General features: G+C 47.6%; 1 protein-coding gene across 2 annotated transcripts in view; it reads left to right on the top strand.

Annotated features, from left to right (window-relative positions):
* Positions 1 to 142,377: 142,377 nt before the first annotated feature.
* The window catches only part of LOC144797669 (baculoviral IAP repeat-containing protein 7-B-like), an 18,921-nt gene continuing 17,119 nt past the window's right edge, over positions 142,378 to 144,179 (top strand). For both annotated transcript variants that reach the window (XM_078668387.1, XM_078668386.1), the window contains exon 1: positions 142,378 to 142,594. In XM_078668387.1, the coding sequence (XP_078524513.1) occupies positions 142,471 to 142,594 (124 nt within the window). In that variant the 5' untranslated portion in view covers positions 142,378 to 142,470. The remainder of the gene's footprint in view (positions 142,595 to 144,179) is intronic.

The following is a 144,179-nucleotide window of genomic DNA, read 5'->3' as shown; positions in this document are numbered from 1 at the left end:
AGCGGGGACCCTGAGGTGAATGCGCCCAGATTTCGAGCTGGACTTATAGCTGTGGCTGAGTGGATGCGTTGCAACTGCTTACAGCTTAACGCTAAAAAAATCGAGGTCCTGATCTTAGGGAGGCAGACGGAACTTTGGGGAGACCAGTGGTGGCCTCCCGAACTGGGGGTTTCTCCCACTCCAGCGGTCGAAGTTAAAAATCTGGGGGTTTGGCTGGATTCCCATCTTTCTTTTGCCAGCCATACGAAGAAGGTAGCAGCTACCTGTTTTGGTATTCTGCGAGGACTGAGACCTGTCCTTAAGTTCTTCGACCCCCCCACGCGGCAACTGGTGGTTCAGGCTTCCATCTTGTCGCGATTGGACTATGGGAGCGCCTTGCTACTTGGAGTGAACCAGGCTGAGGCTTCTAGGCTTCAGATTGTGCAGAATGCTGCTGCGCGTGCCATCGTGGGCCTCCCGAGACGGTGCTCTGTTTCCACTGTTTTGACCTCCCTTCATTGGCTTCCGGTCAGACAGAGAATCAAATTTAAGGCTCTCTGTCTGACATTTAAGATTCTGAAGCTTTCCTCCCCTCCTGCCCTTGCGGGCCTCATTGCTTCGTATTTGCCCACACGGTCCCTTAGGTCTGAATCTCACCATCTGGCGATTAAGCCTAGGTTCAGACTGAGTAGGATGGGAGGGCGCTCCTTTCGTGTCCTGGCAGCTGACCTATGGAATTCTCTCCCTGTACACATCCGTGCCCTGGATAGTCTTACTCTTTTCAGGCGCGCTATTAAAACCCACCTGTTCGCTTCTGGCAATTGATCTCTTCTCTTTCCGGCTCTGATCTGTTGTGTTGTGGCATTTGGACAGGCGCCAGGACGCCCCTTCGCTGGGGCAGCTGTGCGCCGAATAAAAGTTATTAACATAACATAACATAACATAATTCCCCTGCTGTGCTGAGCATTCCATGGAAACGGGTGTGGCCGTGACAAGCTCAGCTCGTCATGAGCATACGAGAACCGTGGCTCATGACGAGCTGAGCTCGTCATGAGCACCGTGGCGCTGTGCGCGCCCCCCAGCACAGCGGGGAAATCGGGCCAGCAGCGAAAGAGTTAAAGGGTAAGTAATGCATGTCTTTAAGTGTCACCTGTCTTGCATATGCATGTTATTGACAGAGTCTGGGTCACAGGTATGGAGCTGAACGCTTGTGCAGGGAAAGAGTCCTGCTGTGAGACTAAGAGGGTGCCATATGTGGGTTGTTGCTATGTTTTAAGCACTGTCGCTTTCCCCTGTGCTCCTGGCTACCTTGTGGGGTGTGTTTGTTCAGCTGTGAGTAATGGTGTGTGCATGTGTTAATTTTTACAATGCATATTTCTTTACCAACCATGCCTTCACCACCATATTTTCGTGGTAAAGGCATGCGTGGTAAAGTCATATCCATATGCATTGTAAAATTTGCGTTCTAAATGCATGCAAGGTAATGACGCATGCATTGTACTGAAAGCATTGCAAACGCATGTGTGGTAGTTGCATGCGTTGCTACGCCATACAACCGCACACTGGGGTTTCTGGGCCTTCCACAACTCAATCTGTGCTTTCTGAACTCCTCAAGACGGTACAAGTGGGGCAGGAGTGCACAATTTGTTCTCTAACATGGAGAAGCAATTTGATTTCTTGCCAGACATTTCTTTTGATTGTGTTAGAGCGTAAGTGGAGCATCTATAGTGGTGACGTGACATTTGTTGCTGAAGTACTGGAATACTGCGGCCAGAGATCTGCAGCTTTAAGGATTCTTCTGAAGGGACCTGATTGTTTATGCAGAACTGCGCCAAAAGTTGTGTACAATTTATAAAGAGCGAAAGCATTATTTGTCCGTTGTCGTGTAGTTCCATCTTACGGTGGGATCTGCACTTTTGTGGACAGCATAACCGTTGGGATGGTGCCAGGCTAATTCTATGCACCCTCTAAGGAGATGCCGTCCTATAGACCAGCTAGCTCACTGTGCCACCTTCAGCACTACGAGGGTAGCAAATGGTTCTGGCAACCACTGATAATGCCAACCCTGATCCACCCCCAGGAATCGTGGTAACAGATCTAGAACCCTTTTGCTCAGTCACTCGTGCTCTCTTATTCTCAGAGAAATATACAAGGAATACACAGAGGGACGTTTTCAATGTTTATTGAACCAACGTGATTCTGGTATAAAATGTGGGAAACATCCTTTACAACGCAACTTTTACCACGCAGTGCTATTACAACGCAGGTTTTACAACGAAAACCATTACAACGCATTGCGCTGGGGGGCGCTCTAGGATAGGGAATAGATTTAATTTACTATCCAACACCTTCCCTAGTGTCCACGGGGACTGGAGTTGGAATAGTAAATTAAACTATTCACTATCCAGCACCTCTAAGCGCTATGCGTTGTAAAGGTTTGCGTTGTAATACTTGCATTGTAAAAGCATGCGTTGTAAAAGTATGCGTTGTTATGTCATACATCCATAAAATGTATGTGCTGCAATAATCATTAGAAAGAAGCCGATGAAAGTGATTAGAAGCACGAAGACTGTAACCTGAATAAAAAGCTCCACCATAGTGCTAATACAGTGTATATATGCAGGCATATAAAACAATGTAGAAAGTTGGACATACTCCACCCATGCATGGTATGTTATGTTATAAATGTTATAAAGTGAACAGCTGCCCCAGCAAAGGGGCGTCCCAGCGCTGGACACAACTGTCAAAGGCAGACCAGGTGAACGCATAAATAGACAATTCTATGGAGAAGAGGTAGGTTTTTATTGCTTTGCAGAAAGATGCCTGGCTTTGAATACGTCTGATGCTAACAGGGAGGGAGTTCCACAGTTTAGGGGCAAGAGCATGGAAGGAGCGCCCTCCTGCCAGTGCTCTTTTGACTCTGGGAACTGCCGCCAGGTGCTGACCCATAGAACGGAAGTGGCGGATGGGTATATAAGGTATGAGGAGATTAGCTAAGATCTCAAGAGATTGAGAGTTCATAATTCTGTGCAAATGCAGAGAGTTTTAAACTGAATATGTTTCTCCACTGGTAGCCACTATAATCTGTGGATGGAATCAGAGGTGGACATGTTCTTGGCAAACCCAAGAGCATCTGAACCGCGGCATTTTGTGCCCTTTGAAGGTGGAGTATCACTACTCTGTTTGTCCCAAGATAACGGGAGCTAGCATAATCCAACCTGGATAGAATGGTGGCCTGGATGATCACCTGTCGGATATTGGGATCAAAGAAGCCCAGCAAGGGTTTAAGACCACGTAAGAGCCCAAAACGCTTTCTTTTGAGCCTGAAAGGTGCAGGCAGTGTCCACCCATACGCCAAGATTTTTAGCTATCTGCTTCGGGACAGGCGGGGGACCCAGAGTGGAAGGCCCCCAAAGCTCACTCCACAGATGCGCATCTTTACCCACAAGCAAGATCTCGCATTTACTGGCGTTAAGTTGGAGACAGTTGGCAGTCATTCAGTCAGCAATAGCTGTTAAATCGTCACTGAATTTAAGCACAGCTTGCCCCATCAGATAGTGCGACCACCAACTGTGTATCATCCGCATAGGATACAAAAGGTAATCCTCTGTTCCTGGCTACTGCTGCCAGGGGTTGGACGTAGATGTTAAATAAAGTAGGAATCAGGGCAGAGCCCTGAGGAACCCCCTGGCGTACAGCTTGCACCTGAGAGCAGATCGGGGGGAACAGATACTTGGTAGGACCTTTCAGATAAAAAGGAGGTGAGCCAGGGCAGGATATCCAAATCCCAATATCCTCCAGGCGCCGCAGTAAGATCTGATGGGATAATGTATCGAATGCAGCGTTGAGGTCCAATAGGATCAGAGCTGATGTCCGTCCAACATCCAAAGAGCACCTCAGATGTTCTGTTACAGCCAAGAGGGCCGTTTCACTGCTATGTCATGGACGGGAGCCATTTTGAGAGGGGTCTAATAGATTGTTGTCTTCAATAAATGCAGTGAGGATGGAATTAATGTAGGCCTCAGTGATTTTAGATACCAACAGGAGGAGAGAGATGGGGCAAAAATTCTCCGGTATAGAGGCATCCAACATAGGTTTTTTAGCAAAGGAACCACCTTGGCATGTTTCGAGGCGAGGGGGGACCACCACAGAGGACATGGATAGATTAATGAGATTGCAGAAAGGAGAGAGAAGCTGGGGTCGAAATTTCTGAAAAAGCTCAGGTCTGAGAGGGTCTAACGGGGATCCTGATTTAAGTTTATTGCTGATGGTGCACATCGCTTCTTTAGAGAAGACAGAAAGTATAGGGGCACCACTGGGCCGAGGCGGAGGACCTGTACGAATCAGGGTGTGGGGAAAATCCTATACTTTTTTTCAACCTTCTTGGTGACGAGCTTCAGCATGTGGAGGCCTCGCCAATGTCAACAAAGCGCTCCTCTAACTAAACACAGAAATGCTTGTTTATTTATAATGAATAGCTTCCTTGCGAGTCCTGTGCAATTCAGCATTGTTATGGTCTATAGACCTGTATAAACCAAGGGAGAGAGCAGGGATTATGGTGGGATGCGTCCTTATCCCTAGGATAAAGTACAGAAATACACAGTGGGAGAACCCACTAGTAAAGTCGACTCTTGTAGTTTTTGAGGTCTACTTTCTAGTTTATTTAACGTACATGAGGTCACATGCCACACGTGGACGTCATGACATAAACCCGTCAAGGCCTGTGCAATCACCCAGTAATCTCTCCTTAAGTAGACTCCGGCTGGCACCCAGTGTATCATCCAGAACCATGGGGAGATCAGTAATAGGCCCGATAAGCGAGCGCCCTGCCTTGACGAAGTAAGGTTTTCTTTACAGCATTAGACACTGAACAGCCACGCCCGCTGCTCCACAAGCTCAGACCTGAGGCTCAGTCACTTCCTGCATTCTTGCAAATCTGATCCAATTAATTCTCTCTTCCAACCCCCCCCCCCTCCCAGTGTGTGACTACAGGCACGCGCCCCTTCCGGGTTCTGCTTAATTCTACATCAAACACGTAGCTAGTGTAAATATGTCTCTTTTTTCTGGTGACAGTTTTTATGTGATATGTAGACAACCTACATCTAGTGGCACAACCATGCACTCCCCACATTGACTGGGATGCTACAGCGCAACTCAAAAAATGTTTCTAAAACTCAGTATCACCATTTCCCTAAAGTATCCAAACTCACCTACATTCACCAGTGGGGCCCATAACACTGCACACAATCTGTTCATTTAATTCAACTTCAGGGTTTGGTGAAACACAAATTAGTATTGTTGTAACATTGGTGGAGTGTCTAAAACTATTTAACTATTTATTATTTACATCTATAATTTAAAACGATTTACCATGGTTTTCATTAAACACCCTTTTATTCAGACACAGCACCATAGTGGCAATGGATCTGCTAGAATGAAAATCAGGCGTAGGAAAAATACAAGACCAGCTTTTAATTCTCCATTTATCAAATTTTTATTCAAAGCAAATTTTAGTATGTCTGACATTTAGGCTTTTATTAATTCTTTATTCAGTAAAATCTTAATCTTTATTTAAAAAAATGATCATTTTATTTAAAGCTCGGAAATATAGACACTCATTTATTAAATTCAGTGCAAAGATTAGCAAAGAACAGATAGTTCCAACTCGGTCTCTCCTAACAACCCTAACTAACCCCCTCATCTTATCCTTTCAGTCCTGCAAAGAAAAACAAATAAAAGATAAATTATCCTTACATCCAGGATTCGATCGAAAGTCCAGCAGCACTTCGTGTAGAAATCGGAAAGAGCGGTGCTTCTAAGTAAAATCAGGGGTTTTTATACACTAATTTCCTAACTTAATCTATCTAAAAAGTTACTAACAATACCAACTCGGGTTCTGATTGGACAAATTTGCGGTAGATGAGCGTCTCCTCATCATTACAGCATCGTATTCACAATGAATCAGCAGAAAAATAAAGGGGCTTTGTTTAAGACAGTCACATCCCCAATTTGCAACTTAAAGACTTGTTCCCAGGATCATAACATTCAAGCGTCCATGTTTGGCACCCATCCTAGGTTCCGGGGCAAGGCAGCCTTGAACCTCTCCGAGCACAGGCAGTTCACTCTCTCTTGCAGGCTTTAGGCGCGCATGCGCTGTATAGCACTTGCTCAAAGTTTACCTGGGCAGCCATTTTTAGAGTAGGCCTCAGAGGCCACTTTTCGGAACTATCATAGAAACAAACACAAATTCATGTTAAATATGGAACTAAAGCCCTTCTGTTTACCTCCCACCATACTAATGTTTCCCCATTAGTTGTTACCTAGCAAATAAGCCACATAAATGCACTTTATACTTGCATATCTGACGACTTTTCTAGCACAAAACGTGTACAATAAGCACATTTAAGCTGTGTTTGTTTATATTTAAACTGTGCATTAATTCACAACACAATAACAATACATATTAGTTAATTTTATTGCAACATGCAGGCAAAATTAGTACTCCCTGTGTAGAAAGTGTATGCATCTTATACTATGGTTGATTAATTCACAATAACATACCATTAATAAATGTTAACGTTATGGAACATTGATTTTGAGAGGGGTACACAAAATTTTGTTTTTACCACCTCGCTCCATCAATTCCCTCATCCGGTGATCCTATCACCAAACATCTATCAAAATGTAGCAGAACATGTTTCGAATTCTTCAGTTTAGTATCATCTACACTTTAGTATCTTTCTCCTTTGAGTCTTTGAAAATCTTTTCTCTTATCTCTTCCATTTCTATTTCATTCTTTTCTCTTATCCTTGCCTGTTGTTCTTCATTCCTTTTTCTTATTGACTTTCTAAAATCTCTTCTACCTTTGTATATACAGCATAATCTCATCTGAAAAATTACTATCACTATGATTGTTATCGGTATTAATATTTTACCTATAATTGAACAACCTATTTCTTGGAAGCAATGCTTAATTGCTGAGAAACTTTTACCTAGTCTTTCAAGGACACCTTCAACCTCCAGTGGTTCAATTTCTTTATGCAAATCTGTAATATTTATAATATACCTTTCAATATTCTGATTTTTATCTGGTATATAAGTACAACAATGTTGCACTTTCAAAATCCCACAGACTCCTCCCTCTTTTGCTAAAGTTATATCAAGGGCAAGTCGATTTTGCATAACCATAGCTCTCATAGCAACTATTTCAGTATTTACCATCAAGAATCCTCCTGCTGTGTCTGTTGATAAACGATCAACTATTGTGGACAATTTTCTGAATCTATTTGCATTGAACAAAATCCCCACTGCGGGTATCAGTGCTCCAAATACATCACCTATTATTTCTAACACACTCTCTCTTCTTTTTCGACTTAGAACTTTACCTATCTCATGCTTTCCATTAGTACTTCTATCTACATGAAAATTTTTAGGAAAGACCAAACCCACTGGCACTGGCGGAGTCGTTTGGGGCCCAGATCGTATCCTACGCCGACGACACCCAGCTCCTCTTCTCTTGTAAGAGGGGAGGAGACTTTGATGGAGAGAGTATCCGGGATTGCCTTGGGGCTGTTTTTAAATGGTTCCAGCTGAACAGCCTCAAGTGCAATTCCGATAAGTCCGAGGTACTCTTCTTCGGGTGTGCGACGGAGCCAGACTGGCAAGCTTGGTGGCCCAGTCACATGTTCCCTCCGGCTTGTTCTTCCCAAATGGCCAAGAATTTGGGGGTCAAGATGGACAGGGGTCTGATGTTAAGATCCCAGATCCTTGGGGTGATGGGCACCTGCTTTGGCCTCCTTAAGATGCTGCGGAGGTTTCTGCCTCTGTTGTCTGAGGAACATAGGAAGCTGACTGTGCAGGCTCTGATCGGCTCTAGGTTAGACTACTCCAACGTTCTTTACCTGGGCCTGCCAGAGTACCTGCTGCAGCGGCTTCAAGTTGTGCAGAACGCGGCCGCGAGGGCCATTTTTGGCCTTAATAGGCGAGCCAGTGCAGTGGGCTTGCTGCAGACTTTACACTGGCTGCCCATCCGTAAACGGATTGTTTTTAAGGCGTTAACTTTGGCCTATAAAGCTCTCCATGCGGTGGGAGCAAAGTATCTCCAAAGGAGAATTGTATTCTACCATCCTGCTCGCTCTCTCAGGTCAGAATCTCTGTTCTTGGCGGCTGTGCCGCGAGTGAAGAGAGCCCGCATTGGAGGTCGCTCCTTCGGACTGCTGGCGCCGCAGTTGTGGAGCACCTTGCCGCTTGAACTCCGGGGAGTTACCAGTCTGCTTACATTTAGAAAAGGCCTTAAGACCTGGCTGTTTACTCTTTAGGCTGATCTGCTGTCTTCTCTTGGTTCCTTTCTGTATTTCCCTTCGTTTTTATTTTAGTTGTTGTGTTATGCTGCTGTAGGTCTCTTTATTCAAAAGCGCCGGGACACTCTTTTTGAGTAGCCGTGCGCTATATAAATACGAATATAACATAACATAACATAACATAACATAACAGGTCCCGTATCAATGGTTAGGTAACCTATAGTAAGCTTTATTCCCACACTGTCAGGAACCTGACAAGAAGTGCTCAGCGACGACATTTGCAGGTTCGTTTCTGCCCCCGAGTACAATCTGCCATTGAAAAGCGAGCAGAGGGCACGTCCAATATGGCTGCAGTACAAACCCGAGGAGAAAGTCAGTTTAGCATTCCAGACATTCTTGGAATTCCTGATGGTACCGGTGAGGCGTGCTGAGAAGTGCGCACTTCACCGACACCGTCAGCGGAGCAGCAGCGGAGAAATTTCATCGCGTATTTTTCTTGTGAGGAGGAGGAGAGTTTCGGTTTCCGTCACAGCATCTTTCCGAGATTAAAACCTTGTTTAATCTGTCGGATTTTTGGAAAACTTTTCAAGGAGAAATTCCAGTGAAGCTTAGAGACAGTGAGGAGTTGTTGGTGGGAGGTTGAATGCTTTGAGGAAAAAGATTGTTGAACACTGCAATTACGAACTTTGGCTGAATACCAGTTAGTGCCAGAAATTCATATTTAGCAAGCTACAGGGCAGACAAAAGTTTACCGTGTGATTAGAGATACTTACCATTGAGCATAGTTTTTGAGGGACGCACAGGATATCACAAGCAGCTCGATTAATGAGGAACTCGTATTTCTAAAAAGGAAAAGAAGACAGACAATAAATTAAAAAAAGACTTACCAGAATATTCCAGACCCCCTGTGAAAACGACGCTTCAGTAACTAGGCAGGTGAGAGGTCGCTAAAAGGAAAAGATAGAAAAAATAATGAGTCAGGAACACAAAGGAAAACTAATAAATCTGTACACAACTATTTATTTACAGAGAGAGAAAATTGCCTATTAAAAAGAAAAGTATTGCTGAAGCAATAGAAGAGGAGCACAGGCACTCTACTTATCGGGTAGGTGATAGTTAGTAAGAGAGTTTTAGACACCAGAAAATAGAAGTAAGGGAGGAATTGTAATAACTCTTTAATTGCAGCTACCCAGTGGCAAGCTAGAAGAAGTCATAAGGCCAGAAGACAGAAGACACTGAGGGGTTTCCAGGTAGCCGAAGAAGACGGGCGCAGTCTCTTCTCTGTCCATTCCCCTTTCCCCGTTGCTGTCTACTTGGCCATGCGCATTTTGTGAACTGCGTAGGCTGAGGAATAGTAGAGGGGAGTTGGGAAAATAAGCAACGTTCTGCTCCTGCGCAAGATAACTGGAAATTGGATTTCGCTCCCTGACACACAGATAAAATAAACACCAGGGAAAACAGGATCATTTCCTGCTTTAAATCCCCACCCTCCTACAATTCTATAGGTATCTTGGCATTGACTTGCATCCACAAAATAATTATCATACATATTATTATCTCTTCTAATACAAAATTTCCCTTCCATTGGAGCATCTATATTCATAGCTACATTTACATTCTTTTCGTCAACATTTTCATCATTAAATGTCCAGTATTTTGATTTTTCATGCTTTATTTTCTCATTTCTGTTGTAAGCAATCCTTCTTTCCTCAACCATATTTAAGAATGTCCTCTCTTCAACTCTCATTTTGCATGTCAAATTGTTTTTAAAAGCATATTCATGTGTCAACTCATCTATCTCCAAATAATACTCTCCCATTTCTTTCGCAGGCTTCTTTTTGTTTAATGCACTGTCAATTTTTAATTTTGCAAAAACCTCATCTTTGTTAGAATAGTGATATTCCAATTCCCCAGTCTGATAGAACAAACTTGCAATTACACTACAAGTCACTCCATATGTAAGAGGAAGGTGATGATAGGTCACCCCTTCTGAGACTGATGCTGGCAATTTTACACAAACATAACAATCATCAACATTCATAGTTTTAATGTACTCTAGTAACAGCTTTGAAAAAGTATTCTTAGTAAAGTCACTTATTGATCTATGTTGATGCAACTCTGGTTTGTACACATGAGTCTCATGAACTTTCTGCCCTCTAGTGACACTTTGCTTATTTGAACTCACATTTAGTTTTAGTTTCGTTAAATTGTCTTGGAAAAGAATAACAATAGCTAAAATTACCCACAATATTATCAATAATCCCATACTTATTGAACAACATCTACACCATTTTCTAAAAATAGAACATTTCGTTTTATGGTTATTCATTGCCATTTTTCTCTAACAGTTTCTTCGACCTTGCGTCACCTATAGATTACACAATACACAGTTCACTAACAGGTTTTCTTCGACCTTATGTCAATTCTATTCTAAATTGCACTATTGTTAGTTTTTCTAACAAGTTTTCTTCGACCTTGTGCCAACTCCGACCTCTTCTATATTTACAATATCTGTCTCACAGGACTTCAGGTTTTTACTTAATATCATATACTTTGAGCACCTATCATTTTTCTCTTAGGATTACTTCTTTACTCACTTTTCCCAATTGCCTTTGGACAGTACAAGTTTTCTTGGCTACTATTAACTTCAGCAATAGGCGGTAGGACTACATAAGTCCATTCAGGCGATTTGTACTTCTGATTTGGTCGTCTTACTCTTTTTGGCCTTTGATCAACTTCTATTTTCTTTCCCAGTATTTCTCTCTGGCTAGTGATTTCATTCACTTGTTCTTCTGGCTCTTTTGCTTTGTTCACCAATTTGAATCTTAATCCTCCAGTTTCTTTAGGCCAATGTTCGAGGGAATTTATATCCCCTCGAGCTTCGAGAACCCTTTGTTTAATTTGTTAGAACATTCTGCCCTCTAGTGACAGAATGTTCTAATAGCCTTATAGCCCTTCGTAGCAGGGCTAAACGGCTATTAAAGTCTCGCTGTTTCGTTAAAGTCCCTCGCCTTCGGCTCGGGCCTTTAACGATTCAGCGGGCCTTTAATAGCCGGTATAGCCCGCTACGGCGGGCTATAAGGCTATAGTATAACCTGGCGTGGTCTCTGCCACAGAGGTACCAACAATTCCTCCTGTGATGTACTTTCACTCGAACCCAGTCTCCAGGGACTAGATCATGAGCCGGATTTTTCTCTTTCGAATTTGACTCAGTTCCCACCTGGTGGAGCACAGAAGTTACCACATCAGACAGGTTTTTGCAGTAATCTAGTATGATGTCATCATTTATTGTCAATAATATATTAACAGGTACATAGGCTTGTCTCATCACCCTGCCCATCAAACGCTCATGTGGACTTAATCCAGTTTTCTTGTCAGTAATGATTCTCAATGTCATCAGAACAAGCGGCCACTTAAGTCCTGTTGCCAATTACATTTTTGCAATTCTATTTTTAATTGTTCCATTCACATGCTCTACCACCCCTGAAGCCTCAGGTCTGTAAGCACAATGCAGCTTCTGACGAATGTCCAGAGCCTCACAAATCATTTGCATAAGCTCATTTTGGAAATGGGGTCCACGATCTGATTCAATCGATACCGGGAACCCGAACCTTGGTATTATCTCACGTAACAACAGTTTAGCAACAGTTATTCCATTGTTTCTCCTCGTGGGGAAAGCCTCCACCCACCGGGAAAACAAATAGATTATCGCAAGGACATACTTCAATCTATTGCATGGAGGTAACTCCACAAAATCCATCTGAACTCTTGTAAATGGACCACCCTCCCGTCCTATGGTTCCCAAACTTACAACAGTGTTTCTGTTTGGATTGAATTGTTGACATATCAAGCATCTTTGGCACAAACTTTCAGCAATCATCCTGAACTTGGGATTGTACCAGGTCTGTCTAAAGAGACGAATCATTGCAAATCTTCCAATGTGGGCCTGACCATGGTACATTCGGGCCATGTCTGAAATCATGCTATAGGGCATTACTGGTCTTTCATCTTTGTAACCCCAAATTTAGTCTTCCTCTCTCTGCCTACATCCTGCTTTTAGCCAAATATCCTTTTCTTCTGCCTCTGCCTCTTCCTGCATCTGTTTCACTTCCTGCTATGTCTCAACTACAGTTGTTAGTATTAAAGGACTCGGAAGATGTTCTTTGACTTTTTCTCGATTGATTGAAATTTGACTTTTAGCACAATTCTTGGCAATTGCATCCGCGTAATTATTTCCATGTGTGATGTAATCCTCACTCTTTTTATGAGCTGAACACTTCACCACTGCAATTTTCTCAGGTAGCTGTATCACATCTATTAGTGTCTTCACAAATTCAGCATTCCGAATAGGTGTTCCTGCAGAGGTCAAATAACCTCTTTGGGACCAGAGCTGCCCATAATCATGAACAACTCCGTAACCATATTGACTGTCAGCCACTATAGTTACTTTCACCTCTTTTACCAATTCACATGCTCGTATCAAAGCAATCAACTCCGCTACTTGAGCAGAATGAATTCCTTTCAGACAAGATGCTTCCAATACTTCTGATACTGTGCAGATAGCATAAGCAGCACTTAAAGTACCACTTTCTGTTCTCAGACATGATCCATCCACAAACATTACAATATCTGATTCTGATAAAGGCTCATCTTTGATATCTGGTCTAGGCTTGGTGCAGTATTCAAGAACATCCAAACATTTATGATCAAGTTCACCTTTCACTTCTGCTTCAACAGTGTCAAGTAATAATGTGGAAGGATTAACATTCACACATCTAGCAATTGTCACATGTTCAGCTCCCAAGATTACTTTTTCATATCGAGTCATTCTGCTATTGGTCATGTATTGTGTTTTTGCCCTTGTGAGGAGAATCTCCACAGAATGAGGTACATACACCCTCACAGGAAATCCCATCACAATTCCTTCACTTTGCTCCAGACTTACACTGGTTGCTGATACTGCTTTCAGACAACCTGGCAAAGCTTTTGCAACAGGGTCCAAAACAGCTGAGAAATACGCAATTGGTTTTCTCATTTTTCCATGTCTTTGAATCAACACTGACAATGCACATCCTTCTCGCTCACTGCAATACAGTTCAAACTCTTTTTCATAGTCAGGCATTCCTAAAGCTGGTGCCTCACACAGTTGTGTTTTCAGCTGTTCAAAAGCTTCAATTTCTATTTTTGTCAAAACTATGGGATCTCTGATGTCTGCCTTTGTCAGTCTCTGTAATGGTTTTGCAATTAATGAAAATCCACTGTCTACAGTAACCTACCATTCCCAGGAACATTCTCACTTGTGTTTGAGTCTTTGGGATCTGCATTCCTTGTATCATTTTGATTCTTTCTGTGGTAACTTGTCTACTTCCTTTAGCAATCTTGTGACCTAAATATTGTACTTCATTCTGACAAAACTGCAATTTTGATGGAGACACTTTATGTCCCTCCTCTGCCAAATGGTTCAACAACATTATCGTTTCAGTTACACAGGCATCCTTTGTTTTTGATGCGATCAAAAGATCATCAATATATTGAACCAACACAGACTCTCCAGGCATGCTCAAGCTTTCTAATGATTTCTTTAACAGCTGATTGAAAATCGATGGACTCTCAGTGTACCCTTGTGGAATTCTACACCATGCTAGGATACGATTCTGGAAACGGAACGCAAAAATTGGCTGGCTTTCTGGATGCAATGGAACGGTAAAGAACGCATTGCATAGATCAATCACCGTGTACCATTCTGCATCATGAGGAATTTGGTACAAAATCACTGCTAGATTCGGAACGATCGGACAACATGGGACAACAATTTTATTAACCTTTCTCAGGTCTTCCACAATTCTAAAAGTTCTCTTTGGCTTTTTCAATCCCATAATTGGTGAATTACAAGGACTGCTTTCTATTTCTCTCAGTATTCCCTGCTCAATCATTTTATCAATTACTGGTGTTATTCCTTCCATTACCTCTGCAGTCATTTTATACTGAGGAATATTTGGGTAACTTGCACCTTCTTTGATTGTAACTTTCACAGGATTAACACCTTTCATCAACCCTATATCTTTTCCAGTAAAATCCCACACTACTTCTTTCACTGCCTCTTTCAGTTCAACAGGAATCTTTTCTCGGTCAAAAACAGGAAATAACTTATTCTGCTCTGCTTCCATCATAAGCATTGTCAATTTATACAAACTATCTTGATCTGGAGTTTGCAATTCTATGCCATCTGGTGAACAATATATGGCACAGTTCATCTTGCACAGTATATCTCTGCCTAGCAAATTAGCAGGACTGCTATCGCACACCACAAATCGATGCATATCTTTAAAAGTTCCAATTTCTATTTCAACTGGTTCTGTCAGAGGAGTTTGTATCTGTCTATTTGCGACACCTACAACTTGGATGCTCTCTCCCGAGAGAGGAAGATTTTGAATCTCTACTGATCTAACAGTATAACGGGTAGCACCAGTGTCCACTAGGAAAGTTATTTCCACATCATTCACCTTTCCGCTCACAAATGGACTAGACTGATCCACCTCAAGAGTGGCTCCAAGCACACACTCTTCTTCCTCTCTCAGGCACCGTCATAAGCTTTCATCCGACTCACTGCCACCCTCTTCTTGTAACAATACTGAGGACACGCATTCACTCTTTGCGGTCTTTTTACCTGCTCACCTCCGCTAAATCCTGTCTCTGCACTGTACCTCTGCTGGTTTACACTGTTTGGCAGTGGCGGTTGCAGCACCTGACTTTGCTGATTTGCTATCTGCTGTTGTTGCTTCTGTTGTGGATTTACCTCAAACTGCACCTGCGAATTTAATGAAGTAGTTTCTCCATTAACCCTTGGCGGACATTTACACTCTTTCTTCCAATGCCCTAATTTGCCGCAATTAAAACAAGGGAATTTCTTCTTCAATTCATCAATATTTCCTACCAATTTAAGTTTTCCCTTGAAGTTTCCTTGATTTCCTGCACTTTTATTCTCCATTTGTGCCACTTGCTGTTCCGCTACCTTCACTTGTGCCCACATGGCTTTTTCTTTCAACTTTTTCTGCTTTGCATCAATTTCTTCACTGCAATATTTTGCCTGTCTTAACACCTTATCCACTGAGCTCGATTGCCATTCTATCATGCTATGTCTAATCATGTCAGAAATTTCTGGTCTCAATCCATAAACAAATCTGTAGATGAAGTGGCTCATATCCTTTTCATTTAATTCTTCATAACCACTATATTGCTTAAATACTAACAATAATCTTTCATAAAATGATTGTACAGATTATTTCGGCTCTTGCGTGGTCCTGTCTATTTTTACCCAATCTGTTTCTTTCAGAGGTATTTTATTTTTCAGCCATACTATCACCTGTTCATACTTTCACATCACATCTGGTGATGGAGCTCCTGTAGCTTTGTCTCTAGCATACTCTTCTCTGGGCCAATCTACAGCTATTTTGCATTCTGTCCATAGATCTGCTGGCACTACTATGTCAAATAATCCATCCAAATCAATCCATAAAACTTTTGACACTTTTACAAATCTGTCTACTTGTCGGTACCATTCTACTGGCTTCTCTCTCAGCCTTGGGAAATCATTGGTAAATGATAATATATCTTGTCTGCTCCAGGGAACATGTACATATCCTCCTCCAGGTATCTCTCTCATAGGGAATTCAGTTATCACTGCCTGTTTTTCCCCGATTGGAAAAGCTAATGTGGATTTATCACTATTTTCTTCTTTCCTCTTTGCCCAATCAACTCTTTTATTTGCACCAATCTTCCTGCAGTATTCATGTTTTCAATGTCCCTTTCTGCAAAATCTACTCTATATGATTTCTGCAATGATTTAAATTTTGAAAATTCTACTCCCAACTCACTGGCTAATTCCTCCAACTGAACCTACACCGTTTTGGCCTTCCATTTTATACTTTTACTCATGAACATGAGTTCATCATCCTGGTAAGTTTTTAGTCTGTCTGTTCCAATAGTTCCAATAATTAATTCTTCCATGTCTACTTTCAGTTTCACCACATCCAGCACTTTTGATTCCTGCTCTTTTAATTTTAAAGTTTTAATCCAGTCACTCAACTCTTTTTCTGATGGTCCAACAGGTGTTTGTGTTAAATCTATTTTATCTACGCTTTTCTCTGGTGTTGCAGAATCAGATTCTGCTCCAGTCGGATATCTGTATGATGGACTCTGATTAAAAGTCAATTCAGGTGGATACACATTAGTATTCCGCTTTATCTCTGATAAATCAGGATAAATATTTTCTCTTGCTTTCTGTAAACTCTGTTGCTATGGAATTGTCAAACTTGGCTCTTTTATTCTCTGATTTTCAAACACTGGAATTACAGGTCCTATTGTTACAGGGACAGTAACTGCTTCCATGTTTTTAGTAAGATTCTGAATCAATTCATGAGCAGAACGTTCATAATCAGAAATAGCTGGCTGTTCATCAATTTGTCTTTCAGCTCTTAACACAGTTTTTTGTGATTCATTCAATTGTACAGGACTACCTGTAATTCTGGCTTCTGCAATCGGTATACTCGGAATATATCGGGTTTCTACTCTATCTGGTATATCTTTTAAACTTGAATATTGCCTTGGGGTTTCATTATTTCTCTCATCTGGCGATGGAGCATTTGGTGTGATCCACAAGGAACCTGGCTGATACGGGGGCGGTCTCCTATTTAATATTTCCTCCAATACAGCATCCTCTGTTTCACTTTCACCATAACTTTGGTTTCCTGTTTCTATATTATTTTTCTTTTCAGTGCATTTCCGTCCCTCCTATTCATCCATTAGTCTAACTGGATACATGCCATCACACATATTACCATTCCTCCATCACCGCATTCTAGTCTCATGGGTTTCTCCCCATTAATCTCGACCTTTACCTCTTGGTCTGATATGCCTGCTCAACTTCTCACTTTCCATTTCATGCATCTCATCTTCCCACTCAACCAATGCTTCAAATTGAGTTGGTCTAGGTCTTGGTTCAAGTTACATCATTTTGTCTCTCAAATTTCTCAAAATTGCCAAATCAAAAGATCCTCCTTCTGGAAAGGCTAACACACCATCATCCTTGGTATACCTTACCCAATTCTCCAACCAAACACACGTATGGTAACCATATTTCGATATCATATAGGAAGCAGGCGTTTTCAGTGAAGGAAGTATTTCTCCCTCTCTCGTAACTACCTCTTTGTCTTTTACAAACATATTCTTCAGCTTCTTAAACCATGAAGGTTTCTTTTTGTCATCATCATAATAGTAGTAAGACATTTTCTTTACTTTTCTGCCTTACAAAAGATCACGCACTTCCCTATTTACTGCTCCGGTACACCAACCTATCACTGCGCGGTTCACACTAACGTAACCAATTAGCACAAGATACGTCACTGTAGTGCTTAACCAATAGCTTCTGCTGTTTTTCGTTGTGCACCAATCAGCTTTTTCTTTGTCTTAGTCACAAGGACCAATCCCAGCGGAACACTTTTGACGTCACCAGCGCTCCGGCTTCTGCAGCGCTAGCTGACCCCTCCTTTACACGTTTTTTTTCTTAGAAGCCATATTTACAAGATATTTTACAAAATCCGTTAGTAATTTACACAAAACAATACCATTTGCCTGTTTCGCTAATAAAGTGATAGATGTCTCAATCACACAAGTATTCTGTAACCGGAGTAGACGACGCTGATCTCCTCAGAATTTTGACTCGTCGATAAAGCAGCACTACCCTCCGCCTTACCCTTCTATCGGGCAATAACGAACTCGTTTCTCCAGGAAAGCACATACAGAGATCTTTTTCACCTCCTTAGAGACAATCCCAGAGTTTCACCAGAACGCGTATTGCAATTTCATTTACACACGTTCATACAGAAAACCCTATTCATATATACATGAACTCTGTATCGCCAGTAGGCAGCGCTTCCATCTAACCCACCACAGAATTCCTCTATCGCTAGTAAAGTAGACGCCACTCCTTTACCCTTCTATCAAGCTCGGGTTAAGTCCTATTACCTTCCCAGCAATAAGTTTTAATCAGGATACGCAATGATCCCTATACTTGAAGGCTAAGATTCCATAGACTGTCCTCACTATACTTTTATCCTTTCACACCTAATGTCCCTAAACAGTGATATACGACAATACCACTGCAGTATATGACAATACTACTTCTTTGAAACAGACCAATGCACTGTGCAACTTTACTTGCACCACTTCCTCTGCCTGCAGACAGAGGCACTAGCTTCACGCACCACTTGGAAGCCTTTTCAGAACTACATATAACGTAATACGAACTCAACAGATGTTAGTTCATAAGCTTTATACATCAAACACTATATAATACTTTATACATAATCCTAGCTAATTTCCTTAGCAACCACTACTCTGCTAGTAAGTAATAACTGCTACAGCGCAACTCAAAAAATGTTTCTAAAACTCAGTATCACCATTTCCCTAAAGTATCCAAACTCACCTACATTCACCAGTGGGGCCCATAACACTGCACACAATCTGTTCATTTAATTCAACTTCAGGGTTTGGTGAAACACAAATGAGTATTGCTGTAACATTGGTGGAGTGTCTAAAACTATTTAACTATTTATTATTTACATCTATAATTTAAAACGATTTACCATGGTTTTCATTAAACACCCTTTTATTCAGACACAGCACCATAGTGGCAATGGATCTGCTAGAATGAAAATCAGGCGTAGGAAAAATACAAGACCAGCTTTTAATTCTCCATTTATCTAATTTTTATTCAAAGCAAATTTTAGTATGTCTGACATTTAGGTTTTTATTAATTCTTTATTCAGTAAAATCTTAATCTTTATTTCAAAAATGATCATTTTATTTAAAGCTCGGAAATATAGACACTCATTTATTAAATTCAGTGCAAAGATTAGCAAAGAACAGATAGTTCCAACTCGGTCTCTCCTAACAACCCTAACTAACCCCCTCATCTTATCCTTTCAGTCCTGCAAAGAAAAACAAATAAAAGATAAATTATCCTTACATCCAGGATTCGATCGAAAGTCCAGCAGCACGTGTAGAAATCGGAAAGAGCGGTGCTTCTAAGTAAAATCAGGGGTTTTTATACACTAATTTCCTAACTTAATCTATCTAAAAAGTTACTACCAACTCAGGTTCTGATTGGCCAAATTTGGGGTACATGAGCGTCTCCTCATCATTACAGCATCGTATTCACAATGAATCGGCAGAAAAATAAAGGGGCTTTGTTTAAGACAGTCACATCCCCAATTTGCAACTTAAAGACTTGTTCCCAGGATCATAACATTCAAGCGTCCATGTTTGGCACCCATCCTAGGTTCCGGGGCAAGGCAGCCATGAACCTCTCCGAGCACAGGCAGTTCACTCTCTCTTGCAGGCTTTAGGCGCGCATGCGCTGTATAGCACTTGCTCACAGTTTACCCAGGCAGCCATTTTTAGAGTAGGCCTCAGAGGCCACTTTTCGGAACTATCATAGAAACAAACACAAATTCATGTTAAATATGGAACTAAAGCCCTTCTGTTTACCTCCCACCATACTAATGTTTCCCCATTAGTTGTTACCTAGCAAATAAGCCACATAAATGCACTTTATACTTACATATCTGACGACTTTTCTAGCACAAAACGTGTACAATAAGCACATTTAAGCTGTGTTTGTTTATATTTAAGCTGTGCATTAATTCACAACACAATAACAATACATATTAGTTAATTTTATTGCAACATGCAGGCAAAATTAGTACTCCTGTGTGTAGAAAGTGTATGTATCTTATACTATGGTTGATTAATTCACAATAACATACCATTAATAAATGTTAACGTTATGGAACATTGATTTTGAGAGGGGTACACAAAATTTTGTTTTTACCACCTCGCTCCATCAGGGACACACATGTGGCACCCTCCAAGTGTCACTGCGCTTTCTCCATTTGCTTAACAGTATACTGAAACAATATGGCATGCTCAATATGCACCTTTATAGATGGTCTATTTTTCCACATGCTTGTTGAAACACAGTATACCGGAATATGTGGCACTAACTGCTGACTGTATGGAAGGCAGCATTGATCGACTCACATTTCTGCTATTTCCATAGCTATTTCCATAGCCTGGCGAAATTTCATGTACTAGGTACTAATAAGACATCTAGTACCGCTCCTAGACAGCCGGGGCGAGCCCCCAGGGCCTTTCATCGGGTGACCCCAGCGATGCTGGTCCAGGCATCTCGCGATCATCCCTGCCCTTTCTCGGGAGACCTGTAGAGGGATTTAGAGGCCCTGCAGGCGTGGCTTACGGATAGGCTGAACGAACTGGCCCCCGTGACGGCCCCCCCGATCAACATCGAAACGGGTTTCTGCCCCCTGGTTCACTGAAGCACTGTCGGTTTCTCGTAGGCAGTGCAAGGTGGCTGAAAGGGCTTGGCCTTCTCAGTACGATCCAGCGGCCAGGCCTGTCTATAGGACTGCGCTTAAGGCCTATCATCGGGACATCCTCCTGGAGAAAAAAGGTTACTTTGCAAGAAGGATAGAGGCGGCCTCTAATTCCTGCAAGGAGATCTTTACAATTGTCAGGGAATTCACAGCCGCGCGAATTAATTCAACTCAGGCTGCTCCATCTGACTCATGGGTCTCGGCTCTCGCTAATTTTTTTACCACCAAGATCAAACTGATTCAGGACTCTTTCCCTCTGAGGGTAATTGAAGTTCTTCGGAGCCTCGAAGACGGGTCAGGTCCGTGGCCCCTTTCGGGCTCAGTTTTGGCGGAATTTCCACCTATTTCAATTCCTTCGTCGCTGGCACTTATGGCTAATCTTAAGTCTGGGTCGCCTCTTGACCCATGTCCGGCCAAATTCCTTGCGAAAATGGCCGATGCTATAAACCCGCTGGCGAATCCGCTCTTGAATCTCTCCTTGAGTCGGGGGGTGGTCCCGCAGGCTTGGAAACAGGCGATGGTCATTCCCCTTCTTAAGAAGCCTGGTCTTGACCCGGAGGTCTTGGCCAATTGTAGGCCAATCTCTCTCCTCCCGGCGCTGGCTAAGATCCTGGAGAAGCATGTTCATATCGTACTCTCCAATTTCCTGGAATCTCATAATTTGCTGCACTCTACCCAATCTGGCTTCCGCCCCAATTTAAGCACCGAGACGGCGCTTTTGGAGGTGTCTGAGGCCATTAAAGAGGCGCTGGATTCGGGTGGCAAAGCCATGCTCGTCATGCTGGACTTGTCTGCGGCCTTTGATACCGTCCCCCACGAGGGTCTCCTCATCAGACTCCATGAGATCGGTCTGAGGGGGACGGTGCTCAGCTGGTTTAGATCGTTCCTGGCTGGCCGCCTACAAACGGTCTGGGCCCCACCCAGCTCCGCCGGGATGCCGCCTTTGGGAGTCGGAGTTCCGCAGGGTTCTGTGTTGAGCCCGACGCTCTTCAACATCTTTATGACCCCTCTCGCGGCATTGGTGGAGTCCTATGGGGCCCAGATCGTATCCTATGCCGACGATACCCATCTCCTCTTTACGTGCAGGAAAGGAGAAGAGTTTGATGGAGAGAGTATCCGTGAGTGCCTTGGGGCTGTTTTCAAATGGTTCCAGCTGAACAGCCTCAAATGCAACTCAGATAAATCTGAGGTACTCTTCTTCGGCTGCCCTCACGATCCAGACTGGCAGGAATGGTGGCCGGTTAATATGTTTCCTCCAGCACACTCGTCCCAGTTAGCTAAGAATCTGGGAATTAAGATGGATAATGGCCTGGCGCTAAGATCTCAGATCCTTGGTCTTACGGGAACTTGTTTTGGCCTGCTTAGGATGCTGCGCAAGTTTCTTCCTTTGTTATCAGTAGATCATAGGAAGTTGACGGTGCAGGCCTTAATTGGCTCAAGATTGGACTATTCCAACGTCCTGTATCTTGGCCTGCCGGACTATCTTCTGCAACGGCTCCAGGTGGTTCAGAACGTGGCAGCGCGGGCCATTTTTGGCCTATATAGGCGTGCCAGAGTTTCGGGACTCCTGCAGTCGCTCCATTGGCTGCCTGTCCGGAAACGGATAGTGTTCAAGGCCTTGACCCTGGCCCATAAGGCTCTCCATGCTTCGGGGGCAAAATATCTCCAAAGGAGGCTTGCCTTTTACCATCCGACCCGATCCCTGAAGTCCGAATCTCTGTTCCTTGCGGTGGTCCCTCGAGTAAAAAGGGCCCGCATTGGGGGCCGCTCATTTGGGCTGTTGGCATCACAGATGTGGAATACGTTGCCTTTGGCACTTCGCAGCACCTCTAACTTGCTGATTTTTAGGAAGGGCCTTAAAACCTGGCTTTTTGCCCAGTAGTCCGTTTCTGTTTCCTGTTTCACTTTGCTCCAATGTGTTGTGTTACTCTGTGATTGGTTTTAATAAAAGCGCCGGGACACTCTTTGGAGTAGCCGTGCGCTATGAAAGACAAAAAATAACATAACATACCATATTTCACAAAATACACCTTTTAAGTCAAGGAAGGCGGCACAAAGATACTCTTCTAAAATTTGCATTTTATGTTACTTATCTTGTCCTTTTCTTTTTCTTTACAGGTCTTTTATCTTTCTCCAATGGGTCCGTAAGTACGTAGACACCACTGCATACATGAGTGTGCTGAACAAATATACACATGGCATGTTTTTGCCACTAATTCACTTAACATTCACATCACGTGGGCTGGCGAAAGCCTCCTAATTTTTCAAGGCGCTGACACATGTTTACCACAGAAACAACTGAGATCAATTAATCTTGACGTTGTCCTTTTTTCTCTTTTAACCGTGTCCTGGGCCGCTGGGAATAAATTTAGTTCAGTAAGGATTCCCAGAGACATTTTAAGCTTGCACCTTTTTTACAGCACTTACTTTTCACACAAATTCAAAAATCCAGCTCTGCTGTAATCAGGCGTTGTAGCACAGCTGGGTGGCACTCGGCCACCTAGTTGGGACTCCAATGATGAAGCATGCCACCAACTAGGTTGGTGGGTGAGGGGTCTTTTTTATAAACCTAAAGGGTTTTGGCACTCAAAAACTACAACTGAGTCGACTCTACTAGTGTGTTCGTCCACTGTGTTTTTCTATGGTCACTGTACTTTACAGCATGACACTGTGTGAATACCCCGTGAGTTCTAGTTTTCAGCCCCTGCTGCCTCCTATACCTTTCTCGCAGTTTTCTTACAACAGTAGGTATCCTGGCTGCAGAATGCCCATTACAAATCAATATTGGCTGATTACAATCAAGTTTCAGTTTGATATTAATGATCATCCTTTTTCCTAATATAATTTCAAGGTTCACTATCTCAAGAAAGTGCAGCCTCTGTGTGATGCACACAACTATGCTTTCCTCACTATTGCACACATAAGGACACCTTTTCTTAAATTATCACTGTGTAATTCAAGTGCCATAAAACTTTGCACCACATTGCCACAAGCCTGGTAGATCACTCTTCAGGGTGCTATTCTCACAAATGATGTGTGTGCAGCGGCTTTCCGGAAATCACATAGCTTCAGATATGCGTGCCTCCAAAAAATGCCTCCACCACAGGATCATGACGAAGTTGTACATATGCACTTTTGGAATACAAAAGGAAATTCACATCCTTCGTGTGTGTGTGTCTCACTGGGGGGTTACAAACCAGCTTGGAAGGCGGGGAAAGAGGCAGCTTATTTACAAGTTTTGCGAAGCTTCGGTTGCCTTGGAAACCAGGAAACAGCCGGGAGATCGGATTGCAAAGGCAGCCACGAGGGAGAAGCACGAAGAGGACACCAGCTGGAACACCACAGCAGCAGCAACGAAGAAGTCCAAAAAAAGGCAGAAGGAACAAGCAAATAATGAAGCCCCCTAGAGCCTTCCACACTCCACAGCTGCATATTTATGGCCCCAGCTCCCGGCATTTCCTGGTGTACATCCTGCAGTTTCTCTGATTGGAGGACAGTCGTCAATGACGTTGTATTCTTTTACAATGTCCTCCAATCAGCGAGCTCCTTGAGATGCACTGTTCGGAATCCAAAATGGAGGGTAAACATTTTGGATTCCAGAGTCAGGCAGGTCCAGGCAGAAGTGTGACGGGAAGGCGCGATCCCCTTTCCACGACTCCACACCCCCGTGGGGATCGCACCCCACAGATTGAAGATCCCTGTTCTAGAGGCTAAGGTGTTCATACCATTGTCAACCATTGCCAAAGCATTTTCTAAATTAACCCTGTCAATTTAGCACAGAAGGCACAACTTCCCAACACTGTAAGTTGTCACCATCCCAAGTGTCCAGACTGAGCATGACCCTTGTCAGTTCTATTAATTTTCAAAACCTCTGTGTTACTCTGGAATCGCGCCTGACATCCGTTAGTGTCGAGTGGACAAACTAACCATCCCTTCCAATTGGGATTAGACGAATTGTATGTGCCATTACGCAGCATGGCATCCAATGTATCCTCACTGTAGCGTGTAAATTGTTGCCAATTTTCTAAACGTGCAAATGTGTGAATTCATGGTGTGTTCAAATCAATCATCTCAGCTATTCCAAGAAATGTTGTTTGTTGCACAGTTTTGTTCAGGAAAATTATTTGTTGTGGTATCAAGCATGCTCTAAACCATGGGTACTCACAACCATTTCCTCATGGTCCGAAATGCACTGTCAAGGTTATCACTGGGGTCTGCACATATGACCGTGGGGGAAGATGGTGGGGGGGTGTGGGTTTGAGGTGAATCGAGCAGGGTGATTTGGGGACATGGCATGGTGGAGACTTTGGTGGAAAAATTGTACCATGTGGGGAGAACCCCCACACATGGAATTTACAAAAGAACTTCTTTAAATAAACTATTACAAACATTGAGAGAATGCTGCATTGTGAAAAAAAATGGATAGTTTTGAAATGTAACCACTCCAAAGAATGTGCAATTAATTCATAAAAAAATTGCCCTGTGTGGTAGAAATCACACACATTGATGTAAGAATGATACAGCTCTGTCAATTAAAAGTAAATTCAACCAAACATTTTTCAATTACTTTTATTCTGATAAAGTAGCATTCCGATTAGATACTTAATGTATTCTGATTATTAGGTATCACTGGTAATGAAGAAATGTCAATCAAATGAATATTCAAAGACGGAAAGTAGCTGAGGTACAAGTAGTTCCTTCATATCACACATGCCCGGTTACTCACCGGTAATGTTCACTACTCCGAGTCCTGGTCTTCCCGTCCCATTCCTGAGCAGTGAGCAGCTAGTCTGCTCCCCAGAAACCTGAACCCTAGCAGAGCTTTTCTGCACTTCTCCCAATATGGCGCCACCAATCTGGTGAGGATAAAGTGGGAAGTGCGACATGGGGGAAAATGGCTATCACACGGGACAGCCGGGTGACACCTGGAAGAAACGGATACTCAATCAGGGCCTCTAACCATCCTGGCGATACATTGAATCCTTCTCCTGGGTACCAAGCCAAAACAACCCATCCCATTCAGGTGACGGTAGCCAGGTCCTGCATGCTAGTACTCCATCGTATCTCTCGCACTACCCTGCTATACTCTCCACTATTGCCACTGGCGGGTCTCCCCAAGGGGCAGGATCATTATACGTCCATGGACATGCACACCTGGACAGAATACTTACTCACAGAGGTGGAATCACTGTTCACGGAAGACAGCTGACCTCCTTTGAAAATCTGACGGAAGGAAGCTGGATCCCCGCTGGCCAGTTCCTCCTTCACAGACAGCTCATCTCCAATGTAGGAAATATGGGACTAAATGGACGGAGATCCAAAAACGGACCCCCACGCGATACTGAATATGGGCGCAGGACGCCACCTCATCGCATGGATCTATAGATCCATCATAGGCCTCACGACTACACCACTAACATGGCTCGTATCAAAATGGGAGGAGGAATTTGTTGGGTATTGCACGATAATGAATGGCTCACAGCCCTGGAGCACCATAAGAAAGTTTTGCGCAACCAGCGTTTCAAAAATATTCAGTTCAACATTTTACACCAAGCAAATCTTACACCAGCGTGGCTCTTACGATTCTATCCTGCAACACAGTTTGAATGCCCACGCTGCCACCTACCCAGTGCCACATTCATGCATATGCTATATGCACACTGCAGACCTACTGGCCAGAAGTACACACCATGATACAGACAATCACTGGCCTGACAGGTCTCGATACATGGGAGGCTTGCGCCCTGGGGATATTCAAATGCCAGAAAAAGAAAAAGGTAGAGATCCGATTCGCGGCACTGGCCCTACTCCTAGCGAAACGAAGCATCTCATTACATTGGCGCTCACCTACAGGTCCTCCAAGAGAAATATGGAGGGGGCAGTCATGAAATGGGGAGCAGCAGAAGAAGACGCAATCAGGGTAGATGAGACATGCGGAACACAGCGTCACCCTATATCCATGGAATGGGCAATGCTCCTTCATGGTTTTAAACAGCACATACAACCCCCACCAAATCCCCGGCAGACACCCAGATGACGGCAATCTCCCTAGCATCCAACATCTCACAAACAGCTGCCCAAGAGGGACCTACTCCCCCTACCCCTACTTGAGACCCAAGCACGCCCTGGCGGGAGAGATGTGCCTGGGGATGCTTAGACTAGGGGAAATAACAAGGCACCATAAGCCCTGAAACCCACCCCTAACCCTCCTTCCCAAGTTACACCCTCAGTTGGTTGAAAATGACACTCACAGATAAGCTACAACAACAGCAGAGATACACTAATGAAGCTCAAGAACCAAATAATTTACTATAGGCCCAGACGACTCTCAAATGCGCACGCTGTGTGCGCCAGACAATGCACACCCAAGCACTCATCCAACTTATTTGTACTATATTCTGGCAGCTTAATGTACTAAAAGATAATTAATCGCAAATGATGATGTAAGATGTATACTCTGTCTGAACCTGAAAAACTCAATAAAAAGTTTTTTTTAAAACAGCGTTTTCTCAGCTTAGAGTTCTCACCCCAGTTTTCAGACTTGTAGAAAATCCATGGATAGTTAGTGCAAGGAATCTTGAAGCTGTTGAACTTGTTGGTTTAAAAAGGGCACAAGCTGAGATGGAACCAGTTGACATGCAATACAGCTCGGTGCTTCTGTCCTCTTTCTTGAAGAAGGAACCAGAAGATTTCTGGCAAAGTGTGCCACCTGAAAAATCCCCTCTTCTTTTTACTTTAGCACAGAAAATGCTTTGCATGTTTGACTCCACATATGTATGTGAGGATTCCTTTTCCACAGTGGGTGTTCTAAAACATAAACTGCGAAACAGACTGACTGATGCACTTCTGGATCACCTCCTGAGACTTGCACTTTCTGAAAAGGTTCCAAAGTACAAGAAATTAACTGCGGACAAGAAGTGTAAAATGAGTGCGTAAACTCTGTGCCTTGGAAGAGACTTTCCCCGCATTATGTGTGCCTTTCTACTTGCTGTTCTACATTCACTAAAAGGCCTTCAGATCAGAGTAACACATTTTATGCAGCATCTAGATTTGGAGACTTATGCTGAAACTCTTGCACACTGGTGAACATTCTGCATGTCGTCTTCACTGAATCTATTCATTACCTCCTCGTCCTGTCTTCCCGTCCCATTCCTGAGCAGTGAGCTAGTCTGCTCCCCAGAAAGTTAGGTTCAAACAAAAAAGATTTGCCCACCCTTAATATATTTAGTTCTTGCAGTTACTGAAAGCAGAAATGATAAACACGTTTCTTCTGTTTACCATGAAAATTTAATTATCAATCCATTCATTATTTTCATTTTTTTGAACATGTGTTCATATGTGAAAGAAGATTACCATTGGCTTTTCAACTTTTACCCACATACCAACATACTGTGATTAATAAAACAAATTATATCAATAAAAGACATAAATCGAAATCATAAACAATTTTCATACAAAAATGAAGTGATAATTGTCAAAACACATATGCAAGTTGATAAAAAGTAAATTCAACATTACATGAAAAAAAAATTTTTAAAGCATCATTTGTAGCATCAATACATTTTAAACAATGAAGTTTTTTCAAACAAGAAAAGACCAATTTGTCGGTTTCATGTGAATGTAAATCAATGCGCCTCAGTGTACTACGAGGCTTATGCCGACGCGTTTCGAGTCCAGGTATTAAATCACCAAACTCTCTTCAGGGCTTCACTATTCTGATCTAAAAATGAAACGTTTTGACAACATTATGATTATTATAAAACCTCTCTCTATTTGAATTACTGCACTTTCTTCCCTCATGTCTCAAAGTACCTGAATGAATGATTTTCCATGTATCGTCTTTTTAATTGTTCCACTTTTTTTCTTGCATTTGGAAGCGCAGGGGCCATCCGCCAGATGCCTGCAGGGGAACATGTTTGGCTTCTATGAGTGTGTCATCAACTATGTTTAAACCGGGGGAGGAGCTACGCGGGCATCCAAGATGGTCGCGTGAGCACAGGGCTCCCCGGACCTGTGCCACCCCTCGCGATTATCCTGGCAACATCCTGATTTCGTCGACGGGCTTTTGTTCGCTTATCCTCGCTGATCATCCAACACTTTGAAATATCGAATTTGGACTTCGGGGTCCACTTTTACGCTGCTTCTACATTCTGAGGCCCGCACCGAAGCGGACCGGGGGCTCGGTTTCGGAACAGTCCGTGGAGTAGTTGATCAACAACGGCTGCAAGGGTCTCCTTCGAGTCGACCCCTCCTGACTTTCAGTTTCGATTCTGCTCCCGGCTCCACTGGCAGGGGTGCAGCCTTTCTCTGTCTCCGACTGTCCCGTTGCTCTTTCTCCGGTTTGGACCACCTGGCGGCCGCTTACGACCCGATCTACTTGTGCCTGCAAAGTGTGGACTTGGTCTTGTTGATTATTTGGGCACTTGCTCCCGGCCATTTTCACCAGGTCGCAGGGACCCCTTCGGGGTCCCTTTTTCAAGATGGCTAACGGACAGCCTCTTGAGAAGCGGAAGACTAAGGCGCCTCTCCGTGGCGGCCAGAATCAGACCAACACCATGGACCACTATGCACATGCCGAGGGGTCGCCTGGTGCTGTAAGCCGTGTTTCGGACACTACTAAGAACCTTTTTCCGGTGTCTTCAGACCCATCCTTGAAAGACGTGATGGGAGCCATTGCCGCCATGCAGGCCTCCATGGGGCAACAATACGAGTCTTTGGCTACTAAGATCGACACGGTGGCCATCGACATCACGCTGATTAGAGCGGATCTTTCGAAAACTAATGAGAGAGTGGAATCGTTGGGCTTGAAGACCTCCAGTCTGGTCACTGATGTCTCGGACGCCCAAGCGGAAATCAATAATCTCCGATCTTCACATGACCAAATGGCCCGTCGTCTTGAGGACTACGAAAATAGGGCCCGCCGCAACAATATACGCCTTATTGGTGTTTCGGAGGATTCTGAAACTGAGGGGGCTGATCTTCTGGTTGAGGACTTGATTTCCAACCATCTGTCTCCCGCGGGGCTTAGTAAGTTCTTTGCGGTTGAACGGGCCCATCGCGTTCCCGGCGGGAAGGCTAAGCTGGGTGTCCCTCCGAGACCCATCATCGCCAGGCTGTTCCATTTTCGAGATCGGGACGCAGTGCTGCAGGCTTCACGAGATAAAGGACCGGTGAAATTTGAGAATGCTTCTATTTCTTTTTATCCTGACTTTTCGCCGCTTGTCCAGAAGCAGAGACTTGGGTTTCAGGGGGTCAAGAGGCGATTGTGAGACTTGGGTCTGAAATACTCCTTATTGTTCCCGACCAGGCTGAGGATTGAGTACCGGGAACGTACATTCTTTTTTGACCGCCCTGATAATGTCAGTGACTGGCTTGATGCACTCCCTGAGGGACATGATCGCACCGGACACCCTGGTGGCGCTGACGGGGGTGCGGCCGAGTGATGACTTCGCCCGTGGATCCCGGCACCTGGACTTTTGTCTGCTGTATCAGCTGAGTTTGGCCTTGGGACTTCTTAGGCCTTGCTCTGCCCGTGGATGGCGGGGGGTGAACAGGGACTCTTCCTCCTGGGTTCTTAGCGTAGCTTAGTTTAGATATGGGGCGACAGGCACACTGCAAGTTGGGGTGGCTTTTTAGTCTTACGCAGGGGTGCAGGGTGGTGGGAGTATCATGGGTGAGTTTGGGGGGGGGGGGGTGTTTGTGTGTTTTTGTTTCTTCACGAGGCCTCGTATTGCTGGTGGTATTCTTTGTGGGTCCGGCTCCTTTCATGCATCGGGGATGGGGGGCGGTGAGTTGAGACTTTTATCCTGGAACGTCAATGGCTTGGGGGACAGGATTAAGCGGGGTATTGTTTTGAGATTCCTTAGGCGCCATTCCCCCGACATTGTCCTCTTACAGGAGACCCATTTAATAGGCAACGCTTGTCAGGCTCTTAATCGACGTGGTTACCGCCTAGTGGCCCACGCGGGGTTTACTTCTGGGTCTAGGGGGGCTGGCATCCTTCTTCGGTCCTCTCTCCCTTTTGCAGTTGACGAGATTAAACTTGATGACAGGGGGCGCTATGCTGTGCTCACTGGCAGATGGGAGGGGAAGACCTTGTCTATACTTTCGGTTTATGTTCCCCCGGGCTTGCAGACCTTAACCTTCGCTGACCTGTGTAGTGTCCTTTTGGGTCTTCCTGAAGGTCTTCTGATCCTGGGTGGGGACTTTAATTCTGTTGTCTCTGGCACTTCTGATCGGCATCCACCCAGGGATCTGCCTAAGGCGCACAGGTGGCTGAGCGACTTGTTAGAGACTTTTGGGCTTGATGACGCTTGGAGGCTGCTACACCCTACACAATTGCAGTACACTTTCCACTCTGGGGCCCATGGCAGTTTGTCCAGACTGGACTACTTTTTATTGCCAGCAGTTCAGTCTACCTCTATCAGGGAAATTCGTCTTCTCCCTAGGGGAATCTCGGATCACTCCCCATTGTGGCTCCGTTACGAGGTTGGTGTGGGAGTCGAGGGTAGAGTGGCTCCGATCAACCCGTGGTATTTTCATGATCCCCTGACCCGTTCCAGCCTTGTTAAAGCCATTGAGAACTACTTTGACGAAAATGTGGGGTCTGTCTCCTCGGCTGTTTCGTTGTGGGAAGCGTTTAAAACTGTTATACGTGGGCAGTCTTTATCCCTAATAGCCGCTGCGAAAAAAGCCGCTACTATGGAGGTTGTGTGGGTGGAATCTGAGATTGCTGCTTTGGAGGACGATCTCCGTTCTGGTGTATCTAGCGCTAAGCTGCACTCCCTTGCTTTGAAACAGGCGGACTACAAGGCTCTTGTTACAGATGCAGCGAAAGTGATGTACAGGGAGCAGCAGGGACGATTGTATGATGTGGGTGACAAAGCGGGCAAGTTGTTGGCGTGGTTGGATAAGAAGGAGAGAGTGAATCGTGTGGTCCCAGTGGTTGAACAGCTTGATGGTGAGTGTGTCACGGACCCTATTGGGACCGTTCAGTGTTTCGCGGATCACTTTGAGACTGTGTACACCTCAGTCTGTGTTCGAGACAAGGAAGACTCTCGTTCACTGTTGCGGGACATTGCTCTGCCTCACCTGTCTGACTCAGATAGGGACCTCTTGGACGCCCCGCTGGCGGTGGACGAAATCGAGGTAGCGATCCGATCCCTCCATTCGGGTAAGGCGTTGGGCCCCAATGGTTTGCCTATTGAGCTATATAAGCTGCGACCCGACAAAGTGGTGCCCCATTTACGAGACATGTTTCTCGAGGCCCTGGAGTCGGGTTCCCTCCCCAGGGACCAACGACTTGCCACCATTGTTGTTATTCCTAAAGAGGGCAAGCCTCGAGACCGCTGTACCTCCTACAGGCCTATCTCTTTGCTTAACGCTGAACCCAAGATCTTGGCAAAAACTTTGGCTAATCGCTTGGTCACTGTGATCGGAGACCTGATACATCCGGATCAGTCCGGTTTTATCCCACACCGCAACACTGCCTTAAACCTGCGTAGACTCCACGGGGTTCTCGCGAGAGCTGGGACGCTTACGGAACCGGCCATTTTGGTTTCTCTCAACGCTACCATGGCCTTCGATACTATCGAATGGCCCTACCTGTGGGCGGCCCTCTCGAAATTCGGGTTTGGGCCAAGCTTTATAGCCTGGGTAAAGCTTCTTTATGAGACTCCCCTGGCTCAGGTAGTGGTTAACGGACGAGTTTCTTGCGTCTTTGAGCTTGGACGGGGCATTCGGCAGGGCTGTCCGTTGTCTCCTTTGCTCTTTGCTCTTGCCCTTGAGCCGCTGGCGGAATGGCTCCGTTGGGAGCCATCCATGCGGGGCATTCGATGGTCCCCTGATTTCGAGGATCGTGTCTCGCTGTATGCAGACGACATCCTCCTATATTTTACCTCACCACGGAAATCTCTCAACGTGCTTTTTGATGTGCTTGCTTCCTTCGGCAAGAACTCTGGTCTTGTTATCAATTGGGCTAAATCCTGCGTCTATGTTTTGGCAGGAGACCTTCCTCCGCTGCCTCGTAGATTTCCAATCCAGGTGACGGAGACCGGTTTTAAGTATTTGGGGATTTATATTTCCCTGGATCCCGCTACGCGCTATGAACTTAACCTGCTGCCCCCCTTCGGCGTCTTAAACTTGATGTAGCTCGCTGGCGTAAGTTGCCACTTTCGCCCCTCGGCAGAGCGGCGCTCTTTAAAATGATGTCTTTGCCCCGTTTTTTGTACGCTCTACAAAATTCCTTTGACCCGATTGCTTCCGGCTATTTCCGTGCAGTGGAAAATCTGCAGAGGCAACTTATCTGGGATGGGCGCGCCCGTATCGCCCTTTCCAAGCTCACACTTCCATGGTATGATGGTGGTATAGCCCTCCCGGACATTAGACGTTATTACTGGGCGTCCCAGCTCAGCGCGATTAACCACGCGACTTACGCTCCGGGCCCTGCTCCGGCATTTTCCATGGATAGGCTGATCCTTCCGGGAGGGTCTTTTAGTAGAGCGTTGTACTCCGGTGGTCACCGCGGAGCGCTGACCGGTCCCACTAAGATTGCTGTGAAAGTGTGGCGTGATGCGACTGCGGCCCTGGGCTGGTGTGGTAGATTCACTCTGGCCACCCCCCTGTATGACTCGGAATGCTTGGGTTCTCTGTGGCGGACGAAAGGATTTGACAAATGGGACATGATTGGTATTAGTAGAGTGCGTGATTTGTGGTCGAAGGGGACGGTCAAGTCCTTCGATGTGCTGCGTCTGAGTATGAACTGGGTGGCACTGAATTCTTCCGATATGCCCAGGTCCGCCACGCTTTGTTGTCGGTGTTCCCAGTAGGCACTGACATCCCTGAGTCCTCCCCTTTGGAAGACCGCATTCTGGATGGCCATGTACCTGATAGTACAATCTCCTTAATATACAAAAAGCTTATTAACAACAGAGCTGATTTACTGGTTCGCCTTAGAGAAGTGCGGTGCTCTGACGGCCTGGAATTGGACGACGAGGACTGGCAATCGGCTTTGTCCTCGCCTAAGGAGGTCGCTATTCCTGCTCGTTTGCGGTTTGTCCAATTGAAGATACTCCATAGAGTGTATGTCACTGGGCCTTGTTTGGTTCGGATGGGGTTTTCTGTGGATGGGTTATGCAAACGTGGCTGTGGTATGACTGGCACCTTTCTCCACATACTGTGGGAATGCCCGGAGGTGGTACGATTCTGGGCCCGAGTGCATGATGTCATGAAGAGTGTTACAGGTGTGTCTCTGCTGCCCGAAGCCAGGCGTTGTCTGCTTAATGTTTGGGAGCCTAATGATTACAATTCCGCACAAATTACGTGGGCGACCCTTGGTAACATGGTCGCTAAAAGGGACATTGCCCAGCTTTAGGGTTCACATAGGCCACCTACCCTGTCCACATGGAAAGAAAATATGGATTGGTGTATGTTCCGAAAGAAGACTGTGTACCTTTCCTGGGGTCATCCCAAGCGATGGGGTCGTATTTGGTCCCAATGGAACGCATATTGGGGTAATATATGTACTCCCCCTCACGATTTGTCCTCCGAAGTGTCTTTGTCCCCTAATTGGCGTTCACTTGCTATCATCGATGCATTTGTTGCTTGTCTCCTTGCCTGCCCCTACCCCTATCTTTACCGACTGTATTATGTTGATTTTGTTTTTGAGCTCCGCCCGCATGGATCCATGATGATATACTGCAGTGTTTTCCGCCTTGTGAAGTTTTGTTGTTATTGTATGTCTGTTATTTTTCAATAAAAAAATTAAAAAAAAAAAAAAAAAACTATGTTTAAACCATGCAAGACTCTCAATGAAAGGGGCCACATACCTAAGGAGGGGCGGAGTTCGTGTAGTGATGTTTGACTTCGTTTTAATAGCGCTGGGGAACATGAACTTTCAGGGAGCTTTTTCTCTGAAAATAAAGCGTTTGACGTTTACTACAAGGGCTGATTACAGTCATTAAACGATGGTGTCTGGGCTGGAAATAAGGTTAACCACTTGGCTGCTAAGGGGTGTGCATGTAGGTCCATTGACTTTCCATTGAAATCAATGGGCCCTACATGACGAGTTACCCTTGTCATTAGCACTGAAGGGGTTAAACACTACCTGGATGAGCTGTTAGTTCAATCAATCAATCAATCAAATCATTTATATCGCGCACTACTCACCCGGAGGGTCTCAAGGCGCTGGGGGGAGGGGGTCCGCTACTGCTTGAACAGCCAGGTCTTGAGCTGCTTCCTGAAGGCGAGGTGGTCTTGGGTCAGGCGGAGGTGGGTCGGAAGGGAGTTCCAAGTCTTGGCGGCCAGGTAGGAGAAGGACCTTCCTCCTGTGGTGGCTCTTCGGATGCGGGGGACGGCGGCGAGGGCGTGGCTGGTCGATCGAAGCTGGCGTTTGGGAGCGTAGAAGTTGAGGCGGCTGTAGAGGTATCCTGGGCCTTGGTTGTGTAGGGCTTTGTGTGCGTGGGTGAGGAGCCGGAAGGTGATTCTCTTGTTGACCGGGAGCCAGTGCAGGTCTCTCAGGTGTCCGGAGATGTGGCTGCGGCGGGGGATGTCCAGGATGAGTCGTGCTGAGGTGTTCTGGATCCGCTGGAGTCTCTTCTGGAGTTTGGCGGTTGTTCCGGCGTAGAGGGAGTTGCCGTAGTCCAGACGGCTGGTGACGAGGGCCTGGGTGACCGTCTTCCTGGTCTCGGTGGGGATCCATCGGAAGATCTTACGTAGCATGCGCAGGATGTTGAAGCATGACGAGGAGACGGCGTTGACTTGTCTGGTCATGGAGAGGGAGGAGTCCAGGATGAAGCCCAGGTTGCTCGTTGTATCCCACCAGCTTAACGGTGAAGTGCGGTTTGAACGCACAAACTGTCTCTCAATTACGTTCTGTAACAAAACAACAGTATGGCCATAAGTCTCCACTCGTTCGGACATTTTCACTTATTTAGAGTGATGTCGAGCGTGTAACACTCACCGAAATTTGATGATTGTGTTCCCAAAGATAAATCGCCTCTCGCAGACGCCATGTCTCCCTCACTCACTGTTTTCTCGTTCCTCTGGCGTCATGTGGTCAATCAGGTGGCCTATTCCCGCCCCTAGGGATTATGGGTTATGTAGTCCCTCGTTATGCCAGTTGACTAGCATAACTATGTTTACTTGCACTGAGAGTTTCAAATATGTACGGTAGGACTGATTAGTGAAGATGGTTGTCAGAAATCGAACCGCATTATTTTGATTCACAAAACTTTTTGCTTGGTGCACATCTCATCGATATTCAGATTCTATTTATTTCACTCATGGTATTTAACCCGCGAATCCAGCGCCCGATCGTCCTCTCTTCTCCGTTATCCTCGCGGCACTCCTGATGGTTCCCAGTCAGGACCGTAGATCACTCGAGAGAGGTCTGTTCGGAACCAGTGAAGTTCGGATGATCGGCTGTCAGACGAGGGTCTATCGGACAGACGCGTTCCCGATCGTTGCAGTCGTTCACTCTGTCGTCAGGACCTCTCCCACTGGATCCACGAGTCGCTGATGGGCCCCACGCTTGGGACGCCAATTGTAAAAGGGTAGAGCATTACCAACCAGAATATAAGATCCTTAAGTATTGCCCGGCGGTGTCGCCTCTTGAACCCACAAGGTATTTGACTAATGAAGAGGCAGGCGCTGGAGACTGGAAGGCAGGAAACAAGGTTTTATTCTCTCCGGAGGAGAACACAGCAAAACAGACAGCAGGTATCGTTCTGGGGTGCTCTACCCGCATCTCTGAGGCCTGGCCTCTTACACACAAGTTAATCACTTTATTGCATGAAACACATTCTCGTTAATACTTTGATGTACGAAAAGACATCCTCGGAATCTCCCCTTCAGGTCCGTTCCCACACATAGTTACAGTTGAAGTCCCCACCCCGGTCACAACAGGTGGTGATCATCGCGCAGTTGGATATTCCGCCGATTCACGGAATGCGTGGGGTTCGATCGGATCTCATGGGGTGGGGGCTTTGATCAACTCGGGGGTCCTCTGATGAGGGAAGCTTCCTACTGTACTGGGGGTAATAAACAGTATCCGCAGAGCCAGATGGCGGCCTGGGAACGGGGAAGACAAACGGGCACACAGGAAAAAGGGGTTTGCATCAAAAGAACCTGGGACCATGAAAGGAATGGAGGGAGGTGTCGTGCTGGGAACAGGATGGGATTCCGAGGCAGAGCTGCGCTGGAGAGGGGTTTATGACCCGAGACATGTGAGGGCGAGGGGGTTGTCAGCATGCGGGGGATGCCCGTGAGGCTAGGGGAGGGAGAGAGACGCGCTGGTTATCAGAAAAGGGCAGGGAAGCCATGGTGTTCCAAATGGCGGCTGTTTACGTGCACAAAAAGGGGTTCGAGAAGAGCAAGAGGGCGCCGATAATGTTGACGGTTTCAGCCTAACTTTCAACAGTCCTCCCTTTTCAACATATCTAGCCAACTTGCTTACTCAATGTCAATTTTCATCAAATTCCTGACCTCGGTATCGTATAATGCTCTCATGTGTTCGCTTCCAAAGTCCACAGTTTTGGGGAAAACACAACTTGCACATAAAGAACACAAAGGTGGCAGACAGTGAATCCCCAAGCATAGACCACATATTACAACTACAGGAATCAGGATAATGGTGAGCAGTCTCCAGCCCCAGTTCTTAACGGAGTCCCAGAACCAACCACCAAGCGACCATTCTTCTTGTTCTTGGTGGACTTCCGAAGAGAGTCTGTGAAGATGTTCAATGGCTTTGTACACTGAGGGTGAGTTGTCCGGTATGTATGTACAACAGCTGGACCCAATAATGCGGCATGCTCCTCCACGGTCCGCCAGAACCACATCTAGAACAAGGCGGTTCTGGAGAGCCACCAGACGGACCGCTTGGAGCTCGGCAGTGTTGTTAGCAAAGATACCAGCTGTGATGTTCATGGTTGTCTCAACTGCCTGAGTCAGGTGTCGGATGGCACGGCTGTTTGCCATCGGGCCCCAGAGGGGGACGAGTCCTTTCATAGCATCGAGGAACTGTGCTCCTGTTGAGTCGGCTTGCTCAATGTCTTTGGCTCGTTTTTGTCTATGGTGATTCGCTGGGGCCACATAAGTCGGAGGAAGGATGAAGGAGATGAAACAAGTGCCCCCCCAGCCTTTGGGGAGCCAGGTGTAGGCCTTGGTGCCGCAGACGAAATACATGTTTGGTGATGACACAAAGGACGGTGGATCCGTGGAATCCAAAGTTCTGGTAAAGCGGCAAGCGCTGCGGCCCACCAGCTGTGTCCCAAGTCCTTCTACACACATGTGGCCTGTGGCGTTGATGACCGACAAGGCCACAGTCAGAGTGGCAGCCGTTCGTTTCCGCAGATAGGAGAAGGTGGGTCTGGTTGGATTGTTGAACACCTGCATTTCGATCCGTTCTTTAGCCGGGATGTCCATTTGGATTGAATCGTTGGAGGTCTGCGGGCAGAAGTGTATCTTCGTTTTGTTTCGCCGGACCCCGTGGGAGAAATGCGTTACGGTTCTGCCGGAGGTGGCATTGTCCTTATAGCTTTCTTGCAGGAGGATCAGCCAAGCAAGGCAGGAGCCGTGAACAGAGAAGGGTGAAGGGATGAATGGTATTGAATGTCCAGTGGCATGGGGCAGCAACCCACAGATCCAGCAGTTGGTGGCATTGGTGGCAAGATTGTGTTGGTGAAGCAGCTGCACGAAAGAGTTATTCCAAAATTCCTTTCGCCTCTCTCTTAGTTGAGGAGAGAGCGAAATTAGATAATGTTCCTTCATGGTGGTAGGCTGAGCAGTGGTTAGGAATGTTTCGCGAGCAGGTGCATGTTCTTCCATAATCCAGAGCGTGGTCATGAGGAGAAAGCAGAAGAGGATTACGATGAAGAGTGCAATTGTCTTTGAGCTATGGAGTCTGTCTGTTCTCGGATTTCTGTAGTGGGTATTTCCTGTTGTCTCCATCGGCTTCTTATTTGGCGCTTCCATCATCTTCTTATCTGGCGCTTCCATCATCTTCGTTTTCAAGGTGCTCGGTAGTGGGCAGGACCACAGACTCAGTTTAGCTTCTCTCCAGGTAACCCTTGGTAGTTTTGGGTCACCGTTCTGAGACCTTTTAACCTAGTCAGTGGCCTACTTAGCCGAAGCTCCCTCCTTTCGACGCAGGAAATACCCTTCTCGAGATGGCACAGTGGGATCAGGATGTTTTGAAAGTTCAAGTGTCTCTGTGTCGGGATAGCAGTTCAATGATGGTTGGTCCTTGTTCAGGAGCTCTTCTTGGGTACTGACGTTGTCTGTTGTGGCCAGGGCTGAGGAGACCTTTTTGCAGTGATGGGCGTGCAGCCAGTGCTTCTTCCCCTCCACTCGAAGTGCGGTCCGAGTGGTGATCAGCACTTGCCAGGGGCCCGTCCACCGGGGTTCCAAACTCTTTGACCGCTGAAAATTCCGGATCAGCACGAAGTCCCCCGGTCGGATGGCGTGACCCGGACCCCTGGAAGCATCGGGATGGCCTGCTGCACCTGCTGATAAATGACAGACAGAGTTTCAGTCAATTTATACAGATAATCAGACATTAGGACGTCCGGGACGTCATGAATGGAAGTCGGTTTCGGGGCAGACCAGACGCTCATGGGTCGACCGAAGACAACTTCATAAGGAGTTAAGTGATGTCGGGTGGGGGTAGAGCGCATCGATAGCAATGCCAGTGGGAGGGCGTCTGGCCATTTCAGACCCGTGGTAGCCACTATTTTGGCCAGTTTAAGCTTTAGTGTGGCATTGTGTCGTTCGACGAGCCCAGCAGATTGGGGGTGGAAGACTGCGTGGAATTTCTGTTTAATACCCAACCCATTTAGGATGAGCTGGATAACTTTGGCTATGAAGTGGGGGCCATTATCACTCCATAAAATACGACAGAGGCCATAACGGGGAAAAAATTCCTTTAACAGAACCTTTGCAGTGGCCATAGCGGTGTTGTCACGGGTTGGATATGCTTCCACCCACTTGCTAAATGCGCACACCACAACAAGTACATATTTTAGGCCTTGGCATCTGTCTAGCTGGATGTAGTCCATCTGCAGGACTTCAAATGGGTGGTTTGGGACCCCAAATCCCCCCCCGGGGTACTACAGTTCCTTTCCCGGGGTTGTGTTGTAGGCATATTAAGCATTGTTGGACCAGGCGTTTGGCGGAATCTGGGATCTTATCATTGTGCCAAACTCTGGAGACAAGTTCGATCATGGGGGCTGATCCTATGTGGGCAGGAGAGTGTGCCATGGTCAGTATGGGAATCAGGTATGAATCAGGTAGCAACCATTTGTTCGTGTCTTTTGTCCGCCAGCAGCCTTCATCGTCTTTTAATCCCACCCGTGTCCATTCAGTCAACTCGTGTTGTGTGCTAGTCGTTTGAATGTCCCTGATAGTGTCTCTAACGTCAGTCCATTTTTCCGCTTGTGACCTGGTCACGTACATATGTGTTGTCGTCCTATTTTCAGCTGTCGTTCGGGCAGTGATGTCGGCTAGTGCATTTCCCTGTCCAATAATGTCTGTCACCTTCTTGTGTGCCTGGCATTTGATGACGGCAAGCTTGTTGGGGAGAAGGACAGCTTCGATCAAGGTGGAGACTAGATCCCCGTGCAAAATGGGTGTGCCGTGTGAGGTCAAGAATCCCCTTTCCCTCCAGAGGAGCCCAAAATGGTGAACCACCCCGAAGGCATACTGGCTGTCGGTGTAAATGTTCGCTGTGGTTCCTGTGGCCAGGATGCAGGCTCGTGTCAAAGCAATCAGTTCCGCTGCCTGGGCAGATCGCTGGGTGATGCGGGCTGTTTCTACTACGGTTCGAGCCGTGGTGACTGCATAGGCAGCGGAAGTGGTACCGTCGGGGAGTTTGATGCAAGAACCGTCCACCCACAGCTCCCCGTCGGGGTCAGGGAAAGCCGTGTCTCTGAGATCAACCCTACTCCTGGTTTGTTCGTCCGTAAGAGTCACGCAGTCATGTACAGGGTGCACATTGGGATCGTTCTCTGGCAAGGGTAACAGAGTTGCCGGGTTCAGTGTGGTGCATCTTTTCAGGGTGATATGGGGCGCAAGCAAAGTCAGTTCGTATCCAGTCAGTCGTGCACTCGTCAGATGTTGCGTCTTGGTTTGGTTCAGGAGGGTGTCGACTGCATGGGGTACCAGTACCGTGAGGGAATTCGAGAGTACAATCCCCTCACTCTGTCGGATAGAGATTGCAGCAGCAGCTACAGCTCGAAGGCAGGCAGGCAAGGCTCTGGCGACAGGGTCAAGAGTGGCAGAGAAGTAAGCGCACGGTCGTTGCCTAGGGCCGATGGCCTGGGTCAGGACAGATAAAGCGCACCCCTCCCTTTCGTGAGTGTAAAGGGAGAAGGGTTTTTTGTAATCAGGGGTACCTAGGACGGGGGCTGAGCAAAGGGCATCTCGCAGTTCCGTGAAGGAAGTTTGACACTCAGGGGTCCAGGGGAGTGGGAAAGGGACGTCTTTGTTTAGCAGAGAAAGCAGTGGTTTTACTACGAGGCTAAAGTTTGGTAACCATTGTCGGCAGAAGGAGGTGAGGCCTAATAGGGAGCGAACCTGCTTCTGGGTCTTAGGGACAGGGGTGTCTAGAATGGTTTGGATTCGATCAGGAGTGAGTGTTCTTCCATCTTTGGACAAAAGGTGACCTAGGTAAGTGACCTGGGGTTGGCAGAATTGCAACTTCTTCTTGGAGACCTTGTGGCCATTTTCCGCAAGGAAGTGCAGGAGTTGAATGGTGGCAGTAACCGCTAGTGGGGTAGTGTCGGCAGCCAAAAGGATGTCATCGACATATTGTACTAACACCACTCCGTCGGGTAACTGGACTTGATCTAGTTGTCTTTTGAGGGCCTGGCTGTAGATGCTAGGGCTTTCCGTGTAGCCCTGGGGTGCTCGGCAAAACCTATATGAGCGGGCTTTTAGGGTAAAGCCGAAGAGATATCGGCTGTCTGGGAGGATGGGGATGGAAAAGAATGCGTTTTTGAGGTCGATGACGGTGAAGGTGGTGGCAGTAGAAGGAATCAAGGTCAGGATGGTGGTGATGTCTGAGACCACAGGGTACTGGGGTACCACCACTTTGTTGATCTCTCGGAGGTCGATGATAAAACGGTATGCTTTCTCATCTCCCTCTCCCTGTTTCTTGATGATGGGCAAGATAGGGCTGTTGCAAACGTTGCTAACCACTTCCTCTACCACTCTTGCGTCTATCAGTGACTGGATAATCATTACCAATGCCTTCTCGCCCTCGGGCGATATCCGATATTGTGGGAGTTTTGGGAGTGTTGCGTCTGGTCGGACAGTAATGTGCACTGGGTCAATTAACATACGCCCTACGTCCGAATCCGCTTTGGCCCACAGATACGGAGGCAGAGTGTCAAGCAGGGATGCGTCAGCGTCGGTGATGGAAAACATGTGTTGGGGAGAGCAATGTCTAAGCAGAACGGGGTTGTCGTAAAGAAACACTCTAACTCCATCTTGAGAACACCTGATCGTCGCCCGGAAGTGTTTCAGTAAGTCAAGTCCCATAATGGCGTCAGGGCTATTGGAGGAGAGCAAAAACGTGGTGTCAGTGGTGTTGTTTTCTACGTCAAAGAGAATCGGGGCAGACAAAGGGTTGGTGGAGGGCGTTCCATCGAAACCTGTCGATGTTATGAGTGAGCCAGACAAGGGTGCCCTTGGAATCAGTCGTTTAGATAACGCACTACGTGTGGCGCCAGTGTCTACCAGAAATGGTGACTTGGTACCCAGGACCTTAGCAGTGACGTAAGGGCCCTGCTGGTCAACATAGAGCTCGACTGGATCCCTCCCTTGCCCTTGGCTGTCCTATGCGAAGTTGTGGGCGTCTTCATAGTCGGATTGTTGATATTGGTTCTGCCTGGGTCGATCAAACGTATTTGGTCTGCCTGATCTGTCGTTAGTCGTGTCATTTGGGGGCCCTCGCTGTTGTCCCTTATTTCTCGGTCCATTTGCTATGTCCCTGGGGTCTTTGTTTTTGATTATTTCCAGAAGAACTGGGCACTGGGATTTCCAATGGCCAGTCCCTTTGCAGAAAGCACACTGGTTCTCTCTAAGGTCTGTGTGTCCACTGTAGGAAGTCAGAGTGCGGTCCTGGGGAAATGTAGTCTTAGGGACGTTCGTCTGGTAGTTTCCCCGATAGTGGTCTCGTCCTATAGTCATCCCTTGCAGTTTGGCAATCATCACCCTCTCTTTCAAGTCCTTCTTCTTTTTCTCTGTCGCCCTATCGTTTTCATTTTTCTGATGTTCATAATATTGGGCCATTTGGAGAATAGCTGTAGGTTTGGAGGCTGCCCAACTACTCTCGCTGGCCTGTAGTTTCTGGGAGATCTCCGATGACAGGCCCTTAACATAATTCTGGACAAACAGATGGTGTCCGGTTGCAGTGGTCATGTCCTGGCCGCTGTAATCGGAGAACACCGTTTCAAACCGGGAGAAGTATTCCGATACATCCTCCTGGGGTTTCTGGCGACAGGCTGTTACTATCGACCAGTCCACTTTCTTTTCTGGGATCAGGGTGTTTAATTTCTCTACGATTTTATCTGGAAGGTCTAGAATGGATTTCAAAGGCTTTTGTCCTGGTCCCCGTTGTTTATCCAGGTCATTGAGTTGTGACCAGGTATGTCCAAACAGCTCAAGGTGGTCGACTTTCCGGATTTGCTTCCACACATCAGCTGGTAGACATAACCCGAAGAACAAGTCGATGTCAGCCAGGGTCATAATCGTTGAACCCAGGGCTGTACCCAATTCAGTATAAAAGGCAGTGGGGTTTTTACGTAGGTCGGGTAGAGATTTCCGGAATGTCAGAATCTCTTGCCGGTCCCATGGCTGGTAGACCCAGTTGTACACTACCCTTCCCTTCGCATCTTGGTTGTTTGCATCATCGTGAGTCCCTGTACCTCGGGGAGGAACCCAGTAAGGGGCAGCCTCTCGTATCGGCATCATGGTGTTAGATTGCTCGGTTGGTGGTTCGGTCACTACGGAGGTCGCGGATTTAGTTCCCGACTCTCGTTCAGTGAGGTGGCGGAAAACCTCAAGCGTACGCGTAAGGAGTTCCGACACATCACACTCGCCCTCATCCCCGATATCGACCTTCCGGTACAGAGTCGTTAGGCTCCCGGGACCGTTGTCTCGATATCGGTCCTCGTATGCATTCAAGACATGATAACACAGTCGTACGGTAAAATGTCGTCTGTGACTCCCTGTGTACGAGTTGAACATATCCGTGATGTACTCTTCATCTTCCTTTCTTTCTACCAGTGTCCTTGCTATTTTGTCGATCCCTGCTCGCTCATCTTTGCTTAGTCTGCTTGTTCTTGCAGGGTCAGCCCCTCGAGTCTCATGGTCGTCTAACGTTGTTGTTGATGCAGTATTTAATACAAGGGGTTCGGCTGGCACAGAGGCCATTGGGGCCGAAGCTGTGGCGGTACTTTCGTTTGTACCTGGGGGTGGCGCGTGCTGTGCTAAGGGTTGGGAAGGGGCATATGGAGGGGGTATATAGATGATAGGAGGGCCTAACAGCAGATCATCGTTGGCTCGTTGTTTTGAGGGTAAATCAGGATAGAGCATGGAGGGAGTTCTAACCGGACACTGGCTCGGTGTTTCCATTTCTAGTTTCTGTTTAGCTTTCTCTCTTTCCTTTATCTCTTTTTCTAGTTTCTGGGCAGCCAGGTGGGCTGCTTTTCGCAGCTCTTTTCCCAACCTACTCTCAGTTTTCCTTTTACGTTGTTCAGTTTCTTTGCGCCACATGCCGAAACTGTCAAGCATAGTGGGTGTTGTCTTATTTTTACCAAGGGCTGTTTCTAGCGTTTTTATTTTATCATCATCGAAGGATCCTATCAGTGGCCACTGACTTTCTTGATCCTTTTTCGTATATTTATGCCATAGTTTGCTATAGGCTATAGCGGTCAATCCATGCTTCATGAACATGTCCTTATTAGGGGTGCCTTCCAGTGGGGCTGGATGGTCCATCTCTAATAAGCGGTCCGGGCTAAACAGGCTACTAATCAGTGGGGAGAAGACAGACATGACGGCTCGTAACGAGGGGCTAAAAGTCAGCACTGCCTATCTTATCACTGGGTGCAAAGACTGGACAGAATATTTCTATTCTACGTTGTTTGCAGGCAGTGAATACCTCATGGATCAAAATAACAAAAGACCAATAAATATTCAATGGGGAGAATGAGTAGGTCCGCAAAGATCTGCGTTACCTACCCTTTTCACTATCTGCAAAAAGGTGGTCTCTTCCCTGTTTGCAGACAGAGAATCTCCAGAAAACAATAGTTTTGCGAACAACAGTTCAGTTTCAAGTAATTATTCAGTGGGGGAGAAAAAAATAGGCACGACTGCTGCCCTACCTATCCTCCACTGTTTGCAAAGAGAGAGCCTGTTGTTTCTCCGTTTGCGGACAGCGAATCTCCAAATAAATAAAAAGAGCAATACTAGTATTTTTTTTTTTTTTAAACAATCAAGCAATCATTTCGCAACTTGTCGTGTTTACACGACCTTACCCGGACCGCATGGACAGTTTCTTGTCTTCCGAATCCAGCGCCCGATCGTCCTCTCTTCTCCGTTATCCTCGCGGCACTCCTGATGGTTCCCAGTCAGGACCGTAGATCACTCGAGAGAGAGGTCTGTTCGGAACCAGTGAAGTTCGGATGATCGGCTGTCAGACGAGGGTCTATCGGACAGACGCGTTCCCGATCGTTGCAGTCGTTCACTCTGTCGTCAGGACCTCTCCCACTGGATCCACGAGTCGCTGATGGGCCCCACGCTTGGGACGCCAATTGTAAAAGGGTAGAGCATTACCAACCAGAATATAAGATCCTTAAGTATTGCCCGGCGGTGTCGCCTCTTGAACCCACAAGGTATTTGACTAATGAAGAGGCAGGCGCTGGAGACTGGAAGGCAGGAAACAAGGTTTTATTCTCTCCGGAGGAGAACACAGCAAAACAGACAGCAGGTATCGTTCTGGGGTGCTCTACCCGCATCTCTGAGGCCTGGCCTCTTATACACAAGTTAATCACTTTATTGCATGAAACACATTCTCGTTAATACTTTGATGTACGAAAAGACATCCTCGGAATCTCCCCTTCAGGTCCGTTCCCACACATAGTTACAGTTGAAGTCCCCACCCCGGTCACAACAGGTGGTGATCATCGCGCAGTTGGATATTCCGCCGATTCACGGAATGCGTGGGGTTCGATCGGATCTCATGGGGTGGGGGCTTTGATCAACTCGGGGGTCCTCTGATGAGGGAAGCTTCCTACTGTACTGGGGGTAATAAACAGTATCCGCAGAGCCAGATGGCGGCCTGGGAACGGGGAAGACAAACGGGCACACAGGAAAAAGGGGTTTGCATCAAAAGGACCTGGGACCATGAAAGGAATGGAGGGAGGTGTCGTGCTGGGAACAGGATGGGATTCCGAGGCAGAGCTGCGCTGGAGAGGGGTTTATGACCCGAGACATGTGAGGGCGAGGGGGTTGTCAGCATGCGGGGGATGCCCGTGAGGCTAGGGGAGGGAGAGAGACGCGCTGGTTATCAGAAAAGGGCAGGAAAGCCATGGTGTTCCAAATGGCGGCTGTTTACGTGCACAAAAAGGGGTTCGAGAAGAGCAAGAGGGCGCCGATAATGTTGACGGTTTCAGCCTAACTTTCAACAGGCGACCCTTGGTAACATGGTCGCTAAAAGGGACATTGCCCAGCTTTGGGGTTCACATAGGCCACCTACCCTGTCCACATGGAAAGAAAATATGGATTGGTGTATGTTCCGAAAGAAGACTGTGTACCTTTCCCGGGGTCATCCCAAGCGATGGGGTCGTATTTGGTCCCAATGGAACGCATATTGGGGTAATATATGTACTCCCCCTCACGATTTGTCCTCCGAAGTGTCTTTGTCCCCTAATTGGCATTCACTTGCTATCATCGATGCATTTGTTGCTTGTCTCCTTGCCTGCCCCTACCCCTATCTTTACCGACTGTATTATGTTGATTTTGTTTTTGAGCTCTGCCCGCATGGATCCATGATGATATACTGCAGTGTTTTCCGCCTTGTGAAGTTTTGTTGTTATTGTATGTCTGTTATTTTTCAATTAAAAAAAAAAAAAAAAAACTATGTTTAAACCATGCAAGACTCTCAATGAAAGGGGCCACATACCTAAGGAGGGGCGGAGTTCGTGTAGTGATGTTTGACTTCGTTTTAATAGCGCTGGGGAACATGAACTTTCAGGGAGCTTTTTCTCTGAAAATAAAGCGTTTGACGTTTACTACAAGGGCTGATTACAGTCATAAAACGATGGTGTCTGGGCTGGAAATAAGGTTAAACACTACCTGGATGAGCTGTTAGTTCAATCAATCAATCAATCAAAGCATTTATATCGCGCACTACTCACCCGGAGGGTCTCAAGGCGCTGGGGGGAGGGGGTCCGCTACTGCTCGAACAGCCAGGTCTTGAGCTGCTTCCTGAAGGCGAGGTGGTCTTGGGTCAGGCGGAGGTGGGTCGGAAGGGAGTTCCAAGTCTTGGCGGCCAGGTAGGAGAAGGACCTTCCTCCTGTGGTGGCTCTTCGGATGCGGGGGACGGCGGCGAGGGCGTGGCTGGTCGATCGAAGCTGGCGTTTGGGAGCGTAGAAGTTGAGGCGGCTGTTGAGGTATCCTGGGCCTTGGTTGTGTAGGGCTTTGTGTGCGTGGGTGAGGAGCCGGAAGGTGATTCTCTTGTTGACCGGGAGCCAGTGCAGGTCTCTCAGGTGTCCGGAGATGTGGCTGCGGCGGGGGATGTCCAGGATGAGTCGTGCTGAGGTGTTCTGGATCCGCTGGAGTCTCTTCTGGAGTTTGGCGGTTGTTCCGGCGTAGAGGGAGTTGCCGTAGTCCAGACGGCTGGTGACGAGGGCCTGGGTGACCGTCTTCCTGGTCTCGGTGGGGATCCATCGGAAGATCTTACGTAGCATGCGCAGGATGTTGAAGCATGACGAGGAGACGGCGTTGACTTGTCTGGTCATGGAGAGGGAGGAGTCCAGGATGAAGCCCAGGTTGCTTGTTGTATCCCACCAGCTTAACGGTGAAGTGCGGTTTGAACGCACAAACTGTCTCTCAATTACGTTCTGTAACAAAACAACAGTATGGCCATAAGTCTCCACTCGTTCGGACATTTTCACTTATTTAGAGTGATGTCGAGCGTGTAACACTCACCGAAATTTGATGATTGTGTTCCCAAAGATAAATCGCCTCTCGCAGACGCCATGTCTCCCTCACTCACTGTTTTCTCGTTCCTCTGGCGTCATGTGGTCAATCAGGTGGCCTATTCCCGCCCCTAGGGATTATGGGTTATGTAGTCCCTCGTTATGCCAGTTGACTAGCATAACTATGTTTACTTGCACTGAGAGTTTCAAATATGTACGGTAGGACTGATTAGTGAAGATGGTTGTCAGAAATCGAACCGCATTATTTTGATTCACAAAACTTTTTGCTTGGTGCACATCTCATCAATATTCAGATTCTATTTATTTCACTCATGGTATTTAACCCGCTAACTGTGCTGTTGAATTTCATTATCAAGTAAGCTTCTCTGCGCAATAAAGCAGTTTCTATATCTGATGTGCAATTTGAGGCATTTACTACTGATAAAACAGTCCGTTGGAAATCATTTTCCCCATGTTTCTCTTGCAAAAAGTGTTCCACCATAGGTGCTGTGGACACTTTGTTCTTAATGCGAGATCTATGCTGCGTTATTCTAGCATTGATCTGCTGGCTCGTTTTGCCAATGTATATTCTACTGCAGGGGCAGCGGATGGCATACACTACACTTTTGGTTCTGCAATTAGTGAAATGCTCATGCTTCCACCTCACTCCATTGTGGCTAAATTCTGAACCATCAATTGTATGGTTACATGCCACGCAATTGCCACATTTGCGATGGCCCTGTATAGGTTTTAAATTCCATTGGGAGATTAAATCACTTTTCAATTTGGGAATAGAAAGTTAGGGGCATATTTACAAGCCCCTTGCGCCTCTTTTACGCCGCCGTTGCGTCACTTTTGTGATGCAGCGGCAGCACAAAAGATCCGCCATGGCACGGGGTATTTACAACGTGACGCATATGGGAGATGCGTCACGTTGTAAAGCCCTGCGCCAGAAGGAGTCGTACCTGCGCGGGGGGGGCTGGGGGGGAGGGGGTTTCCCGGCACAGGAACGTCTCCTAAAAGTGGCTGAGTGAAATCTACAAGATTTCACTCAGTCACTTTGGGGCCCATGCTGCGTCAAAACCCTGCGCCTGCTTGAAGCAGGCGTAAGGATTGACGCAGCATTTGTAGATAGGGCACCCTAGAGCCTTGGTGGAGCTGCGTCGCACTTGCGACGCAACTCCAGCAATGCGCCACGCATCTGTGCCGTTTTTGCCTCATGGGGAGCCGCATTTAAAATGCAGCGCATCTATTGTGGCGGAGGCATGGCACACAATAAGTGCTGATATGCAGGGATGCGCCACTTATTGTAAATATGCCCCTTAAAACCTAGCAGAGCTTTTCAGCACTTCTCCCAATATAGCGCCACCAATCCGGTGAGGATAAAGGGGGAAATGCGACATAGAATATCCTGTTCATTTTTTTCTGACTTCGTCACTTGCCTTTATTCCTAGCGGAGCTGCGGGTCGGATAAGTGTACCTTCTGTTTTTCATTTCTTTGTTTTGGCAGTCTGCTGTAGCGGCTGCTTTTTTTCTTATGTTTGGTGTTGGTACTGGGAAATATGCATTTTGTTTATTTGCCTTATTGTGGCCTGCTTTAGCGGCCGTTTGTGGCTGTTCCTTTCCCGGCCCCTCGCCTTCTTGTACATGGCCTGCTTTGGCGGCCGCTCCTCTCACAGGGGGTCCCATCACGCCCTGCTTTAGCGGGCGGGGGCCCTCTGTTCTTTCCCTGCGGCGCGAAGCGTCCTTTGGAATGGCTGCCTCCCCATTGGGAATGTGACTCAGTGGAAGGGGGCATGCTTTGATTGTATGAGGCCCCGGGTTCAGTCCCCGGCCCTTTGGGAGTTGCAGTGTCGCTAGAGCCACTCTTTGGCATGCTCCCCCCCCATATCAGCAATATGAGTAGGGAGTTTAACTCTTCGCAGAAGGCTTGTGGAGGAATCACTAGGATATTTGCAAAGTAGTAAAGGAGACAGGGTACCACCACCATCTTTGATAAGGCCACCATCCCTATGGGGGCTAAGGGCAACGTGCGCCAGAAGTTAATCTGGTTTCTAATGCCTCTTAGGGCTCTGTAGTGGTTGCCCTCGAGGAGATCTCCCGGGTGTGGTATAATCTGATTCCCTAGTATCTTGGGGCGTCCCTGTTCAATGTCAGTCTGGCCTCCCCCTCGTTTATCTCCCGTAGGGGTGCGTCCGGGTGAATGGGGTAGATAGTAAACTTTCCCCAATTCGCTTTCAGCCCTGCCGCCTTCCCAAAGTCATCTAGTGCAGCCCAGAGCGGAGTGAGGTCCATGGTGAGATCCCTGATATAGATTAGGAGGTCATTTGTGTATAAAGATATGCTATGGGTGCGGCCCTCTAGTGGAATGCCCCAATGTTCGCCTCCCTACCTGAGCCTAATCGCCAGAGGCTCTATTGCGAGGGCGCATAATAGGGGGGATAATGGACACCCCTGACACATCACGCGGTTCACCCGGAGAGGGGGTGTGATGTGGCGGCCTATGCGGACCCGGGTCATGAGGTCAGTATATAGCAATTTGATGTATGTCATAAGGTGAGGGCCGATCCCCACCCGCAGCAAAACCGCAAACAGGTACTGCCTCGCCAGGGTGTCAAAGGCCTTCTCAAGGTCCAGGACCAGGCACATGGCAAGTGGGAACCAGCCCCACACCCCGTCCTGGACATGGAAGAGTCGGCTGATGTTCTGGGAGGTGTTCCTCTGGGGCACAAACCTGCATTGGTCATGGTATACGAGCTGGGGAAGTACCTCCGTGAGTCTGTCCGCCAAGATCCTGCACATTATTTCGCATCCGCTGTGAGCAAAGTGATTGGACGGTATGATGACCTGAGTAAGGGTTCCCGATCTGGTTTAGGGAATGTCACTAGTATAGATTCACGCATAGACTTAGGGAGTGCCCCAGGTTCTGCGGCTGCTTTGTAGACTATGTCTAACTTGGGGCTAGCTGGGAGGAGAACGTACTGTAGTATTCTATTGGGAAGCCGTCATGGCCAGGGGCTTTGTTTTTGGCTTGGCGATAGATCGCGCTTTTAATTTCTGTCAGCATGAGGTGTTCGTCTAGGGCGGACCTGTCATCATCCGTCAACTGTGTCATGGTGATGGAGTGTAAGACTTTATGGATGTTGTTGTTGATAACTTTTATTTCGGTCAAACGACCATAAAAAGTGCATATAAAGTACATCAGCACAGACAATAAAACAATAAATAATCAGAAAATGTTAAAAAGAGAATTAAACTAAGTGTTATCACAATACAAGAGGTTAAAAAACTGTATATACAACAGTCAAGTTAAAAAGGTATATCTCCTATGCCACATATTAAATAAATAACGAGAGACCGCAAACACAATGGGAGGGTGTGTATCATACGTCAATATCCTACAAGCCTGCGTAAGGTGCAAAAGTCCCAGGTTCTTGCAGATCGGTGTTAACCAGCGTTTTCTAATTGCAGAATAGGCGGGGCAGAAAAACAGCACATGGGTTACATTCTCAGTTTTGTAGCTACATGCTGGGCAAACTTCGTTCTTAGGGTTTAACCATTTAGATGTGAAAGACCTAACTGGAAGAGTGCCATGCCTTAACTGTAGGTACAGGTTCAGGTTCATAAGTCTTTATTTCGGTAAAATTAACCATAAAAGACATCACAGAATAAAACACACAGTATAACATTAAAACCGACATAATACATAAATTACATAATACACGGTTCATCACTGGCTGTTCAGAAAATAATAATAATAATAATAATAAAAATAACCTGTCAAACTAGCTAATGCTATGCATATATTTGACTCTAATTAGCCAGGACCAGCCTAGAAATTTGGCTACTGATATGGCAACCGGGAGAGATGTCACCATCCCAAACAACCTTAAAGCCTCGCCTGCCCCTCTCGTCTTGAGCTTCTGGCTAATCGGTTTTAGCCATTTTTTTCGTGGGCCAACATATGCAGGGCATACAAAGAGGAAATGACCCAAAGTTTCCTTCTGGTCTTGACACCATGGGCATAAATCCCCTACACCCCCCCTCCATTTGTGTGTGAACGACCTCAAGGGTAGCGTTCCTGCTCTAAATTGATTGAAGAGTTTTCTGTCAATGCTCTTTGTTATGGCATCCCAGTAGTTCTCTAAACTAGTATCCACTTTATGACTCAAAAATCTACCAGAGAGGGTTGATGAGCTATGTTCCATAATCAGTCTATTTCTATATGCGGCCCAGAACTGGTCTTTAAGATCCTTTTTTCCGGGGAACACGCTGGTCCTAGGGTCGGACCATAGCTGGATAAGGCCCATATTTGACAGGGTGGATTTGACCGCTTTAAACCAAGGAAGATCCCCACTACCCACTATTCGTCTGAGGTCTTCAATACCCACAGCAAAGGAAGCCAATTCAGGAGTTACCCATATTCTCCTCCATAATAGGATAATTCTCAGTTTGGCTAGTTCCTCAATTGAATAACAACCCAGGTCCAACATTAAAGGAAGCATGGGGGTCGATTGAGGAAGACCCACCAAGTTTCGTAAACATTTATTTTGTATTTTCTCAAGTTGGGACAAGTTAGCGTAACCCCATAGATCCGCTCCATAAACAATTGCTGATCTAATCTTAATATTGTATATTTTCAGTGCTGGGCTCACTCTCTTGGTTAGAGAGGATCTCTGCTCCTTAACCAGTGTCCCACTCAGCTGTGAAAATTTTAATGACAGTACGTCTAGCTGAGCAGACCATCTTAATCTGTGGTCCAGAATCACCCCCAGGTAAGTCATCTCATTAACCTGTTCTAAATTTACACCATTAAGATTAACATGTCCCAATCTTGGTCTATTTTTGGTAAAAACCATAAACTTGGTTTTGCTTGTATTAACCTGTAAGTCATTGGCATCACAAAATTCTACAAATTTGCTAAGTGCCAATTGTAGCCCCTTTTGGGTTTTTGAAAGTAAAAGTGTATCGTCCGCAAAAATTAAAAGCGGAACCTTCATACCACCCAAGCTAGGAGCATCTGTGGGAGTGTCCGAAAAATAATCAACAACTCTGTTAATAAAAAGGAGAAAAAGGGTGGGGGCAAGGGCACATCCTTGGCGGACCCCTCGAGTCACTGGGAACTTTTTGGTGACTTTGCCCTGCATGCCCCAACGAACCTGTGCATAATTCTTCTCATGGAGTCTTATAATTAAATCCAACAGGTCCAATGGCAGACCCATTTGTGATAGAGCCTCCCACAGTTTGGGTCTTGGTACCAAGTCGAAGGCGGACCTAAGGTCCACAAAGGCCGCATAAATCACACCTTCACTTAAAACCACCACCTTCCAATAGATTAATAGGAATCTTAAGATCTGATCTATTGTGCTTACACAAGGCCTAAAGCCGGCCTGCAGGGGTGATAGAATAGGCTTTTCGTCCATCCATGCTGTGATCTTAAACAGCACCATCCGAGAGATGATTTTTTGGATGGCGTCTATGAGACTAATTGGACGGTAATTAGTGGGCAGGGAGCGATCCCCCTTTTTAAAAATTGGGATGATTTCTGCCCCCTGCCAAGAGTCTGGTATCGGGGCACCGTCTGCCACCGCATTCGCTATCTTCAATATGTAAGGGACCCAGGCTGCCTGATCCGATTTAAAGAGATCTGGGGGAATGCAATCTATGCCGGGAGCTTTCCCCCCTTTAGTCTGGCTTAAGGCCAACTCCACATCTAGACGATCAAAAAGGGGATCATGACTCAGGAATCTTGGGGGGGCCTCCCATATGCTTGCAACAGGGACTACTAGAGGGCCAGGATTGCTAAATTGAGCCCCGAAATGTACAACCCATCCATCTTCAGCTACATGGTTGGAGGGAAGTTGTGATTCATAAGAATTCCCCCACTTAAGAACATGCCAGAGCCTCGATTGATTAGAGGATAAACTCGCCTCATAGAGATCCTGCCAATGTTTGTCGTCCCAAGCCGACTTGGCCTCTTTCTGGCGCCTTTTATATTCCTGCCTGGACTTTCGTATGTCGGCACTGTCACGCGATTTAAGTGCTTCGAGTAAGTCGATATGGGCTTTGCGACAAGATTGGTTATACCACTTTCCCCCTCCCAATGGTATTCGAGTTTTTTTCCCAGAATTGTTATTTGTTTTTGTAAAAAGCGATTTCAAAAAAAGGAAAAGGTTATCGTGTAGCCCGCAGATTTCAACTGAATCAGTCGTTGTCTCCATGGCGGTCGTAGCCTCCACCACTTTCCGTGAAATTAAACTTAAAGTCACGGGTTCCTCAGCTACTCTACTCCACTGTACCCTTCTGCTGTCATTCTCCAGAAACACATCTGCTGTAGCACAATTATGGGGGGCTCCCAAGCGGCAATTGCTGTCTAGAGCCAACCTGAGTACTAGGGGGTTATGGTCACTCTCTGGTCGATCCTCCACCATCATATCGACCAGAGAGGACCAGTATTCCGCCTTGATAAGAAAGTAGTCGATCCTACTCGTCCTATAACGGATGTACAACATTACAACGCATGCTTTTACATCGCATGCTTTTACAACATGAGTTTTACAACGCATACCATTACAACGCATAGTGCTTTGGGGCGCTGGATAGTGAATTATTTAATTTACTATTCCAACTCCAGTCCCCGTGGATAGTAGGGAAGGTGTTGGATAGTAAATTAAATATATTCCCTATCCTAGAGCGCCCCCCAGCGCAATGCGTTGTAATGGTTTGCGTTGTAAAAGCTGCGATGTAAAAGCATCGCGTGGTAAAAGTTGCATTGTAAGTGATGTTCCCCCCTATAACTATTATCAAAGGTGTGCTTCCCTTGTTTGTCTGATGGGGTTCGCCCATTCACGGCTCTCAATCCCCATTCAAGGCAGAATCCCAGCCAATGGAGGGCTGCTTCTGTCCCCTTCTTGATAGGAGATAATTCTAGAGGCGGAATCTTCCAAAGTTTGTCCTCTTCTGCCTGGAAGTCCATCTCTCTATCAGAAAACGGCTCAAAAGTGCAGTTAAAATCGCCTGCCAGAATAACAAAGGATTCCCTTTCGATTCGATTAAGTATTAGCTCCAGATCCTTAAATATGCCAATTGGGCTGCGTCCGCCTGGGATACCCCTAGCATAGACGTTCATAATAACTATCGTTTGGGAGCCTGGATTTGAGAGCTTAAGCACAAGTATATCAAGATTAGTAGTGGACATCTCTGTAATGTGATAGACCAATGACTGTCTTAACCAGACACATAGACCCCCTGAGGGTCTACCCACTTCAGTCCTACAAGCAGGTTTATAAAAGTTTAAGAACCCAGGTTGGAAGATAGGATCAATTGCCCAAGTCTCTTGAAAAATCAAAATGTCCTGTTTGTTCACCAGCTCCACCCACTCCTCAATTTGAAGCCTACTTCGCAGGCCAGCTATGTTCCACGAAATAAGTCTCAATAGTGTTGTGTGGTTGGCCGAGCCCGACCCGGCGGAAATATTCATGCTAGATGATAAAGGGTTTCCCCCCCTTGGACTTTGGATAACCTTTAAAGGTACATCATTCCTCCTGAGTTGGAAACAGGTTTTATCGTTTTCATGCGCTCCGCAAACAACCATCTCAGCTTCCTGAGTACTATCTTGAAACCCTCTATATGTGCTAAGCTCCTTATTTACATTCTCTGTTGCCAGCACATCCTGGCCATCGACCTCATCTACTACCAAACTCTCGCCCCAATCCCCTCCGATAAGATCGAGCTTCTCATTCTCTATATTAAAAGACATTGCATTCTGTACTTCATCAAAAAGGGGTACTGAATCTGGGGTAGCAAAAATACCCGTACAATCTTGAATGGGCTCTAGATCAGTGGGTGGCAGGTCAAGTCATTCATTTAAATCCAACCCCGAAATGGGTTCATAGAGATTATACAGCGGGATGTTCCAGTACTCATTGTAGTTAGTGTGATTGGTATACTTGTTTGGTAGGGGAAAGCATCTGGGGGGATGTTGACGTAAAGGGAGGGGAAAAGGAATATTTAAATTATTAGCGGGGCGAGGAAAAGGAGGTGTACAGTGAGCTAAATTCTGAGGATTTGAATTTCTATGAGTTCTGTAGGCTAAATTATGAGTGTTTAAATTTCTATCAGTTCTGGAATGAGTAGGGGGTCTAAACAGGGCCTCTGGATAGAAATAGCACAGGTTTCTAGTTGAGACTCCACCCTCATTTTTTCCTGGATACCAGTCGCTTATGTATGTAACGACTCTGTGATCCTTAAAGTTAACGATCACAACGTCACCTTCAATATCTTTCGGTCGGGGACCCACCCAGTTACATCTTCTTACAGAGATTATATCTCCGTTTAAATGGGCGGGTAGGGGTCTGTTAGTTCTCAACCAAAAAATAACTTTATTTTTCAGGTTGTCATTGTGTTCGAAATTTCCATTGTGAATAGGGGGAACACCTGTTAAAAGGATCACAAAGTTAGCTGACTCTGGAGGTAAGTCCACTGTAGTCCTACGATTTAAGGTGGTTCTTTGGGTATTAGCTACCCCCGGGAACATAGTAGGCTTAATCGTTGGAGGGGGCGGTTTATTCGGGACCAACAATTTCTTCTCTTTGGGTGGCTTATGTACAGCCGTCGGCTTAGTAGAAATTGAGGGGGCACTTTTATTATTAGATGTTAAGTTTCCATTTGTTTGGTGTGAACTATTTGGGTTCGATGTAATTGTACTTAGCTGACATTTAGGTCGGGGCTGGTCCCTGGGTTTCATAAGATCAGGAGTTGTGCTAAGATGAGCAGCTGCCAAAAGGCAATCCATTTTTTCCCCCAAGATTCTAACTCTCTCCATAAGTGGGAGCATATAAGATTTTAGAAGCTAATCAAATAGTTCTATTGGCTCTTTGTTAGACATAGTTAATGAATCTCCAGGGCGGGGTGGTAATAGTTGAGAACCTGGTAGAACATCACTCACTAGTGGGCCAGCTAGTTTTGTTTTTCGGCCTTCTAGAGGAGGAGTAGTACTCAATAAATGTTCCCCTTTTCTTTTTACCCCGCCTTTTTTCCTTTCTTTACTTGGCGGGGAGTGAGGTGCCCTCCGTGGATTCTTAGGATTAATTTTGGTCTTGCTAGCAGTATGTGATGGAGTAATTTCAAGAGATTCGACAATGTCGATTGAAAGATTAGAAAAGGTTGAATGAAGTTGCGTGACAGGAATCAGGGGAGCTGAAGAGTTTAGATCAATGAGACTGTTCGAAACAATAGGAGGGCTAATTATATTACCATTACTAATTTTATCAGAGTGAACAATGGTTGTACTGTGATCTTGAAAGATGCTAGGTATAGGGTCGGTGCTGAATAATTCAGCATCTACATCCAACCTACCAGTACTACCCAGTTCTTGGGTGATAGTTACATTTTGGGAGGTAGTCAGTGGTTTCTTTTTTAGCGATTCTATAGAGCGACGACGCTCTGCACGTTTCTCCGCTAGCAGGAGTTCTTTGTCAATTTCTTTATTTGCCTTCGCGAAGTATTTATCAAGGGGGCCAAGGATGGAGACCCCAACACTGGAGGGTAAAGAACTAGGTATGTCCGAAGACATCCTTGATACTTAAGGTCCTCCAGAGACCACAAACCTTTAACAAAAATGAACAAATTATAAATGTTAGGGGCCAGGCCCAGCCCAGCCTCCTTCAGCCCCTAGACAGCCACAGACGGTCCCGGGCTTCTCCCGGGACGCTCCCGCGCGCTCCCGCGCAGCGGTGGTTGAGCTTAGTATTATTAGGATTGGACCACTCGGGGGGGGCGGGGCTAGCAGGGAGAGCGGGCCAGGTGTCTCCAATTGGCCGAGCAGGGACTCCTGGGTGATGGAGTCCCCGCGCTGTAGCTCGCAGCCCTGCCTTGCCCGTGAATACCCCGGCAAAGTCCGCTAGATCCACCAAAGTCCTCCACGACGATGCGAACCCGCGAAGCGGGTACCGCGAGTTGTAGCTGTAAATGCAGGACACAGGACAGCCCGGTGTGACGGTCGGTAGCACAGCTCTACACAAGAGATCCCGCCTGTTGGAAATGAAAGGTGGGTTTTACTGGTGTCCGGCACTCGGGGGGCGGGGCTAGCAGGGAGAGCGGGCCAGGTATCTCCAATTGGCCGAGCAGGGACTCCTGGGTGATGGAGTCCCCGCGCTGTAGCCCGCAGCCCTGCCTTGCCCGTGAATACCCCGGCAATGTCCGCTAGATCCACCAAAGTCCTCCACGACGATGCGGGACCCGCGAAGCGGGTACCGCGAGTTGTAGCTGTAAATGCAGGACACAGGACAGCCCGGTGTGACGGTCGGTAGCACAGCTCTACACAAGAGATCCAGCCTGTTGGAAATGAAAGGTGGGTTTTACTGGTGTCCGGCATTCGGGGGGCGGGGCTAGCAGGGAGAGCGGGCCAGGTGTCTCCAATTGGCCGAGCAGGGACTCCTGGGTGATGGAGTCCCCGCGCTGTAGCTCGCAGCCCTGCCTTGCCCGTGAATACCCCGGCAAAGTCCGCTAGATCCACCAAAGTCCTCCACAACGATGCGGGACCCGCGAAGCGGGTACCGCGAGTTGTAGCTGTAAATGCAGGACACAGGACAGGACACAGGACAGCCCGGTGTGACGGTCGGTAGCACAGCTCTACACAAGAGATCCCGCCTGTTGGAAATGAAAGGTGGGTTTTACTGGTGTCCGGCACTCGGGGGGGCGGGGCTAGCAGGGAGAGCGGGCCAGGTGTCTCCAATTGGCCGAGCAGGGACTCCTGGGTGATGGAGTCCCCGCGCTGTAGCTCGCAGCCCTGCCTTGCCCGTGAATACCCCGGCAAAGTCCGCTAGATCCACCAAAGTCCTCCACGACGATGCGGGACCCGCGAAGCGGGTACCGCGAGTTGTAGCTGTAAATGCAGGACACAGGACAGCCCGGTGTGACGGTCGGTAGCACAGCTCTACACAAGAGATCCCTGTAGGTACAACTTTCGAGCAACTGGGGGTTCAATTAAGTCCATGAATTCCTCAACTTTAGGTTCAGGTTTAACTAGGAGGAACTCAGATGTCAGCTTACCCAGTGATGCAGAGCTCATTAGTGATTGATAGTTTGACATACGTATCCGAGAAAGAAGTTTGTTCTTAGATATCCCGAGGCAGAAAATCTCAGGGGTATCCCACAGTTCAGGAAAACCTAAACGGGTACTAACAGCACTAATATGCTGAAGCCAAGGGATCTTTATGTTTTTAAGAAGGGGCAAGATCTCAGAAAATTCCGCTCTATACGCATCCAATTCAGGGACTGACCACAACCTCTTCCAGTACATAATTGGTCTAGCACTAGTGATCTCCTCTATTGGCAACATGCCAAGGTCAAATCTAAGGGGGATCAATGGCGTGCTAGATGGTAACCCAACTAGATTTCTAACAAAAGACTGCTCCACCTTTTTAAATTTCGGTATCTGCTTGTGCCCCAAGAGTTCAGCCCCATAGGTTGCTGCCGACCTAGCCTGACGGCAATATATCTCTAGGGCTGGGGACACCGGCCTAAAAGTAGACGCCCTAAAAACCTTACTTATGCCCCCCGCTAGCTGGGATAACTTGAGTGTGGATTTAGCAATCTGCGTATTCCAACCAAAATTCTCTGTTAACGTGACAACCAAATAAACAAATGTTTTAACCCTTTCAAGGGGAGTACCATGTAAAACAGGGTTTCGACGTACACGCTTGGGGGGGGTTAAAAATCATAAATTTTGTTTTACCTAGGTTGATTTCCAACCCCCGAAGGTCGCAAAACTCCACAAAACCATCAAGTATTCTCTGAATGCCCGATGATGTTCTAGACAACAACAGAGTGTCGTCTGCGAACATCAGAGCGGGCACTCTACCTGTAACTAGTTTAGGGGCATCGTTATTTTCCACACCATTCAGATGTTCCACAAGCCCATTTATGTAGAGACTGAATAACGTTGGCGCCAAAACGCACCCTTGGCGAACTCCTTTTTGAACAGGGAATTGATCTGTGAGTTCGCCATGCGTGCCACACCTCACCTGGGCAAAATTATTTTCATGAAGCCTGGAAAGAATAGCTAACAGATAGGGCGGGAGGCCCAGGTCTGCTAGTACTCTCCACAATTTTCCACGCGGAACTAGGTCAAAAGCTGCCCGCAGGTCCACGAACACAAGTTAGAGGCTTTATGGATGTGTTCCTCCCTGTCAGGTGTCGGCTCCCTGTAAAATTCTTTGTAGTACTCATGAAAGGTTTGCATAATCTCCACCCGCGTGTAGGTGACGGCTCCTGTTTCATTTCTGATACTGGTTATAGCTTGCGTGTCTAGGCTCTACCTGATAAGCCAGGCTAGCAGGGACCCAACTCGGTTCCTCTCTCTGTGTATGTAAGTAAGTAAGTAAAAAATGTATTGTTTTTGATTAATTAAAACCATTACAAAAATACATTCTAATAAAACATTTTGGTAAATTTACTTTTCGGTCGATACTCTATTAAAAGATTTTTTATGTGTCAAAACATGGATGAAAGGATTTAAAAGGACAGAGTGTCCAAAGTTCATTTTGCTCGGAGCCTCTGGGGACTATACGCTGGTTGCAGTACAGAGTGTCCTTTGCTTGGATGCTACCAGAAGCAGGAACTAGACAAGCTTCCCATTTAGTTGTGGGTCCCTTGCGTTCTAGCATGCAAGTACTGCTTGTCTCCGGGTACATATGCCTTGTTCATTGAAGTGAGTTTTTAGCAGGCCAACCCGTTCCTCGTTTAGCTTAATGCAAGAGCATATTATATGTTCAATGTCCTCATTTCCAACTCTGCATAGCCGGCATGAGTTCCCGTAGTTCTTTCTCACCCATGGTGGAAGATGGGGTATGGCTGGCAGGATTCCTAACCTGTGTTTTAGAAAGGCTTCTTTAGATTTCCTAGAGTACCCCAGTTCGAAGTATGCCTGTGACCCAAATGATTTGTAGCTGCACAAAGTCATCCATGCATGGCTCCTGTGTGCAAAAGCGGCTTAATCTTCTGTGAGAGAAAGTTTCATGGTAACCTTATTTGTGATGTGCTTAAAGTACAAGTGCGTTGTTGGGATTTCCCATAGGTCAGCTAGTCCCGTATGGCAAGTGATTCCTCGAAGTAGGCTTTAGCCGGCGAGGTAGATGTGCCGCACAGTTCCTACCAGAGCTGGTGGTTCAATGTATTCCTGGCGGAGTTCTTAATTTTATGCCAGCACTTGATGTACGAGCCCCGCCTTGCGAGGAGTTGCTTCGTTAGACCAAGCTCGAGCCGAATCTCTGCTGGTGAGGTATAAGGCGGGAAGTTTAGCATTACTCTGTATGCTTTTGCCAATGTGGTATCCAGCAATGAAGCCTCCCTGCCTCTCAATACCTCGCTACCATATGTAACTGATGATGGAATTTTTGCTTGCGCAACACGGAGAAGTGGGGAGAATATTGGTCCTGTCAATTTTGTTTTGAGTTGCCTTAGCGTTGTCGCAATCGCCATTCCTTTCCTCTTGATGGCTTTGAGCTGGTTCGCAAATTGGCCCCCCTTGTTGATCATGACACCTAGGTACGTATACTCATCGCAGTTGGTAATTGCAGTTCTTCCAAGTGACCAAGAAGGGGACCGTTTTTTCCATTTATTGTCAAAGTTTTAGTTTTGTCGATATTGACTTCTAGATAGTTCTCTTCAGCGTGCCCATGTAGTGTGTTGAGTAGCCGTTGTAGACCCACTTGAGTGTGGCTAGTTAGAACGACATCGTCCACATAAGATATGCTGGAAATGGTTTTTCCTCCTATTCGAGGGGCGTTCGCATTTCAAGCGGTGAGGGCTGTTGTCAAGTCTGTTGTGTAAAGGTTAAAAAGAAAGGGTGCGAGAATGCAACCCTACTTGAAGCCTTTAGTTGTTTGTATACGCCTCAACAGGTGGGAGCCTTTGCCGAGCTTGACCTGTATCCATGTGTTGGAATGAAATTCTATTAGAAGATTCAGGAGGGACGGAGGAACCCCTCAGTGAGCAGGCTTCTTCCAGAGGTTAGCTCGGTTTTCATTGTCGAATGCCGCCTTAAAATCCACAAAGCAAAAATGTAGTATTTTTGGTTAAAATTGCTTGATTTACTTCTCTTGGTGACTTGGCTGAGTCCTGACTGATCTTGAGAGCTGGCTGCTCGATTTGCAGGGTTGGTGTATTAGGATTGGTGCCCAGTTGAAGTGCTAAATGTAAAGTTGAGGTTGAGTTCAACTCCTGGTTAGGATTGTGGATAGGAGGGGGCTCCCTTACCTCGATTGATTGTGACATTTGGTTGTTAATGCTGTCGTCCTGTTTCGGTTTGGCTTTAGTTATTCTATTTCCTTTGGTGTCAATTTGACCACTGAGTGAAGACCAGGCTGCCCCCAAAGATGGTGTTTCCACTTGTATCCCATTTATGTTCTTCATGTTTTCCATAAAGTAGGTTTCCTTTGGCTGATTGAACCTCCCCTCAAGTTCGGGGACGTTAACTGTGGTTGTTTGTTCTTGCGTTTGCTGCTGTAATGTTTTTGTTGTAAATAGAGGATAACATTTTGTTAGGCTCAGAGATGGTATTTTATTTTGACCTTTTCTCCTAAGTTGGCGGCATCGTTTGGGGTTCCGCATTGGTGTTTGCTCCTTGGGTAATGGAGGGATCGTAGTAGACGGTCTGCTCTCATGACAGATCTGAAGGCTGTTGCCAAGATGTTTTTGGACAAAGCGATACAAAAGGGGATGATGGACGGAGCGTTTGAGCAAATCAAACACTCACCCCCAGTCAACTGATCTGGGTTTGATCCATCACCGTTCTTTAGCTCACTCCACCACCCCAGTTCAGACATGGCCATTTGCAAATCAGTCTGACCCTGTGCCTCATGGGAACAGTCCAGCCCGAACTGCCAAGCCATGTCTTCCCTGGACCGGAAACAAGCATCCTAGGACCGGTTTCGGATTCATAATCCTCATCAGCCAGGCTATCTTGAATCCAGTGGCCAAATGAGCAAGGGACTCACGTCTGAGCATACCCTGCCACACTTAGGGCGAACAAAGCGATGCAAAAGGGGGTGATGGACAGCAGGATCCCTATTCAGTAGCTCATTGGGCACTACTTCGTTTGAATTTGCCTCTGATTTCTCTTGGATTGGGCCCTTTGGCAGGCCTTCTATGAGAGTGAAAACAATTGAGGGGAGTGACGGTAATTTGTCAATAATGGGACCACAGCTGCAGTTCAATTTTGCTTCCTGCTGGGCTCTGCTGATGAAAAGGTTTAGTTGACCTATTTCCCGCACGAAGAGGGTCAGAGTATCGAATGGTGACAACTGAAGGTCCATTTTGTCTGACTGGTAATGTAGTATTTGAGCAGTTTGTTGCATTGCATTTAATAATATGTCTCATGTGTTCGGTGCCTGTTTCCCAGTATGAATTGGTGAACCGGAGGTCAATGTAGAAATTGGAGAGTTTTTGTCTGAGATTGAGTCGCTAGTCACTATTTCTTGAACATTTCCTTGTTTCGCATGATGATTTACACTGATACTGGCTATAGGCAGAAGCTGTTTTTCAGGAGTGGCCAGTGCATAGGATGCTACTAGGTCAACCCACTCCTGTGATCCCAGGTGGGAGAGGGGATCCTGCCCACCTCCCCTGGAGACCGGGGAATCCGATAAATATGTCAGAGGACTCTTTGGGAATGTTGTGTCCGCCCCCTGTTTCCGCACCTGAGGACAGTTAGACCGATTTGATGGCCTCTCGATGTAATTTAGGGTTGTGAGGGGATTTAGGGGGGTCTATTTGAGGCGAGACTTTGGAGTGGTGATCGGGTTCTGGCAAATAGTTCAGTTTATGTCCACTTGAGTCCTCCTGCCCTGGGATTGTGGCCTTGCCGTTCTTTGTTGTAGACTCTTGTGCATTTTGTACTTCCGTCCGCTTTTTGAGGTTGGTTGAGCCAGTTATGGCATTGCTGATTAGGGAGGGGGTGGGCAAGGCTTGACAAGTGGCGTGCTCCTCGGCATGCCGTTCCAACTCCCCCTCTTGTAAGACAGGCGGGCTTGTGTTTACAAGTTTTTTCTGATGTTGGTGGGACCGCAGGTTGGGCCACTGGAGTTCCCACTGTGGCTTGTGCCGTGACTAGTGTGGTCGGTGATTGTTGGGAGAAAAGGGGAAGGAGTGGATCTTGAAGGCCACTGGAGGAAAATATGGATGATGCTGGGTCCTTTCGAAGTTGGAATTTTGAAGAGATTTTTGGTTGGTATAGGTGAGGTCGGCAACTTCCAGGGTTCTGTGCTGGGTTGCTGGGGGCCTCTGCTTCCTCTCCTTCCTCCATGGCTCTTACCAAAATTGGTTTTATTTTTCCTTTTTGTTTGGCTTTACGCACAACGACCTCGGGCTGCCCCCTTTTTTAGGGCTCGCACTGCGACGCAATCGCAAAAGCGATTGTCGCAGTGGAGTCCTATTGTAATCAGTTTTCCTTTCAAGGACTAACAAGACTTGGGACAACAGAGTGGCACGCGCACGCAACCTGCCGGAATCGGATCAGGTCGCGCGCGTGAACACGCGCTCCGATTCCGGCAGGCTGTTCATAACACATGCACACGCAGGCAGGCACACACAACACACACACAGACAGACGCACGCACACACACAACACACACACAGACAGACGCACGCACACACACAACACACACACACAGACAGACGCACGCACACACACACACACACACAGACGCACACACACGCGCACACATCCCCCCCCATTTCCCCCCCCCCACTCACCGGGCTCTTTTATCGTGTTCCGTGTCTCTGTGTCTCGTCAGCCAGTGGGTCAGTCTCGATCCTCGATCTTCCTCCGCAGCGCTGGTCTTCACCCGGGCCCCCTCCTTAGGACCCGGGATTTCAGATGCCGCACTCCGCTTTGGCGCCGGGGCTCGGAGCTCGCATGCGCGGGCAGCCCCCGCCCTCTCACTCTAAGCCCCGGCTGCTTTCGGTTTCGCTGGTCACGGCGCGTGCCTGCAGCAAATGTAATGAAAGCATACTCGGATATGTATAACAGTTCAAGCCTTAAGAGGGCGTTGTGTCACGTCGTCAAAAGAAATCTTCAACAATAAACTGCTGTGGCCTTCCATGAACTTACGTTGCAGATATTTATCTGTAAGTATTTAGTTTTAGCTGGTATTGTTTGTACGCTGGCCGCCTGATTCGCGACACACTGCATCGCTGTACACTTTTGATGCAACTCTAACTGACCCCTATTACCTAGTTTGCACAATAAATTATATAACTTCTAGTGTATACCTGTAACCGCTGTACGTTTCCACCTCCATTGTACAGCGCTCTGGAGCCTGTCTCTATGTGGAGTTTGTGCTATATAAGGAAATACAGAAATAAATGATAAATGTCAGTCCAGCGCTCTCAGTCCAGCGCTCCCTTCTCTTTGGCCTCTCGGTATTTTGTGATCTTTTGCCTCTAGCGACCTCCCTCCATTCAATCAACGCACCTCTCCCAGGTTGTTGGGCAGCCAAAAAGAACGGAGGAGCAAGCAGCCACCATGACACCGATGACAATACCAAAATTAGGGAAAGTATACGTTGGTTATCTGTTGTTTGAATGCAGTTGCCTGTTTTTAGTCAGGTATAATTACCAAGACAAGAAAGAGCGATGATTGGCTGAAACATGTCAAAGCACCTTTAACCTTCCTATTATCAGATGGTGATTTCTTTCCTGGGCAGCATGCACTCATTCCTACCAGTTGATGGCTAAGGCGAAGAGTAGAGGTGGGGGCTGTTAAGTAGCAAACTGTGGGCTGTTGCCATCTGAGTGCATTGTCCATTGATGCTATGTTCATACATCACTTGGTACTTCATGCATCTTTGCAAACATAAACCCTAGTGAATCACAAAACGTGTGCAAGCATTAATAATTGGTTCCAGCCCAACAGTTTGCTTATGGCCTCAGCTCTTCCTAAAACTGTGCTCTGTTTGTTAACGAAAAGCATGCGCAGTTTGCCGCTTCAAAAACAGTGTACAGCCTCCGGCGTTGCTCAGATAAGTCTGTTTCTGTTGGAGGGCAGAGTCTTCATACAGTCAGGCCTGCAGCCACTCGGGCAGTAGTAGTTGTTTATTCAAATTAGGCCCTAATCAGAGACAGAGATCCCTTGGATGCTGTCGAATTTCCATCCTCCCTCCCACGGTGGTCCTGGCAGGCTAGCACCAGGACACAGACCCCAGCTTCCAAGCATTATCACCATCCCACAGCACCCGCTCTCAACATTTCACAGCGTGTCCACTCAATTCGAGCAAACATGCCGTGCCGACAGACGACACTTTTTAATATTAACCAAATGTGGTATTTTACGTGACTAGTTTAAAAGAAATTAAGTAAACAGAATTTGGTCGGATCATGTGTAAGATCTTACGGGGTGGCCCTTGGCGTTTGTGCGGTGAATTATGCGGTACATGGGATGCCAAGGAGCGCATCTAGGACTCAACATCTATTTTTGCAAGTTCCCTGGAATCACTCTTTAAAAGGTGTGTTACTGTGCCCTTGGTGTCTGTCTCTGTGTCTCACTCTGTGTCTCTGTCTGTGTGTATCTGTGTCTGTGTGTCTGTCTATGTGTCTCTGTCTGTGTGTATCTGTGTCTGTGTGTCTGTCTATGTGTCTCTGTCTGTGTGTCTCTGTCTGTGTGTCTGTCAGCATCCTGTTAGGCGCATGGGTACTCAAACTTTCTCTCGAGGAGGGGCAAATTTACAGGGTGGTTTGTGGCCAAGGGTGGCACCGGTGGGGGTGGGGTCAAAGGGGGCGGGGCTAGAGCCAAAAAAACCCTGTGACCAAGAGGTTGAACACAGGCCCCTGCAGTGGAGCATTAGTCCACTGACCCACCAGACCCAGCATACCCACGTCTGTCTGTCTGTCTGTGTGTCTCTCTCTGTCTCTGTCTGTCTGTGTGTCTCTGTCTGTGTGTCTCTGTCTTTGAGTCTGTCTCTGGGCTATTGGTGTTGCATTATTTAGCATTGCCAATAGCTGGTGTGGTGAGCAAAATAACGATGGATTAAACCCAGATCTGTGACTGGGGGTGAATGTTTTGCATTGTGCAACATTCCGTCCATCAATTGTTGGTTTTGCATTTGTCACCCCGTGTGGGACGGGTATGCTCAGACGTGGGTCCCGTGCTCACTACACCGCTGGAGTCAAGCTATCCTGGCTGAAGACGGCTGACAGCCAGAAACCGGTCCCAGGATGCTTGTTTCCAGTCCAGGGAGGACCTGGCTTGGCAGTTCAGGCTGACTATTCCCATGGGGCACAGGGCCAAGACTGATTTGCATATGGCCATGTCTGAACTGGGGTGGCTTGGTGAGCAAAATACCAATGGATTACACCCAGATCTGTGACTGGGGGTGAAAGTTTTGCCAATGTGCAACATTCCGTCCATCAATTGTTGGTTTTCCCTTTTTCTGCCTGACCTCATGTTTAGAATGTTCTGGGTCCTTAGAAGGTCCCCTACTTTCTGCTCTACTTTTTCGCACTTGCCCCTTTGCTTTATGTTGAGCTGCGCTGCATTGTGAGGAAACCCTTCCAAGGACAGATCTATCAGCTTCTAATGGGAGGGCAGTTGCACAGTTCAGTTCATTGCAGGCCTGTCTTGTTTCTTCAATGTGGAGTTTTGATTAGCTGTTTTAGCTAGCTTTCCAACTGTTGATGGTTTGTCTGCTGCTGATGCTTATGTGCTGTTTGACCTGCCTCCAGGAGTTCTTGCTGCTCTTGCTGTTTTTTCTGTTCTTTCTGCTTTTCTGCTTCTGTTTCTGTTTCTGCTACTCAACGGTATACAACGTTTACAACGCAACTTTTACAACACACTACCATTACAACGAAGCTTTTACAACGCAACATCCATTACAACGCATGCATTTACAACGCAGTCTTTACAACGCATGGCACTACAACGCACACTACTACAACGCATACCATTACAATGCAGTCATTACAACGCATACCATTACAACGCAAAACTTACCATCCAATACTTACCCTACTGTTGCACCCCCTGGAGTTAGAATAGTAATTTTAACCCCTACACTATCCAACACTTTCCCTACTGTTGCACCCCCTGGAGTTAGAATAGTAATTTTAACCCCTACACTATCCAACACTTACCTTATATGCAATGTAATGAAATGCGTTGCAATGGTATGCGTTGTAAATGTAGTATGCGTTGTAGTGGAATGCGTTGTAAAGGTAGTTTCTAAGAATTCGTTGTAATGGTATGCGTTGTAATGGTGTGCGTTGTAATGGATGTTGCGGTGTAAAAAATGCGTTGTAAAGGTATGCGTTGTAAAAGTGTGCATTGTAACGTCATACATCCCTACTCAACTGCTCATCGACTTGCAAGCAAGTGCAGACTCAGACAGGATGGCAGATGGAGTGGCCGGCAGACAGGCGATGACAAAGCGACTCCTAATTTCTAGTTTCCAGTTTTCCAGGATTTGGTGGTTGGTTTAGAAGGTTTGGTTGGTTTGGTGGTATCTGATGGCATCCCGCAGGTCGGGAAATGTCTGGTGCCCAAGCTGTCCACCTGCAGGTTCCACCACCAACCAGCCAAGCTGGACCTGGTAGGTAAGGGTGAGCGGAGGACGAGAACGGGTGGCAGCGGATAGGGCTACGCTCTCACACTGCTCCACCCCAGCACCCCAGCTGCTTACTGTGAGCCGAAGGGGAAAGCAGCAGAACAACGAGGTAGCAAGGTGGACGGAGGGGGGATAGCAACAGGTACTTGGAGAGTGCCGGGGGCTGAGGAGGTAGATCCAGGGTGGGCTGGCAGAGTTGTGAGGATGGTTCCTCCTAGCAGCATGTGGCGGGAGTTGTATCTTCGCAGATCACGCAGGCTTCTGCATACATGGTCTTGACCTCTGCCAATTGCGTAGGAGGGATCACACGTTTGTCTGCATCTTTGTGGAGCTGCGCTAAGCGCTGCTCAGCTGTTTGAATCATCTGTTCTAGTGTTTTACGCACTCTAGTGATATGTCTAAGGCAGGCTCTCCTCATGACCACCTTCAATCTAGTGTCCTGGAAGCTGTGGTGTTTGCATTGTCTGAGAAATAGTTCTGTATGTTTTCCCTTTGTTCGTGTTGGAACACCAGGTCTTCAAGGCAGTCCTGCGGGAGCTGCCAGGTGGGGAATTGGTGGCGAATTGGGAAATTGGTGGCCGGTCCAGCTGTACTCGCAGATCATGGGGAATGGAGTTGAAAGAATAGAGTTTAGTTGTTGGGTGTGCATTTTGCCATGTATCTGACAGTGACCAGTGGTTCGCCTATGTTTGAAAGCGGGCTGTTTGTGCGTGGGCGTGTGAGGTCGGGCCGGGTGGGTGGGATATGTCTAGATTGAGATCTAATGTGCAGTTGTATTCTCCTCCTAGGATCCATGGTGAAGTGGTAAATTGGGCCAAGCTTTTCGATAAAGTCTCCCAGAAGGCTGGTTGCTCTGTGTTGGGCATGTAGATACTGCCTATTAATATTGGCTGGCCATCTAATAGACCATCTAACAGAGTGTATCTCCCTTCAGTGTCTATTTTTCTGTTAGTCTCTAAAAAAGGAATCCCCGATTTGAGCCATATAAGTGCTCCCTGTGCATACGCTGAGTAGGTCATGGCGCAGAACCAGCCCCGCCATCACTTTTGAAACTTTTCGAGTGCCCCCTTTGTAAGGTGTGTTCTCTGTAAAAGTATGACCTGCGCTTGCTGGCGCTTGATTTTTTGTTTAAATATCCTTTATTAGGGGTATAGGAGAAGTAAGACATGAATAGTACAGTACATATAGCATTACATCTCAAAGATGTCTGTCAGGTATACGGGGCCTAGCACCCAATGCTCTGGTTCACTTTCTTCATACTTCATGACTATATTTGCCATCACAAACGTTTCAAACCATGTTCGTGTAAAAAGGATATAAATTCCGAAATAAACATCAAGGGAAGGAGGGGAGGGTAGGGAACAGGGGACATAAGAGGGAAATCAGGAAGGGGTGGATATGGTCGGCTAATGCTGGAGTAAGATGTGTGTGTCTTTGTGTGGGTGTGTCGTCATGAGGGACGTGGGTGTCACTCAGAAGTGTCAAACGAAGTGGGCATGGCCTGGGGGGGTGGGAGTTCGTCGATCACTACAGATATCGGGCATGAAGGGGAGAATGTGCTGGTGGGGGTGCCATCATAGGCGATCTCATGGTTGCTGGCGCTTGATGTACGCATGGATATTGTATTGCTTCTGAGCTGTGTGTATACCCTGTGCATTTAGAGTGAGACATGTAACGTCTACCAGGGGCGTCATGGAGGCTTGTGAATCGCACGATGGTGGGGGTGGGTCCTGGGGGCCCTGATTGGTGTCCCTTGGGTGGGGTCAGATGTGCCCGGTGTGAGGGCTGGGTGTGCCTGCAAGTGCGGTAGCCCTTCATGTCGGGGTGAGTGTGGGATCGGAGTGTGCCGAGAGGTTGAACCCTTACTATTACGGGTTGAAGACCCAATACTTCGGATCTGATGCACAGCACATCCAAACTGGTACTAACGTGTACCCTCTAGCGTTTCGTGAGGGGGGTGTGTCTGACTCACACGTACCTCTGATACCTCTGTGTGGAGAGAATGATGGGTCCAATAGGCCTGCGCGTGTCGTCAGTAGGGGGCTTGGGTGCAACTGGATTTGTGACGCACCGTCCGAGACGTGCGCTGCGTGTCGGTGGGCAAGGTGGTGAAGCATTGATAGTGTGAAGGGTCAATGTGTGCATCGTTAGCAGTGGGTTCTATATGAGTGTGTCCGCTGTTTGCGGGGTGACTGATGTCAAGCTCCCTGAATTCCCGTCTGAGTTGCTGGATTCGTTCGGGTCCTCTGGGCGTGAAGATGTGAGGACTGTCTTCATTGTCCGAGGCTGAAAGATTCGCCCCAGCTCTGCCGCCGCCTGGATAGCCTGTCGACGTTCTGCTATGATTTGTTCTGGATCCGGTAATTTCAGTGTCTTACTCTGAACTGCGTTCCTGGTTGATTGCGGGTGCTCTGTGTCCTGCTCCGTGGGGGCCTGGACGTATTTGGCTTATGTGTTCGGGTATTCCTCTGGTTTAGGTTTATTTGTAGGTTCAGTTCCATCCAGTCCCTAGCATCCTGCGGGTCTGAAAAGAAGATTAAGGCATCGTTGTGAATGACTTTGAGCCGTGCCAGGAACAGTAGAGTATTGGACATTTTGGTTTCTCAGCAGCCTTTTCACCTCGAGGAATGACAACCTTCTTTGTTGCACTGCCTTGGAGTAGTCGGGGACGAGCATTACTTGCTTATCTTCCACTGTGATGGGGCTGTTCTGTCTAGTGACCCAGAGTATGGCATCTCTGTCTCAAAAATGGAGGAGCTTTACCAGCAATGGGTCGCTGTGGTGAGCCTGGGGGTGGACGCCTTGCTGGCACACTGTGAGCTCTCTCGACCGAGAAAAAGCGGTGAGATCCTCATGTGGTGTGAAGGATTGGAGCCAGGTTTCTGTGTACTCGATGGATCTTTCTCTTCCACTCCCTCTGGCAGATTTAAAACGCGCAGGTTGCTTCACCTGGAGCTCCCTTCCAGGTCTTCTGTTTTTTCCTCCAATATCGCTACTTGGGCCTGCAAATCTTTTATGCAGTCTTGTTGTGCTTTGGCCTGGAGTTGCAGTGTGGACAAGGCTTTTTCACTATCTGCTACTTTGTTCGCTAGTTTACGGTGGTCGTCCCGCAACAGGTTGAGATCCGTGGCTAGGGTGCCAAATCGTTACTCCATGGTGACACGTGAGTGCTCTATGGCCGCAAGAACCCTGTTAAGCCTGCCTGACATGGCAGCATTGGAGTCTGCGTTCGTGTCCTGGGCCTCTGAGTTGGGAACATCGATCTTGTCCGATAGGGGGGCTGTGGTCCCCCGATTGCTTTTGGGCATTCCATGGCCATGGGCTGGTTATGAGGTGCATTTCCCCCCCAATATTCTGCAGTCTTAGGGAGTCTACGGCGTTCTATTAGCAGTCCTGCTAGGTGAGGGCGGGTTAGTGAGATTCGTCAATCGATTTCCCGGTTGGCTTGTGTCCCCCAGGCAGCTCGTTCCAGCAACTGTGTGTGGGGGCCCTCCTCTCCCTTCTCCAACTCTTCCACGGGTGCACCACTGGGCCGCCCCCGCACCCTTGTCAGTCCCGCTCGCGTCCTCCACTCCATCTGGTGCAGGTGCAGATTGCTCCCCTTCTGTGTGTGGGCACTGTTATTTTAGGGGGGAGGCAAGAAGGGGAAAGGTGTAGCGTCTGTTCTAAGCCCCCTTCCGTTTATACGTCTTCCCCGTCCGAGGGTCCGCGCCCCTGGGTCTGCTTGATTCTGTACTGGGCGCTGGTATCACAATCGGTTAGTTGCAGGCTCTTGCTACTCACCCTATTGGCCCGCTCCCAACCGCAATGGTGTTCGGGTATGTCCTAGCTCAGCGCCTGTCATTGTGCGCTCCTCGTTAGGGTGGGTCAGTGTCTCTAGCACGGCCCAGCGTTTAGGGTTGAGTGTCCAGTCTGTAGTCTTTTACCTGAGGGCCCGTTTCCCTTGTTGCGCCATTCCTACCTCGATGTTCGTGGCCATCTGGGGTCTCCGGATTGTCTGGTTCCCTTCCCTTTCATATTTGCCAAGTGCTGTTGGTAGCGGTCCTCCCTCCCAGGGCAGATCATGGGCTCTGGGCATGGGGAACCGGAGGCCTCACTCTCTGCTTCTCTCCTCAACCCGTCCGTGTGTGGCCGTGAGCCTCGCACCCCCCGGGGGTCAACCCGGGTCTTTTTTATTAGTATTGGGCCAGGGTTGTGGTGAGGGCGAGTGGGGGCTGCCTTTGCAGTGGGGCCCACCGGAGAGGCGGCTGAAGAAGCATTGGTGCTCACCGGTAGCTTGCTGGCTTAGCAGTCTTGTTGCTCCCTGGACCTGGATCCGGAGCAGCCTCCTTTGCCTGGCTCAGTGTCTATTTGGGGCCTCCAGGCCTCTCGGCGCCATGGGAGGCCCCCCTCCGCTGCTTACTGCTCGAGTCCGTCTCGTCTGACAGCACTGCCCATTCCAGCCCATGCGCGGGATCAGGAGTGTACTGCTGCTTGCAGTCTTTCATTCACGCGTTTCTCGCGCTTACTGGTAGCTTGCGGTGGCTCCTCGGTGGCAGGGTATCTGTTTTCTGGCCCTCTGCTTCACACTTGGGGGTCGTGCCCATGCTGCTCGCCTGCCATTGATGACTGGTCGCGTCCACCGTGGGCTCAGGATCATGGAGCTCACTTGTGCCGCTCAGTCGACTTTGGCAGTTACTGGGTGGCCGCCATTTTGGGGTCAGGCGTCCCGACCTCGTTGTCGCCCGAATGCGCTTGGACATCTCCTTTCTTCACTTCGCCACAACACCAGTCGTCGCCTCTTTGATTAAGGGACTCGGTGTGAGCCCAGGCAAAATGAAACAAAACGATGGGGGTCCACTCCTGTGTGCACTGGAAAGCTATTTATTATTTATCTACAACCTATTTGTTTACTATGAATGCTCTCAACTTCTTGTGGTTCATCGTCACCAACCACTACTAACTAAATTTCCCCTAATCCAGAAGGAGCATTTTAGTGTTACAACGCATTAATTTTATCACATTTCAAAATCAAAAGTCCAAAAGAAGGTCTTCCAGTAGTATGATGTACAGTTCTTTTCTTTATTCAGTCAAGTCATCAATGTCAGCCAACTTGAAAAATAATTAATACTTTTACCAGCCAAAGCGTTTCGTCCCCATCCGGGACATCATCAGGGTCGATATCTAACCTTGAGCTTTAATTCTGCTACAACAGATTGGTCCAAAATGTAATGTGTCTTTGGTATCTATTTGTTCACTTTCCAAAAACTAAACAATATCTAGGATAAAAGAGTTCCCTCTTAGCACCCAATTCTGCTCACCATCTTCACTATGTGCGTCAATCCAACATATTGATCACTTCAGAAATCCAAGACTAACACCATATCCCAGTTGCTCCAATTCTTAGAGAGCTCAAATCCTGCTCCCACTCCTCGATGTGTTTACGCGTCACCCTTCCAGCTAGATAAATTCCGGATTTATCGAGCCGGAAGGGAGTTGAAACATTTTGAACACGGATGATATATGGTGATCTTGTAAATACTTGGGGAACGCAGAAATACTACTGTATAGACTTTTGGCATGTAACTTTGGAAAGAGCTGAATTTATAAATATGTTGAGAAAATCACCTCATAATGTCCCCAGAAATGTCCTCCAGATAACCACACAGATTAAGACTCAACAACATTTCCTGAGTTTTTTCAACCCTCTGGGTTAAAACCTGCAACTTAAAAAAGTGTGTGAGATCACCATCGTCCAGCTGCTCTCGGAACAGGTCTAGTTTACGTTCGAAGGAGTATATGGCACTCATTATCGAGAACACAAGTTTCCTTCTACCTTGAAGTGCCAGATTGAGAGTGTTGAAATGTGAGAAAATGGCACAGAGAAAATGAAGCATGATGAGCCATGGCAAGGCATACAATTCTGGAAAGGACTGCCCTCGACAGATTGCAAAATGTTAAATTTATTTAAGTATGTAACAACAGGTCTGCATATTCAGTTACGGAATCCTTCAGTAATAATTTAAAAAGTCTGTGGTTAAGTGCTGACAAAGAAGGGGGTGAAAAAGAGGGTACTACAGTGTTCACTTGGGATGACCACCAAAGTAATATTGCACACACCCTATAACTACAGAGCACACGATGGATGAATGTTCACCCAACATTCATAAATAGGAACCCTGTCAGAGGTTCCTTGTAAATCAATTTACATTCATCTGGCTCATGTAAAGACATATATATAACAATTATAGTAATGTAGTCTTCAATCGCGGTAGATTGTATGGCGATGTAAAAATTCTTAAGGAAATGTAAAATAACAGAGGTCAAGGAAAAGCAGTCTGTAAGTAAGTCTACTTTACAACTTACTTACAGAGGATGTATGACACTACAACGCATGCTTTTACAATGCATGCCATTACGATGCAGGTTTTACAACGCAAGTCGTTACAACGACTTGCGTTGGGGGGCGCTGGATAGTGAATAGTTTAATTTACTATTCCAACTCCAGTCCCCGTGGATAGTAGGGAAGGTGTTGGATAGGAATTAAACTATTCCCTATCCTAGAGCGCCCCCCAGCGCAATTCGTTGTAATAACTTACGTTGTAAAAGTTGCGTCGTAATGGTAGTGCGTTGTAAAAGTTGCGTTGTAAAGGATGTTTCCCCTTACAGATTGCTTTGCTTTGCCTTGACCTGTCATTTTGTGAATAATTAGTTATTGACTGTAAACTCCCCTTGGTTCCTTTGAGGAGAAACTTACATTGGTTATCTACATACTGGGAGTTTATAATACCCCCCACCGTCACTCTATCATTTTACCGCAAGGGGTGAGTGATGATATAATCATCCATAATCTATGGTATCAACATTTTCTAAGTGGACATTTTCATTGTCCCAATTTTCTTTTCTTGACACTTCCTTAAGAATTTTTACATCGCCATACAATCTTTGACCATAGGTGGAGCAATGGATATATACCATCTAGGAACTACTACACATTTGGGAAACTTAAAATAAGGAGGTATCATTTCTTTTATCACATAGTACTTTACCTGCATGCAGGCTCTGACACTATACCCTAGCCCTGATCCCGTGATATCCACGGTCATACTAATGACTCCAAAGCTATTTGTTTTCTCTTTGCCTACCACGCTGTGAAACATGGTTTCATTACCTTTTTGTAATTAATTACGTTACTTTACAGTATCTATCCTGCTGCGCGCCTCCATCTATTTTCTATTAAATGTAAATATAATAAGGCATCTGAGCAATCTTTACAAATGTTCACTATGCGTACTGACTAGACAGGTTGCACATTTTTAGTCACTGGTGGTGGTTATCAGTGCCTTATTTTATCATAAATTAACAAGTCTAACACTAGACAATTCTTGTCTATTATCTCTTTTTGACATTTGTAGTCATGTTGGCTGCGTTTACCACTCTAATGTGAAGAGCCATCGGAATTATAATAAACTACTTGTTAAACAAGATTGAAGAAACCAGGATTGAAGACTACATTACTATAATTGTTATATATAAGTCTTTATGTGTGCCCGATGATTGTATATTGTGGTTGAGTGCTGTTGCTCTAATATAATTACCAATTCTTACTACTTGCTTCATAACATCATTTAGTTATCCTTGTTTAATTTTAGCACCGTTTGCTTCCTGAAGGATTATGCAATGACAATCAATGAAAGTGGATGATTGACAGATACAAATCCGCTCATATCCAATCGTGAAGGGTGCCCCATCTGTAGTGATGCTTACAAGATTGTTGGATGCCAGGTGATGCGATTCAAAGAAATGACACATGCTGATCCATACGTCCTCTCCTGTGACCAAGCAATGCAAAAGGCAGAGAACCTCTTCCTTTGGACTGATTTCTTGTTCTAAATACCTCACCCAAACCATTAACTGAGCCACATCACCTTTATCTGTTGACTCATTATCAGCCACGCTAAAGAAAGGGGACAGCTTGACTGCATTGATGACCTGTGCTAGAACAGCGTCACCCATTCCACGTCTGCAATCTGACAGTTGTAATGCACCTATTTCCTTCATGATGTTGGATTTATTTGGATAGTTGGCAAATATAATGTCTGCTGCTGAAAGAAAATATTTCTTAACCTGCTCTGCCTCTGCAAATGTTTTGTTATGTTTTGCAAGGAGGTAGCATATTTGGAAGGATGCCTCAGTTACAGCCTCAGATTCTTTCAGCTGGCACAGAAAGAGCTTTTGTTGGGATAGAAGGGCTTACTTCAGTGATGACACGTTTGCAGAACACGGTTTTGAGGACATTGGGAAGTTTTCTATGAAGTCAGAATGTCAGATTGTATAGTCCTGCTCCAGGTTATATCTGTTGAGGACCGTAATGTTTTATTTGCAAAGGAGACAAGTAGTTTTGTCTTTTGGACATTCCACAAAAAGATATTCTTCTTCCCACGAAGCCCGGAACACCCAGTGTTCACTCTGCCTGGATCTAGGTCTTTTGCAAGACTTTGTTACCAGCTGGACACCATTCCTGTTGGGTTCATTATGAACACTGCAGGAAAACAGGATTTGAGTTCACGACTGATGGCACGACCCTGTCTCACGACCGATGGCCCAACCGAGTCTCACAACAAATGGCATGACCCCGTCTCATGACCGAAGGCATGACTCCGTCTTAATTATAGAGCTCTGCACATAACCAACAAGGTGGCCTCGATACTCAATCATTCCCTCACCTCGGCTGAGGTCCCGGCGGCCTGGAAACAAGCTTGGGTTTCCCCTAGTATTAAAAAGCCCACTCTTGACCCCACTAAATTAGAAAACTTCAGACCCATCTCGCTGCTCCCATGGGTGTCTAAACTTGCAGAGGCCCATGTAAACAATGTGCTGTCCCACCATATGGCTCAAAACAACATCTTGGACCCATCTCAAAATGGGTTCAGGCCGGGACATAGTACTGAGTCAGCCCTCTTGTCCACTACTGAACATCTCCGGACTTTCCTGGATGCCGGTCAGAGTGCTGCGCTGATTTTGCTTGATCTCAGCGCAGCCTTTGATACGGTATCCCATAACATCCTGCTAAATCGTCTGGAGACAATAGGGATCACCGGTCTTGCCCTGGAGTGGTTCCGCTCATTTCTGAAGGACAGATCCTTCCGGGTATCATCTCCCCCGTTTCTCGCCCAGTCCCATTCCATCGGACAGGGAGTTCCCCAGGGCTCTGCACTCAGTCCATGCCTTTTGAATCTTTATGTGCAGCCACTTGCGGCAGTGGCTAAGGAGTGGGACCTAACGCTGGTGTCATACGCAGACGACACGCAGTTGGTCATCACTCTCACCGAAGGCCCTTCTATCTTAGCCTCGAGATTTAGGGATGGCCTGGCTGCAGTAGCCCAGTGGATGACAGACAACTGCCTGCAGCTTAATGCAGGCAAAACGGAGGTGCTGCTCCTCGGGAGGAACACCGGCTATTGGAATGAGCACTGGTGGCCCTCTTCGTTGGGCGCCATCCCGCCACCTAAATCCTTGGTCAAGAATCTGGGCGTCTGGATGGACTCCTTGCTTAGTTTCCAGACCCACACGAAAAAAGTGGCTGCTACTTGTGTGGGCCTCTTAAGGAGCCTTAACCCGATACTCGTTTTTTTTTTACTCAAAAATCCGCCAGCTCATTGTTCAATCCATCATCCTTTCAAGACTGGACTATGCTAGTGTTCTACTTCTGGGTGCCAATAAAGCGGAGATAGCTTGATTCCAACGCGTACAGAACTCAGCGGCTAGAGCCTTGGTGGGTGTCCCCCGCAGGTGCTCAGTCAGAGCTACCATTCGGAAACTACATTGGCTGCCCATTGAATCTCGGATTCAATTTAAAACCTTGACTATGGCTTTCAAGATCCTTAAATCCGGATCCCCTGAACTCTTGCGCCCGCTTTTAGCACCCTATGTGCCGCAGCGCAATTTGCGCTCACTTGGTCAGCACCTAGTGACTGTACCCCGTACTAGGCTCTGCCGTATTGGTGGCTGCTCCTTCAGGGTTCTGGGAGCTAAGCTCTGGAACTCTTTGCCGCTAAATATACGTTCTTTGGAAAATCTGTCTGCCTTCCGGAAGGCTATCAAGACCCATCTGGTCCCCCCTCCTATGACACCCTCCTCCTCCCTTTTTCTTTTTAGTACTGCTTCTGTGGTTCCTTCAGCGCTGGGATGCCTCGTTGCTGGGGCAGCTGTTGCGCTTAACCAAATAATTAACATAACATAACATAACATAACATAACACTTGAGTGTCGCAATTTGGAGGAACATGTTTGAAAATGAAATTTGTGTTAAAAAATGCAAATGTACACATTGAATGTTTACTTCTCGCTACATGTTTTGAAAGTGTCCTATTTGTACATATTTGATGTATTCATGCATTGAAGCTTATAACTAGATATTGGTGCTTCACAAAGGAAACATCTTGGTATCACATTTCTCAATTACAGCCATCCCTACTTGAGAGTATTAGTGGAATGAAAAAAGAAATAACAGGAGACCACCCGTTCTTAATACATTAAGCTCACATTTGTACAGTGCATCCACTACCTCAAATCCTTTTCCCCATCCCCCAGACAGGTGAAATAGTGGCTAAGCAAAATAGACTGCACTTGCTTTAGTGAACTGAAGTCTAGAGGCCCTGGCAGCCACATATGGTAGAGAGGGTCCTGCCCTCTGGCAGCCGTTGGGGCAGCGAGGGTCCTGCCTTCTGGCAGCCGCTGGGGGAGAGAGAGTCCGCCCTCTGGCAGTCGTTGGGGCAGAGAGAGAGTCCGGCCCTCTGGCAGTTGTTGGGGCAGAGAGAGTCCTGCCCTCTGGCAGCCGCTGGGGGAGAGAGAGTCCGCCCTCTGGCAGTCGTTGGGGCAGAGAGGGTCCGGCCCTCTGGCAGCCGTTGGGGGAGAGAGAGTCCGGCCCCCTGGCAGCCGTTGGGGGAGAGAGAGTCCGCCCTCTGGCAGCCGCCGGGGGCAGAGAGAGTCCGGCCCCCTGGCAGGCCACATATGGTAGAGAGGGTCCGGCCCTCTGGCAGCCGTTGGGGGAGAGAGAGTCCGCCCTCTGGCAGCCGCCGGGGGCAGAGAGAGTCCGGCCCCCTGGCAGCCGTTGGGGGCAGAGAGGGTCCGGCCCCCTGGCAGCCACCAGGGGCAGAGAGGGTCCGGCCCTCTGGCAGCCACCAGGGGCAGAGAGGGTCCTGCCCCCTGGCAGCCACCAGGGGCAGAGAGGGTCCGGCCCCCTGGCAGCCACCAGGGGCAGAGAGGGTCCGGCCCCCTGGCAGCCGCCGGGGGCAGAGAGAGTCCGGCCCCCTGGCAGCCGTTGGGGGCAGAGAGGGTCCGGCCCTCTGGCAGTCGTTGGGGCAGAGAGAGTCTTGCCTTCTGGCAGTCGTACTCACGCAGCACAGTGCAGCAGCTGCGTTGTGTGAAACCGAGGGTGCCATATTTACAAATATGACACTCTCCTTCTATTTCCCCTAGCGCTGGCGCTGAAATCACCTGGCCAGTGCCACAGAGACACCTTTGCGCCATAGTGCAAGGGTGTCCCCGTGAGTCCAGCGTAGGTTTTGCACTGGAAGGATACCGTTCCAGTACAAAATACTATGCATAGACTGACTTTAACCTTTTCCCTCTCGGTATGTGCTGTTAAGTGCAGCACACTTCAAAGTCGGAAAAGGAAAGAAAAATTAAAGCATTTCTTCTTCGTTGCATCTCCTTTAAAAGGGCAAAGTTTTCTGACGCTAAGCCCTGTGTACTTTAGTTAGTAAATAGGGTTCAGCATCAGAAACCTTGAGTAGTTGCATGAGAACACACTTGCTGCACCCATGGTGCACCCCCTTCGGCACTCCATAACGCAAAGCAGAGCTAACCCAGGAACAATGTTCTCTATTGATGTAAGATTATGTGAGTCAAACACCAAACAAAATCTTTCCAAGCCTGAAAGCAGAACCCAGCTGTTTTACGTGTTATTCTGCTGCATGAAACAATGTATTGTGCACACAAAATACACGAGAGCGACACGTACACCGTAATAATGCACTATACATAAACAGAGCATTAGGTATTTCACTTCAGCTGCCTGTGCTCCTCTCAAGTTCTTCTTGCTGCTTTTCCAAGGTTTTATTTTCATCAACGTCAACTTGTTTCCAGAGAAATATTCTGCCGTCAATTTCTTTTAAACTAGCAGCGCCATTATTCTCACGCATCTATACCTCTTATCCCAATCCCTTTTTCTTTCTTGGACCATAAAGCTACTAAAGGAGGCAGCGTCCCTTCGTGTACTTATCAATCCAAATTTGTACAAAATGCTGCACTGTCAGGAATATTTCGGATGTATGACATTACAACGCATGCTTTTACCGCGCATGCCTTTACAACGCGGTATTTACAACACATGCGTTTGCAATGCATAGCGCTTTGGGGTGCTGGATAGTGAATAGTTTAATTTACTATTCCAACTCCAGTCCCCGTGGATAGTAGGGAAGGTGTTGGATAGTAAATTAAATCTATTGCGTATCCTAGAGCGCCCCCCAGCGCAATGCGTTGTAATGGTTTGCGTTGTAAAAGTTGCGTCGTAAAGGCACTGCGTGGTAAAAGTTGCGTTGTAAAGGATGTTTCCCGAATATTTCAGGGACCGGCTTGTGGCCCACTTCTGGTTGCAGGTCCGGGCTCGAAAAACAGCCAGGATCTGCAACCAGAAGTGGGCCACAATAATCTAAAATGGCGGATGCACGGTATTAGGCACAGAGGGTCCTGTGCCACTCATCAGCTGGAAACGGTGCAGAAAGCGGGCATCTTTTGATGGTGAGCGGTAATTCATGATAGCCCCTGTGGCTCGTTTCTCTTCTCTGCAAAATGAATTCTTCTGAATTGACAATATTACTGGGTAGCTGGGGCGGTGTGCCTACTCCAGAACTATGTACTGCAACACCGAGCAACTTTAACTTTGCAAAGCAACACACTGCTGAATTATATAGGTTCCACACCTTTCAGGGTCCCCCTCACTTTTTTCAATCCCACTTAAGCCCTGGGTATGCACAGCCACAGGCCAATGAAGACACGTTCTGCACCTACCCATGGGGTCCCCTGGTCTCTGACAAATTATTATTATTAGCTTTTATATAGCGCGCAGCTACCCGAAGGCGTCCCGGCGCTAGCGTCTAGACAGGAGTTTACAACGGACAAAGGGAGATTGGGGGGTGGGTGGGAAAGCCACTGACATTGTGGGAAGAGACACCCGGACTCTTAACGGGCCGACACCCTTCTTGATAAGAGCACTATAATTAATGGTCAATACATAGCTCCAAATCAGAGCTCTGACTAACGTAAAACAAGCATTGGCATAGCCAATAGGTCTCGCTTGTGGGACCTTATAAGTATTTAGTTTTGCAGCACAATATCCTTGTTGCATAATCGGATATTGTGCTGCAAAACTAAATACTTATAAGGTCCCACAAGCGAGACCTATTGGCTATGCCAATGCCTGTTTTACATTGTTAACCAATTTCCCCTTAATGTTGTGATGTCTGGAAACCTGGTCTCTGGAGCAGAAGCCTAAAACAGGTACCTGTCGGATGGGCTTGCGCTCCCTCCTGCCTTTCTCTTCGTCTTTAACATTTCTACAAATAATAAAATATTCATGACTTACGGAACTTTACCCCTGACCGCCGAACCTCTCTCCCAGGACCCCAGACTGTGTTCAAAGTTAGCGGGGGGAGGGGGAGCAGGGAGCACAGAGGGAGGAAGAGAGACAGAGAGGGAGAGAGGAAGGGAGAGCGACAGAGAGAGGCCAGAGGGCTGTGGTGGAGGAGAAAGGGAAGAAGAACGAAGGGAAATGGGAACAGAAAGAGAGGGGGTGACGGGAGGGAGCATTGTGGGAAAGGGGGTGGTAGCTCCAAGGGAGATAGGATAGAAGAAGCGCTGAGAGGACAGAGACAGAGGCATGGAGTGGTAGCAGGAAGGAGAGAACGTGAAGTGAGAGAGTGAGGTAGGGGTGGGAGAGGGAAAGAGACCGTGAGGAAGGGGTGAGAGGAAGAGAGAGAGGTAAATGTGAGAGAGGGAGAGATGCAGCAGTGAGATGGATGAGAAGAAAGGGGGAGGGATAATAGGGGTAACACGTGGTGCAGGGGTGCTATAGCGGAGGAGAGGATGTGCAGAGAGAAACAGTAGGGGAAGGGAGAGAGCGCAGAGGAGAAAAGGGGAAAAGTAGAGGAGGTAGTAGAAAGAAGCGGAGCAGCTGATAGGGAGAGGGGGAATTCACAGAGAGTTAGGAGAAAGAAGGATAGATTATAGAGATATATAGTTTGGGAGTAGTTGAGGGTGGGCATGAGGAAGAGAAGAGCATTTTACATATGTCTTAGTCTGCAGCATACAGCTGTAAATTAAACTCTTGTCAACACACCCGTTTCCTAAACAAGGACATGGGTGCAGACTTTAAATGACACTGTCCAGTTCAGACATGTAAATAAGACGTAGTAAGACGCACAGCCTCAATTGTCAATGTCTATAGATGCAGAGCAGTACAAAACCTTTGACGAATACAACTTTAAACAAGCTCTGACTGCAGGCAGCAAATGCTTGACGGCCGGCGGCGATGGAGGGCAGGAAAGTTAGAGAAAGAGGGGTGAGGGGTGGCGAGGGCAATAAACAGGCATGCTGTGACGGAGGTGTGAGAGGTCTGGCAGGGAACAGATGGCCTGGCCGTGAAGCAGGGGGCGGGACAGCGCTGGGGAAGCTTGTGGGAGGGTAATTGATGCCTTTGATGTGGGGAGGGAGGAGAGCCTTTTGCGAGCCTTGTGTCCGTGAGGTGAGGGAGGAGTGCCTGATGTGCGTTCACGTGGTTCACGTGAACTTCATGAAAACGCCAGCAAAAAGCTGGTGGTTTCACGAGCAGTTTGCCTACTTGAATTCTCGCTCCGCTCGATGCGCTTGCGTGCATCGATAGGTCGCGAGACCTAAAAATAATGTCAGGGACAGTAAAGGCGCTGAAAATAAACAAAATGTGAACTACGGCCTTATTAAAAAAAAGTCCTTATGCATTTCTGAAAGAAGCATCACTTACACAGCTACTCATCAAATAGCAGTATTTCTCTACTATAAACAGACATGCAACAGATCCTAAAAACAGATTTTGTAGATCGAACTACAGCGATATATACAAACAACTGACATGGGTCTCCTGGTTACAGGGCTTTAAGTGGGATGAAATAACTCAGGGTCTCTCAAAGGGGCATGTCTGATGAAATTAAGGGTGTGGCTTAAAAACATGTAAGATACAAATCTGTACTTAGCATAGTGTGCCACCACTCTGGTATTTTGCTGCTTCTGTCATTGAATCCAGATAAATCGAATACAACAAGTAACGTTAGACCTGCAGCAAGCCAGGACTATTGGCTTTGCCAATGGTTGTTAGTTGCATAAGATAAATAGGCAACAGCTATGACGTTGTTGTATTTAATATATAATATTGAAAAGGCTTCAGTTCTGGAAGGATGAGACTGTGAAAGAACTAAAACGAGTCTATTTGAAGTGACATCAGAGGCTTTGTGCAGTGACTGCTGCTGTGTGTGGAGTTAAGATTTGTGTGAGGGCGGAAAGGGAAAGCCCGATAGGGACCCGCCTCAGCGCCTGCTTATAAGGACCCGGCCCACTTAAAGCCCGGCCTCGTTATACACCAGTTAACTCAGGGAGAGCAACAAACTCCTCCATCTCAAAAGTTAATTTCATGCGTGATGAGAATTTATAAGAGGAAAATCGCAAACACGATTGCTTACTCCGAGATGCAGCAACAACGCCATCTACTGTCGCTTGCACGTAACTTTCTATGTAACTAACCATTCACAGTGAATCCAAACCAAAGGAAGCAAGTCATGCTTGTGCTCAGGAGTTTGACCTCCCTCCTCCTTGAAGACCCCCAAGGATACCGGTCCCTTCTCTGTGGACGCTCATAACTCGAACGAGGAGGGCGAGCAGCAGTGAACTATATATCGTGGGGATCAGCGGTGTAACAAGGGTGCCATGGCATAGCTTACACTGGTGGGATGCGGCAATTTGCAGCCCCAGGGCAAGGATTCTGAGCTCCGGCTCAGCTGCACACACGCTGCCTCTGGCAGCAGTGCTTAGTCAGACAGCAAGCTAGGTGAGGGTGAGGGCAGGTAAAGAGAGGCAGCAACCAGCGTGCCATCTTTTAAAAGCCTCTTCTGCTGTGACGCAAGCAAATGACGTCACAGAAGCAGAGCAGGCCGGGGGCCACGGGTGTGCATGCAAGACACTGATTCTTTGCACGTGCACCTTTGACCTTTTCACAGTGAATACAGCCCCCGAGGAATCACAACAGCGATGGCGCCCAATTCGTGACTGCTTTTATTTTCCATGGAGGCCGCATGGAAAGGCCTGCAGGTTCGCAAGTGGCCTGCGGGCCGTACTTTGAGTACTAATGGTCTAAACAAAGCCTCAGTTCCCTGAACTTGCCACTTTTTCACCCTCAAAACAGATTTTACTTGTTGTAATCTCCTTTTTACTGGTTGTCTATAATGGTATGTTCCAACACCCCTCCCCTTCCCGTGTTATCAGCGCTCTGGAATGTTAGCAGGGCGACTGTGATAGAACGTTGGTGTGAGGCGCAGGAGTGCGAGAGACCAAGACGTGATTAAACTACAGCATCCAGCTATTCCTGCAGCTTAGCGCTCCGTCATTTTTCAGCTACAAAGCCAAGCTGTGTGTCTTGGGAGTCTTCTGGTTATTAGAGGGCATCCAGTAGTGAACGTGAGCACAGGTGTGACGCTGTGTAGCTGATTTTATGGCAATTTCCTCAATTAAGGAGCCTGAGCTCGGTTTGAAGCCCATACAAAGCCAATGTTAGGCCTATGGGAGTGAAGCGCAGATAAAGATATTCTTCGCTGACAAGCACAGCTTTCATTCAAAGCTTGTCAGAGGTTGCTGTTTCGCTGTTAAATATTCGCAACGTTTCAAGGCATTTTATTCGCGAGCCTGTTGAGCGTCACGCTGACAGGCACAGCATTCAGCTTGCATCTTAAAGCTTGTCGGAAGTTGTCTTTGCTTTGTTTAATATTTTCAAGGTTACAAGGCACTTTATTCGCGAGCCTGTTGAGCGTTCACGCTGACAGGCACAGCATTCAGCTTTCATCTTAAAGCTTGTCGGAGGTTGCTTTTGCTCTGTTTAAATATTTTCAACGTTACTAGCCTGTTGGTGCGTGTCACGCTGACGGGCACAGCTTATTGAGACTGAATTTTTCTGTGACATTGTTTATTCCTATTTCGTCACGTTTTGCCTAGAGCTATTTAATAGTGTTTTGCAATTTTAAATTTCACTGGGGGTATTGAGTGTATTAGATTCTAATGGCTACTGCGATGTCGATGTCACAACCCCCTCCATTTCTCAATGATGATGGAGAACCACTCACTCCATGGAAGAATTGGGAGAAGGTATTTGAGTCTTATTTGATAGCTATAGGAGGTAACAGGTTTTCACCAGAAAGGAAATTGCACATATTGTTACACAATTTGGGTAAGCATGCTAGAGAAATGTATGATAATTTACCTGAAGTTGAGTTGGAAAGTAGAGGTGGAGTAGGAGAAGGAGATGTTCCACCAGATGTTTACCGTATTGCTTTGAAAAAATTGGAAGTTCAGTTTGGAAAAAAAATTAATGTGGTATTGGAGCGACACAAATTTTTTTCAAGGGTTCAAGGGAAACAAGAAAAGGTGGTGAATTACATAGCTGTCCTTAGAGGGTTGTCTTCCACCTGTGATTTTGGAAATCTCACAGATTCACTTATAAGAGACCAATTGGTCAGGTGCACTTCTGATAGGAAAATAAAGGAAAAGTTACTGGCTGATGCCCCTGAATTAAAGCAAGCTATTGACATAGCCAAAAGCATTGAGCACACAGCATTCTGTATGAATGAGATGAAAGAGGCGGTTGAGGTAAAACAGGTATGGGAGGATGAAATCCTTAAGGTGTCCAACAAATATGACAAGAGCAAATTGTCACAGAAGAGTAGCACTGTCTTAAAAGATGAGTCTCAAAAGATGAAATGTTTCCGTTGTGGTAATCCTAATCACCTGGCGAATAGTATAAAATGTCCAGCAAGGGGTGCCATGTGCAGAAAATGCAACAAGAGGGGACATTTTACCAAGGTGTGTCATGATATCAAGAAAGAAATGACCCATATGATTTGGAATGATGAGGAACCAAGGGAGGATATAGTGTTTATGGTCAATGAATTGTTGGAAAATACTGGATGTAGCTATCCAGAATGTGAAATATTGCTTGATGGTGTGGCGTATAAAGTTTATGCGGATTCTTGTTCACCGTACACCCTTATAGATGAAACCACATTCAAGTCCAAGTCTGCTGACAAAGTTTATGAAGTCTTACCCACTGACATCAACCCGGGTGGTTATAACCATGATACCATACCTGTGGTAGGAATGATCGTTATGCACATCAGATTTAAAGATAGAACTACTGTGGGTAAAGTGTATCTAACCAAGAAAGGTTCGTGCTTACTGGGGTGGAGACATCAAAAGGACCTAGGCATAAGATTAGACCCCAACGCCTCAGAACCTGTCTATTTGATTGAGCAACCCAATATCGGTAATGAGGTGTGTGAGGAGTTCCCTGAAGTATTCTCCAGTGAGTTAGGTTTGTTGAAGGGATTCCTTCATAAAATAAAACTTAAAAAACATTGCAAGCCCACGGTACACAGAGCCAGGTCAGTGCCATTGGTGGTGAGAGATTCCCTGAAAAAGGAGTTGGAGAAATTGGAGTCCTTGGGGGTGATTGAAAAAATTGAGAGTTCTGAGTGGTTAGCCCCCATTGTGGTCGTTTCCAAAGGGGGTGGCAAAGGGATTCGTTTATGTGTGGATCTTAGGGATCTCAACGCCAACATCTGGGTAGAGAGGCATCCTCTCCCTAGAATAAATGAGATGCTCAGTGTCATAAAGGGTGCCAAATTTTTCAGTGTATTGGATCTCTCGGCGGCATACCACCAGGTTGCCCTCCATCCGGAGTCCAAGAACCTTACCTCTTTCATTACGCCATTCGGAGCATACCAGTATAATCGTATGCCTTTCGGGTTGGCGTCCGCGGCGGCGGTTTTCCAACGCATAATGCAACACATCCTGGAAGACCTCAGTAAGGTTCTGTGTTTCCAGGACGACATATTGATTTATGGGGACTCTGTGTGCGAGCATAACTCTATCTTAAGAGTAGTTTTATGTAAATTGAGTAAAGCTGGTTTTACTACGCAAAAGGACAAATGTAAGATAGGAGTCAAAACTGTGACCTACCTTGGGCATACCATATCCGGGGAAGGGATAAAACCTAAAACCAGTTTGGTAGATGCTGTATCCCTTGCTCCCTCTCCGTCTACTAAAGAGGAGGTCAGATCCTTCCTGGGTTTGGTCGAGTACATGAGCAAGTTTGTGGAGAATTTCTCTAGTCACACAAGTATCATGAGAGAACTTCTAAAGAAAAATTGCATTTTTAAGTGGTGTGAGGAGTGCGAGAAGGAATTTAAGTACATTAAAGCAGCCATCGCAAGAGCACCCACTTTGGGGACGTTCGATCCCAATGAAAAGACCACTCTCACTACAGATGCTAGCAGCAAGGGCCTAGGGGCGTCCCTCACCCAAACCAATGGTGGATGCGAAAGGGTCATTGCGTTCGCTTCCAGAACACTTAAGGACCCTGAATCTAATTACTCCACCATTGAGAGGGAAGCCTTAGCGTGTTACTGGGCTATAATCCACTTTAAATTTTTCTTGTGGGGTATTCCTTTCACATTAAGGTCTGACCATAAACCATTGATTCCCCTATTCTCAACTAAGAATTTGGAGAGAGCCACTCCACGTATCGCCAAATGGGTACTGGCATTACAAGGGTACAATTTCACAATGTGTTATGTGGCTGGTGAGAAGAATACCATTGCAGATTGTATGTCTAGGTTGCCCATAAAAGGTGAAGACAATGTATGTGAACCACCAGATGAAACTATACTTGCGGTGGAACTTCCAGCCATTGGTAAAGAGGAATGGAAGAATGATTTCCAAAATGACCCAGATTTAAAGGATCTTATGAAATTTGTTGAGAAAGGGTGGCCTGAGCACAATAGAGACTTAGCTGAGAACCTCAGACCTTATTGGTCTGTGAAGGATGAATTATCCAGCATGAATGGTCAGCTGTGGAGAGGGAACAAGGTCATTCCCCCGGTGGGAATGAGAAACAGGATCATTGTGCTTGCACATGAGGGTCATCCAGGAAGAAGTATGACAAAGAGTAAAGTGAGACAACACTATTGGTTCCCAGGTATGGATGGGTTGGTAGAAAGCATGGTCAAGGATTGTGAAGCGTGTGGCAGGAGTGACAAATCTAAAATTGTACACAAAGCCCCCCTTATCCCTGTAGAGGTTCCCAGTAAACCGTGGGACAAGTTGGGACTTGACATAATTGGGCCCATGAATTTCCTCAGAGCCAACCAGAGATTCATGTTTGTGATTATAGACTACCATTCACATTGGATCAGCACCAAGTTTGTCCACTCTATAACCACTCAGGATATGATAGAATTCCTGAAGGAATTATTTGCTACTGAAGGTATCCCCAGTTCCCTAGTGACAGACAATGGGGTCCAATTTACGTCAGAAGTCATGAAAAAGTTTTTGTCTGACTTAGCCATCTCACACATAAGAACACCCCTTTACTGTCCCAAGGCTAACGGTATGGTGGAGAGGGCAAACAGGATGGTAAAGAGTTCTATTCAAATGGCTGTTACTATGTGTGAACCAGTAGAGGAGGCAGTGAGGAAAACTCTGTGGTCTTATCATTCTGCCCCTAATGCAGTGACAGGGGTGTCTCCTTTTGTGTCCCTTAAAGGGAGAAACCCCGGGTCCAAGCATAACCCTAATTGGTTGAATGGGAACAGTCCTGTATGGGTGGACAGGCAGTCTGTGAAAGACAAGGTGGAACTACACCAAAAGGAGTACAAAACCAGGTACGACCAAAAATGGGGAACATCATCCAAAAAGTTCTATGTGGGCCAGTGGGTGGTGGTCAAAAGACCTGCTGTGGGTCGAGCTAAAGTGTCCTCCTTCTCTAAACCTGCAAGGATACAGAGTGTGAATAATAACTCCTTAGTACTGGAGGATGGAAGTACATGGAGTATAGACAATGTGTGTGCTTGCCCAGATGTGTGCGTACCAACGGCCGTTGGTGAGCAAACCCCAGACGATGATTCATCGGACACGCAGGGAAACAGAGTGACCAGGATGCGTCAGCCACCTACTTGGCAAAAGGACTATGTAACCTAAGCGTTGTAACCTTTCCTCTCCGAGGACCTTTCACATGATTTGTCCATTGTTTCAGTAGACATACAAATGGTAGGTTGTGCAGCTTCTCTTCCTAAGAGAAATGGTTGTGAATTGTTATTAGTTCCGTACAGAGGGAGATGTGTTGTAATCTCCTTTTTACTGGTTGTCTATAATGGTATGTTCCAACACCCCTCCCCTTCCCGTGTTATCAGCGCTCTGGAATGTTAGCAGGGCGACTGTGATAGAACGTTGGTGTGAGGCGCAGGAGTGCGAGAGACCAAGACGTGATTAAACCAGCTCTTCTTCAACTATTTCGTGCTGTGTTTATTCCAACATTACTGCTATAGTGTCCCTCCTGAAGCCGGAACCCTGCACAGACAGCTAGGGAAGAAAAGATGCAGAATATATCAGCTTGGTGTCAGTTAGCATATTTTTTTAGGCCGAGCCTAGCAGCAGCGCCCATGCGCTGCTCGCAAATACTAAATAGACAGGAGTAGATGAAAGTGATTAGAAGCACCGAGGCAGTGAACAGTATAACAATCTCCACCATTGTACTAATACAGTGTGTATCTGTTTTGTTAAATGTTATGTTATGTTTAAAATTCTTGTACAGTGCACTTACACCATACTGGGTCATGGTGCTGGGATCCAAGGAGTATTTCATTTGTACGCCTGGCAAAATAGCAAGGTCTTTAGGAGTTTCCTAAATTGTGGAAATTATGTCATGGATCTAATATCCAGTGGAAGAGAGATCCACAATTGTGGGCCCGGACCGCAAATCTTTGCCCCCCACAGGTGTTTGCGTTTAAAAGGTGGGGTAGCTAAAAGATTGAGAGAGGAAGACCTAAGAGCCCAAGTAGGGGAGTGTCTCTGTACCTGAATAGATCCAAACACTGGGACTTTGCCTTGAAGCGCTTCAAAAATAGTCCATTCCAACTTAAATGCACTGCGTTCAATTTCTGGAAGCCAATGTAACTTTTTCATGAGAGGGGTGACATGGTGCCATCTAGGCTGGTGATCAATTAATCTGGCGGCCTGATTTTGCACCAGTTGCAGTCTTTTAGATAGATAGGCAGGTATACCAACGCAAAGGGAATTAGCGTAGTCAGTATGAGAGATGAGTAAGGCTAATACTACTTGGTCAGGGCATCGGTGGTGAGGAATCTGCTGATCCTCCTGATCCTACGATGCTGAAAGAAGCAGGTAGAGACGGATGTATGACATTACAACGCATGCTTTTACCACGCATGCCTTTACATCACAGTTTTTATAACGCATGCTGTTACAACGCATAGTGCTTTGGGGCGCTGGATAGTGAATAGTTTAATTTACTATTCCAACTCCAGTCCCCGTGGACACTAGGGAAGGTGTTGGATAGTAAATTAAACGTATTCCCTATTCTAGAGCGCCCCCCAGCGCAATGCGTTGTAATGGTTTGCGTGGTAAAAGTAGCAATGTAAAGGCACTGCGTGGTAAAAGTTGCGTTGTAAAGGATGTTTACCGGTAGAGACCACTGCCCCAATCTGGGGTTTCCTAGACAGCTCGCAGTCAATTATGATGCCAAGGCTCTTAGTAGATCTAGAATGAAGGGGGGAGTTACCCAGCTCTGTCCGCCAGACGTTGGAATTCCAGGGGTTTAAATCAACAAAATCAATTCTGCTTTTTCTGGATTTACTTTAAGGTGGTTACTGTTCATCCAGTGGCTGATATGACGCATGGTAGATTGAAATTCAGAGACAGAGGCAACTGACTCGTCAATGTCACAGATCAATTGACGGTCGTCAGCGTAGTTGAAGGTACATACATTCCTTTCGCCTAAAGATTGAATAAGGGGATACAAATACAAATGAAAGAGGTGTGGTGAAAGGGGGGAGCCCTGCGGCACCCCACATGTCAATTTGACTTTGGAGGTGGCGAATTGAGCGAGGCGAACAGCTCGCGAGCGATCCTCTAGGAAGGATGTAAGCCACTTAAGGGCCAGGCCCTGTATCCCTGCCATGTTGACACGGTCAACCAAAGGTGCATGGTCGACCGTGTCAAATGCAGCGGAGAGATCCAGAAGCACCGGGGCCTGCGTAGTGCCCTTATCTGCCCCTTTCCTGAGTTCATCTAGGACCGTCAAAATAACAGCCTCTGTAGAGGGGAAGGTCGAGATCCCACCTGATGGGGGTCAAGATAGTGGGACTGTTCAATAAAGGAACGCAGGCAGTTAGCAACACGAGCTTCCAGTACCTTGGCTAATAAGGGAAGTAAGGAAATGGGGCGAAAGTTTGAGAGGGCTGGAGGGTCTGCCACGACTCTCTTCGGGATGTAAACTGTTTCTGCTTTTTAAAATGCATTGGGGACTATCCCCTAAATAAGGGAGTTGTACTGTGCAGGTAAGAATGCAACCACTCTCCCATCCGATCACATGGGGTGGTGCTCCCAGGCTGTTCTGAGAGGTGAGTCTTCAATTGGATGGACATTGGACACACACATTTATCTCACCGGCTGCTCCATCCTTGGGGGGACCCTTGGCGCTGATGTCTGTCGGTCCTTGTCATCTTCGTTCTGCGCTTCACACACTCCCAGAGGTCGATAGCGCTTGGATGCTCAAGACGATAGAGTGTTGCTGCGAGTAGTCCGACTCCTCATTAATGTGCAGTTTGCAGACTTCTTTTCTAAACTGAAATATGGTCTGTGTGTTTAATTAAATATATCCAGGTTGAAAAATCAAGACTTGAGCAGCTGGACCCATTAATAAATGAATATGCCCAATTCAGACAGGACCTGTATTTGACCAGCTGGCTTTGACTGGACACACCACAAGTAAAGAGAATGGTTTACAAACAGGCGACTGAGGATTTCGGTTCTACCTCTGCGCTATTTGCAGAATATGCAGGAGGTTACTTTAAAAATGTACGTGCGTGTAGAAGATTGCACTTCTAGCGGGCACCAAATTAAAACCTGTAGCTCACATGATATGTACTTGATGCAACAGACTTTTCTAGTGTCCAATGTTATGAACTACAGATAGAAAAGGAGTTTCTGAATTTCTTTACCACAACATGAAAATGATAATAAATATTTTCCTCCTGCGCGCGGAACTTTGCAGAGTTTTTCAGTAACTCCGCAGAATTCTGTGTGGTGAAACTCCGCAGCTCCGCCCAGGCTTAATATACAGTGACTTCGACCCCAAGCCCACCGACTTGAAACGCCTCGGTGCTCTCACCGACACCCACTGACCATCCGACTGAATGCAGCTCTCGACCCAAGACACCACCATTATGAAATCAATCCACTCCGGTCCACCCACGGACCTCTACCCATACCACATCTACAACCCAGGGAGAGAAGAAATCAGCAGCCACCTCACAGAGATCCTCAACACGTCCATCACGACAGCCACCGTACCCGCCACATGGAAGCACACGGAGGTCAATCCTCTCCTGAAAAAAACCCTCCTGTGACCCCAGCGTACTCAAGAATTATTGACCCATCTTGCTACTCCCCTTCACAGCCATCAACCGCCAGCTCATAGAGTGCCTCGAAGAGAAAACCCGTCTTGACGCCTCCCAATAAGGCTTACGGGCCGACACAGCACTGCCCTGATCGCAGCTACTGACGACATCAGATACCTCTTCGACCAAAGGGAAAGAGAGCAGCCCTAGTCTTCCCCAACCTCTCAGCGGCCTTTGACACCGTCTCCCATCACACCCTCATCACCAGACTCCACAATCCCGGGCATCCAAGGCAATGCTCTCAACTGGATCGCCTCCTTCCTCTCCTGATGAACACAGAGGATCCACCTACCACCTTTTTCCTCCGAACCCAAGAACATCATTTGTGGCATCCCCCAGGGCTCCTCCCTCAGTCCCACCCTCTTCAACACCTATATGATGTCGGGGTTGCTCTGCGCCGGCAGGAAGCTGCAGTGGGGGCAGAGCAATGCAGATACAAAAAGACCCAAAAACACAGAAGGGGCGCTTTGCGTTCTAATCCACAGGCATCTCCTTTACATCTGGGTCACACTTACCTCTTCCGGTTCATCTTGGCTTCCCCCAAAGTCATTCCTCGTGGTGGGCACCTTGTAGTCCAGGTGGCGGGCGGTGGTTGCGGTGTCCTTCATCCTCTGGATCCTTCCTGGAGTTGTGGGATCCATTTCCCAGGGGCTGCTTGCGGGTGCCTCGTGTTCATCTACTCCTGCGAAAAGAAAAAGAAAAGACAAACATATGCTAAAGACTCAGAAGGCTCTCCTATAGTGGTAACGTGCTTGCGCTGCTATGCATATTTGTATGCTTGAATACAAACACAACTTATCTGTCTGAAGGTCCCCTTGGCTGCACATAAAGGGCATCTGTATTCTTCTTTTTTACCCTGCGAGAAGGCTGCGTCTGAGGTTTGCAGTCTGTGGATAGTTTCCTGCAGTTAAGGAAAAGACATAATAGCCTGCATATGTTTTGCACTTTTTATATTACGCACATCTGAAAATATACATATATCAGTTTTGTTTTTGGTTATATGTATAAGAGATTAATTTTCTGAGCTATATTTTTCTTTTCCCTTTTTTACATTAAGGGTAAGAAAGTTGTCATGCACTCCTAATTGCACAGGTGGTTTGTAATCACTGGCTTATCTTGTTACAATGTGTTACGCAAATGTTTTGTTGTTTTTATGTGGTACTCTTATGAATTTTATGAAATTCGAATAAAGGTCTTTTGAACTTGAACTTGAACACTAGCTTATCTCTTTCTTTCTATCTCTTCTTCTGGCTACAGAACTATTCTGGCTCCTGAGGGAATGCTTTTGGATTATAGTGGAAGAGGGGAGTAAAACCGGTAGTGAAGATAGTTACTTACCTTGTTGATGTATACACTTTGCTACGCTCTTGCCCTTACCGGTTCTCACTCTTGTTCTCTATTGCAGGGATACACACTTCTCACATTGGCGACTCCCGGCTGCACGGGTCACACCGAGGGTCCTTCTTCAGTTCTCATTCCCTTGTTTACCCTCTTCCCCTTGTACACTGGTGTTGCTTTGACTACGTTGGGCATATTTAGTGATAAAGGGAAGGGGGGACCTGCTCTTCCACTTCTTGCACCCCGTTCCTGTGGAAACTTCAGGTGAGCCCTGATACGTGACGCCTCTAGCAGACATCGCCCACACACATGGACTCAACATCATCTCATACACCGACGACACGCAGCTCATCATTTCCCTCAAAGAAGATACCCACACCACCACAGCCAACTTCCAGAACACCTTGTCAGATGGATGAAGGCCAACTACCTGAAGCTCAACTCGGACAAAATGGAGATACTCATCTTTGGAAACAATCCCTCCTCCTGCGATGACTCCTGGTGGTCCACCGCACTCGGTCCAGCTCCTGCTCACTCCAGCCACTCATGCAACCTCAGAATCATCCTGAACAGTCAACTAACCATGAAGAAGCAAGTCAACAATGTCTCCTCCTCCTGCTTCCACACCCCCCACATTCTCCGTGAGATCTTCCGCTGGATCCCCATCTCCGCCAGGGAAACAGTCACCCAAGCCCTCATCTCCAGCCACCTCGACTACGGCAACGCACTCTACACTGGAACCTCCATACGACTAGTTAACCACCCCCTGACCATCTAGAACACCACAGCAAGAATCACCCTCAACTTCCCCAGGAGAACCAGCAACAACCCCACCGCAGAGGCCTCCACTGGCTCTCCCGTACAGACAAGATGCCTCTTCAAGCTCCTGACTCATGCTTACAAAGCCATCCACAACTCCAAGCCCGCCTACATCAACCACCACCTGACGTTCCACTGACCCACCAGGGAACTCCGCTCCACCTCTCCTGCCCTGGCCCACACCCCCCAGCTCCACCAGGACTGCTGCCGGAGGTCGTTCCTTCTCCCACCTCACCGCCAAGTCCTCGATTGACCTCCTCTTTCACCTGCCCTTTACTTGAAGAATTCAGGCAGAAGCTCAAGACATAGGCCTTCGACCAAGGACATTAGGCCGTTGCGCCTGGAGACCCCCCTGGTGTGACAAGTTGCGCTTTACAAGAACTCTTTGATTGATAGATAAAAACATATACTTGCATGAGGATCTTTGTGTGGCAATCTATGAGTGTGGAATAGGTGTGATGGGTCGGATGTGTCCTATAAATGCTTGAATGCACATAAACCTAAACTTGTGGGCGTTCACAAAGTCATCTGTGACCTCGTACTTGATAAAAAGTCATAGATGTACTACTAATAGTAGAAATAAGTCAGAATCCACGGTGTGAGTGGAAGGACACGCTGCACAAATTGATTGCATTTGAGTAGAGCTTGCTCTGATGGCTACAAAATCATCCATCTTCCTCATCCATTCCGCAGAGGCAGGGGCTAGTGGCAATGTCTAGGGCACAATGGAACCTCCAGACCTCAGTTGAGGGAGTTTACTCAGGCAGAGATGCCAGGCCTCCCTGTTTCCATGAATGCCTCGGTCACAGGGGGGGTTTATTATCGTCTACCTGGCCCGCCCACCACATTTACCGAATCCCAGACAAATTTCTTATATCCACGATATTATCTAATTAAAATTTCTTAGTAAGAAAAATGAGGACTGCATGAGTTGAGTTCTCAGCCATACTCCACACTTCTAATCGAATTAACTGGATTGGTGTCACTACATCGCGGATTATTACAACGCATTCCGTTACATCGGAATTTTTACAACGCAGGATCCATTACATCGGATGCCATTACAACGCATGGCATTACATCGCAGATGCTATTACAACGCATGGCATTACATCGTAAGTATAGGTAAGTATATCTTTTTAAAAAAAATGTAATTACGTTAATTTAATTAATTTAATTAATTTAAATAAAATACATTTTAAAATAGTAATTAATTTAATTTAATAGATTTAAATCTAATATAATGAAATTAATTTAATTTAAAATATTTTTAAAATTGTAATTAAATTAAATTAATTAAGAAAATGTATTTAATTTAATTAATTTAATTAAAAAATGTAATTAATATAATATAATTAATTTTATTTAATAAATATATTTTAATTAATTTATAAATGGTAAATATAATTTAATTAGCCCTAAGCACAAACCCAACCCTGAACCCTAAAACACCCCTGTACCCCAAAACCCAAATCCAACCCTAAAACCTAAAAACACCCCTGTACCCCAAAACCCAAACCCTGCCCTGAAACCTAAAAACACCCCTGTACCCCAAAACCCAAACCCTGCCCTGAAACCTAAAAACACCCCTGTACCCCAAAACCCAAACCCTACCCTGAAACCTAAAAACACCCCTGTACCCCAAAACCCAAACCCAGCCCTGAAACCTAAAAACACCCCTGTACCCCAAAACCCAAACCCTGCCCTGAAACCTAAAAACACCCCTGTACCCCAAAACCCAAACCCTACCCTGAAACCTAAAAACACCCCGAAACCTAAAAACACCCCTGTACCCCAAAACCCAAACCCTACCCTGAAACCTAAAAACACCCCTGTACCCCAAAACCCAAACCCTACCCTGAAACCTAAAAACACCCCTGTATCCCAAAACACAAACCCTACCCTGAAACCTAAAAACATCCCTGTACCCCAAAACCCAAACCCTACCCTGAAACCTAAAAACACCCCTGTACCCCAAAACACAAACCCTACCCTGAAACCTAAAAACACCCTTGTACCCCAAAACCCAAACCCTACCCTGAAACCTAAAAACACCCCTGTATCCCAAAACACAAACCCTACCCTGAAACCTAAAAACATCCCTGTACCCCAAAACCCAAACCCTACCCTGAAACCTAAAAACACCCCTGTACCCCAAAACACAAACCCTACCCTGAAACCTAAAAACACCCTTGTACCCCAAAACCCAAACCCTACCCTGAAACCTAAAAACACCCCTGTACCCCAAAACCCAAACCCTACCCTGAAACCTAAAAACACCCCTGTACCCCAAAACCCAAACCCTACCCTGAAACCTAAAAACACCCCTGTACCCCAAAACCCAAACCCTATCTTGAAACCTAAAAACACCCCTGTACCCCCAAACCCTATCCTGAAACCTAAAAACACCCCTGTATCCCAAAACACAAACCCTACCCTGAAACCTAAAAACACCCCTGTATCCCAAAACCCAAACCCTACCCTGAAACCTAAAAACACCCATGTACACCTGTATTTATTTTAAAATTACTTTAATTAATATAATAAATAATAAATTAATAATATTAAAAAACATAAATAAATATATTTAATTATAATTAATATTAATAAAATTTGAAAAAATTAAATACTTACCTATACTTACGATGTAATGCCATGCGTTGTAATAGCATCTGCTATGTAATGCCATGCGTTGTAATGGCATCCGATGTAATGGATCCTGCGTTGTAAAAGTTCCGTTGTAAAAGCCTCCCGATGTAAAAGTTGCGATGTAACGGTGCATCACCAATTAACTTGATGGCAGTGGTTGGACTAAAGATTTTAGATGTTGATTGCACACACAACAATGGCAAACACTTGGTCTTGCTTCTGTTTCTTCTGTATTCATTTCAACAAACCAGTAGCGCCTTTAGCATGGACAGGCCACTTCCTAATTCCATTTTCTATCCTTTGGCATTATATTGAGATTCCAAAAACAGCTTTTAAAAGCAATTTATATCGACTCGTCCCTGGGAAGGGCTCTCTCCAAGTGTATTGTCTGCTGGGCTGGCAAGAAATGGTTTAAATCCTGCTAAGTTATTCATGCATCTCCTCTGTTACCTTGGCTCACAGCTGCTCAGCCAGTGTGAGTGTTCTGAGTGGAATGTTGGTGTGATGGCGATGCATGGAATGTTTGGGTTCCTCTGTGGTGAGGTGGGACAAAAGGAGGAGTAGGGGCTGAGCAGCAGGCAGGATGCTCCTGGTGGGGCTGATGTACTTAGATACCATCCTGCAACTACGAATAATAAAGAATCTTAAAAGGCACTCCTCGGCTACTTGTCATACATCACAACATAATTTTGGCGACAAGGATGGGATACAGACCCGTGCGTACAACTAGTTTTTCAGAAGCTGTAATTGGATAGAAGATTGAAAAACTAAAGAAACTAACAGAAACTAAGAAACAAGCCGCAAGACTGTACTACCAGGCCTAGAATTCCCACTAGTGTCCTTTTCATCGGACAGCAGCAGCCTGGGCGAACTTCATTCTGCTGGGCTGCCAGCGAAGGCCTTCACCTCACCGGTAATTTAGTTTACAATGAGTCTGTGACTTATCAGGATTGGATTAATCAAGCATTTGGGACGGTCTGGTCAGTTATATAAATATTGGTGCCGTTGAGATCCTCAGCGTTGTGGTTGGGTGAACCACTCTGCGCTCTCAAACTTGAAGGTTAAAAGTTGGAAAAACTCTGGAGTCAACTATGTCATTGAGGCCAAATTTAAATGAAAAACTGCTAGGAAGGCAAACAAGAAGAGTTACATCCATCCAGAATGCCAAGGAGATTCTTACTGTTCCTAATGTACTTAAAAAGGTCTTTCACATTGCTTATACTTTAGCTAACCCAGCCAGTCTCCCAAACAACTGGTCCATCTCCTACATTTAAGAAACAGTTTAGCTGATTTTTTTGTGTGGCAGTCGTAAGAGATATTGTGGAGTGCTTGGGAGAGAAAGTTGACGGTGCTAATACCTATCACTTAGCTATAGCAGACCTCAGTGAGGCTATCTGTTAACCATCTGAGGCCCAAGAATGGAGGATTTGTGTCAAATGACCCAAAAAATCTCCTCGGACATTGCCAATTCGAATAAGTATGGAATCACCATTGGATCCTCTTCCTCCAAATATCTAGAAGTCCACAATGACATCACTTGCTAGTCCATTGCGTGACATATGCAATATTTCCTTACCAAGGGGCTCAGTTCCGTCAGAGTGGAAAAAGGCCATGGTGATACCTTACAAAAACAAAAGACTACAGCAGATCCTGGCATTCTCAGCAACTATAGACCAATCTCTGTCTTGCCATTCACTGTTGAGCACTTAGAAAAGTTTGGAGAACCAAGGTCTTCTGGATACAGCTCAATCAATATTTTTTGCAGCGCATGGAACTGTATCAGCATTGATCTTGGTCTTGGATCACCAAAACATAGTGGTAGATAAAGACGACTTTGTGGCCTTAGTTGTATTAGATATGTCGGCCACCTTTGATATGGCCAATGACAACACATGTGCCATGTCTGAGATCGGTACCTGAGGAATGGTCCTGGATCGGTGCCAATCTCACCTTGAAAACAGATTTGAAGCGATCCCTCTTCCACCCTTTAGAACTGAATTCAAGGCGGTCAGCCAAGGGGTTCCCCAGTGATCCTCTGAGTTTAACATCTATCGTAGCCCTCGGATCCGACAAATCTGGTTACATTGAATGAATGTAATGAAGCATTCTGAAGACACCCAGCTCATAGTGTTGATCGATCCTTTCACCTTAAAGCCTTTAAGGCTTTTCACAATTGCACGAAGGCGGTCTCGGCCTGGTTGAGCTGGAGCTCACTAAAGTTCAATGCGGGGAAAGCTGAAATTCTATGTTGTTCCACAGAGAAGCTCCGTTCCTCTCCTCCCACAGATGTGTGGCCTTCAGTTGGTGAGACTGCTCCATTGGCTTCCACCTCAGGTCAGAATCGTGGAGTCCTCACTGATAAGGACGTGTCCAATGAGTCATGTTAACAGACTTTCTGTTGCATGCTTCTTTACATTGCGTGTCCGTAGGAAGATTCTAATGTTTTTACCTGCCCATACTCTATTGCTTATAGTACACTCTACTATTCCTTACTTCTCCCGGGCTCCCTGATTTTCATATTGGGTGACTCCTTCGAATCTAGGCAGCAGCCACCAGACGAGCTCTGTCCCGACCACCTCAATTATCCACCTTTGAAGCATTAGACACTCTACACTGGTTACCCATGCAAAAAAAAGGATTGCGTTTATATCATTGTGCACAAGCCATCCATCAGAATGGCCCTCGTTATCTACAGCAGAAGTCGGCTTTTTACTGTTGTGCAAATTAAAAGCAATGGGTGGAATGTAAGCCCGCAAATTGTATACAACAGGTCTTGAAAGCTCGACCTAAAAAAGGATTGTGTTTATATCCTTGCGTACTATACACAAGCCATTTATCAGAATGGCCCTCGTATCTATAGCAAAGGTCTGCTCATTATCGTCCTGCTTGCCTTTTGCACTCAATCAATCAGTAGACTTGTCACCCGTGAGGGTATCCAGGGTTTCCGCCAACTCTAATCTCCCAATCATCCCCAAATTCACAAAGATCCAGATTCGCGGCAGAGCCTTCTGTACCCTGGCGGCCCTCTCTGGAATGGGTTCCCTCTTACTTTGCGTCATGCGAACAATCTCTTGACTTTTAGGAAAGCTCTGAAAACCTGGCTTCATACATTATTGGATTCTTTATTTCTTGCCTTTTCAGTTTGTTTCATTCATTCCCCTCTCAGTACCTTTCCTCGCCAGGACACTTTTTCAGATCTCAGTAGCACTCAATAAATGCCAAAAAGAATCATTATAATGATAAAGGTAGGGGTGGAGATTTCTTGGAAGGAAGTTTTTTTTTTCGCTAACAAGAAAGTTAGCGAGAGGATTTGAGCTGGTGCTGCTAATTGTTTTATGAAAAAAGAGACACATGGATATTTTCACAAGAGAATATGACAATCAAGAATGTGTTCCAGGAGTGCTCCTGGAAATCTACGATTGCCGCTCATTTCTTGGGGTACTACTGGAAACTTTAATAATTTTTAAAAGTGGTAATAGAGCACCCATGCAAGGTTGTAAATCTACAGCCCCCATACATCCCACTGGATATAACCTAGGGCCCTGAGAAAACCCTTTTCACTCAGACAGCTGCAGCTGGTGCACTCACCCTCTGAGCTATCTCAGCATCCGCTGGGCAATGCATATGGCGGTCGTGGTCTGCCTCTGGATCTATTGTACCACAGGCAGCAATGGGAATCACTTCATGAGGTCCCATTCTGTTCCGTGACACTCTCTCCTGTTAAAACATGCCCAAGGGCCTAGTTCAGAGACTGGTGGATGCAAGAGATTGGCAAAAACTGGGGGGTGTCCCGTCTGCCAAATTAAGAGTGCGTTGACGAGGTCAGAGAAGCTCTACCATTTGCCACTTTTTTCAGATGTCCTGCTCAGCCAAACTTTGATTTTCTGGCAACAGTCCTATCCACCTTGTGACCTGCAGTTTTGTTCTTCCAGTTGCAAGTCCAGACCCACAAGTCCCAGCGTGCCCAGTGATACTGGGATTCGGCTAGAACAACAAAGAAGATACAGTTCAAACCGGGCTCAATGACACGAACCTTGACGGCTCCAAATCCTAACTTTGACCAAAAGCCAAGTCACTTGGATTCACCCTGGACACAGCCCTCACCCTCAAAGAACTCACTGCCAAGTAAACAATGGTGGCCTGGTGCCCGCGCTCTCTTCTAAAGAAAGTCAAACCCTACCTTCCAAAGAGCAACTTCAGAGCTGCTGTCCGAGCCCCAGTACCTGGATGGTGGCAGCGCCCTGCTCCATGGCCTGCCAGACTTCACACGGGCCACCCCCTCCCCCCCTCTGTGGGGCGTCCTACAGTCTGCAGAAGGTTCCATCCAGGACCTGATGGAACATATGATCACATCACCCCGTCCTGAAGGAACTCCACCGGCTCCCTTTGACGGCTGCGCCATCTTCAAAACCAGCTGCACCATTTACAAAGCATCACGACCAGCACCCCCACTGATCGGGCGTTCACGCTCGCCAGCTCTAGTGGTTCTCAGCATTCCCACTGCCAGGACACCTCCAGACTGGAGTCTATAAAAGAAAAAAAACAAGGCAGCAGACCTTTTCCATCGAGGCACCCAAGATCTGGAACGACTTCCCCACCCCCATTGGGATGCCCCAATGCTGCTCTAATTTAGGAAAGAGTTGAAGACCCCCTCTCGAAAGAAGCCTGCATCATTAAGAGCAGCAAATCCGCTTCCTCTCCTATCACTCATTGACTTTAAGCTGGCCTTCGACCATTCGGGGTGCTTCACTGCCTTCTGGCTCGTTCACACGATAGAAATGCCTCTTACATAGAGTGATTTTAGGGCAACCTAGTGAATGACTACTTGGCAATGGCACACCTCACACCAGGATCGCAGTTGCACACTTTTGCTTGGTAGCTAATTAAATCTGGGAGCTGTAGTCTTTGTTCAGATCCCAGAATCCTGGCTCAAAGCCCACTCCACCCTCATTCTTGACATTCTCACCCCTCCAGGATACAACATCATCAGACAGACAGGCCGATCAAAACTGGGGGGGGGGTCTAGCCATCATTCATAGAGATGGAATACAGATTACCAAACTCAAACCTGAAGAATACCTATCGTTCAAATACCTGGGCGTCGAACTCACTACCAAGGGCACCCCACCCATCAAATTCCACTCCATCTACCATCCTCCTGGAGAGCGTACCCTTTTCCCCGAAGAACTTACAGACCTAATAACACGATTCTCCTTGACAGACACCAAAGACGTGTTCTTGGGTGACCTCAATATACACTGGGACGACCCAGATGACTCCACTGTCCTGAACCTTTCCAACCTTCTGGAAATATATAACCTCAAGCAACTCTGTAATAAACCGACTCACATCAAAGGTGCTACACTAGATGCGATCATAACAAACAACGATCTGATCTCCCTGAGAGAGATTACTCCCATTGACTGGACCGACCACCACCTCATTATGTTCAGGATTGACACACTTGCCAGCCTCCAACCTATTTGTGTTGTCAAACCCAAACTCTTGACCAGAAACATCAAAGAAATACCTTTATCCGAACTTGAAGCCAAGATTCATCCCCATCTTCAACTCCATCCCCTCATTATGGACGGCCGATGACCTCACTTCACACTTTAATTCAAGAATGACAGAGGTGTTAGACCAAATAGCTCCTCTCAAACTAAAACAACTGAGGAAAACCAAATCAAAACCCTGGTTTAAGGTGGAGCTGAATGATGAACGGCGCCAACTCAGACAAACAGAAAGGTCTTGGAGACAAAAACCCTCGTCCTTGCACCTAACACATCTTAGATCAGCTCAGCAGTCATACAAAAAAGACATCTTCAATGAAAAGGCATCTTTTTTCTGCAGCCAACTAGCTCTTGCGAAAAACAGACCAAGAGAACTCTTCAACATTGGTAAAAGCCAAACTAACTGCACTCCCTCTCAAGAAATCGAAGCCACCAATGAGCGATGTGAAGAAATTGCCACCTTCTTCACTAATAAAGTCTCTAAAATTGATCAATACTTCTTACAAACTGCTAACCCTCTTTCCCCCTTAACCGGCCCCTCATCAACCTCCCTCGACCTCATGGAAAGAGCTCTTAACAAGGACAATCAGACCTGCCTCCAGCTAAAAAACAATGCGCATTGGTCCGACTTTGAGCTAAAGTCGGTAAACGAGGTCTTCAATATAATTTCTAATATAAAACCTTCCTCCCACACTATGGACCCCTCCCTTCCACAATTAAAAAAGAACTCAATCACACCATTACCCCTTTCTGGACAAAAATCATCAACGCCTCTCTCACCTCAGGCTGTGTCCCAGACTCCCTTCAACTAGGACAAATCACACCCATTCTCAAGAAACCTGGGGCCGACCCTAATGATCTTAACAACCTCAGACCTATCTCCAACCTCCCATTCCTTGCAAAAACATTGGAGAAACGTGTTCTCCTCCAACTCAATAAACACATTGATGAGTTCACCCTCCTCGACACCTTTCAATCAGGATTCAGGAAAGGCTGTAGCACGGAAACAGCAATGCTCAACGTCTCGGACGACATTCGCAAAGCCTTAGATGATGGTGATGCCTGCCTTCTCATCCTTATTGACCTATCTGCAGCATTCGACACAGTAAACCATCCAGCCCTTCTGGAGACCCTCTCGAAACGTTCCGGCATAAATGCCTACATGTGGGAAAGGTAATTTATAATAGGTAGCACAGTCTCTCTTTTAACTAAATCGTTTCTTTTTGACAAATAATCACCAAAAACATTTGACTCTTGGACATTTCTTTACAGAACCACATTCTTTTGGCGTTTGGGGGTATAGCAAGTTAACTTACAAGATTGGGAGGCAACCCATCCTTTTAAGTAAGGTAACTTCACTGTTGCGGTTAAAATTCAATTAGGTTCCCACCCACGTTGTATGAGAAATAGTAAGCAACTCTCGTTTTTTTCGCAGGTTCTACAACTTATTTGCTTTTAAGAAATGTTTAACCCATGCTTGACGCTTCCCAGCTACGCGACATATAAGGTATTCTTTGGCTGCCTGTGTGGTTACTCTGGTTGGTGACTATCATCAAGTTTGATTAATGGAATGTCACACCTGAGTGTGGCTCAATGGTTAGAGCGGCTGACCCTGATGCAGAGGTCTGGCCTGGGACCAGGGTTCAATTCCCCGCCTCGGCGGCTCTTGGACTCAATTTCCCCGGACCTGATAATTCTCGCCTCGGTGCCTAGTCTAATCATGAGTCCCACTCTGTGACTCTGGGCAATAGCTTGCTTAATCTCCACAACGGCCCCCACAACGCCAAGGATGCCTGGCTTCACCTTGGGGGTGCCCAGGAGTGGACATTTCACACGGAAAGCCAGGATGGGTTCCACAGCGGTATGAATACAGCGCTACGAGACCTCTGCGTAGAAGTGCGCTATATAAATAAATACTCTACATTTACACCTCTGTCTAATCTGGATCACTTCTAATTCATTCTCTAAATCTCTAAATCTCTTTTTCTAAATTCCTGTTCACCTAACATGTTTTTGTGCACTGTTTGTTAAAGAGAACATCACTTTTTGGTTCATCCTGGTATTTGTCACGATATATTTAATATAAAACTCTGTACTAACATAAGAAAGAAAGATGACAGAGACCATGGCTCTTATCCTGATACATTTTTTGTTTGCAGCCTTGAGGAACTTACGTTCCAGTAACGAAACACGTGTCGGCTGGCTGTTTCATTTCTTTGGGATCTAAGGACAGAAGAACTCTCAATAACAATCTTGTATCATGTACTATTAAAAAGCACTGTACGAATAAGAATTGTATGAAATAAGATATTAAAACATCAAAGGAATGTTACATTTTTGATGTTCTCTTCTTATGGATATATATTGGTACTGTTCATAGGAGCAACTAGTAGTCGTGACTCTTTAAATAGGTCAGGGCAGGGAACTAACTCCCTTAGAAGCACATGCTTCTAAGATTAATAAGCATTGGAGTGCCGCGGTACAACAAATCTTTAAATAGTTTCTTACAACTGATCCCGCTTGGGATTTTAGTTGAAGCCGACATCTGTGGTAGTGGGATGTCAATGCTACCGTGAGGGGCACTGTTTTCACACAGGAAATAATCTGCGCAGATACAATCAGTTCTAACAAAAATTAAGTATAGGATTGGAAGTGCGACTGTCTAAACCACCACTACCTTTGCTTTGCTATTATAAATGGCACAGTACTAAAATGGTTCACTTCCTTCCTTCAACACCGCTCGCAACAAATTAAAATTAATTCCTGTCTCTCAAAGCCAACTAAAGTTACACTTAGGGTCCCGCAAGGCTCGATCCTCTCCCCGTCCCTCTTCAATCTCTTCCTGGTGCCCCTCACAATCATATTGAAAAAAGCCGGAGTGAATTACCACCTGTACGCGGACGACACCCAAATCTATTTCAGGATCAAGTCCCCAAGCGACATCCAACTCCTCAATACCACTCTAACCGAGATCCAAACTTGGTTCTACGTCAACCACTTAAAGCTCAACCAAGACAAAACGGAACTGATCCTATTCTCTCCAAAAAGTAACCATCGTCCAATGCAAGACTGGCTCAAGAATCTGGTTGCCCTAAACTGCCCCCTCGTTCTATCCGACTCACTTAAGTCTCTTGGCATCACCCTTGACAAGAACTTATCAATGGAGGCCCACATCAAAAACTCTGCAAAAAGTGCTCTGTTCTCTCTAAAACACTTCAGGAAATTTAAACATTTTCTACCCCACGATGACCTCAAGACAGTAGTCTAATCCCTAGTTCTCTCTAAAATCGACTACGGGAACGCCATCCTTACAGGGACTCCAAAAGCTCACCTAGCCCCGGTAAGGGCAGAGCTGAACATGTCCGCTCGACTCGTATCTGGAGTAAAAAGATTTTAACACACCACGCCAGCTCTCAACGGCCTAAATTGGCTTCCCATGGAAGGGAGATGTATCTATGGCCTGCATCACACACAAAACCCTCCACTCTCCTGCCCCCAACTACCTGAACAACAAACTGATTAGAGCAAGTCAATCCAGAACACTAAGAATCTCCAACTCACTCCTTCTTATTCCTCTGAAATTGAAAAAGAAAACCACCCAACACCGATCGTTTTCTCGGAACGCTCCCAGGATATGGAACGCTCTCCCGGGAGTCCTCAGAAGCAACCCCTCCTTCTCCTGTTTCAAAAGGGACCTGAAACTCCATCTCCTAAACAAATACTATCAGGACCAACGTCAACCGACCTAGACTTCTATATCCGAGTTGTCTCCTCTCTCCCCGGACATTCAAGGATAGTGGGTGACCGGACTATGTCATTCTCACCTGTTTGTTTTATTGCTCTCTCCCCCTCCGCTGCACTACATATTTATTTCCCATGCTGTATTTTTCTTTGGTTTGCTTCCGTACTGCCGGCCTACTATGTAATGTAATGTCCTTCTGCTGTTTACTGTGTGTATGTAAAGCGCTCTGATACCTACGGGTTAAGCTAGCGCCTTATAAAACTTTTAAAATAAATGTGAAAGGGATTGCTCTTTTAGAGATATCCTTACATATGAATGCATGCCCCAACATATGAATGCATGCCTCAAACATATGAATGCATGCCCCAACATATGAATGCATGCCCCAACATATGAATGCATGCCCCAACATATGAATGGATGCCTCAAACATATGAATGCATGCCCTAACATATGAATGCATGCCCCAACATATGAATGCATGCCCCAACATATGAATGCATGCCTCAACATATGAATGCATGCCCCAACATATGAATGCATGCCCCAACAATATGAATGCATGCCCCAACATATGAATGCATGCCCCAACATATGAATGCATGCCCCAACAATATGAATGCATGCCCCAACATATGAATGCATGTCCCAACATGTGAATGCATGCCCCAACAATATGAATGCATGCCCCAACCATATGAATGCATGCCCCAACATATGAATGCATGCCCCAACATATGAATGCATGCTCCAACATATGAATGCATGTCCCAACATGTGAATGCATGCCCCAACAATATGAATGCATGCCCCAACCATATGAATGCATGCCCCAACATATGAATGCATGCCCCAACATATGAATGCATGTCCCAACATATGAATGCATGCCCCAACAATATGAATGCATGCCCCAACATATGAATGCATGCCCCAACCATATGAATGCATGCCCCAACATATGAATGCATGCCCCAACAATATGAATGCATGCCCCAACATATGAATGCATGTCCCAACATGTGAATGCATGCCCCAACAATATGAATGCATGCCCCAACCATATGAATGCATGCCCCAACATATGAATGCATGCCCCAACATATGAATGCATGCCCCAACATATGAATGCATGCCCCAACAATATGAAGGCATGCCCCAACAATATGAATGCATGCCCCAACATAAGAATGCATGCCCCAACATATGAATGCATGCCCCAACATATGAATGCATGCCCCAACATATGAATGCATGCCCCAACATATGAATGCATGCCCCAACAATATGAATGCATGCCCTAACATATGAATGCATGCCCCAACAATATGAATGCATGCCCCAACATATGAATGCATGCCCCAACATATGAATGCATGCCCCAACATATGAATGCATGCCTCAAACATATGAATGGATGCCTCAAACATATGAATGCATGCCCCAACAATATGAATGCATGCCCCAACATATGAATGCATGCCCCAACATATGAATGCATGCCTCAAACATATGAATGGATGCCTCAAACATATGAATGCATGCCCCAACAATATGAATGCATGCCCCAACATATGAATGCATGTCCCAACAATATGAATGCATGCCCCAACATATGAATGCATGCCCCAACATATGAATGCATGCCCCAACATATGAATGCATGCCCCAACATATGAATGCATGCCTCAAACATATGAATGCATGCCTCAAACATATGAATGCATGCCCCAACATATGAATGCATGCCCCAACATATGAATGCATGCCTCAAACATATGAATGCATGCCTCAAACATATGAATGCATGCCCCAACATATGAATGCATGCCCCAACATATGAATGCATGCCCCAACATATGAATGCATGCTCCAACATATGAATGCATGCCCCAACATATGAATGCATGCCTCAAACATATGAATGCATGCCCCGACATATGAATGCATGCCCCAACATATGAATGCATGCCTCAACATATGAATGCATGCCCCAACATATGAATGCATGCCCCAACAATATGAATGCACGCCTCAAACATATGAATGCATGCCCCAACATATGAATGCATGCCCCAACATATGAATGCATGCCCCAACATATGAATGCATGCCCCAACATATGAATGCATGCCCCAACATATGAATTCATGCCTCAAACATATGAATGGATGCCCCAACATATGAATGCATGCCCCAACATATGAATGCATGCCCCAACATATGAATGGATGCCCCAACATATGAATGCATGCCCCAACATATGAATGCATGCCCCAACATATGAATGCATGCCTCAACATATGAATGCATGCCCCAACATATGAATGCATGCCCCAACAATATGAATGCATGCCTCAAACATATGAATGCATGCCCCAACATATGAATGCATGCCCCAACATATGAATGCATGCCCCAACATATGAATGCATGCCCCAACATATGAATGCATGCCCCAACATATGAATGCATGCCCCAACAATATGAATGCATGCCTCAAACATATGAATGCATGCCCCAACATATGAATGCATGCCCCAACATATGAATGCATGCCCCAACATATGAATGCATGCCCCAACATATGAATGCATGCCCCAACATATGAATGCATGCCCCAACATATGAATGCATGCCTCAAACATATGAATGCATGCCCCAACATATGAATGCATGCCCCATCCCCGGAAGGCTTTCAGAATTTGACCGGTCATAACAGACATTTCAGGCCCTTTGGTAGCAGGCCTGACACAGCCACCAAGTTGCCCTAAGCGGTGGGTGTCTGTTTCACCATAACACTCCATATCAAAGATGGCCAGTGTAGGACTACACGTCCCAGAGTAGAAAGAGTTGTGTTGGTTTAAAATCTGAGTTTAGTGAAGGTACCACACATGATATGAGGCCACAAAAAAATCTATGCTGACGTGTGACTGGCTCCTGTATGTAGTAGCCCTGGACAGGTGCTTGATTCTTCTCCAGCCTTCTCACATCCCTGAGGCAAAAACTGACCTGTGACTGACTCTACCTCAGCCCTATCAGCTCTAGGGTAGCAAGACTGACATGATTGACCCTGCCCCAGTCCTATCTCATCTAGGGTACAAAGACTGACCTGTGACTGACTCTGCCCCAGCCCTATCACCTCTAGGGTACAAAGACTGACCTGTGACTGACTCTGCCCCAGTCCTATCTCCTCTAGGGTACAAAGACTGACCTGTGACTGACTCTGCCCCAGTCCTATCTCCTCTAGGGCACAACGACTGACCTGTGACTGACTCTGCCCCAGTCCTATCACCTCTAGGGCACAAAGACTGACCTGTGACTGACTCTGCCCCAGTTCTATCTCCTCTAGGGCACAACGACTGACCTGTGACTGACTCTGCCCCAGTCCTATCACCTCTAGGGTACAAAGACTGACCTTTGACTGGCTCTGCCCCAGTTCTATCTCCTCTAGGGCACAACGACTGACCTGTGACTGACTCTGCCCCAGCCCTATCACCTCTAGGGTACAAAGACTGACCTGTGACTGACTCTGCCCCAGTCCTATCACCTCTAGGGTACAAAGACTGACCTGTGACTGACTCTGCCCCAGCCCTATCACCTCTAGGGTACAAAGACTGACCTGTGACTGACTCTGCCCCAGCCCTATCTCCTCTAGGGTACAAAGACTGACCTGTGACTGACTCTGCCCCAGTCCTATCTCCTCTAGGGCACAACGACTGACCTGTGACTGACTCTGCCCCAGTCCTATCACCTCTAGGGCACAACGACTGACCTGTGACTGACTCTGCCCCAGTTCTATCTCCTCTAGGGCACAACGACTGACCTGTGACTGACTCTGCCCCAGTCCTATCACCTCTAGGGTACAAAGACTGACCTTTGACTGGCTCTGCCCCAGTCCTATCTCCTCTAGGGTACAACGACTGACCTGTGACTGACTCTGCCCCAGTCCTATCACCTCTAGGGTACAAAGACTGACCTGTGACTGACTCTGTCCCAGTCCTATCAGCTCTAGGGTACCAAGACTGACCTGTGACTGACTCTGCCCCAGTCCTATCTCCTCTAGGGTACAAAGACTGACCTGTGACTGACTCTGCCCCAGTCCTATCTCCTCTAGGGTACAAAGACTGGCATGAGTCGCTCTGCCCCAGCCCTATCACTTCTCGGAGGCAGAGACTAGCAGATAGCTGCCAAGTTCCCCAGGTCCATGTGTGACTAGTTAGTCCAGGACAGGATTTTTCTTAGAATTGTGGGACTGGTGGTTTTATTTGCCCCTGTATAAAACTAGGACTACATGTCCCAGAATTCTAAGAAAAATGTGGCTGGACCAACTAGTCCCACACAAACCTGGGGAGCCTGGCAGCTCTGCCCCGCATTACCCCCTGTCAGGAGCAAAGAATAACAAGTGACTGACCCCGCCCCAGACCTAACCCCTCACCTCTCAAAATCTAAGTCTGGTATATTAGTGTGTCTCAGCAGGGTCACCTCTGGGGTGCAAACACTGAAGTCCTGCCCCGCACTGACTCTGCCCCAGCCCTCCAGTGCCCGTCATGTGGGGGCAGACAGCCCCCCCCCCCCCCCCGGCGTTGCCGCCCTGAGTGCACGCCCCATTTGAGCCCTCCGGCTCGGCTCGGCCCGGGGTTATAAAAGCGCCTCCTGGAGGAAGGCGGGTCTTCTAAGCGCGGGTGGTGCAGACTCTCCTACAGTGCGCGTGAGTGAAGGTGAGCGAGAGAGAGCGAGCGCCTCGAGCGGGGCCGCAGCGCTGGGGGCTGATGGGGGGGTCACAGACCCAGCTCCTAGAGGCCTCGCGGCCCGCACACACGGGCACTCATTCATGCCGGGCCCCCTCGCATGAGACCCTCGCTGTCTGGCCCCACCCACGCGCAGGTTATACTGGGGAGAATGGTTAGAACTACAGGTTCCAGCATCCTTCGCGCTTTGGGCTCCGAAGCCAGGAGAGGCCGAGACGCGAGCTCCAGGGAGCAGCAGAGTGGGGGCCCAAGCCTCGGGGGCGGGGCGGGGTTCAAAGTGGGGCCCCGGGCCTGAGACAGCTGGGGGGTCTGACTGCAGCCGGCCGGGGGGCTGTCCCTGCAGACTCTGACCCGCACAGGTCCTCGGGCTTGTCCAGGATCACAGGTGAGTCCGCCCGCTCTGCATAGGATTCCCCCCTCCATAGTCACCGCCAGAGGGAGCCTTCCACTCACAACCCCTGCTTTAATGTCCGGAGCATTGAACGGAGACTACAAGTCCCAGAATGCACTGCTTTATCTGAACTAGGAGTCGAGGGAAAGTTGCAACTTGGCCTCTTAACCCCAGAACACACGTCCTTAAAAAGGTGAGGGTCCCCAAGGGGGTCAGAAGGCGCGTGACATCACCGGGAGGGGCTCCTGCACCTTGTAACCCCCACGCTCTTATGTACACCTCTTTTATTTTGATGCGCACAGCTGATTTATTGTCACTGTATAAGCGCTGACGCCCTGCACTGGGCTGAGTAGTGCCACGAGGCACCCCAAGGCAGACCCTCTTACCACCTTGACTGCTACCCCCCCCCCCCCCCACACCCCCCCCCCCCCTCAAGCAGCATTGACGCCCTGCAGAGTCACCCCAAGGCAGGGTGTCAGAGCGCTTTACAGCCCACATACTCCAATAATGTAAACACCACTCTTTTTTCTTCTATAGCGCTTCAGCACTGTAGTGCCTTTCTGTAAATGCTGGGGACCAACACACCCGACCCTCTTAACCCCTTCCCTGCCAGGCTTCCCCCCCCCTCACCATGCAAAGCCTTTTCATTTTAATTTTTTTGCCTATATCGGGTAGTTTGCACTGAGGCCCCTGTAACCTTTTTGTCCAGAAGGTGTCCTCCACAAATTTGTGTCTTTGAGTCCTTTTCTTACAAAATCATGGAGATTTTAAAGGGACCCAGGGTTTCTTGATCCCTGGAGGGGACACAGAATTTAGCCAAAATAAAACACATTTTTTATTTACTCTTATAAAGTTTTTTTATATATAGAAACTAACGGTTGAAAATAAGAAATAATGAAAATGAGTGGAAAAAACAGCTGTTTTTGCAGAGTTTTTTCACCTGTAACTTCTTCGTGTGACAGATTTTTAAAAGCAATATACTGTAACAATGTCACACACTCCCCCAGTCAAAAGATCTGGGCCCAAATCCACCGGGCCGGTCCTCGGATGCTTGATACTGTTACATCCACTGGACCTTTCTGGTTGTGGGTATATAGGACTTGTAGGTTCACCAAGAACCCAACGAACCCAGAGCCGATAACTGAGCAGCGTCTTGCAATGGTTTTCTATTATGTACCGGGTATACAGAACGTCATTTGGGAAAATATAAACCGGTCAAAATCGATATGAAAGACTCCTATGTATTTCTGTAATTGGAACAAAATATACAGTTTAGAAACAGTAGATATTTGCACACTTCCCATACTAGCGTGAGATTATAGGTCATTTTTCAAAATGACTTCTTTTTTTACACATGGTCTTACATTTGGAGGGCAGAAATGCATCGAAAGTCAATAGGTAATAAGTTCCTCTACAATTCTGTTCCCCCCCCCCCGCCCCACAGTCTCCCGATTAAAATGGTAACTCATTTGTGTGGGTAGACCTAGTGCCTGTGACATGAAACTGCCCAAAACGCAACATGGACACATCATTTTAATCGTGAAAACTGACCCTTTTCTTGCAACGTGCCTAGCTATGGATTTTGGACCCTAGCTCGTCTGAAAAATAGGGAAAACTCAAAAACATATGTTTTTGAATACTAGAAACGTAGGGGAATCCAGGAGGGGGTGACTTGTGTGGCTTTCACCATGTTCTGTTACCCAGAATCCCTTGCAAACCGCAAACTTGTATTAAAAAAACACATTTTCCTCATTTCTGTGATGGAATGTTCTGGAATCTACGTGCATCCACAAACTTACACCCATCCTGCATTCCCCAAAGTCTCCTGATAAAAGTGGTACCTCACATGTATGGTTAGGCCTAGTGCCCGCGACAGACGGTCCAAAACGCAAAGTGGACACACCACATGTGTCCACTAAAAACGGACCCTTTTTTTGCAAAGGGTCCCCTGTGGATTTTGGACCCTAGCTCAGCCGGCATCTTGGGAAACCTACAAAACCTATTCATTTTTGAATACTAGACACACAGGGGAGTACAGAATGGGGTGACTTGTCTGGCTTTCACCAGGTTCGGTTACCCAGAATCCTTTGCACACCTCAAACTTAGTTAAAAAAAAAAACTTTCCTCACATTTCTGTGATGAAAAATTCTGAAATCTGTGTGGTTCCACAAACCTCCACCCATTCTGCATTCCCCAAAGTATCGCGATAAAAATAGTATCTACTTGTGTAAGTGGGCCAAGTATCCACAGCAGGGAAGGGCCCAAAATGTTTTGTGGAGACATCAAAATTACCGATCACAAAACAACCTGGTTTTGCAAGGGGGGGCACATGTTTTTGGCCCCGGGCTCAACGGCCATCTAGGGAAACCTTCCAAATCCAGACATTTCTGAAAAACTAGACACCAGGGGGAGTACAGAGGAATGGCTTGCTGGATCGCCCAACATTTTCCTACCCAGAATCCCCTGCAAACCTTAAATTTAGCTAAAATCACAGGTGGCCCGTCAGTTTACCATTGAAGCAAGCAGGTTTTTCTTGTTGGGGAGATTTAAAATCAGGGATCGATTTGATAACTTGGTAATCTTTGACTTTATGTACTCAAGAAAAATTAACCTGATTTAAGTACTAATAACTTCCAGCCTGGTGGGCCAGACAGCAGTGGATAGAGCATGAGGATGATTCCGGGTTAACTCAGTGCATGAAGATGGGAAAAATTAACAGAGGTAGCTTTGTGGTATCGATTGTTAATCGAAGCGGAGGATAATAAAAATGATATCCAAAAGCTATGGCAAAATGTTTTAGAAAATATAAACCTGAGTGAGGTTTGGCTGGCTTCTTTTTCATTGCTGCGTGAGATAGTTAAACCTGCTTACTTCAAGCGTAATCATCTATTTACTCTTTATCGTGTCTATTGGACCCCTGCGAAATTGACAAAATTCTCTGGAACTCCTCCATATGCCGGCTCGAGGTGCCAAGACCCCCTGGCAAACGACTGTCCTATGTTTTAACTTGTCCTGTGATTGCTAAATTTGGGATTGACATTGTTGAATTTTTGAAGGATGCTACAGGAATTCAGCTAGAAATCTCACTGTTACTTTCTTTGGTTTATGCCAGGATAATATATTGGCTTCGAACAAAAGGGCCGCTAGATTAATTTTCTGTTATTTTTATTGGGTAGGCGAGAAATATGTAAAGCTTGGAAATCGGCTGCCCCACCCTTTTTCTGAGTGTAAAAATATTAAACAAACTAGTCAATCAGATATAGCATGTGACGCTAGAAGTCAGGAAAAGGTTTTTTTTTTTTGGTTGACTGGTGTCGGAGGAACGAGGTCCAATGATTAAGTCAATGATAGTTGTCGGGTCCGATTCCCCCCTCATGCGGTGTGTGTGTGAGGGGTGGGAGAGGAAGCAGCTATTGTGCGGAAAGACTCTATTTTCATCCGGCCCACAGATTGGCAAATGGAGTATTGCTACAAGTCAATTGACCGGACTAGGACCAAAGAAAAACACAGGTGGCCCCCTTGAAAAACCCTGTTGTATTGTGATAGGTGGGCACCTGTGTTTTTGGTCCCTGTTTTGCAGACCCCTAGGGGACCCTAAAAATCAGAAATTTCTGAAAACCAGACACCCATGGGAGTCCAGGGAGGTATGGCTTGCATTTATCCCCCTATTTCACGTCTATTCGACCTGACCACTGTGCAGTTCAGCTTGGTGCAACTGCACTGTACAATTTAAAACCATCAATATTGCATCTTGTTTATGTAAACCTCTGTATACATATCTTATTTAAACAAAATATCATGAACAGATCCAACTCCTGTTAAGTGAATAATACATTTTTAAATTCAACAAAATTACATAATGCAAAATATCTCCAGTGTTTCCAGGGATTCCGTTTTGCCGATGCATTTCGGGCCTGAGGGCCCTTCTGGGCCTTCAATCTATAAAATACAAAAAAAAAATTGTTGCCACATACTCAGTGTGCAAAGAAATCATTAATACACATCCTTTTTCTTGGTGGTATACAAGAACCAGCTACATACATGTGAAGTGCGCGGAAATTCGTCACCATTTTACAGTTTAAGGCGGTGGTAACGAACCAGTTTAATGCATTTGAAGTGCTTCTTCGTTACAGAGCAGAATAGTAGAAAACCTAAATGAGACCGCGTGAATAAAAAGAAGAAATTCAAGACAGTGCTGCCTGTGCAATAAAGTTGTGCAATACAATCGAAACAGTGACTGCCACTCACATGAAAAGATATTATCCGCGAATAAACGGTGTACTCACTCTGACAAAACCTTTAACACAAGACTGTAAGAAAGCGCAAGAATACACCTGTTATCGTTATTGAAAGGTCTTCACCATTGGACCTTGATAAGTGGACATCCCCCCCTCCCCCCTCCATTTTCCTTCCCAGAATCTGCTGCAAACCTCAAATCAGCTGCTAAATTCACATTTTCCTGTAATATCTGTGTCGGAAAGTTGTGGGATCCCTGCAAGGCACCAATTTCCTACCATTAACCATTCCCCTCAGTCTGCCGATAACCATGATACCATACTTGTGTGGATGGGCCAAGTGCCTATGACATGGAAGGGCCAAAAACGTGTAGATTGAGGGGGCCCAAAGTAGTTCCAAAAGGGCAGTTTCATACGTTTTTAAGCTGACGCTTCTTTGGGCACCCACACAAGTGACGTGTCCCTTTTCTCAGGAGACCAAGGAAATGCTGGGTAGTAGGAAATTGGCACCTGTGCAGTGATCTTGCATCTTACCCACTCAAATGTGAGGAATAAGTTACTTTGTAAGTATGAAATTTAGGTTTGCAGGGGATTCTGGGTAAGAAAACGCTGAGGGATCCATGCAAACCACACTGCCAGCCAAGGGCGATCCACGCACACTGCCAGCCAGGCGGGGCAAACTGGGAACAGCAACCAGCCCTGACAGATTGCTGCTCCACCAGCCCTGGGAGGTGGGGCTTGCTAGTAAAAAGCACTGCTATCTCTGTTACTGTGGGCCGATATTGCAGCACTGCTGAAAAACTTGCCCCCAGTTACGAAACTGCCCCTTTGGCCAGAAAACTGCCCCCCGGCCTATCAGCGAAATGCCTGGTGCCCGCTAAGGCCAGTCAGCCCCTGCATTAAGCTCCATCCATGCGCACAGCCGGCCAAGCACCACTTCACGCACAACACCAGGCAAGCACCAATCTACACATTGTCATCGAGCGTGAGTCCACCCACACCATTCGCCAAGTGCAAGTCCCTACACCCCACCAGCAAAATGCCAGCCAAAGGTCAGTACACGCAGACCGCTAGCCAGACTCCAGTTTATACACACACAAACTCTCCTGGTTTCTAGTGGTTTTCTGCCCCTGCGTGGGTGCAGATGAAACTAAAAATATCACTGAAACAGCCAAAATGTGTGCCAAAAAAAAGGAAGCGACCCTAGCTTATAGGGCTTCTCACTGGCATGCCCATAAACCTATCCCATGTGCCTAGTGGGCTTTCTGCCCCACCCCTGGGGGGTAGATAAAGGACTATTGCCCCAATCTGCCTTCAGGGGGGGCAGAAAGACTGTGGAACTTTGCAGGGGAGTGGGGGCCATTGGCATGCCCAACTCGGGCAGCCTCCACCCCTACATATGACCTAAAATGAAATCCCTGGTGCCTAGTGATTTCTACCCAACCGGGGGGTAGAATGGGGGAAACGGCCCCTAGAAAGACTCCATATACCTAAAACAAATTGGGGGAGCAAAGACCCCTGCACAGGGGTCACTCCCCACCCCGCCCCCCCCTTAGTGTCCAATGGGTGGATCCCTGCTTGGGAATTGCCCTCCGGAGGCAATCCCCAAGCAGGGATCCACTAGGGAGGGGTACCACTAGAAAGGGGAGATTCTCCCCTTTCCCCTTTCCAACAATACCTCCCTTGTCTTTCTATGTGCTCTGACTGCTGAGATAGTCCCATGAGCACATTGAAAGTGTGAGCACATAGAAAGTGTGAGCACATAGAAAGTGTAACTGAAATGAGCCTATTGTCTCATTTCAGTTTCGGTTTCACTGAAATGACGTCAGCGTGACGTGCGCGCTGATAGTCAGGGAAACCAACTAAACTGCCTGGGGGGGGGGGAAAGGAAATCGGTCTGGTGCGGGCACCAGAGGAATTGCCTGTGCCACGGTGTGAGACGGGCGGGAGCTGTTCGACGCACATGAGCACTTTTGCATAGGACGGCTCCCGCGCGTCTGCATGTAAAGGGTTGAAGTACATTCATGTCTTACTTACAGGGACTGAACAAAGTCTAAAGCTGCCTCTCTTGTACCGGTGCAGTGGTAAAATGTGAGCCTTTGTTTCACCTCCATTGCATCTAGGTGTGAGGCTCCCGATAGGTCCCAGCCAGGATACTCCCACAAAGAGGCGTGATGGCTCCTTAACTCCGGCTTTTGTTGTGGGCGAAGCTGGACTCTGATTAGCTCTTTCCCCACCTGCAAGATGCTGCGCGGAACAAAAGCAGGCAAGGCGCTGGTGCTGCTGAAAGATCCCCAGGGTCAGAAAATTATACCAGGGTGAGTTCAGTATAGTCTGTGAATTCTGGGAGAAGTAGGGACGGTCCATGTCGCTTGCTTAACCACTTCGCCGTGGCGGACATTACGCCGCGGTGCGGGCGAATCTGACACGTGCGCAGATCGGACTTCGCCAGCACATGCCCACTGTGACGCCGGGGGCCGTCTGAAGCATGGGAAAGGTTAAGTCTCCAGCTTTGCAGCAGGATAGACATCTACTCTTGATTCGAGCCCTACTCGTGCATCTACTCTCCTGGCAGGGGGTTCACTTGGATGCTTTCAGGGGCCCCTGACTATCCCTAGCTGAGAGCCCCCCAAGGCTGTGCCAATAGTTGCTCTGCATAGCTTTGGCCCTGGTGCTGTACTCCAGTCCTGAAGCTGCTCTGTGCAACTGAAGGACTTGGAGGGGGCAACAGTGACTGGAGGAAGAGCTGTGAAACAGTGACTCTGGGAGACCAAAGGAAGAGCTGGGAAAACAGTGACTCTGGGAGACCAAAGGAAGAGCTGGGAAAACAGTAACGGAGGAGACTGGAGGAAGAGCTGGGAAAACAGAGACTGGGGAGACTGGAGGAAGAGCTGGGAAAACAGAGACTGGGGAGACTGGAGGAAGAGCTGGGAAAACAGAGACTGGGGAGACTGGAGGAAGAGCTGGGAAAACAGACTGGGGAGACTGGAGGAAGAGCTGGGAAAACAGAGACTGGGGAGACTGGAGGAAGAGCTGGGAAAACAGTGACTGGGGAGACTGGAGGAAGAGCTGGGAAAACAGTGACTGGGGAGACTGGAGGAAGAGCTGGGAAAACAGTGACTGGGGAGACTGGAGGAAGAGCTGGGAAAACAGTGACTGGGGAGACTGGAGGAAGAGCTGGGAAAACAGTGACTGGGGAGACTGGAGGAAGAGCTGGGAAAACAGTGACTGGGGAGACTGGAGGAAGAGCTGGGAAAACAGAGACTGGGGAGACTGGAGGAAGAGCTGGGAAAACAGTGACTGGGGAGACTGGAGGAAGAGCTGGGAAAACAGTGACTGGGGAGACTGGAGGAAGAGCTGGGAAAACAGTGACTGGGGAGACTGGAGGAAGAGCTGGGAAAACAGTAACGGAGGAGACTGGAGGAAGAGCTGGGAAAACAGACGGGGAGACTGGAGGAAGAGCTGGGAAAACAGTGACTGGGGAGACTGGAGGAAGAGCTGGGAAAACAGTGACTGGGGAGACTGGAGGAAGAGCTGGGAAAACAGTGACTGGGGAGACTGGAGGAAGAGCTGGGAAAACAGTGACTGGGGAGACTGGAGGAAAGCTGGGAAAACAGTGACTGGGGAGACTGGAGGAAGAGCTGGGAAAACAGTGACTGGGGAGACTGGAGGAAGAGCTGGGAAAACAGTGACTGGGGAGACTGGAGGAAGAGCTGGGAAAACAGTGACTGGGACATTACGCCGCGGTGCGGGCGAATCTGACACGTGCGCAGATCGGACTTCGCCAGCACATGCCCACTGTGACGCCGGGGGCCGTCTGAAGCATGGGAAAGGTTAAGTCTCCAGCTTTGCAGCAGGATAGACATCTACTCTTGATTCGAGCCCTACTCGTGCATCTACTCTCCTGGCAGGGGGTTCACTTGGATGCTTTCAGGGGCCCCTGACTATCCCTAGCTGAGAGCCCCCCAAGGCTGTGCCAATAGTTGCTCTGCATAGCTTTGGCCCTGGTGCTGTACTCCAGTCCTGAAGCTGCTCTGTGCAACTGAAGGACTTGGAGGGGGCAACAGTGACTGGAGGAAGAGCTGTGAAACAGTGACTCTGGGAGACCAAAGGAAGAGCTGGGAAAACAGTGACTCTGGGAGACCAAAGGAAGAGCTGGGAAAACAGTAACGGAGGAGACTGGAGGAAGAGCTGGGAAAACAGAGACTGGGGAGACTGGAGGAAGAGCTGGGAAAACAGAGACTGGGGAGACTGGAGGAAGAGCTGGGAAAACAGAGACTGGGGAGACTGGAGGAAGAGCTGGGAAAACAGACTGGGGAGACTGGAGGAAGAGCTGGGAAAACAGAGACTGGGGAGACTGGAGGAAGAGCTGGGAAAACAGTGACTGGGGAGACTGGAGGAAGAGCTGGGAAAACAGTGACTGGGGAGACTGGAGGAAGAGCTGGGAAAACAGTGACTGGGGAGACTGGAGGAAGAGCTGGGAAAACAGTGACTGGGGAGACTGGAGGAAGAGCTGGGAAAACAGTGACTGGGGAGACTGGAGGAAGAGCTGGGAAAACAGTGACTGGGGAGACTGGAGGAAGAGCTGGGAAAACAGAGACTGGGGAGACTGGAGGAAGAGCTGGGAAAACAGTGACTGGGGAGACTGGAGGAAGAGCTGGGAAAACAGTGACTGGGGAGACTGGAGGAAGAGCTGGGAAAACAGTGACTGGGGAGACTGGAGGAAGAGCTGGGAAAACAGTAACGGAGGAGACTGGAGGAAGAGCTGGGAAAACAGAGACGGGGAGACTGGAGGAAGAGCTGGGAAAACAGTGACTGGGGAGACTGGAGGAAGAGCTGGGAAAACAGTGACTGGGGAGACTGGAGGAAGAGCTGGGAAAACAGTGACTGGGGAGACTGGAGGAAGAGCTGGGAAAACAGTGACTGGGGAGACTGGAGGAAGAGCTGGGAAAACAGTGACTGTCAGGTGGGGCAACTAAGGAGTCTGTATCTGGACTCTGGTAGTTGGGCTGAGTAAAGCGACTGTCTCTTGGCTTCGTCACTTGATGGCTCCTCCAGTTGGGGTGACTGAGGCAATTCTGTTAACTGTTTTGCATAGGAGTAAGGCAACTCTACAGCTTGTCTTTGCCAGTTAGGGCAAATAAGGTGTCTGCCACTTCGCTGTGTCAAGTTAGGGCGAGTAAGGAGACTCTGCGTCTCCGCTGTGTCAGTTGGGGCCAGTATGGTGATTGTGTATTGGCTCTGCAATTTTGGGCCAGTAAGGCGCCAGTGCATCTGGGCTCTGCTGGCTGGGCTGAGTTTATGGTGACTCCATCTTGGCTCTGACCGCTGGGCTGAGTTTGGGTGACTCCACCTTGGCTCTGCCGGCTGGGCTGAGTTAAAGGTGACTTCACCTTGGCTCTGCTGGCTGGACTGAGTTTAAGGTGACTCCATCTTGGCTGGACTGAGTTTAAGGTGACTCCACCTTGGCTGTGACCACTGGACTGAGTTTAAGGTGACTCCAGCTAGGCTCTGCCGGCTGGGCTGAGTTTAAGGTGACTCCATGTGTGAGAAGTTGGCCTGATATGTGATGTCCACTATTCTAGTGAGCACCTTGTATCAGTCCAAACAACCCTTATGGTGGGGGTTGTAAAGTCAACCTTATAGACAAGCTATCCTAATGGTAGCATGGACTAAGCAGTCTTAGGCTTAACTCAAGAGGGCATGTGAAGCCAGCTGTTTTAAAATATGCAATCCTGTAATATCAAATGAAAGGACACCACACAAGTTCTATATTATAAAAATATATGTATTTATTACTAGAATAATCTTCTGTACTCTTTATGAGGGCAGAGGCACAAGCGTTTAAACCAAAGCACAGTTAAACATACAAAAGTTGCACAGTTATGGATAGGCCCGGTGGACACTTAAACCATATACTAAATAAGTGGTATAAGAACCACGTTTCGAACAATTGTATTGTATTGTTTTGGTAGAGCGCAAACAGCTGCCCCAGTGATGAGGCGTCCCGGCGCTAAGAACCACAGACCCTGGTCAGAGCGGGAGAGGGTGGGAGGGAATTAGGGGAGAGGGAATAGGAGCGTTTTAATTGCTTTCCGGAACGCCAGTAGGCTTTCTATGGAGCGGATGTGTTGTGGCAGGCTGTTCCATAGTTTAGCTCCAAGGAACCTGAAAGAGCGGCCGCCCATGCGGCAGAGTTTTATGCGTGGAACACATAGGAGGTTTTGGTTTGAGGATCGCAGAGTACGTGATGGCGCGTAGGGGGTGAGAAGTGGTCGAAGCAGTGGAGGGGTATCCAGTTTGATGATTTTGAAGGTCATGATAAGGGCCTTGAACTTAATTCTGGAGTCGACGGGTAGCCAGTGTAGTTTTTGTATGGTCGCCAATGGTAAGGCCTAGGGCCTTGGGAGTCGGTGGAGCTACTCTGGACTAACAGCAGTTAGGACGGGAGAGGCCTGCGGGACTCGGGTGCAGCGCTAAAAGCACACGCATGCACCAATGCAAAGTCAATGGTGCGTAAAAGTTATAAAGTTACTGTTTTGGAAGTCTTCCGACTGGACTAGAACTTAGCCACTTTATACTAGGACACTAGAGGTGTAAACCACTACAGGAGCACCGGCGTTCAATCGTTACCTCACCCACAGGAAGCGGGTGCATAGGTGCCAAAGTGCGTCGGGTTTCGTCGTGGAGTTCTATGGAGCCTGGAGATGAAGATGCTGCAGGCGGCCAGGAGAGAAGAGTCCGGTTGGATCCAAGGGTGGATCGAAGATGTAGAGTACCTGAAAGCAGAGGGGAACGAGTCTGGGTCACTAGCCAGTGGCCAGTATGGAACCAGGAAGGAACCAGGCGATGTCGGGCGCAATCAGGTGGTTGTCGAGAAGCTTGTCTCCGCTGTCACGTGGACTCTGGGGGCATCGACTATGACCAGGAGTGGATCACGAGCTGTCCCACGAAGGCTCTCGCTGTCGGCGGTGTCTGCTTCCGGATCGGAGTCAACAGGCCTTGGCTAATGCAACCCATGCAGGATTTGAAGATCGCTTCTTACTCGGACCAGCAAGGTCAGAGAGGCTGCTCCTTTTCAGGGGAGCGAGGGCCAGTCTGGAGCAACCAGACCAGCAGATCAGATTCATAGTTTTGTCGTCGTAGAGGCCACTAGCCAACAGGCAAGTGACTGGACAGACGCGTCGAGCAGGAAAATGCAAAAGGGCCCCACGCAGCACTCGGTGAGAGTGGAGGGGTGATCTTTGGTGCACGAGCTGCTCAGGGCTGGGGCTTCTCAAACCCCAATGCACAGCTACGAGGGTGCCTCGGGAGCTGCACGGTCAGCACTTTGCAGTCTTTTCAAGATGGCTGTTCCCATGTCTCACGTCGCCTCCACGGGTCTCAGCTTTGTTGTGGCTGTGGATCGGGCTGTTGGATGTCTGGGAATCCGGTTCTTGTCGATCTGTCGCTTGAGCTCCGGCTGGAGCTGCAACAAAGCAAACCGCTGGGCGCTGGATGGTGCCTGTTTGCACAGGGTGGTCACTCCTTGACCACAAGGGAGATTCTTCAGTCTTCACGTCGAGTGGGATGTCGAAGGGTCCAGAGTTTCGTTTCAAAGTTTCAGTCAGGATTATCTAAAGTCTATGGACACAGCTCCTACCTTTATTCCAAATCAAGGGGCTGGATTACCTGCTAGGTCCCTCCTATGGGTGGGACCCAGGAAGGGGGTTGTTACACCCCTTTCCCTTTGTCCAGTTTCGCGCCAGAGCTGGGGCTGGAGTGCCCCAGCACCGGTTTGAACTGGGCTATGCATGGGGAGCCTTGTGCGCCCCAGGCAGTGTCTAGTTTCACTCGCCCTGCCTCAATCCACTATCTCCAGTCTGGGGTGGTGTAACACCTCCCTGTGACAGGATACCATTTGTCCAAGCCTCCCCTGCCAGAGTTTCGGTCAGCAGCAGGAGGACGGACTTGTGTCTGTGGCAGCAGCATCCATTTTGTGATGCTGAGTGTCTGGTTAGATTTAACCGCATTTAAGTAAAGGTACATGACTTTTCCCTCTAGAAGGGTGGAATGCTACCCCGTCGCCAGAACTGGTGAGGGGGTAGTATTCCAAAGTGTATGACACCTTACACGACATGTTTTGATAAAGCCAAACCAAAGTTAGCAATAACCGCAAGGATTATAATGCACTTACGAGTATATGGTGTGGCAATATCCTGGAACAGCAGTAAGGAAATGGTTCCGAAAGCTGCAGACAGGCTCAGCTCATGCTAGAGCACCATCTCACATATAACCAAGCACTCTGCCTCCAGGATTGTTAAGGCCTGCCATAGGAGTGACTTATAGGTGTCTGTGTCCAGATGTAGGTTTAGACATAGGTATACTATATCTAAGCAAGGGGTGATTACACGACCATGCCCCAGCTGAGTGATCAGCCAGTTGTCTATTTGGATGGCCAGACAGGGGTGGCAAAAGATAGGCCTACCAGGCGCTGCAGCATGTGATGCACCTATGCCCTGGGTACCTATAGTACACTGTACATGGGTTCATAAGGTGATCCAATACCCAATTGGTGATGTACCTAAAGTACATGTGTGTGAATTTAGACTGAACAGCAGTCTGTGGGTCTGATTAGTAGGCCCACAGCCACATTAAGTCAAACCCGTGAAGCAAAAGGCAAAAATTGGGGTGACCATAGGAAAGCAGACCCTACTCTCCTACATAAACCCCCTAAACGCAGGGACATTAAACTTAACCTTGACCAGATAAGTCTTCATGTTCTAAGTGGAAATACCTGGAGAGTCCATCTGCATTGCCATGGTCAGTCCCTGGTCTGTGCTCCACTGTAAAGTCCATCCCCTGTAGGGAAAGGGACCACATGAGCAGTTTGGGATTTTCACCCTTCATCTGATTGAGCCACAAGAGGGGCTTATGGTCTGTCTGAATCTTGAAGTGAGTGCCAAACAAGTATGGTCTCAACTTCTTCAGTGCCCAAACCACAGCAAAGGCCTCCCTCTCAATGGCTGACCAACGTTTCTCTGTAGGGGTCAGCCTTCTGCTAATGAAAGCAATGGGCTGGTCTTGACCATCTACATTGAGTTGTGAAAGCACCGCTCCCAGCCCCAACTCAGAAGCATCTGTTGGGACAATGAACTCTTTGGCGTAGTCAGGACTCTTTAGGATAAGTGCAGAGCACATGGCCTTCTTCAGGTCATCAAATGCCTTTTGACAGTTACCTGTCCACTGAACCTTTTTAGGCATCTTCTTGGATGTCAGATCATTTAATGGTGTCACAATGGAACCATAATTCTTTACAAATTTCCTGTAATACCCAGTCAGGCCCAAGAAGGCTCCGACTTGTGTCTGGGTAGTTGGAGGAGCCCAGTCATGTATGGCCTGGATGTTGCTCTCCAATGGTTGAACCTGACCCCCACCTACAAGGTGGCTCAGGTACACAACCTTACTCTGCCCTATCTGGCACTTTGTGGCCTTGATAGTCAGGCCTGCCTTTTGCAGGGCCTCCAGAACCTTCTTCAGGTGGATCAGGTGATCCTCCCAGGTGGAGCTGAAGACAGCAATATCATCTAGATAAGCTGCACAAAAGTCATCCAACCCAGAAAGGACTTGGTTCACCAACCTTTGGAAAGTGCTAGGTGCATTCTTCAAACCAAAGGGCATTACCACAAACTGATGACCACCAGGGGTTGAAAAAGCTGTTTTGGCCTTAGACTCCTCAGCTAACCTAATTTGCCAATAGCCAGCTGTCAGATCAAACGTGCTAAGAAATTTGGCAGAAGCCTATCTGTCTATGAGCTCATCCGCCCTTGGAATGGGATGAGCATCGGTCCTAGTGACAGCATTGAGACCTCTATAGTCCACGCAGAACCTCATTTCTCTTTCCATCTTGGGTATGAGGTTTTGGCACAAGGACTACTGGGCTGGCCCAGGGGCTCTCTGAGGGCTCAATCACTCCCAAGTTAAAGCATTTTCTGCACCTCAGTCTTTATACAATCCCTGACATGGTCAGGTTGCCTGTAGATTTTATTCTTCACAGGCAGACTGTCACCAGTGTCCACCTCATGGGTACACCAGTTAGGTTGACTGGGTGTTAGAGAAAACATATGTCTGTGAGCCTGCAGAACTTGTCTGCAGTCCCATTGCTGCTGGTCAGTGAGGCTGCCTGCCAAGGCTACACCTTCCACTGAGCCATCATGAGGGTTTTGGGAAAGCAGGTCTGGGAGAGGGTCACTCTCTTCCGTCTGTTCCCCATCTGTAGCCATGTTTGTTTATGTTTATGCAATTTTTATAGCGCGCAACTACCCGGGGGTGTCTCGGCGCCATGAGTAAACCCATGAGCCATGAGATCAGCTACCTCCTACATGGAGTTTCGTAGCGCTCTTAACTTTTCTCTTTCGGCAAGCCTTTGTGTCCTAGGCTCCTACCTCCTACCCGTGGTATTAGCATCCTCCAGCGCCAAGGAACCGCATGGTATACGTGCGCTTTAGAAATTCTTTTAAATTAAATTAAACCCATGTTCGGCTTGTCCACATATGATTTCAATCTGTTTACATGGAGCACCCTGTGGGGGCTCCTAGGGGTGCCAAGGTCCACCAAGTAGGTGACCTCTCCCTTTTTCTCAAGTATATGAGGTCCAGACCATTTGTCTTGGAGGGCTGCTGGGGCCACTGGCTCCAACACCCACACCTTCTGTCCTGGCTGGTACTCAGTCAGTACAGCCTTTTGGTCATGCCAAGCTTTCTTTAATTCTTGACTGGCCTCAAGGTTTTTGGTTGCCTTCTCCATGTATTCAGCCATCCTGGAGCGGAGACCAAGTACATAGTCCACTATGTCAAGTTTAGGCTTTTTGAGAGGTAACTCCCATCCTTCCTTCACAAGACACAGGGGACCCCTTACAGGGTGTCCAAACAAAAGCTCAAAAGGGCTGTAGCCAACCCCCTTTTGTGGGACCTCTCTGTAAGCAAAGAGCAGGCAGGGTAAAAGGGCAGGGTAAAAGGATGTCCCATCTTCGCTTAAGCTTTTCAGGTAACCCTTTTATCATTCCCTTTAGGGTCTTGTTGGCAATTTCAACAAACCCATTGCACTGTGGATGGTAGGGTGTGGTGAACTTATAGTTCACTCCACACTCTTTCCACATTGCTTTCAAATATCCAGGCATGAAGTTGGTACCTCTGTCTGAAAGTACCTCCTTTGGAAAGCCCACTCTGGAGAAAACTCAAAGTAGGGCCCTTGCCACAACAGGCGCTGTTGTGGTCCTTGGGGGAATTGCCTCCGGGTACCTGGTGGCATGATCCACTACCACCAGTATACATCTGTGCCCAGATGCTGTTTGGGGATCCATTGGTCCAACAATGTCTATCACAACTCTCTCAAAGGGTACCCCCACCACAGGTAGTGGTATTAGGGGGGGCCTTTGTGGTGCCACCTGATTTGCCACTGGCTTGGCAGGTGTCACAGGAGCGACAAAACTCCTTAGTATTCTCGAACATGTGAGGCCAGTGAAAGTGAGGACAAGTCTTTCCCAAGTCTTGTTCTGGCCTAAGTGTCCTGCTAGAGGAATTTCATGGGCCAAGGTTAGAAGGAAGCCCCAACATTGCAGAGGTATGACCAACCTCCTGGTAGCACCAGGCTTGGGGTCTCTAGCCTCTGAATAAAGGATCCCATCATCCCAATACACTCTATGGGTACCTTGAGCATTCCCAGCAGCCTCGGCAACAGCCTGCTGTCTGAGGGGTTCAAGAGAAGGACAAGTTAACTCAGCCTGCCCCAGATCTGCCATTGAGGGTCCCCCCTGTCCCCAGAAACTCAACCTGATCAGGTTAAAGTTCTTCCAGGACAGTCTCCTCTTGGATCACATAATCATCCTCCTGAGAGGGCTGATCCTCAACCTGGGGCAAGGTGGAAGGCCTGCCTTAACCCTCTTGCTCTTTCTCTTTGGTTGTTCGTCTATATTTTCAAGATCCACCACAGGTTCAGGTAGGCACTTCTTGGCCTGGGACCTGGTTACAGCAAGGACATGTGCTGAAATACCTAGCATCTCTGCATGAGTCCTATACTCCACTTCTGACCATAAGGAATTCTCTAGATCATTGCCCAAAAGACATTCAACTGGGAGGTCTGCACTTATCACAACCTTTTTGAGGCCAGTTACCCCTCCCCAGGAGAATTTAACTGCCACACTGTGTAGTAGTGGCATTGGTCACTAGGTAATTTTCACCCAGTACAATTTGTCCAGGGTCCACAAAGTTAGGTGTCACCATGGTGACACTGGCACATGTGTCCCTGTAGGCATGAGCCACTTTTTCATTTATCAAAGGCGTCAGTCTATACTTGCCCAAAGTTTTGGGACTCACCGTAGTGGTCATAGCCATGTCCACATCATAGATCGGAACTGCCTGAGTAGGGACTCTGACTAGGCCAGACTCCATCGCAGTACCCAGGGTTATCCCCACTAAAGCCTTGGGTTGTGCACTACCACTGCTTACTGTACTAGGGGGTGCAGGTGCCTTAGGGGCTGTTCCTTTCTTGGGGCATTCACTGCCCCAGTGTGAAACTGATTTGAAGTTATTGCACCAAGGTTTCTTTGGGCCATCATTCTTCTTCTTTTTATTTCCAGTTTGGGAGGACCCACCCTCTTTAGAAGTATTTTGGGGGACTGAAGAAGACTTCTGGTCTTTTTGTTTCTGATCTCCACCCTTCTGGTCTGCCTTTTTCTGATCACCTCCATGGTTCTGGGGTTTCTGCTTAACCCTGGTTCTGTCCCATTTGTCTGCCTTATTTCCCAATTCTTGGGGAGAGGTCAGATCTGAGTCAATAAGGTGTTGATGCAACAACTGGTTCTGGCAATTAAGGATCTGTTCTCTCATTATTAGATTGTACAATCCTGTATAGTCTGAGACTTTACTTCCCAGCAACAAACCCTCCAGAGCCTTAGTGGCACAATCAACAAAGTCAGTCCAGTCCTGAGTCTGAGCTTTTTGGGTATCTCTGAACAACCTGTATTGCTCAGTGGTTAGGCCAAACCCATCAATAAGAGCACTCTTCAGGACAGTGTAGTTTTTAGCATCCCCAGGACTAACTGTGAGGAGCTTATCTCTCCCTTTCTCAGAAAAGGAGTACCACAAGATTGCTGCCCACTGATCTTGAGGAACCTGCTGTACCATGCAGGCTTTCTCCAGAGCAGTCATCCATTTGTGGATGTCATCCCCTTCCTTGTAGGGGGGCACACTCTTTGCCAGGTTTCTATGTTCATAGGACCTGTCTTTATCTTTAAGGATATTGCTGCCACCAGTGGAATCTAATCCACTCCATTTCTGTTCCCTTGCTAAAGCAAGCTTCGTATGGGACAGGGCTATCTCTTCCCTCTCTATCTGGACTTTGACAGCTCTCATCCTGGCCTGATGCTCTTTTCTCTGAGGGGGGGGGGGGGGGGAGTCATTCCCCTTTGGGAACCCCTTGAGGCACTAGAAAGGTTAGATTCTCTAGAAAGGGATCTCTCTTCTATTGCCAGGGAATATTCTGCTATTGGGTCTGGGAAGGTGGTTCACCTCTCCATCCCCATGTAGGCTCAAGTTAGCATGGCTAAGCCTCCTAACTTGGACCTGGATATCCCCCTGATCTGAGTCGTTTCCATCCACCTCCTCATCTTCTACCTCTGGGGTGGTGTTCTCATCATCTGGGGGGTTCACGCCCTCTCCTGAATTACCTGAGGGGCCTGTACTAGACTTCTCAAGATCATACCTTTCTAGGACTCCTAACTGGATAGGAATGGTAGGGCTGTGACCCTATTTCATCCCCCTTGTAGTGCACAAGGCACTCCAGTCTCTGAAGCTGAGTTTGTCATAGCTGGAAGGTGCCTTGGTAAGGTCACCTGTCACAGGCCGAGCACCGCTTTGCTCACCTGTGCCAGACATGACTTCTAGTGAGGTGTAAGTGGCGCACTTACCTACACTATGTGTTTTCCTACTGGAACCTTGCTAGTGAGTTGTAGTCAGGGTGTGCTAAGCCCTTTGATCTACAACTACTAAGTTCAGTAGAACTCAAGTATGTAAGCTTTGTTTATATGTACCTATGGTACTTAATGTGATCTTTCAAATGATAGAAGATTACAATTGGTAAAACAGCAAGCTCAAATCCCAACCGCTGCACACCAATGTGAAGTTGGCCTGATGTATAATTTTCACTATTTTAGTGAGCACCTTGTATCAGTCCAAACAACCCTTATGGTGGGGGTTGTAAAATCAACCCTATAGACCAGCTATCCTAATGGTAGCATGGACTAAGCAGTCTTGGGCTTAACTCAAGAGGGCATGTGAAGCCATCTGTTTTACCATATGCAATCCTGTAATATCAAATGAAAGGACACCACACAAGTTATATATTATAAAAAATATATGTATTTATTACTAGAATAATCCTCTGTACTCTGAGGGCAGAGGCACAAGCGTTTAAACAAAAGCACAGTTAAACATACAAAAGTTGCACAGTTATGGATAGGCGCGGTGGCCACTTAAACCATATACTAAATAAGTGGTATAAGAACCACGTTTCGAACAATGGTAAGGCCTAGGGCCTTGGGAATCACTGGGGCTACTCTGGACTAACAGCAGTTAGGACGGGAGAGGCCCGCGGGACTCGGGTGCAGCGCTAAAAGCACACGCATGCACCAATGCAAAGTCAATGGCGCGTAAAAGTTATAAAGTTCCTGTTTTGGAAGTCTTCCGACTGGACTAGAACTTAGCCACTTTAAACTAGGACACTAGAGGTGTAAACCACTACAGGAGCACCGGTGTTAGATAGTTACCTCACCCACAGGAAGCGGGTGCATAGGTGCCAAAGTGCGTCCGGTTTCGTCGTGGAGTTCTATGGAGCCTGGAGATGAAGATGATGCAGGCAGCCAGGAGAGAAGAGTCCGGTTGGATCCAAGGGTGGATCGAAGATGTAAAGTACCGGTAGCAGAGGGGACAGAGTCTGGGTCACTAGCCAGTGACCAGGATGGAACTAGGAAGGAACCAGGTGGTTGCCGAGAAGCTTGTCTCTGCTGTCACGTGGACTCTGGGCATCGACGACCAGGAGTAGATCACGAGCTGTCCCACGAAGGCTCTCGCTGTCTGCGGTGTCGGCTTCCGGATCGGAGTCAACAGGCCTTGGCAAATGCAACCCACACAGGATTTGAAGATCGCTTCTTACTAGGACCAGCAAGGTCAGAGAGGCTGCTCCCTTTCAGGGGAGCGAGGGCCAGTCTGGAGCAACCAGACCAGCAGATCGGATTTGTAGTTTCGTCGTCGAGGCCACTAGCTAACGGGCAAGTGACCGGACAGATTCGTCGAGCAGGAAAATGCAAAAGGGCCCCACGCAGCACTCTGTGAGTGTGGAGGGGTGATATTCGGTGCATGAGCTGCTTGGGGCTGGGGCTTCTCAAACCCCAATGCACAGCTTCGAGGGTGCCTCGGGAGCTGCACGGTCAGCACTTCGCAGTCTTTCAAGATGGCCGGTCCCACGTCGCCTCTACGGGTCTCCGCTTTGCTGTGGATCGGGCTGTTGGATGTCTGAGAATCTGGTTCTTGTCGATCTGTCGCTCGAGCTCCGGCTGGAGCTGCAACAAAGCAAACCGTTGGCCGCTGGATGGAGCCTTTTGCACACGGAGGTCACTACTTGACCACAAGGGATATTCTTCAGTCTTCCACGTCGAGTGGGATGTCGAAGGGTCCCGAGTTTTGTTTAAAAGTTTGTCAGGATTATCTAAAGTCTATGGACACAGCTCCTACCTTTATTCCAAATCAAGGGTCTGGATTACCTGCTAGGTCCCTATGGGTGGGACCCAGGAAGGGGGTGGTTACACCCCTTTCCCTTTGTCCAGTTTCGCGCTGGGGCTGGAGTGCCCCAGCACCGGTTTGAACTGAGCTACGCATGGGGAGCCTTGTGCGCCCCAGGCAGTGTCTAGTTTCACTCGCCCTGCCTGCCTCAATCCACTATCTCCTGTCTGGGGTGGTGTAACACCTCCCTGTGACAGAAAGCCTTTTGTCCAGGCCTCCCCTGCCGGAGTTTCGGTCAGCAGCAGGAGGCCAGACTGGTGTCTGTGGCCGCAGCATCCATTTTGTGATGCTGAGGCTCTGGTTAGATTTAAGTGCATTTAAGTAAAGTAACTTGACTTCTCCCTCTAGAAGGGTGGAATGCTACCCCCGTCGCCAGAACTGGTGAGGGGGTAGTATTCCAAAGTGTATGACACCTTACACAACATGTTTTGATAAAGCCAAACCAAAGTTAGCAATAACCGCGAGGATTAGAATGCACTTACGAGTATATGGTATGGCAATATCCTTGAACCGCAGTAAGGAAATAGTTCCGAAAGCTGCAGACAGGCTCATCTCATGCTAGAGCACCATCTCACATATAACCAAGCACTCTGCCTCCAGGATTGTTAAGGCCTGCCATAGGAGTGACTTATAGGTGTATGTGTCCAGATGTAGATTTAGACATAGGTATACTATATCTAAGCAAGGGGTGATTACACGACCTTGCCCCAGCTGAGTGATCAGCCAGTTGTGTCTGTTTGGATGGCCAGCCAGGGGTGGCAAAAGAGATGCTGCAGCCCCTGGTAGGCCTGTGATGCACCTATGCCCTGGGTACCTATAGTACACTGTACAGGGGTTCGGAAGGTGATCCAATACCCAATTGGTGATGTACCTATAGTACATGTATGTGAATTTAGAGAGAACAGCAGGCTGTGGGTCTGATTAGCAGGCCCACAGCCACATTAAGTCGAAAACCAGTGAAGCAAAAATTGGGGTGACCATAGGAAAGCAGACCCTACTCTCCTACACCATGGCTGTTCCTGCTGGACTGAGTTTAAGGTGACTCCACCTTGGCTCTGCTGGCTGGGCTGAGTTTGAGGTGACTCCATCTTGGCTGGGGTGAGTTTGAGGTGACTCCATCTTGGCTCTGCTGGCTGGGGTGAGTTTGAGGTGACTCCACGGCTGTGTGCCTGCTGGGCTGAGTTTAAGGTGACTCCATGGCTGTGCCTGCTGGACTGAGTTTAAGGTGACTCCATCTTGGCTCTGCCTGCAGGGCTGAGTTTGAGGTGACTCCATCTTGGCTCTGCCTGCAGGGCTGAGTTTGAGGTGACTCCATCTTGGCTCTGCCGGCTGGACTGAGTTTGAGGTGACTCCATCTTGGCTCTGCCGGCTGGACTGAGTTTGAGGTGACTCCATCTTGGCTCTGCCGGCTGGACTGAGTTTAAGGTGACTCCATCTTGGCTATGCCTGCAGGGCTGAGTTTAAGGTGACTCCATCTTGGCTCTGCCTGCAGGACTGAGTTTGAGGGGACTCCATGGCTGTGCCTGCAGGGCTGAGTTTGAGGGGACTCCATGGCTGTGCCTGCAGGGCTGAGTTTGAGGGGACTCCATGGCTGTGCCTGCAGGGCTGAGTTTGAGGTGACTCCATGGCTGTGCCTGCAGGGCTGAGTTTAACGTGACCCAATCATGGCTTTACCTGGTGTAATTTTGCAGGAAATGAACAAAATGCTGTCCCACCTCCCAGCGAGAGCGCAGCGTGAAATGGACAGGCCAGTTTGTTCATCCAATTTATTAAAAACAGTTTTTAGTAGAAGCAAACTGCAGCAATCATGACATTATGATTACATTGACCTCTTCAGCAAAGGTATATCATCTTACAGCATTACATTCCAACCATCCACCCAGCAGGAGCCCTTTGGAGTACATTCTATTAACATCTTAACCATTATGGAGAGGGTTGCAACTACACCCCCGGGTCAGGAAACATCACCGATCTATCCTAACCTTGCTGGCCCTAGGTATACGTCCTCATCTCCTCATCCTCCCCCCCCCCCCCTCCAACCCCAAGAGTCTCTCCTTCAGTTCCACCGTAGCAGAAATGCAGATCTCCCCCCCCCATATATATTCCATCGTCCCCACTTGTGGTCCCATTTACGTGGACATACACTCCCTTTATATACAGTTTTTTGGGCAATCCTGGCATGCTCCATATCTTTCGCACAGTCTCTCAAATGTGGTAGTGTCCACCCCCCGCAGTTTGTTCATTTTTAATGTTTGGTACAAAGTATTTTGATACAGAAAACCAGCAGCACCTTCAGGCCCTTCATTCCCATGTGGTGCCAGCCTCCACCCCCCCCCCCCCCGGTCGAGGGTTGACCGTCTAAAAGTAGTGTGCCCAGTGCAGCCAGCTGGCATCTTCCAAGAATCAGTCTCTCTCTCCCTGGCATCGGGTCTTTCCCCGCCCATGCCCCCCTCTGCGCAGGTCACCTCCCTAGTACATTCCCCCTCCCACCTCCCTGTATGTTCTGCAGTATCAGTCGTCCCCCACCCCCAACGACGCAATCCTGCAGGCTGCCTGCCCTAGATCCCGGCCATGGTACTCTGTCCCAATCAGTCAGACCCCCAGCATGTTCCTGTAGTATCAGACCCCCCCCACTCACCATGTTCCTGCAATATCAGATACCATCCCCCGCCCCATGTTCTCCTGCCTGAATAAGCTGTATGCTTTTAGGGCCTGCAAAGCCCCGGGCTGGTACATAATCGGACTTTAAAGAACCTTGTATGTATTTCAATCTCCATTTTTAGGTCCCGACTACAGCATCGATTTAGCAATGCTTATAGTAAGGCTTTCAAAAATCAACCAAACTGCGGATCGGGTACAGTTCATGTGAGCCAGGCGCGTGCACATCGCCAGCCACATCCCACACCATGCCTCGGCAACAGACTTCAAAGGAAGCCACTGCCCCACCCCCTCCGCAATGCCAGAGCTTGTTTACCAATGGCCAACAGATGTGGCAAAGAGTGAATCTCCTTTTATACGATGCCCACATTAGGTTTTTCCCTCCCAAATCGCGTACTCTGCCCTACACCACACCTATTCTAATTGCCATTACCGGGCTTTGTTCCCAAACTCTTTTGTACTTTATTTTTAGTAGGGCTAAATGTTCGTCGTCCCCCCCCCCCCCCCCCTTCCCCCCCACCTCTCCCTTGGAGCACACGTCGTCTCATGGAGCCTCTCCTTGCTCTAGCTTTTCTGACTCTTCTTTCTCATACTCCACCTCTCGCTCCTCCAGCTCGCGCCCTCCTTCATGTGCTAGCCATTCTAATGCCTTGTGCACTCTCTGTTCCCTCTCCACTCCCCTTTCCTTTCTCTACTCTTGCTCCCTCTCGCTACCCCTTTTTTCTCTCCTCTCCCCTCTCCTTTGCTTCTCTTGATCTCTCTACCTCTGCACCTTTTCCTTCTCTCCATCCATTTTCTCAATTCTCCTCTCAATCCATTCGCTCTTTTCCACTTCTGTCTGTCACCCTCTCTTTCCTTCCCACCCCTCCTCTCCGCCCGTTCCTTTTCTTTATTCATCCAACATCTCTCTAGATACACAGCTGCTGCAGCTTTCCTATGGCAACACGCTCGGTATCGTGTCTTTGAGAATGTGGGTTAAGGGCTGGCATGTGGCGGGGGTCTTTTACACACCCGACCGTCCTCTTTCATGGACGATCTGAAAAGCCTGACGCTTGGGCACACAGAGCCTTGCCCCCACCCCACCCCAGCACTGTGTTCGCAAATTTTGAATCCTAAATTACATCATACCTTCCGCTATTTGCACCGGGACAGTGGCAGTAATACAGAGAAGGGGTGCTACCCTTTAATGATACAGTACCAGCAATACCCAGCAGGGGTGGCGACCTATTTAAAAGGAGCCGTTCTACTAATTCTACAGTGTCAGCCCCCTCCCATCAGTAGGCAAATATGTGCCTTAATGAGTCTGCAACGGCACTCCACAGGAGTCGTGTTGTACTTGTGATGCGGCAATGCTCAGCAGTGGAAATGACCAGTACTGGCACTGCCCAGGAGGGCAGATATGTTAAATGAAATATGAATAACCTACCCAGCTGAGGTGGTACACACGTCATGGGTACAGTGCCAGTGCTATCCCGCAGTGCAGATATGCGTTTACTAAGGCAGCGCCAGTACTGCCGAGCTGTGGAGATGCATGTTTGATTATACAGCGCCAGCACTGATGCCACTCTTGAACCGGGGCACTGCAAGCACCACCGGGCAGTGGAGTTAGACATTAATGAGCAGGGCTGCTAAACATGGAATGAGACAATGCACCACTACCAAGCATCAGTTACACGACTCTCCGCATGTCACAACCTGGTCAATTCCCATTTGTTAGCCGCTGTCAGCATCTTCATCAACTTTACTTTTTTTGTGTGCAATTTGTGCAAGATCCAACACAATGTTCACCCTTTCTCCCTCCACCTCCTTTAGTCATGTAGCAAGAGGGCCATGGGCCCTAATTCAAGGGGTAATACCTCCTTCACCCCGAGTTGGGTAGTAATGATTGGGGATTAATGGGCTTCTTACACCCTTTCACCCTGCTGCACCGACGATACTCCAGCCCTACCATTCAATCAATCAGGGGTTTGTTAAAGCGCGACTACTCACCCGTAAGGGTCTCAAGGCGCTAGGGGTGGGGGGGGTGCAGGTTCCATTCCATCAAGGAGGGGGTCTGTTGAAGAGCCAGGTTTTGAGGTTTCTTGCAAAGATGGGGAGCGATGTTTGTCTGAGGTGGAGCGGAAGGGCGTTCCATGCTTTGGCAGCGAGGAAGGAGAAGGAGCGGCCTCCCGATCTGGTCTTTCTGGTGCGGGGGACCACGGCGTAGGAGAGCTGGGCTGATCGTAGGATCCTTTGGGGTGCGTGGAATTTGAGTCGGCTGTTCAGGTATGCTGGTCCGGTGCCGTGGAGGGCCTTGTGTGCGTGTATGAGCATCTTAAAGGTGATTCTCGCCTCGACGGGGAGCCAGTGGAGTGTGCACAGGTGCTGGGAGATGTGGCAGTGTTTTGGCCGGTTGAGGACCAGTCTTGCGGCGGCGTTGTGGATGTTCTGTAGCTTGCGGATGAGGTTTTTGTTTGTTCTGGCGTAGAGTGCGTTGCCGTAGTCGAGTCTGCTGGTGACCAGGGCGTGAGTGACTGTCTTTCAGTGTTCTAGGGGGATCCATTTGAAGGTCTTACGAAGGAGGCGGAGGGTGTGGAAGCAGGAAGATGAGACAGAGTTGATCTGGCGGTCCATTTTGAGCTCGGAGTCCAGGGTGATTCCCAGGTTGCATGCGTGGCCTGTGGGGGTTGGCGGGTTTCCGAGGGCGGTGGGCCACCAGGTGTCGCTCCAGGCGTCTGGGTTTGGGCCCATGATGAGTACTTCTGTTTTGTTGGTGTTTAGTTGTAGGCAGCTGTTTTTCATCCATTTGGCGAAGGCTTCCATGCCTTCTCAAAAGTTGCGTCTGGCGGTGTTGGGCTCGTTGGATAGGGAGAGGATGAGCTGGGTGTCGTCTGCGTATGACACTATGTGGAGTCCGTAGGTTCTGACGATGGGGGCAAGTGGAGCCATGTAGACGTTGGAGCGTCGGGTTGAAGGAGGAGCCCTGGGGGACTCGGTAGGTGTGGGGTCCGAGAGGAATGGGGGGGGGTGGGGGGAGTCTGACCCGCTGCGTCCTGCCGGAGAGGAAGGAGCAGATCCAGTCGAGGGCCTTGTCCTGGATTCCTGCGTCATAGTCTGCGTATTAGGGTGCGGTGGGAGACTGTGTCGAACGCCGCTGATAGGTCGAGGAGGATGAGGGCTACTGTTTCTCCTTTGTCCAGTAGGGTGCGGATGTCGTCTGTTGCGGCGAGGAGGGCGGTTTCCGTACTGTGGTTTTTTCTGAAGCCGGATTGGGAGGAGTCGGATCTTGTGTCTTCAATGAATGTGGAGAGTTGGCTGATGGCTTTCTTGATGACTTTCGCTGGGAACGGGAGCAGGGAGATGGGTCTGTAGTTTGAGGTCGGTGGGGTCCGCTGAGGGTTTCTTTAGGAGGGGGGGTTCACCTCAGTGTGTTTCCAGTCGTCTGGGAACGAGGCAGTCGCCAGGGAGCGGTTGATGGTGTGGCGGAGCATGGGTGCGAAGGTGTCGGCGGCTCTGAAGATGTCGTGGGGGCAGGGGGCCGTGGGGGCCCCTGAGTGGATTGACTTCATTGTCTTCAGTGTGTCTTCGGTAGTGAGGGCTGTCCAGTCATCAATCTCTGGTTTCCGGGTGTCGGGGGTGGTTGGTGAGGGTTCAGTGTGTTGGTTGTCTTCGTCGAAGTTGTCGTAAATGCTCTTGATTTTGTGGTGGAAAAAGGTGCTGAGTTTGTCGCAGAGGTCTTGTGAGGGAGGGATGTCGGTAGACTCGCTGGTGGGTTGGGCGAGCTCCTTGATGCTGAAGAGTTCCTTGCTGTTGTGTGCGTGGGTGGAGATTCTGTCTTCAATCGCTTTTTTCCTCGTTTCTCTGAGTTGATGGTGGGCGTTGGTGGCGGCTCTGAAGTTGTTGTGGGCTTCTGTGGATTTGGTGTTTCTCCAGGCCTTTTCGAGGCGGCGGCATTTGCGCCTGGATTCTCGAAGTTCGTGGTAAACCATCTGGCTTTCTTGGCACGGGTATTTGTCTTGAGGGGGGCTATGGTGTTGGTGCTGTCTGAGATCCATCTATGCAGGGTTCGGCTGCGGTGTTGGGGTCGTCGTTTTCCGCGATGGTTGGGGTGGAGTTGAGTGAGGAGGTGAGCTGGTCGTCGGTGATTTTGGTCGTTTCTTTGTGGAAGCAGGTGCTGGTGTCTGTCGGTCCATGGGAGTTCGGTGGTGTGGCTGAAGGTGATGGAGTTTCCTGTAGTGAAGAGGGGGTCGAGGGTGTGTCCTGCTGAGTGCGTGGGCTCGGTCCCGATCTGGCGGAGTCCAATGTTGTGGAGGTTGTCCAGGAGGCATGTGGTGTTGGGGTCCAGTTGATTGTCGAGGTGGAAGTTGAGGTCTCCCAGCAGGGTGTAGTTGGTGGATGCGATGGCCTGCGGGGAGATAATGTCCGTGATGGAGTTTCCGAAGGGTCCAGGGGGTCGGTAGATGAGGGTTCCTCGGAGGGCTGCGGTGGGGCTGGTCAGTATCTTGAAGTGAAGGTGTTCCATCAGTTCTGTGGACTCGTCAGGGAGTGTGCTCAGGCGGAGGCTGGATTTGTGGACGATGGCGATTCCTCCTCCTCCTGGGTGGGTGGGGCGGTCCTTCCTGGAAATCTTGTATCCTTGGGGGATGGCGATGGCCATGTCCGGTCCCGAGGTGGTGTTGGTCCAGGTTTCGGTGAAGAATGCTATGTCCGTGGAGGTGCTGTCAAGTAGGTCCCAGATTTCTGTGGCGTGTTTGTGGAGGGATCGGACGTTGAGTATGCATTGCAGGGTCTTCGGTTGTGTTCTTGTGGGCGGGTTGTGCTGGATCCGTGTTCTTGGCGGTGCTGCAGGTGTGCCGGCAGCGGTGAAAGCTGAAGGGTCCATGGGTGTCGGCTGGTGATGCTAGCTTGCAGTTGTTGTTGCAGCCTGGGTTGAGTGCGTGGAGTGCTGCTGGGTCGTAGCGTTGGCGGGGCGGAGGTCCAGGGTTCCTGGTGCTGGTCGCCGACGGGTTGCAGACGGGCGCAGACGTGCTTGCCTTTGACGCGCCTTCGGTGCACCAGCCATTAAGTAGGGGTCAGGGAGGGCTGGACAGCTGGAGCGGGGAGGGGAGCTGGATTGGGCCGGTCGCGCTGGGGGGGAGGGGCCGTGGGGGCAGCAGCGGCGGGGAAAGGTAAAGGGAGGAAAGAAGGGAAAATTCCTTCCTGTCCAGTGTTGTGTTAATTTTACATTTCACGTTCATGTTTTTTGCGCCCTCCCTCTATCGCCCTCTCGCCCTTGCTCTTGCTCTATCGCCCTCCCTCTATCGAGGGGCACCACAGCATCACTGAGGGGCACCACAGCATCAATCTGTGCAACCATTCAACAACTGGTTCAAATATGTTCTCTCAATGTTTCAAGCTTTATTACAAATGGCACAAAAAGATGTTAATTCACTTCTGTTCTTGGATTTTCGTCACCAGACAAAACACTGAACATAATCTTCATAAGTTATTTACAAAAGTTTGAGCTATTGCCATTATAAATTACAATAACTTTTATTTAAGTATTCATTATTTAAAAAAAATTAAAAGCCATTGTTATTTGTAATATCAATACAGGTAAGTCACGTAAATACAACACATATTGCATTACAAATGCTATAGGTGTCACATTTGCGAAAGTTAGAACTATTGGCATTGTAAATGACAAAGCTATTTATTTCACTATTTTCAAAACCAACACATAAATACAAAATTTGTCATTTACAAGACAAATAGCTAAAACTTTCTTAATGCGAGACCTATTGCATTGCAAATGCTGGTTTGCTTTAGTTCTCCCCCAAACTCCGGACACGTCCACAGGTGCTTCAGGGGGTACCAAGCGGCATATGGGGCTCCCTGACCTCTCGAGCCACGTGCAGTGCCCGGGGGGCCCTGGGGCTCACCCCCCGCCCAATGGTTGCTATTGTTACGCCACTGCCCCCAGCAGAGGTCCCCCGGATGACGTGGCCGCGGGCACCGACCCATGGAGGGCTCTTTGAAGCTGATGGGGTGAGTGGCAGGTGCCAGGAGGCCCTGGGGTGCCAGGACCCCAGGGGTGCGCTGCCCACCCCTCTTTCCTCGACACCCTGAAGCATCTGAGCTCTTTGCACACTTCCACCGTGCCCAGGACTAGGGCCTCCTGTCCCGAGGGGAGGGGGTCACCTGGTAACATCACTGACTCCGCCCCCGCCCCAGCAGCCTCCTAGCGAAGATCCCAGCTCCTTCCAGCTTGTTTTAGGCATAGCCGGCCCCACCCCCTCAGCTCCAGGCCTTTGAGCCACTCCACCCGGGGCCCAATGTCTGCCTTTGCCCTGCACGTGGCCCTCCCTCCCACCCCTCTTTTGTGCGCACGTGACCCCCTCTTTTGTGCGCACGTGACCCCCTCTTTTGTGCGCACGTGGCCCCCCTGCTCCAAACATTGTCTGTTCGCTTCCAGTTTTCACTGCAATAACCTGGTTTTCCTTCCTGTCCTTCTAGGCTTTGACTCCAGAGGCGGTCAGCTGCGGCAGCCAGTGTTGGGACCTCGGTGACCAGGCCCTGGCGACCAGAAGCTCCTCCGGGGCACCTCAGCGCAGACGGTCCGCGGGTTGTCCATGGTGGTTGGAAGTCTCCCTTGGACTCTGCCTGACTGACCATCAGCTGCTGGCCTTCAGTCCTCTGCTGGCCTTCAGATCTCCAGCAGGATGAGCTACTACGAGAAGCGTCGACCATCCCTTCCGTGTGTTGGCCCACACGGCTCTTCGAGCTCGGACCGCCTAGCTCAGCGGACTGTGGACTCTGTGCTCAATGACCTGGTCCCAGGATGGGCCGCCACGGATTGCAGACGAGCCTCCATGTCGAGTGAGGAGGACCGGCTGTGGACATTCCAGGACTGGCCGCCCTCCGCACCGGTCTCGCCGCTAGATCTGGCTCGCTCTGGCTTCTTCTACCTGGGGCCTGACGACCGGGTCCAGTGCTTCTCCTGCAGAGGGATTCTGAAGTGCTGGAACGCAGGGGAGAGCGCCATGTCTGAACACCAGAAGTTCTTCCCAGGCTGTCCCTTTGTGCTTGAACGGGAGGCATGTAACCGACCGAGGGCCCAGCCCAGAGGCAGGTGTCCAGACTGCATGGATGGGCAAATCTGTAACCGACCGTGGGGCCAGTCCAGAGGCAGGTGTCCAGACTGCACGGATGGGCAAACCGTGGGTCACCTGCCACTTAGGTACACTCATGACTCCCCAGCCATGGACGACCCAGCCCACCCTGATATGGAACGGGAATGGGCACGCCTCTCCTCCTTCCGATACTGGCCCCTACATGCAGTGGTACAGCCACAGAAGCTTGCAGGGGCTGGCTTCTTCTACACAGGTAAGTGGCACCTGCCGGCCTTGACACCTTGGTTAAGGTGTAGTTCAACGTTCTTACACCACAATCCCTATATTTATGCATTTTTATATAGCGCGGACTTTACCCTAAGGCGTCAGAGCGCTTCACAATAGAAACAGTAATGATACACGAGGAGAAAATTACAAGTGAGCAAATTACAGAAACAAACCTTAAATTACATGAGGTAAAAGTGACAATAGTGAGCAAACAAAATACATGAGGTAGCAAATGGTGCAATACAAGAGGAGAAAGTGACATGTGTGCAGGTTACAAGAGAAAACAAAGTACAAGTAGAGGTATAATACTGCAATATATGTCAGACACTCATGCACAAGAACAAACGTTACGTTGCCAATGGTAGCACTTTTGCAAGTATTTAAAGCAAACAAAGTGAGAGGTAGCAAACCGTGTAACAAGAGAAAAGCGGCGTTTGCATGTTACAAAAGAGTACCAAACACAGGTACAAGGATAATACTGCAATAAATGGCAAACACTCCAAACACAAGAACACTTCCATAGTCATGGAGAATGGAACTTCCTATAGTGCAGGGTCTTCCTTCAGATAATAGAGATGGCGTGAATTAAATTTGGAAGTGTCTTTTGGAGGAGGAGAACTTTGAGGTCAGTTTTGAAGGCCTGGGAGGAGGAGGCGGTGGTCCAGAGCTGAGGCGGAAGAGAATTCCAGATTCTCACTGCGTTGCCTGAAAAGGATTGGGCCATCGATCTCTCCTTCTTGAAAGTGGGAGGTTCAAGCAGTAGATTCTCCGCATTGCGTGAAGGTCTAGAGCCTCCAGAGAGTTTCAGTTTATTCACCAGGTAGCGTGGAGAGGAGGAGTGCAAGGCTTTGTGGGTGATACAAACGGTCTTGTAGATAGCTCTAGCCTCGATGGGAAGCCAGTGGAGGGAGGATAACATCGGTGTGATGTGGTCGCTTCTTTCGGCCCCATAAATGAAATGAGCTGCTGAATGGAGAACAGACTTAAGGGGGGGGACAGGTGGGATCTGGGAAGGCCAGTAAGACGAGAATTGCAGTAGTCCAGTCTGGAGAGGACCAGCGATTGCACCAGGGTTTTAAGGTCTTGCTCCGGGAAAAAGCGACAAATTCCCCAAAGAAGGCGCAGTTGGTATCGAGCAGACTTTGCAATGGAATTGATGTGGGAGATAGGGTTGAATTTTTTGTCGAGTATGACACCAAGGGATTTTGCGCTGTCGACAATGATGGGTTTAAGTAGATTAATCTGATCCATCCATGATTGAACCAGGGGAGGAGAGAGTGAGGAGGAGGAATCCAGTTTTGGAGGTATTCAGAATCAGTTGATGTGTTTACATCCAGTTTTGAATGGAGTCGAGAGTAGAGCTTAGGATGGCGATCGTGAGTGGAGGCAACCTTGAGGTAGATTTGAGTGTCCTCTGTATAGAGATGATAGTGGATCCTGGATTTACTTAGGAGATTTCCCAGTGGTTCTAAATAGAGATTGAACAATGTGGGTGCAAGTATAGAGCCTTGAGGAACACCTTGACCCACCGCCACAGGAGATGAAAGACTGTTCGCTATTTTGATCATTTG

The sequence above is a fragment of the Lissotriton helveticus genome, chromosome 12, assembly GCF_964261635.1.
Source record: "Lissotriton helveticus chromosome 12, aLisHel1.1, whole genome shotgun sequence".
NCBI lineage: Eukaryota > Metazoa > Chordata > Amphibia > Caudata > Salamandridae > Lissotriton > Lissotriton helveticus.
This window is presented reverse-complemented; position numbering and strand designations above follow the sequence as displayed.